Source organism: Nyctereutes procyonoides, unplaced genomic scaffold (genome assembly GCF_905146905.1).
Source record: "Nyctereutes procyonoides isolate TBG_1078 unplaced genomic scaffold, NYPRO_anot_genome, whole genome shotgun sequence".
NCBI lineage: Eukaryota > Metazoa > Chordata > Mammalia > Carnivora > Canidae > Nyctereutes > Nyctereutes procyonoides.
Genome location: NW_026575048.1, coordinates 15,803,293 through 15,947,471, shown reverse-complemented (window position 1 = coordinate 15,947,471; position 144,179 = coordinate 15,803,293). Strand labels below are relative to the sequence as shown.

At 36.5% G+C, this 144,179-nt stretch overlaps 1 protein-coding gene across 6 annotated transcripts; it reads right to left on the bottom strand.

The window, feature by feature from the left end:
* Window positions 1–50,061: 50,061 nt before the first annotated feature.
* TDRD15 (tudor domain containing 15) lies at window positions 50,062–123,688 on the bottom strand. 6 transcript variants are annotated; one of them, XM_055327703.1, is made up of 7 exons: window positions 123,488–123,688; window positions 117,806–117,917; window positions 100,454–100,541; window positions 98,415–99,174; window positions 61,101–67,347; window positions 57,274–57,386; window positions 50,062–50,933 (listed from the first exon to the last, which is right to left on the bottom strand). In XM_055327703.1, the coding sequence occupies exons 4-6, from the start codon at window positions 98,454–98,456 to the stop codon at window positions 57,328–57,330; spliced, it is 6,348 nt and encodes a 2,115-aa protein (XP_055183678.1). In that variant the 5' UTR covers window positions 98,457–99,174; window positions 100,454–100,541; window positions 117,806–117,917; window positions 123,488–123,688; the 3' UTR covers window positions 50,062–50,933; window positions 57,274–57,327. The 6 variants fall into 6 exon arrangements, with proteins under 6 accessions (XP_055183678.1, XP_055183677.1, XP_055183681.1 ...); XM_055327702.1 differs by lacking the exon at window positions 50,062–50,933 and adding an exon at window positions 53,802–53,936; XM_055327706.1 differs by lacking the exons at window positions 50,062–50,933; window positions 98,415–99,174 and adding an exon at window positions 53,802–53,936.
* Window positions 123,689–144,179: the final 20,491 nt, after the last annotated feature.

Sequence of the window (144,179 nt, the reverse complement as noted above, 5' to 3'; positions counted from 1 at the left end):
GAAAGGAGTAGGTAAAACTGTTGCTATTTGCAGATGACATATACTGTGTATAGAGAATCCAAAAGACTCCACCAGGAAAAAAAAAACTGTTAGAATAAATGAATTTGGTAAAGGTGCAAGATAAAAAATATACAAAAATCAGTTGTATTTCTATACTCTAATAACAAACTATCAAAAAGAGAAATCAAGAAAACAATTCCATTTATAATTGCATCAAAAAGAATAAAATACCTGGGAATAAATTTAACCAATAAAGTGAAAGACCTGTACACTGAAAATTAAGATACTGATGATAGAAAATGAAGCTGATACAAATAAACATAAGGATATTCCTAGCTTTTTAAAAATATTTTATTTATTTGAGAGAGAGAGCACGAGAGCATGAGTTGGGGGGCAGAGGCAAAAGGAGCAGCATGACTCCCCGCTGAGCAGGGAGCCCAATGCCAGGCTCAATCTCAGGACCCTGAGACCATGACCTAAGCCAAAGGCAGATGCTTAATCGACAAAGACACCCAGACACTCCAGGATATTCCAAGCTTATGGAACAACAAATATTGTTCAAATGTCTCTATTACTCAAAGCAATCTACAGATTTAATCCCTATCAAAACCTCAATGGCATTTTTCCCAGAACTAAAACACGTAATTCTAAAATTTGCATGAAACCACAAAAGACCTTATGTAGCCAAAACAATCTTCAGAAAGAGCAAACCCAAAGGTATCATGCTGCCTAATTTCAAACTATACAACAAAGCTATAATCATTAACACAGTACAGTACTAGCATAAAAAATAAAAATAGATCAATGTAACAGAACAGAACGCCCATAAATAAACCCATGCATATATGGCTGAATAACTTATGTCAAAGGAGACAAGAATATACAATGAAGAATGGATAATCTATTCAACAAATGGTGTTGGGAAAATTGGATAGCTACATGCAAAAGAATGAAACTGGACCACTACCCCACACCAATACAAAAACTAACCCAAAATAGATTAAAAATTTGGGCCTAAGACCTAAAACCAAAAGTTCCTAAAAGAAAAAAAGCATAGATGGTAAGTTCCAGGATTGGTCTTAGTAATATTTTTGGATCTGACTCCAAAGGCAAGAGAAACAAAAGCAAAAATAAATAAATGCACTATATCAAACTAAAAAGCTTATGAATATTTAGGAAATCATCAACACAATGAAAAGGCAACCTACTGAATGGGAGAAGTTGTTTGCAAATCATATATACAATAAAAAGTTAACATCCAAAATATATAAAGAACTCATACAAATCAATAACAAAAAAACTAATTAAAAACTGGGAGGAAGATCTGAATAGATAGTTTTTCAGAAAAGACATAATGATGGCAAACGGGCACATGAAAAGACATTCAACATCACTATTCATCAGGGAGTGCAAATCAAAACTACAATGAGCTATCACCTTACACATGTCAGAATGACTTACAGAAAAGATAAGAAATAAGTGTTGGCGAGGATGTAGAGAAAAGGAAACTCTCATGCACTATGGATAGGAATGCAAAGCAGCCACTAGAGAAAACACTATGGAAGTTCCTCAAAAAATTAAAAATAGAACTACCATATGATCTAGCAATTCCTTTACTATGTATCCAAATAAAATGAAAACACTAATTTGAAAAGATACATGCACCCCTATTTCATTGAAGCATTATTTACAATAACCAAGATATGAAAACAACCTAAGTGTCCATCCACAGATGAATGAATAAAGATGTGGTGTGTGTGTGTGTGTGTGTGTGTGTGTGTGCGTGTGTGTGTGTGTGGCAAAAGAAAGAATGAAATCTTGCCATCTGCAACAACATGAATGGACCTTGAAGGTATTATGTTAAGAGAAAGTCAGAGAAAAACATATACTGCCTGATTTCACTTATACATGGAATCTAAAACAAAACAAAATACAGCTTTGTGGATATGCAGAGAACATATTGGTGGTTACCAGAGGAGAGGTTTGGGGTGAAATGAGTGAAGAGAATCAAGAAGTATAAAATACTCATTATAAAACAAATAAATCTTGGGGATATAATGTACAGCATGGGGCATACAGTCAATCTTGTATGGTGATGGTAACTAGACTTTATTGTGGTGATCTGTTCACAATGTATACAAATATCAAATCACTATGTTGTACACCTGAAACTAATATAATATTGCATGTCAATTTTAGCCCCCCAAAAAAGAAAAATGGGTAAATGCATTACATAGTTCATAGAAAAAAATGGGTAATTGATTGATACTTAAAAAGACATTTAACTGAAGCTATAATTAAAATAAGAATTTTTTAATAATTATTTTGGCAAAGATCAGAACTTCATAGGAAATGAGTTTTGCAAGTTTGAGGGAAACAGATGCTCTCACACACTGGTAACAGGAGAGAAAATTGGCACAACCTCTTTAGAGGGCACGTTGGCAATACATGCCCTGATGTAAAATGCCCATACTCTTTGACGCAGCATTTCTGGATATTTTCTGTTACTATATTGCTGGATATAAGCTAAGGGATATGGTATTCACTGCAACATTAATATAAAAATTTATCATCAATAAACATTTAAATAAATTATGGTTATAGCTATATAAAAGAATGCTATAGAACTATTAAAAATTAAGAGGTTTTATTCCTTTATGGCTGAGTAATATTCCATTGTGTATATATATGTATATATGTGTGTGTACTTATATATATATACACATATATACACACACACCATATCTTCTTTATCCTGGATTCATACGAATATAAAGTGATTCCAAAAATACTGTGTTTCATGCATAAGATTCAGAAGAATGTATGGTATGCTCTCAGTTGTGTGATTCTTTTTTAAAAGTAATTTACACAGTTTATCTGTGAATGGAATAGTTCTGCAAGGATATACAAGGAACAATAATGGTACTTATGACTTGAGATACCAATTTCTTAAAAAAGAGATCTCCTCTCCCTATTTCTCTCCCACTGTCTCCTCTTACTTTTTCACAGCTAGGTCCAAAGACTGTCCCTCAAACTTCATGTTCAAGAGTTCCTTAGTTCCCAGAAAAATTATGATATGATATTTAATAAATATATACATATAAACATGCATACATAAATGATAATTAAGTAGTTGGAGCCATTTCCCCAGCTTCCATTCCAAAATATGATGGGACAAAGTACAAAAATCTTTTCAAATACTTACAATTAATAATAATGTACATCTATATGGTCACTTACCATTTATACCATACTTTCCTATATTACTTTAAAATTAATTTTCACAACATGCTATGAAATGAGCATTTTGGTGCACATTTCCATATTTATAAACTAGGATAGAGAAAGTTGAAGTAATTTGCTCAGCTAATGCAGCTGGTAAATGGTGTTTTGAGAATCAACAAGATAGGCCTTACTTCCAATCTCATATTCCTTCCTTGACACTTTCTTCGTATATCTTCCCATTCTACTTTTTTACTATTATATGTATTAATTTTTCAATTTTGAAAAAGAAACTAATAAGGCAGTTTTAAAAAAAATAAGTAAATATTGAGAACAGGAGAAATCAATCTAGGCATTAGTCAACACTAAATCTAGGGAAAAATCTTTTAATTAAGAATGAATAGATAAAATACAACATTGTACACAAAAAGATGCTGTAATTTAAAAGAAAAATCCTGTAATATTCAAGAAGCAAGGAAATAGTGTACTTTGCAAAAGTGCTGCTGGGGAGAAAAAGTAAATAAGTAAGTATAAGGAAGCCACAGACACTTAAGAAGAGTGGTAGTCCCAGATCCGGTGATCTTAGCGGATAGACAGCAGCCTGGGCAGAGAGAGATGGTTGCCAGGGCTCAACTGCTTTATGTGCCATTTCAAGTCATGCAGAAAGCAGCATGATAGATTTTTGATTGCTTGTGACAGCCTTCAGGAGCCCTATAGATACAATGCGGAGATAGGGCTGAGATCTAACAGTTTACGGATTTCTACCTGTGTGTTCTAAGCACTCAGCTGCACGGTGTGAACATCTTCAGAAAGTACTACTCGACAGCATCCCTAGTAAGTCTGTGACTGTCTCTGAGTTCTCTGGGTCCTACCTAACTGTGGAGTCTGCTAATTCAACAAAAAACATTTCACAACTAACAAATAAGACTATTTCCCCATGCCCTTTTCTTGTAACTTGTAGTTACTGAACCATCTAGCTGCTAGAGGTAAAGAAAGAATGTTATAAATTAGAATGAGTCCTTTAAATATTTGGGATGTTTAGGCGGGGGTTCCTCTCCCAAATCATTATGGTTTCTCATGTAAACCTGTTAGTGTTTCATTATAGAGTAATATAATTTAATTATTTTAGTTAACGCAAAATAGAAGCCAGCACAGTTTTCTTTCAATTGTGATACACATACACACACACACACACACACACACACACACACACACGACATGCTCAATTTCACTCGCATATCTTGTTTCATCTAAAGTTATAAAAATGATTAACTTTTTAAAATTAGTAACTTCTAATGTGTGTATAGAAACAATATTTCCTGCTTTGGGGCAGATTCATTCTAAATTAAGGAGTGTGAAGTCACCTTCTTTTCTTTCTATAAATAAACCCCCAAAATGTGAAAACTATTAGACATATGTTCTAATTTTCTCTTCCCACCTAACCTGCAGTTTCTTAAACCAATCTCTTTAAGCGGTTCAGCCTTCTGCTTTAAACCAATACTATAGAGCAAACCATGTAAAAAGCAATAGAGAATTAACTTGAGATTATCAGGCTAATGATACAGCTATCACAGTGTGGAATGCTTTGTGAGAAGAATATCACTGCTGGAGAATAAATGCGAACACATTTTCTAAGATTTCACCAGATATCTACATCTAAATGCAAGGGCCTGGTTTTTGTTTGGTGTTTGCCTGGGCAGCTTAAGGCTTTTGTCCCATAGAGGGGCAATCCTGCCTAATTACTATACTCCATTTGCCCTACACCTAAGAATACATAGTTTCCTTCCTTATTAGCTTCTCCCAGCAAAACAGAACCATGACACAGAATCTGAACTCAACCCAATTAGGAAACTTTTAAGTTGGAATAAAAGGAAGAAGCTCCATGCATACCTCATAAAACCTGCATTCCAGAAATAGATCTGAAACATCCAGGTGGGCCAGAGCCAGCAAGTTCACTCTCCTGTCACCAAGTCACCACTAATAGGAGAAAGGATGTCTCTGCATCACCTAGGAATATTTCCTTATCTGCCAAGAGAAAATCACAGTTCCCTCAAGGAAGCCAACCCTTCCAATCTCAGAGGTTTAATGGGTACTACTAATCTTCTCCCTGGCATAACACATATAAGGAAGCAAGTGAGCAACTCACTAACCTAGTTCTATTTAATGAACTATTGGTCTTTGTGTTTCCTCCCTAGTTCTCCTATATTCTACTCTCAAAACTGAAGCCACAGTAAACCTTTAAAACCATGTCAGATCTTATCCATCTTCTCTCAAAGCCCTGCCTTGCCTTCCCATTTCACGCCACGCAACAATGGCTTATAAGGCCTTTATGATCTGCCCACCCCCCATGATCTCTGACATCTCCTCCTCTCCCCTCACTAACTGCTCCAAGAACACTGGCCTCCTTGCTGTTCTTCAAATAGAAGAGGCCACTTAGAAGCCCATGCAAAGCCTTTATACTTACTGGTCCCTTCTATACGGAAGGCTGTTATTCCTCTACACATTCATCATGAGTAAATCATAGACTTCTTTCAGGCGTTTTCTCAAAAATGATCTTCTCAATGAGACAGACAGACAGGCACACACACTCCCCCTTTAATGCCTTATTCCCAATATCATTTATCTTCCAACATAGTAAACATTTTCTTAACTTATTGTCTGCTTTCCATTATTATAATATAAGCTCCAGAGCAGAGATCTTTGCCTGCCTATATACTGTTATATCTTCAGTCTCTAACTCATAATAGTACTCAGTAAATATTCATTCAAGAATTAACACTCAAAAAGTTAGTATGCACAATAGTCTTACCACTGTACAGACTATGTGATTTTAGCGCCAAAACAACCATGGATAATCTTTGGAAGCAACAAATGACAGAATGTATGATTAGGGGCCTCCTCTGATAATAAAGATCCCTTATCTGTTACCTTCATAAGAATTCAAATCATTACTTATTTTTCTCATTCATTCTACTTGCATACCCTACCCAGGCTGCAGACACTATCACTAGTTTTTATGGTTGCATTTTTTGTTTTGCTATAGAAAAGACAATTTGAAAATGGTTATTCTATATCTTGACTTCAGATTATCTCCACCTTCCTCCATTAAATCTTAAACACAAATTGCCTAGCCTAGGTCGATTTATGTTCCAAATGTCAAAGAAATAATGTAGCCATGATTTCCATATTATGTTTTTAAGAAAGCTATTGTTTAGACATTTTGTTTCCCAGTTTTTCCTTTGAATTTCTTCATCATTAAAACAGAATTTTAAAAAAATTAACCATAATGTAAGGCTGCCTCCTCTTCCCCTCAAAAACTTCCACAAAGACAATACTGACTTCTTCCACACTCTCCCTACAATTGCTTTCTTGAGAAAATCTCAGACACAACAGAAAGCAATGTCCAGTTCAACTTCTAACAGTAATATAGGCAAGACCTATGAATAATATATGCTACTATTTATTTATAATAACCTTAGAAGTTGGGGCATTTTACAGAAGGAATGATGAGCTTCCAGAAAGGTGAAGTTGCTCATGGTTGCATAACCACCAAGATCCAAATCTAGATGCGCAGACATGGCTACATCCTTCCCACCTCACTGTACTGCTCTGCACCAGTGCCAAGTCCAATCCTGACAAAACCTCCTTAACTGAAACCTATGGCCTCCTACTCCCTCGTGTTATTAAGGAAATGAGTCATTAATACTTAGCAACATTCACCAATCTTTGGTGAAGAGATTGAATAACACTTTTTGCATTTAATCATTTACTAACCAGCTAAATCACTATTTTACTCTAATGTAAAAACAGCTCTGAAGTTGTTAGTATAAATGAGAAACCATCATATCCATATCAGTGACTCCCACTCCTAAATAATTAATAACCTATTTATATTGTAGCTTATAGAATGATGTTTACCAGAACTTAGTTTAATTTTATCATATAACTTGGAAGGCATAAGTCCTTATGGGAGTTAAGTCAGGTATTCTAAAACAGAAAAGTAAACCATATTTTACAGTATTAGATCCAATGAGTAGCATATCTACTCCAACCTCCTTCTATTGTAGCCTTTTAAATTTAGCACTACATGAGATGAATCATTAAGATTCAAAAGTAACAAACAACTGGATACTTCTAAATTTAAATGAAACAACATTAGAGCCTAGGAAAATTATAAAAATTACTTCTAAGTTAACACTAAAAAGTTACATCAGATGGTACTTTCATTCGTCTATTCTTCATTTACTTACCAAAGTGCACCAAGAAAATCTCAGAACAAGAAAAGAAGTTCAAGAGCATTGGAAATTGGTAATATTGGTAAATGATTGTCAGTTAAAAAAGTGTTTAATTCCAGAAAGTATAAGTGGAGCCCTAGGTCAAAACTAAAGGGCCAAAGTAATGGTAGATTTATATCCAAGCCTTGTTTAGATCAACCTCAGTGTGGAGGGTAAGTGGATGGGAGAAGGTGGGAATAGGAAGAAAAGGGGGGGCAAGAAATAATAGATAGAAACTTCCCAAATAAAGAAAAATATAAACCTACAGATCCAATAATTCCAACTAATTCCAAGCACAAAAGAAAAAAAGGAAGAAAACTACACCACAGCACATTATCATCAAATTGACCTCTATTAGTGATAAGAAGGAAATCTTAAATACAGCTAGGGATGTAAGGGGAAAATATATTAAGTATAAAGGAACAAACATCATGGTGATAGCAGTATCTCATTGGAAATACTGCAAATGAGAAAACAGTGTCACGTTTAAGTGCTGAAAGGAAAAAAAAAACTGTCAACCTAGTTTTCTATATCCAGTAAAGTATCTTTCCAGTAAGAAAGTGAAATGAAGAATTTTTCAGTCATTATAAAAGCTGAAATAATCCATTTCCAGCAGACTCCTACTATCAAAGATGTTAAAGGAAGTAGACATTTTATTCAAGCAAAAAATAAAATGAGAAAAGATGAAAATATGGGTTTATATAAAGCCATGAATAACACTGGAAATGGTAATTAAATGGACAAATATGCAAGATTTTTTATAGTATACATCACAAGATGTGACTGTTTTAACAAAAATCATAAGGCAAAGCAGAGTTTATAAAATATGTATATGTAAAACGTATAAAAACAACATGTTAAAGAAATCGAAGTATCCAATTGTAAGATTCTTATGCTATATCTGGAGTGTAACATCACTTGAAAGTAAACTAATATGTTTAAATATGTAGCTATAGACCACAAAGAAAATACTAAATTATCACAACTAAGAGTCATACCTAAAAGCTAACAAAGAAGATTAAATGGAATCAATACAAAAAGACAGCAGAAAGAAAGAAAAACGAGAACAAAGAATAGATGGGACAAATAGGAAACAAGTAACAAGATGACAGACGTAAACCTAACTACATCAACAACCATATAAAATGTAAAGAGTCTTATTCCAGTTAAAAATTAAAGATGTTGGATCAGGAAAAAAAAATGTCCAACTACATGTTCCCTTTAACAACGCATTTAAAATATATAGACACTAATAATCTAAATGAATGTTTATGTTTTCCTATCCCAGAAACTATTACATACAGTATATTCATATCAGGACAATTATATGATCACAGTGGTGTCCACAAAGCATGTACAAGTGGTTCCTGGATTTTTTTTTCCCAGCACATAAAAGGCATGTCGCCAGCAATATGAAAGTGATGTTCTATTACATCTGAAAAATCTTGATAAAATATGTGTTCAGGGGTATCCTTGGGTGGTGCAGCGGTTTAGCGCCTGCCTTGGGCCCAGGCCGCGATCCTGGAGACCCGGGATCGAATCCCACATCGGGGTCCTGGTGCATGGAGCCTGCTTCTCCCTCTGCCTGTGTCTCTGCCTCTCTCTCTCTCTCTGTGTGTGTGTGTGACTATCATAAATAAATTAAAAAAAATTAAAAAATATGTGTTCAATGATTCATATATTATTTTTTATCTACTACATGGAAGAGAATGTGTTAATCATCACAAGGGATAATAAAAAAAGACAAACTTTGAATGATATGGGTGACCAGCTCCTACCACTTTAACCGAGTCTTTTCCAGTTTTAGTCTCATATATGAACACCTCCACTCCAGTCCTGGGGAAATTAAGTAGTTGGCCATGGAGACAAAGATAATCGGATCTATGAGCCAAACTGAAAAGTCATTTGTATCTCTGATTTAAATGTCAGGTCTAAAATCAAAATGTATTTGTATGACCTGGCATAGTACATTATTATAAACTAAGTGTAGAGTCTTACTGAAGCTCCAATGTAAGAAGTTGATGCTACACTGTACAAAATCTCAGAATTCCAAATTCTCTACATGCAATGCCAAATAATTGACTCTTAACCATTTTTGTTAAAAACACTTTAGGACAAGCTTAATTTTCCATGATAGTTAATTCTTTAGTCTCATTGAAAATATAAAAATGGGAGACTAATGAATTGCAATATTAGGCTATAAATAAGTATTCATTGGAGTCTTTCCTCAGAGATTCTCTTGGCACTATTTAAAGGAAAGTTATCTACTGCAAAAGGTTAATCAACTCAAACTCAACAAAAGGTCTGACTTTAATTGAAAGTCCAAATGTCAAAATCTGAGACAAGCTTTAAATAGAGCAAAACAAATTTAACATGTGTGATACTAAAAATTCTCGTTTAAATTTGCATCCCTCAAATCCTTACCAGGATGACAGTACATATTTTGGGAGAATGACAGCAGACACTTGTTAAAATGACAGTACACATTTTAATGATAATTTCAAACATATACATGAGAGATAAGGTCTCCAGTATTATTATCTTATAAACTCTTTGTCTGGTTTTAGCATCAGGGTAATGGTCGCTCCTGAAAAACTGAGGGAGTGTTTCATTCTTTTCTAGTTTCTGGGGGGAATTTATGTAGAATTTATATTATTTCAGCTTTAGTGTTTGGAAGAATATGTCAGTGAAACTCGGTTTTGAGTTTTCATTATTATAATGTTTTTAACTATGAATTCATTTGCTTTAATGGATAGTTATTTAGATTATTTCTTCTTGAAAGCATTTCTGTAGCTTGTGTCTTTTAAAGAATCTGTCAAATTAATCAACACTGTCAAATTTGTAGGCATAAAATTGTTTATAGTATTTCCTTTATTAATATTTAAAAGATCTATCCTAGTATTCCTTTTTTAATTATTTTTCTTAATCATTTTTTCTTACTCTTTTCTATTGGTCTTTCCAAAAACAGGCCTTTACTTTTATTGACGTTCTCTATTGATCTTCAGATTCCAACTTATTTCTGATCTTATTTTCTTCTAACTGCTTTAGGTTATATTTGCTCTTTTTTTTTTCTTAATGTAGATCTAAAGTCATTGATTTGAGACTTCTTCTCTTTACTAATATATTTAATGCTACAGATTTCCCTCTAAGAACTGCTTTAGCTGAAGCTCACAGATTTTGATACACTGTACATTTGTTTTCATTTAAGTAAAAATATTTTTAAATATTCCACCTAATTTCCTTTTTGACCTATGGCTTTTAATTATTGATTTTTTTATTTTGAAGATTTTTCCATATTTCTTTGTATTATTCATTACTAGTTTAGTACCATGATAGTTGGAGAACAAATTTAGTGTGGTTTCAATTCTTTTAAATATGAAGTTTGTTTTGTGGTCCAGAATATATTTTGTCTTGATAAATCTCCCATGTGCACTTAAGAACATATATTCTGCTCTTACTATATGAATACTCTATAAATATCAACTAGATAAAATTGTTTACTGTATTCTCAAGTCTTCTATATCCTTACTAATATTGGGATACTGAAATATCCTATTATAATATGGATTGATTTCTCCTTTCTAGTTCTTTAAGTTTTTTGATTCATTTTTTATGAAACTGTCTTATTAAGAAAATAAACATTTAGGATTGTAGGCAGAAAATCAGTAACATTTGGAAAACCTGAACAACATGGTCAACCAACTTGTCTTAGTTGACATTTATAGAATGAAGCTGCCCACTATTTGTACTTCTAGTCAACAAATAATGAGACATACAAAAATATTCATTGCAGCACTGATTATAATAGGAAAAATAAGAATTGTCCAGAAGTAGAGAAACCAGATACATAAACTAATTTACCCATATGATGCACACAATGAAGTAGTTAAAATAAATAAATCCTATCTCCATGTATTGATCAAATCTCAGAAACAAAATATTGAATGTATGAAGAAAGCTGCAAAAGAATACATACATTATGATGGGAGTTTAGCTTCACAAAAATCTATCAAATTAATTGTTTCTTAACAAAAAGGAAGCACACAATATAATCACATCAATATATGCCAGAAATATATTTGATAAAATTCAAACCATTCTCTTAATAAAAATACTATGTAAAAGAGGAATACAGAAAGGTTAATACAGTGTGAAAACTTGTATTTTAAACCCTAGAGCAACCAACTTAAAAAAAAGCAAACATTGAGATAGAATTAAACACAGCCAATAGTGGAAGTAAATTATATTCATAATGAATATAGATTTAATCCCAAAGAAAATAGAGAAAAAAGGAAGAAATAGATTAAAATTAGCAAAATAATAGCTTTCAAATCCTGCTATATAAAAAATATATTAGGAATAGATGGTTTAAACAATCCAATTAAAAGACATATTGAAACATTGGAGGAAAAATATATCAAAATTGAACCATATTTTATCTACCAGAAATGAATTTTAACTATAAAAACACAAAGAATTTAAAAGTAAAAGGACAAAATTTAAAAGTAAATGCTAATCAAAAGAAAGGTGTCAAAAAAAAAAAAAAAAAGAAAGGTGTCACTTTTGGAAGATAAAGTAGATCTCCCGTAAAAGAATACTATCAGGTTTATGAGAGATACACAGTATGTTTTTTTTAAGATTTTATTTATTTATTCGTGAGAGACAGAGAGAGAGAGAGGCAGAGACATAGGCCAAGGGAGAAGCAGGCTCCATGCAAGGAGACCAGCATGGGACTCAACCACTGAGCCACCCAGGTGTCCCAATATACAGTATGTTAATGAGGATAATTAATTAAGAGGATATAACAATCCTTAATATATATGTACCTAAGAAGAGAGTTTCAAAACACATAAAGAAAAAAAAACTAATTTAGAAAAATTCACAACATAGTTGGAAATTTCAACAGTTCTAATAATCAATAAAGATAGAAATAAACAGTTCTATTAATCAATAATATTGGTTAAGAATATAGGAAGCCCAGAGCACATGGGTGGCACAGTTGATTAAGCATTTCCCTTCAGCTCAGGCCATGATCCCAGGGTCCTGGCATGGAATCCCACATCAGGCTCTCTGCTCCATGGGGAGCCTGCTTCTCCCTCTCCCTCTGCCCACTGCATCCCCGTGTTTGTGCATGCACTATCTCTCTGTCAATAAAGAATATCTTCAACAAAAACAACAAAAAAGAATACAGGAAGTCTAACCTAGTTGACACTTACAGCACATTCAACCCAATAACAACAGAACACATATTCTCTTTAAGGATACATGGAACACTGACCAAGATAGAAAGTATTCTAGCCAATAAATATTTAAAGATTTAAATCATCACAGTGTGCTTTCTGATCACAAAGAAATTAAGCTATCAATCAAAAACAGAAAAATAACTAGAAAAATTCCAAATACATGGAAATTAAAAATATATTTCCACATACCCAGGGATTAAATAGGAAATAACAAGGAAAATCAGAAAACATGCTTACTTAAATCAAGTGAGGCTTAGAGGGTAATACATAGCATTATATGCTTATTAAAAAAAAAAAGAGGCTTCAAATCAATTACCTGAATTGTTACACTAAAAACTAGAAAACTAAAAGCAAGCAGAAGAAAGGAAATAATAAAGGCAGAAATCAATAAATTTCAAAACTGAAAAACAATGGAGAAAATCAAAGAAACTGAAAGTCGGTTGTTTGAAAAGATTAATAAAGTTGAAAATCATCTAGACAGACAAAAACAAATTATTAATATTGGGAAATGAAAGAAGTATAGCTGCATTCATCAAAATGGAAGAACTTCTATAATACACTATTCACTGAAAAAAAAAGTTATTTATATAAAAACTAAAAACTGAACATTTAAATAGTATATTTTTGGATCAGATACAATGTCGTAAAACTACACAGATAAGCACTGGACTGCTAATAACTAAAATCAGATATATGGTTATATTAAGAGGAAGAGAATAATGTATTAGGGTGGGGCTTTCTCAAATTGAGTCATAAGTATTTTTTCTTTATCATTATTAGTCAAAACAAAAAAAAAATTCGGTCTGTTTTCCAATTATTTAAATAAATCTGATTTTTTAAGCCATGAAATTCCTTAAAGGGAACTAGCAACATTCAAACTGTCAAAATATATTCATAATTAAGCAAAGACTAATAGAACTTTTTTCCTTCTCTAGACATATCATAAGCTTCTGCCACAAATAGTCTGACAAAACAGCACAGACCTTACAAGATGCTTTCTTTTCTTGCAAAAAGAGATACCACATATTAACCAAACAATATACCACTGAAATAAACTATAAATATTGAAACCTCTAAGCTGGATGAGAAATTCAGTGCTGGCAATATTCTTTATTCAGAATCTATTCTTAGATGGATATAATTTTACTTTTCTCCAGCTCAAACTTCCTGCTCAATAAAAAATAAGTAAACAGGAAAATCAAATGTTTGAATTGTAAAGGCTGAACTTTAATTTTTATATTAGCCATAAAACTATTAATAATCAAAAAAGAAAAGTTGAAGTGTTCAGTATGGCTTGCTTTTTATAACTATTTGTTTTTCAAGGGAACCTGAGGTATGAGCTCAGCATGTTCATTTTCCCACAACTATGAAGATGTCTCCCAGTAAAGAGGCTGATCACTTAATTTGACAAAAGAAAAATTCTAGGTAATTTTTTTTAATCAAGACACAAAAGAAAGTTGTGCAGAACTGCCCTTTATTTCCTGAGGTTAGCGACATGTCAGCAACTAGAAAAAAGGTTGAAGCAAAAGGCAAAACCGGTAAGATATGAAAACATCTATTTTGTTAACGAATGTTCTGGTATTTGAAGTTATTAACATGATAATATGGAAATATTAGTAAATAATCTAAATGCCAATTTATTGGGGTCATTTTTTTTTTCACTGAACGTGTACTAAAGCTGTCACAGAAAAGAGGTTAGCAATGCCATATGCTAACAATCCAAAAGTGTGGCCAATGTGAAAACACTCTACAACATGATAGCATTTATGTGACTAACTCTATTTTATCAAAGATGTGAAACTTTTCAAACCACAAACAGAGGTAGCAGCCCAGAGGATAGTCCAACATTTTTACTACTATGATAAGTTTTTTCTTTCTTTTTTTTTTTTAGGATTTTATTTATAAGAAAGAGAGCTAGAGCACAAGTGGTAGGGCAGGGTGGGGTGGCGCAGACTCCAGGAGACACCCTGCTAAGCAGGAAGCCCAACAAGGGGCTTAACCTCAGGAACCAGAGATAACCAGGACCCAGGAGAAGGCAGATGCTTAAACCAACTGAGCCACCTAGGCACCACTACAATGGTCATTTTAAAGAATAGTTTCCTGAACAATGCATACCTGGGGGGATTTTAGGTGTGGGGAAAAAAGAAAAGGGAGTATACCAACAATTCATGTATAAATCAACTGGAAACCTTTACCAAAATTCTACTTATCGTAATAATATTCATTACCACATTTAATTCTGTAGGCCACACTCATAAAATTCAAATCCATTGGCTTAATATGAAGTTTAGAAATGTCTGAATAATAAAGCCAGTGGACTTCACATCATTTACAACTTTTATTTTTATATAACTGATGTTAAGAAAAATTTCTACAGAATTTGTGCCCCATTTTCTTTCACCAGTCTCATGATCATTTATGAAAATAATCTCCAACATTCATCATGAAATCCAGGAAATCCCTAATGAGCTGGGCCTGGCTGCACTGGAAGATGATCAGCAGGACACAGGGTAACACACATTTCACTCATTGATTTAGGTATGCTTCTGCTGAGAGTCCAGGAGAAGAAACCCACACTGCAGCAATCACCAGTGTTGACATAGCCATGAAACATCATGTACAAGGAACAAAACTCTTGAAAAAAGTCCCTCAAAGACCATCTAACATCAGTCAAAGGAAAAAATAACCAAAACTAAGAGTAAAATCTTTCAGGATACTACTGTAGAACAAATCAACTATCTTCTTACTAATTTCAAGACTGTAAGCCCTTTCTTGGTGAAAATGTGACTCCATATGGCATTGTTGGTCCGCTGAATTACCAGAAGGATGATCTAATCCCATATATGAAGTTATTTATAAAGATAATTTTAAAAGAACAATGTTAACAAATTTAGACATTTACTTTTGCCTCTTTGTCATCAAACCTGGCTTTTTTTCACCATCACAACATTGGGACTTTGACAAACTGGACTGATATTATCTTGAGCTCTCTTTATTCTTTATTTGGTGTGGAAGCATTGTTTTAAAAGAATATAGGCTATCTTAAAATAAGACACATTCAAAATAAGTAAATTCACTTATAACCCAACAAAAGTGTTGTGGTCTAGCACTTCACCTAAGCACCTGAACACATCTGGGAGCCTCCACTATGAAAGCAAAATTGCAAATAAGGATGGCATTACCACAGAATCTTTGGAAAGATCATGTTTCTCTTTTATTGCACATTTAGTTGACTAATCAGAGCTTTGCATCTCTGCATGAAGCAAGGATTTCTAAGAGCAAAGCTGATAACATTTTTAAACACCTTATGAACACCTAAATACTAGCTTTACCCTCACACAACCTAAAATGCTCAAGAAATACAACTATTTAAATCGTGGTCCCTACATAGCTCTATCTTCTCCAGCAATGTCTTGCTTACAAATAAGACCTCTTCCCTCCTCCCCTCCTGCCCATGAAAATGTAGGCATAGGGAGGGAAATTCCTTACATCTCTTTGTAGCTGCCAAATATTAAGAGATGGCTGTGATAGTATTTCTACTGTGCTTTGAAAGATAATTTTAATTATGTGTACATGTGTGCCTGTTATTTCCCACCATGCATACTCTTAAACACAAAAATGGAAATAGTAAACTCAATCTGACCATCCCATCAGGGAAAAAGAAAAAGTGTGCTCTGCAGATCCATGGCACAAATTTCTACAGATTCTGGGCACACATGGTGCACAGCTGTTAACTAAATCTGGCCCTTGGGGTCCAGAAGGAAAGAAAACACAATTAGAGGTGAAATAAGCAGGTGTTTTCCTTTGTTTGTTTGCTTTCATTATTTGAGTGGGAAGAGCAAGGTAACTTCCTATAAAGCAAAGTACACAGAAGAATTTCAAACTCTCCATTTAATTGCTTTGTCTCTTAATGACAAAGTGACAATATTCTTTCTGGAAATAAATTCACTTCCACACTCATGGAGTATAAGGATGAAAAAACAGAATGTCTTTGTCAGTCTGAGCTAAAATTAAAATACATTTGTGACACTAAATCCTCCTGTGTCCTACTCCTTAAATATTAAATGGACATCAATGCAGAACTTACTCTAGCCCACCTTTCATTATAGATAACTAATTTTCTCATCTCCCCTATCAGAAATAAACGTCTTGAGGTCAGGAATGATATTATTCATTTGCGTCCCAAACACAGATCTTGCATAAATATTTATGGAATGATTTGCATCCAGCAGACAGACCAAAATATCTGTAGAATGAATCAATTCTGAGTCCCTGCAGAAAATGCTATGAGAACAAGATCTTTTATAGAGTCATGATATTTGAGACAAGCGTAGTCTATTTATACAGGTAACAAATTTCACTTGCTAGTAGTAATTTAGACAAGGAAACAAGGTGGACTTTTCAAGTAAAATCTATAAAGTTTCCAAAGTAGAAAGGTAACAGAATGAGGATATTTTTTATCTTCCTCCAAACTATTCCCAGTATATTGCTGTTATAGTAGTTATATCATTTTTAAAACACTGGGGGTCCTAATAGACTATAAAGTGAAGCTGTACTACTATGTGCATATATGCAATATATCTGAGTGTAGATCATATATATGTACAGTGGATTGATTTCAACTTAAAGGCTGTCAGTGTGATGCTGGCCATAGTGTCTCTGAGAAGGTTTTAAGCAGGAATGTGAAAAAAAAATCCTATACCTGAGTTCCTACAAGGCAGCCAGTTATTAAGCACATGCAAACAAGGGTACAGAAATATTTTAAATTTTATGTTCCACATATATATAGAAAAATATAATTGGACACCTTGTTATACATGTTATAGAACGTACATGTATACATATGTGTATACATATAGAACATATGTGTGCATATATGTGATATATACATGCTATAGAACATGTATGTATACATATATAGAGAAAAATATAATTGGACACCTTTGTTCTTAATGACATAAAATCCTCCATGTACCATTGCCTCTGCAATATTTTTAGTGTTTGGGGCCTCTAAAGTCTTGATTGGCCCTGGGGATAGACCGTTTTTAACCAGCATGGTGGCAGTACTCAAATAAGAGAGTCCCAAGAAAAAGTTTTAGGGACAAAATTAGGAACAATGTAATCCTCACCATACCTCCATACCCATGATTTTGCTTTCAAGTTTGTTTTTGTTTTAAGTTCTGGGGTTTGTTTTACTAAAAATGGAGTCACCACTTTTAAAAATTTCTATTAAGGTAGAAAAACATGAAAAACATTCGGGTTTCATATTTTTTAAGAGAAGTTTGTAAAATATTCATCAAGTTAGAATATGAAATATTTCTATAGGACTACAGAACTTTACACCTCCATATGTGGAAAAAATGGTAATTTTATAAGCCCTGTTTTAACAGAATATTCATATTCACAATTTCACAAAAATCTTTAAACCTAAGTTCTCAAAATAAAAATTTCATATATTTATATTTTACCCATAATTTCTTTTAAAAAAATATCTATTTCTCCCTGCGTCTCTCAGGTTGACTGCCATTCTACACCTCTCATCCTAAATTCCTGACACAGGATTTTCTGAATTACGAGGCTCAAAATCAAAGAACACCTAACATTTGTATTGCCAGCACCTAATTTCAGAGTGTTATTTTCATTAGTCTTATATTTTCTGAAGGCAAGAAAAGTATTCTTAATCAGTTTACGAGAAAGTGACCAGAATTCATCTAAGATGCAATGCCATTTATATGTAACCCTAGAGACATCATTCTTCAAAAGTAAGGGCAGCCTGGGTGGCTCAGCGGTTTAGCGCCACCTTCAGCCCAGGGTGTGATCCTGGAGACCCTGGATCCAGTCCCTCGTCCGGCTCCCTGCATGGAGCCTGCTTTCTCCCTCGGCCTGTGTCTCTGCCTCTCTCTCTCTCTCTCTCTCTCTCTCTCTCTCTCTCTCTCCCATGAACAAATAAAATCTTTAAATAAAGGGAAGGAAAAGACAGCCACAGTCATCCTAAAAGGGCTAATTTATTAATTTGCATATTAAAAGATCACTGGCCTAAAGTCTTGTCTCTGGTAAAGTTCAGAATTATTTTATTAAGTAGCTTCGATGGATTGATGGCTTGGGTAAATTAAGTCAAATCAGATCTCCCTATCGTTGTGCTGCATCTGTGCTGTCTTCCCCCACTGGATAACCGTAGGTTTGCTTGCTACTAAAGGTGCAAAGCTCTTAATCACCTCAGTCTTCTAACTACACCCTCTGTCCTGAGGACAGCTGAAACACACAAGCAGAAAGTGGCAGCATATGATGTTCACTCCTCAGGTGCAGATATCACTGAGACATGGGGCATTGTTCTGATTTACTTCAACAAAGCTTCAGAGCTTTAAGTGATTTCAAGAGACTTTAATCTCTTGCTGTAATTAGTGCTTTCCACAGACGTGACATATTATCTAACCATTACATCTCCAGCCTTAACAAATTTCACTGCCCTTTTACTAATTTGATAAAAAGGCCTTGTTTCCAGAGTTAGTGATTGCCACCCCTAATATATGGCTTGTAACATTAAAAACATATAAAATGCCCACTAAAAGCTTAAAATATGTAAACTATAAGCCCTTTGCTCTCAGAATTCTTCACTCTCCGCAGTTCTCGAATCTTCTCAGTATTAAGGGGACTGTACACAAGTCAGGACAGAAAGTTAAAAGTGATTTTCTTCTACTTTATACTTTAGTTTTCACACTAAATAAAAACACCACAATTTCTTGATGAATCATCCATTTCACACAACACCTTGCAGACATTTTCAAGTTGGTTTCTATCTTTTGATGGCTATTGTCTTTTCCCAAAATAATTTCTTAGAAGAATCTCTTAGAATTTCTTCGAAGAATTTAAATGTGGAATACAAGAAAACAAGAGACACATATCCAACCAATTGCCTAAACCTTTTAGTTTTCACATATGCCATCAGAGAAAGGAGAGAAGAGGAAATATATAGACATAATATGTAAATAACGTAACTAAATTTTGTTAGCAATAAGGGTCTAAAAAGGGATATGATTATTTCCTAGGATATAGCAATCTGATGAGTCTAGATATAAGCACATATGAACAGGTCAGCATTGAATTCCATAATTTCTCCCCTCCATGCCTTTATTCACACTGTTCTTTTTACTTTGAATGCTCTTTTTTACTATGAAAACTCTTCTAAGTCCTTAGGACCATTTCAAATGGCACTCTTTAGTAAAACCGTACTTCCAAATACCAAGGCCAAATAATTCCCTTCTCAATGTTCCAAAAGCATTTTTATACATTTCATTGCAATTTATAATACAAACTGTCACACCTCTCTCCACACTGTCACCAGGGTAATAAAGTACAGTGTGACAGAGTAGATAGATACTCAGTTATAGCAAACTCAATTGTCAATAAGTCTAAAAGATCTTCTATACAGGAATAATGAGAAGTCAAATGGTGGAGCAAAATTCAATATATCTTTTTAACAGAGTATTATGCAGCCATTAAAAATATGCTTAACCAGGATTTGGTGTTTAATGATATGAAGTGAATATAAGAGGAACATTGAATTGTACAGAAGTTTGATTTCAGTTATATATAAAATATTTATTTTGAAAAAAGAAAATACACCAAAGTATTAATCATAGCCTTCAATATCATAAAATGATAAAATATATTTAACTCCTTCTGTTTGAAAGTGAAATGACTAAATATAAATATACATGCCCCATTTCATTCTTGAAATAGGAAAGGGAATATATCCATATATCAGAAATTTCTGTAAAACACACAGAATGAGGAAAAGGCAAATTTAAAATATTGTATGTGAAGGAAATTCCTAACTTAGAAGTAGACAGCACTGATATCCCAAGCAGAATCTCCAGCACCCATTCTAAATCCTGGAGTGGCAGTGGACCGTAGATGAGAGTGCACCATGAAGCAATGAGTAGGGAGCAAATCCTGCCAGCAACTCTAAGGAAAGGAATCTATTCCCATAGATAGAAGGGTGCCCCTTGATAATCACACCCAAACTACCGTTAGAAGAGTACAAAGTAAGGCAAGAGAAGCTTCTAGGGCACAAAATTTAGGGAGACACCCATTCTCAGGGTCTTCTCACTAGGCTGCTCACTTGTCTCACACTAGTCTGCAAGTGTCTACTTGAGCCACACTAAAAAATAAAAACAGGGGTGCCTAGGTGGCAGAGTCAGTTAAGCACCTAACTCTGGTTTTTAGCTCATCAACTCAAGGTCACAAAATAAGCCCCAAATTGGGCTCTGCGCTCAGTGTAGAGTCTGCTTGAGATTCCTTCTCCCTCTGCCTCTCCAGCTCATGCTCATGCTCTCCCACTCTCAAATAAATAAATCTTTAAAAGTAAAATTAAAAATAAAAATTAAAAATTTAGAAATAAATTTTTTAAATAAAATAATAAAACACTGAAAAGACGCCCATCAGCATAAAGGGTAAGATTATTGCCAACAGGTTTTCTCTACATCTTTAAAAGTAGCTAGATTTCTAATCTAAATAAAATTCTCATCTTTCCTTTTTCACATAAGAAATTCCTTAACTACCAACACTGAACAAATATATCCTTCCCCTACTCCAAACATAACCATCAATAACAAGATGAATATTTTTAAAAAAAAGCAGCCATGGGAGACTTTTAGTTTAAAAGAAAATGACCAATCTAAAGGAATTACAACAAACCCATTTTTATAAAGATTTGCAGCAAAAAATATTAAATCGTGTATACTCATGCAAATTTTCAAACACTGCATCTATAATAGAGACAAATGTTAAAATGTACTATAAATTTATAATAAAAAGTATGAATACTAGCACCAAAACAGAGAAGTGAATAGTATAAAAATTCCAGAAATAACCCCAAGTATATTAAGCAATGATTGATCTGACTACACTGATATTAAAAATTTCTGTATAGCAACTTTAAAACCTCACTTTAAACAAAGTTAAAAGGTAATCAAATGTAAACAAAGCTAAAGGGCAAGAAACTAGAAAAACAAATTTGCAATGAGAAAGTAAATATTCTTACAACATAAAGAGCTCCTAAAAAAAAACAGAAGGCGAACATTCCAATGGAAAAAATATGTAATTAAACTCAACAAATATATATTAAGCACTGCATTCATTTGCTAGGGCTGCCACAACAAAGCACTACAGACTGGGTGGCAAAAACAACAGAAATTTATTTTCTCCTTCTTTGGAGGTTAGGTGTTTTGGCAGGACTGATCTTTTTTCTGAAGCCTCTCTTGTTGACTTTTTGATGGCTACCCTCTCCCTGTGCCTTCACACAGACTTCCCTCCATTTATGTCTGTGTTCAAACTCCTTCCTTCTTATGAGGACACTAGATTAGGGCCCACCCTAATAATCTTGTTTTAATTTAATTACTAAAGAATTTCTCTCCAAATATGGTCACATTCTGATATACTGAGGACATCAGCATATGAATTTGGGGGAGAAAGAAATGGGGGTAAGCAGAAAGAGGGCAGCCTATAAGAAGTACCTACTATTAGCCATGCAGTCAGTATTCGAGGAACATCAATGTACAAAATAGACAACAATCCTTGCCCTATAGAATTGACATCTATAGAGATGTCCATGGGAGATGGACAACAAACAGTAAACGTAGGAATTTACGTATCAGAAGGTGATAAACACTATGGAAAAACTAAAAACAGTTTAAGAAGAATCAAGACTGCAAGGTGAGGGGCTGCAATTTTAAAACAGGATAGTTAAGGTAGGACACTTTAACTAGATAAAATTTTAACGAAGATGGGCAAAAGAAGTAAATCACACAGACCTGAAAAATTAATTTCTCAAGAAACATAGGAAAAATATTCAACTATAACAAAGCATCATTTATCATCTAGTGAATGAACAAAAAAATTTTAAAAATAAACCAAAAATTGGCCATGGTGTAAGATAAAGGGTTAATGAGAATATAAATAAATGGGTATAATCACAAAAGAGTAGAAAAATTAAAAGAGATAACATCTAAAAAGAAAAATCTCTCTACATTTATCATAATCAAAGGTGAACTTCAGATGGCTCAAAGATCAAAATGTGAAGGGCAAAAATAAAAATATGAAGTGTAAAAATTTTAATAGAAGTAAATATTAATAAACATCTACATGAACTAACAACAAAGACTTTTTAAATAAAATTGAAAAAGCACGAGCCATACTACTAAGAAATAATGATGGATTAGACACTATTCAACAAAGAACACCATAGACAACATTAACTGACTGGGAGAAGATAACATCTAAAACCAATAATGGATTAGTATCTAGAACATGTGGGAAATATTTGTATATCGAGATCAAGAAGAAAGGAAAACTTATAGTTGGGCAAAGAATAATAAACAATTCCCCGAAAAGAAAGCTACTAACCAGAGAAATGCAAATTCCAGCAATGAGATACCAATTTATATAATTAAATTTACATAAATTTCAAAGGAGGCAAATACCAAGTATTGACAACACTATTAGATGTAGAGAACTCCTGTACTGCTAAGTAACTGTTACCCCCCAAACAATCTGGCAGTATCTATTTACCCTATGACTGAACAATTCCATGTTTGACTATGCATCACAGATAAATCCTTGCTCACAGAGTTCTATAAAGAAAATACAAGGTGATTGTCCTTCTCCGATTGACTTATTTCACGCAGCATAATACCCTCCAGTTCCATCCAAGTCGAAGCAAATGGTGGGTATTTGTCTTTTCCAATGGCTGAGTAATATTCCATTGTGCATGTGTGTGTGTGTATATGTGTGTGTGTGTGTGTATATATATATATATATCACATATTTAGCATATGGTTTCACTCATACGTGAAATATAAGAAATAGTTAAAGAGATTATAAGGGAAAGGAAGGTAGCTGAGTGGGAAAAATTGGAGAAGGAGACAAACATGAGAGACTCCTGAGAAACAAAGTGATGTGGAAGAGAAGCAGGGGTGAGGGGATGGGGTATCTGGGTGATGGTCACTAATGAGGGCACTTGATGGGATGAGCACTAGGTGTTATACTATATCTTGGCATATTGAATTTAAATTAAAAAAATAATTTTAAAAATTTTAAACAAAAAAAAGAAAATACATGGATATTCACTGCAGTGTACTTTAGATAGAAGGATGAAGGCTGACTCCACTAGCAGGGAAATGAGAAGTAAAAGGTAGTAGATGTATAAGAAAGTATATTATTAGAAAAACTAAATGTTCTTCAATTAACTGACAAATTATTCCACTCAGCATAATACTCTCCAGTTCCATCCACATCAAAGCAAATGGTGGGTATTCGTTGTTTCTAATGGTTGAGTAATAAGTCAATCGGAGAAGGACAAACATTATTATATGGTCTCATTCACTTGGGGAATATAAAAAATAGTGAAAGGAATAAAGGGGAAAGGAGAAAAAATGAATGAAAATATCAGTGAGGGTGACAGAACATGAGAGACTCATAACTCTGGGAAATGAACAAGGGGTAGTGGAAAGGGAGGTGGGTGGGGGGTTGGGGTGACTGGGTGATGGGCACTGAGGGGGCCACTTGACAGGATGAGCACTGGGTGATATTCTATATGTTGGAAAATTGAACTCCAATTAAAAACTGACAAATTAAAAAAAAACTGACAAATTAAATGACATAGCAACATGGATAGATCCCAAAGGTATTGTCATGAGCGAAAAAAGAATTATCTACGGGACAGTATTTGTATAGGTTAAAAACATCTATATCTACAATGTCACTAGAAATATACAAAGATTCATATATATGAAGACATATTTCAAACATATTAGCATGGGCATCTATCAGGAGAAAGGAACAGAAATAGCAATAAAAAAATAAGGGGAAAAACAACCATGAAATCAAACAAGATAAGGCATATATCAATGATAATATATTATGAATTGAGAATATAAACTCAATTCTTTCTATCCAATAGCCACAGAAGAGGGAAAGTGAAAACTATTCTCATACAAATTTCTGAAATTAATCTTTATTAAGATTGCAATATTTTGAAGATCAAAGAATTTTTTAATTTAACCTAGAAGCATAAATCTGTAAGAATGAACATAAAGATCTTCCATAAAAAGTGAGATAAGATTTATATTTCCAGTCATTAAAAAAGAAAACACACAAGTCTACAATATTTAAAAGATAGTGTAGTTGTATAAATAAGGGGAAAAGTTCAGAAGCAGACCAAAGACTATGTTAGATTTCAGGGTGTGGAGAAATAGCCTTCCTTCTGTCGAAACCAAACTACTTATCTATTCTCCTGGAGCCACACTCTTCCATTGCATCCACTGACTCAGAAAAATGTCTAGAATATAATAAGTCAAAAATTGAGTTGCAGATCAATTGAATAGTTTGATTTTTATAGTAATTTTAATAAAGACCAAGAAAGAGCCTCAGATTTCATCCAAATCCAGTGATTTTTTTTAAAAATGGTTGTCATTAAAACAGTTCCAGTTGGCTTGCTGAAATGAACCCTCCAGACCCCACCTACCCCATTTTCCAGTACTCTGGGTATCCTCTATTTATAGGTGGCTTTCAGCTAGTTATACTGGCAGAGCTACCTTTACCCTCAAAAATACAAAGATTCCTGTTGCTCTCAATGCGACTACACTAAATGAAGTTGAAATGTCAGAAAATTCTTGATAGAATACAGGAAGGAATCCAAGAATTTGGGGAGATGGGTGGACCTACTCACTCATCCTCCTATCCCCCAAGAACATCTAAAAGATACTCAACTGAGGAATTTAGAAATATATTGGTTGAGGAAAATGCCAGTATCCTTGAAAAATGTCAGTATCCTTTCTCTCTAGAGCAAGGCTGCCGGTGATGATGCCCACACATGACATCAGTGCCATGATTTCAATAGGAATGATTAGATCTCAGGATGGTATATGCCTAGAGGGTTCATTTAACCTCTCAAAAGAGGACATAGTTATTGTCAGAGTGGTAGTCAGGATGTTGAGTAGTAGTGACCTTTGCCGTTAGATAATTAATGAGAGGACTAGGATGAATGAGCAGCCTTCTACATGATTCGTATAACTCAAAAACCTAAGTCTGGTGAACTAACACGAGCCACCAAATAGAGCAACAGCCCTTCACAAAATACTTTGAGTTGGTCCATACATCCCAAGGCACTTGAATGAAGGGATTAGTACATTCCATAATCCTTAATTTTTACCAAGGGGGCATGAGGCACTTAAGATAGAGAAATATCTAGATCTTTTGGAGACTACTGCACAGTAGCTTTGAGTTAATGTCAAACCCTATGAATTTAGAAAGCCACTGTGATCAATTAAAGATAAATCAAATTCAGACATAAGTCAGTCTTGCAGTCAGATCAGTGCAACAGTGGATTCATCCTATGGTTATTTCCCTGGGTCCTTAATATACAATTGGAATAGATATACAAGAAATAAAAGCCTTGAATTAGCTCTTATGAAGTAAAAAGTCTTTTATAGTAGGAAGGACCAAGTGGACACATCGAGTTCCATCTTCGACTAAATAGTACATTTGTAGAAACACCAGGTAGCTCTGGAGAATTAGATTAGTGCCACCACCAAATTCTTCAAAGTTCCTCAAGTAAGGATTTCTAACACATCCCTATTTAACTCCAAGATAGAAGGACAGTATAATCAAGTGATTCTTCCCATTGAAGTTGCTGGTCCAGTTGTGGTCTCTCATCAAAGTAATCAATTCAACTGTTATTGCCTGGCATGTACCTACTGCTCTGGCAAATTCTTTGGGGTTAGTGTATTATACTAACAATCAGACTGATGGAACCTGAAAAGTAGGAAGCATCAGATAATCTAGTTATCTTGATAAGACACGTGTGGCAAAGAGTCTGAGAGAAATTCCATAAAATTACAGAGTCCTAATACTTCAGGGAAGATTTTGGACTCCAGTGATCTATGTGGAGTGCTAGGATACTTCCTAGAAAGCAAAAGGCAAATATCCACACCTTTCATCTCTGCTGCCAAGAAACAAGTATAGTCTGTGGAGGGCTTCTTTGAATTCCAGAGGCAACACAACTGGTACGCTGCACTGTCACCTCCCTAACTCGTACCTATGGTCTAGTATTAAGTTCCCAGAGACCAGCTGATGAAGGAAGATCAGAATCCTGCAGTATTACTACTCAAGTAGCCTTGCAGAGAACAACAGAGATGTAAAACTCCACCACTAAGGAATTTAAAATGTCCACATGGATGATCAGAATCTCTGAAATAAGATGTTTGAGGATTAGACATGAAGGCTATTGCAAAAGAGGCACACAAACAGAGGGGAGCATGGAGTATTTTTGACCAATCAGAGAACAATAAGAGAAAATCAACTCTGCATAGAACTTCAGATTTGGGGTTGACATGAGTGGCAGGAGTAGCCATTTATCATTGATTATAAGGTTCTGTTCCTGATGCAAAAATAGTATCAGTAGGAAACGAGGACCACAGGAACAATTTCATCTAGGGCTACATGGGGACAAGAACAACAGCGGATGTTCTCTCATGGGGCAAATCAGGCAAGAGGATGTTGATAAATATTAGATATGCAATACCTTTTTAATTTATGCCTTTAATTTTAGCCAGTGTCCACTTCTGTGACCTTCAAATAAGGACACTAGGATTCCATTAGCACCCTAGAAAGACACAAATGGGGTAAAGGTCTTTGAGAAGACTTTTTTTAAAAGGGTTTAAAAAAAAACAGTTAAGGAAATCCATAACGGATGATACAGTATTCTGGAACTGGAAACAAGACGTTCCTTAAGTCTGAAGGAACAAGGAGACAACATGGATACTGGAGCCTAGAGAGAACAGCTGTTGCCTTCAGTAGAGGACCACAGCCAATAGTAGTGAAGGAAGAAGGTAAACAAACACACCAATCTCACTTTCTTCTCACCTTCTAGTCTCCTGCCAGTGCATCCATTGATCAAACCTAAACAAAAAGCCAGAGGGCAAAACAGCCTATTGATGCAGTCTATAAAGGTCAACCTCTGGGAGACAGCAGGTTGAACAACAGTGGAGAATAAATTTGGAGGGAAAAAAATGAAAATATCTAGCACACTCTAGCAGCTATATCCTCTTATTAGTCATTCAGTTCATTTCAGGTTTATATGGTTGGAGTTATTAGGGTTAAGTCATCGAATGCATACCTTTATTTCATAATACTACAAAGATACAGCACTGCCCAGGTAAGGGAAAGAGCAAGCAAGAATACTTGAAGAGTAAACAGGAATATTTAGGGCCAAAAAAGACTTTGTGTCTTCCACTCCTTTGCACTCTAAGAATGTCCTCCCAGTTAACAGTCTCTACATCTTCATCATTTTGAGTGCAAAAAAACGAGCACTTCAAAATCAAATTAGTTTTCTAAAGTATGCAGGTACTCCAGCAAAAGAAAAACCAGGAGGCAATCTGTCGCTTTCTGAAATGACCTTGGTCACAATGATCTGTAACTCATCTTTTTTGTTGTTGTTTTGTTTTTTTATTAGAGTTCGATTTGCCAACATATAGCATATCACCCAGTGCTCATCCCGTCAAGTGCCCCCCCAGAATGCGGGTCACCCAGTCACCCCATCCTCCCACACACCTCCCCTTCCACCACCCCTTGTTCTTTTCCCAGTTAGGAGTCTCTCATGTTCTGTAACTCCTGATGGGAGACAGACCCTGCAGGAAATACCACTTCTGGGGCCAGATGATCCTGGCCACTGTCCTCACTGTCTTCTCCTTTTTCATTAAAATTTTCACAAAGGGTGCAGGCTTCTTGTGATGAGAGTCAAATGTATGTGATGTTTCACTGAATTCTACTCCAGAAAACAATATTGCACTGCATGTGAACTGAGTAAACTTTAAATAAAAAATGTTTACAGGGCAGCCCCGGTGGCTCAGCGGTTTAGCGCCACCTTCAGCCCAGGGCACGGTCCTGGAGACCCTGGGATCAAGTCCCACGTCAGGCTCCCTGCATGGAGACTACTTCTCCCTCTGCCCGTGTCTCTGCCTCTCTCTCTCTGTCTCTCTCTGTGTCTCTCATGAATAAATATTTTTTAAAAATTTTACAGAGGAAAAAGAAAAACTAAACTTTAAATCATCCTTGATTCTTCTTTACCTCTCATATCTAATACAGCAAGACTTGGTGGCTCCACTTCCAAAGTATATAATACATTTATTTTTCACTATCACTGTAATCTAAACTATCATTACTGCTCAATCTTTCAAGTGAGAAAAAAAAGTTAAAATGCTTCTTGACCTTTCACCTATTCTATAAACTACTGCTCTGTTACAAACGGACTTTATCTGTAAGATGCATGTAACTTTCAAAAGAGATAAATTCTATTAACTATTATCCATAGTGTAATACAAAAGTGACCAATTATTTACATTTTAAGAGGTTAAAATGATAATACCCTCTTTGGTTTGTGATTTTGACCAACAGGTATTTTGGTTTTGAACATTAAAAGGCAAGAATTCAAAAGATCAAATGAGTTATCTAAAATCTTCAGTATTCTATGGCAGGAAATAAATGATTCTACATATTTCTATAGAAAGAAAAGAGAAAGAATGAATGACAAATTCATTAATTAACTAATTGGCCCCATTTTGGCACTGAAAAACCTAAGAAATAAGACAGGATTCCAGACTTCAAGTAACTCAAAATGCAGTAAGATCTAAACCGATAAAATACAAGGCAAGTGATAAGAGCACAAATGAAAATATGGGAGCACAAAAGAGGGGGATAGGTCACTTTTGTTCAATTAAGGAAGACTTTTAAAGTTACACTTGAGCTGAGCCATTGAGTCCAGAATGCAGGCAGGGTCCAATTACAAGGGACCTCACCATGCTAAAGAGTTTGGATTTTACCCTGCTCTGAATGCAATCTTTGACAGACATGGGCAGGTCATCTTTGTTTAGGCACATTAGATTGACAAGATTCTAGAAGGCCAATGGGAGGGACAGAGAACAAAGATCAGTTAGGTGATTTCTTTCACTCCCTACAAACAACAAACTACATCATAGTTCATCAACCTCTCCATGAGGTGACTGTGAAACACAAAGCAAATTTTTCCTCTAAAGTTCAGGTAAAATAGCATATAGGCCATGAAATATTTTTCTTCTAGTATTACCATAAAAGACTTAAGGTTGTTTTGTTTTGGGGGGGGAGGGGCGGCACCTCTGGAAGCAAACTAAATGAAATCCAGTGAGGAGAAACAAACTTTTAAATTTCCTTTCTGGGATTTTTCCTTTTTCAGATGTGAGAAAACCATATTCATTAAGAATTACCTGGGGGGGGGGAAGAATTACCTGGAAAACCTTTTCATTCCTTTAGGTATTTCATACGTGTGGCACATATAGTCTCTAAATAGCACGGCATGATGTAAAAATGGTATCACAAATAAAAAGTGATAAAATCATCCAACTTTTCCATTCATTTAGGAAAGAACAAACACAATCCAACCTGCCTGGTCAGTTAGAAAATTCCTCAGAACATCTTGCTGCTGACAAATTTATGAAAGCTGCCTGCTTTTGTGAACTTCATTGCCTCTCTACTCTGCTGTACCAGGAAAGTACACTTTAGTAACACCTACTTTACCATTGAGTTATTTTCCCTTGTAATTTTTTTAAGTAGGCTCCATGCCCAGCATGGAACCAAATACAGGGCTTGAACTCATGACCCTGAGATCAAGACCTAAGCTGAGATCAAGAGCCAGACGCTTAACTGACTGAACCACCCAGATGCCCCTGTTTTCCCTTTTAAACTGTTCCCTGACTGGTCCTTTTCCCACTAATACAAATCCCTTGACTCCTGAAATTTTTTATCACTCAGCATTACTCATTTTCACTTTCTTCAACATCCTGCTCTTCCAACCTGACTTCACCACAGAATTAGCCAAATACCCTGATCTTTGTATGGATCTTTGAATGAAATTTAAATGAATTATAATCTAGGATTCCTTTTTACTACAACTTGCTAAGCACACACCAAACCTTCCTGATTATTGCTAAGATTTCTATAGAGTAAAAATTATTAGAAATATACAAAATGGGAAAAAATTAAAGCTTTTGGATTAAGCAATTTTTATGATTGCTTCTTGGATAGTCAGCTTATCATAAAAAGTTAGTACTGGGTCTCCATCTGGTGGCCAAAATTTCTATTTTTAAATTCTAAAGGGCCTCATTATTTTTTGGTCTATCTTCCTGACAGTGAAATACAAAAGATAAAAGACATTATTAAGTATCCTAAAAAGAAAGGACAAAACTCATTTAATAATTCAGAGATTATAAGTCTTATAATGCATAAATTAATGCATAATGCACAAAATAAAGTCCAGCATTCTTAAGAATTGAGCCAAATCTCATGCATGAAAAACAAAGTAGGTATGTTCTGAATTGAGCAGAGAATCGCTAAATGCTGTCACTATCAGAAATTGCATTTATTCACTCTTCAGCAAATATTCATTGGGCACATTCTATATGTCAACAATTCCTCTAAATATAGGAGCTATAGTAAACAAATTTCTTCCCTTCAAAGAGCTTACATTTTAGTGTGAAAAGATAAACACAAATAGGTATATACCATAATATCAATTTGTCATCAATGTTCTGAAGTAAAATAGAGTAAGAAGACAGGGAGTTATAGAGGTGAGGATATGTTACTTTTTAGAAAAAGGTCAGGATTGGCCTCTATAAGGCAATATTAGAATAAGAGACTTGAATAAAGTGAAAAATGTATATATTTCCTAAGTAAAAGTAACATAGGCTAAGGAATATTATGCACGAAGTGCCTGAGGTATAAACATGTTTCAAGATCATTAAGTGAAACAGTGTGGCTAGAGAATAGTGAGTGATGGGAAAAGTGGAAGAAGATAAGGTAGGAGAGGTAGCAATTAGCCAGATCTTACACAACCTTAAAGGCCACTCAAGGACTTTCGATTTTATTCTAAATGCAGAAGAAAGCCACTGGAGATTTCGGACCTAATCCTACCTAGTCCACCAGCTATGTGAAGAACAAACTGGTCATATAAGAGGGGAGGGCAAAAAGGGCAATAGGAAGACCAGTCAGAAGTCAGCAACATGTAATCCATGTTAGATATAGTAGTGGCTCTGATGGTAGCAGTGCAGAGGGTGAAAAGAGGGATGCAGTTTAGAGGTAGTGCCCACAGGGAGTTTGTTAGGTAGTGAAGAGCAATCAAGCATAACATCAAGGTTTTTTTTGGTCATGATGAGTAGGTGAACAAAAGTCAATTACTAAGGTGAAGAACATTAGGGAACATGGGGTTGGGGAAGAAAAAGAATTTTAGACATGCTAAGCTTGAATTGGTTATTAGGCATCCAGTTGAAAATCTCAAAGATACAGTAGGACATGTAGGTCTGCAATTCAAGGGAAATTTAAGAAATGGAGATGTAAATCCCAAGCAAGTGTTTTGTGAGTGTTATTAATCACTGGGAGAATGTGAATAGCTCACTCAGTACAATCTACCAGAATGAGTTGAATACATGTCAAGTTGATGACAGAATAATTCCAAACATGTAGGTAAATTTTACAATTGACTAGTTTCAAAGCACCTCCTATGTGCTGACCATAATATCCAAAGCAACGTGATGTACAAAGAAAAGTTTCAGTCACTGCACAGAAAATTTCAGTTCTAGTAAGCTGACAAGATAAATTAATGAAAAACAAGAAACAAGCAATATGTGAAGAGGAGCAGGATAGTAAGGAAAGAGAATCAGTGACAATAAGCAGGAATTACATAAAGTGACAAAGGCCAGAACAACAATGGTGGTGACATGATCAGAGAAAGCTAAATTAGAGGGGAAAAAACAATGTCATTTTTTAAAAAGCTAATTACATTTAATAATTTCATTTCACACTTAGGAAAAGTATTCCAAATATTAAATCACATGAACATGCCAATTATGTAATACAGCCAAGTAAAAACATTGCAGATAAGTGTATTGCAAAAATCAAAGTTGGGCAATGTCAAGTATTGATGAGAATGCGAAGATACAGGAATAATCACATACTGGCCAAAGTGTACACTGGGGCAGCCATTCTGGAAAGCACTCTAACACTTCTCAAATATATGTATTCCTTCTCAGAAACTCCATACATTGATCTATACCAAAAATTATCCCCAAGATCCGTCACTGGAACATTAAGATTCATTAAAGCATTATTTATGGAAAGTGAAGAGAAAAAAAAGGCATATGAGGAAAAAGAGATAGAGGGATAGAGATAGAAACAGGAAAAGAGATGGATACAGGTAGAGAAATGGAAAAGGTGAGAGATAGGTGTGACAGCAAAAAGGAGAATCTCAAAGACAAAATTAAATAGCAAGCAGGTTTTAGATAGAAAGTAGAAATCCTAGAAATAACAATGGATCCAAAACAATCTTCAAAAACATAGCTAGAGCTTGCATACCAGTTACCAAGATCTATTATGAAGCTAGAGTAGTTCATTTTGGTATTGGCAAGAGAAATTGATCAATGGAAGAGAATACAGCCCAGTAACAGATCTACCCACATACCGTCTGCTTACTGCATTGTACCATAATGCAATAAAGGATGGACTTTTCAGTAAGTTTTATTGGTCAACTGTTTATATGCGTACAAAATATGCATCTTGACCCCTACACTGCACAGCATACTAAAAACTTTGTTTCAAATCTAAATGTATAGGCAGTATAATAAAGCTTTTAGGAAAAAAACACTAGACTATCTTTGTGGTAATCACAAGTACAGTAGTCAAATATTTCTCAAATAGGAGATAAAACGGAACATCTTGGTTTTAACATCTGAAGAAAGAACTGATGAACAAAAGTAATAGAAATTATCCACGACAAAAATTAACAAAGCAGGAAACCACAAATGTTGGAGAGGATGTGAGGAAAGGGGAACCCTTCTGTACTGTTGGTGGGAATGTGAACTGGTGCAGCCACTCTGGAAAACTGTGTGGAGGTTCCTCAAAGAGTTAAAAATAGACCTGCCCTACGACCCAGCAATTGTACTGCTGGGGATTTACCCCAAAGATACAGATGCAGTGAAACACCGGACACCTGCACCCCGATGTTTCTAGCAGCAATGTCCACAATAGCCAAACTGTGGAAGGAGCCTCAGTGTCCATCGAAAGATGAATGGATAAAGAAGATGTGGTTTATGTATACAATGGAATATTACTCAGCCATTAGAAATGACAAATACCCACCATTTGCTTCAACGTGGATAGAACTGGAGGGTATTATGCTGAGTGAAATAAATCAATCAGAGAAGTACAAACATTATATGGTCTCATTCATTTGGGGAATATAAAAAATAGTGAAAGGGAATAAAGGGGAAAGGAGAAAAAATGTGTGGGAAATATCAGAAAGGGAGACAGAACATGAGAGACTCCGAACTCTGGGAAACGAACTAGGGGTGGTGGAAGGGGAGGTGGGTGGGGGGTGGGGGTGACTGGGTGACGGGCACTGAGGGGGACACTTGATGGGATGAGCGCTGGGTGCTATTCTATATGTTGGCAAATTGAACACCAATAAAAAATAAATTTATAAAAAAAAAGAAATTATCCACAACAGAACACAAAGTTAAAAAATGGATGGCAGTTCAAAGAATAGTCTAGAATGAAAATAATTTTTATCTAAATTTCCCAAAGGAAAGAGAATGGAGCAGAGAAATACTGGGAGAGAGTATGGTGAGACTTTTCCAGATTTACAAATGACACCAATTCACATATTCAAGAACACCAAGGAATCGAGAAGATAACTGAAAAGCAAATTAAGATGGATAAGCATCCAAAATCAGGACAAAAGTCAACAACCAGTTAGACTGGTGAAAAATAAAGGAATAGGGGTTTCACAAAAGCAGCAGCATAAATGTCCAGTAAGCTAAAGGTGTAACTCATTTGTTATCTAAGAAATGTCCATTAAAACACTGAGAACACAGCCATGGTTCTGTATAGAGTTAGGTCTTGTGGTCACCATATCAGAAGAACTGGGGTGGGGAACAGGACTTGCTGGTCAAGTGACTGGCCACTTAAAAATGGGACTGAACAATTAAATAAATATATTGAGGATTACAGGAAGCAGATTTCTCATTACAAATGTGAAAATGGGGGAAGGTAGAATTAGAGTTCAGTAAAAACTTGTGACTTTCATCATACAGAAAGGATATATGTAGCAATAGATATAAATGCATATGCAGACATATACATAAGTAAATATAAATACAAATATAAAAGAGGGTATAGCAACTGAGAGGGTATAGCAGACACTGTAAGTGAACACACCAAATCCAGATCTGTTTATAATCACTATCCTAAAGATAATGATTATCTTTAATAATAAGCCCTAAAAGATTATAGGGCTCTTGAAAAAATGGCAGATTCCAAAGTTGAGGTATCCTAAAGTAAGGAAAGGTTCAAAGAATTATGGGGACATATTAAAATGGAGAAGTCATCTCAAAGGAGTTCACGCTGGCCATTTCTGTGACAATTTAGGGATCAAATCCATAATGGTAATAATAGATAATATTTAAAAAAAACAGAAATCCTTGAGTCATTACTGATAAGAGTAAATGAATAATAAATCTATGTAGAAGGAATGACAGAATTAAAAAATCATTTGGCAACCATTATAGTAATATTTGATTAAATAAGAATTATCAAGGATGCCAAAATTAGTAGGTGAATGATTGGTAGATAAGGGTATTTATACAATTCACAAAATAGTTCTAATCACTCATTAATCAATCATAAAAATTACAGATAAATCTGGGAGACAGTTTCCTAGAAAAATGACAGAAGTCGACATCTGGGACACCTGCATGGTTCAGTCGGTTAAGCCACTAACTCCTGGTTTCAGTTCAGGTTATGATCTCATAAGTCAGGAGATGGGCCTGCATAGGGCTCTGTGCTCCGTGGAGAGTCTGCTTGAAGAGTCTCTCCCCCTGCTCCTCACCCATGCATGCATGCTCTTATAAATCTCAAAAAAAAAAAAAGTCATCATCATCATCATAAGGGGACAAACTAATATTGTATACTTCCTGACCTAAGTACAAACAGTATCATTCCTATGGAATTCATGCCAAAACACATATCAGAATCTAATCATGAGAAAACATCAAACCCAAGTTGAGAGTCCTTCTACAAAAACTGGCCTGCGTTCTTTAAAAAATATCAAAGTCATGAATGGCAGGAAAACTGAGAAATTGCTCCAGATTGAAGCAGACTATGAAACATGACTACCAAGGGGGAACACGTCACTTAGATTTAATCCAAGATTATAAAAAAAAAGAGCAATTATAAAGGGCATTTCTAAAATTGGCAAAATGTGAATAGGGGTAGGGGGGAGAGTCTATGAATTGAATTGTAGGATTACATGTCCATTTCCTGATTTCTTTTTAAGATTTTATTTATTCATGAAAGACAGAGAGAGGGGCAGAGACATAGGCAGAGGGAGAAGCAGGCTCCCTGTAGGGAGCCTGGAGTGGGACTCGATCCTAGGACCCCGGGATCACGACCTGAGTCAAAGATGATGCTCAATCACTAAGGCACCTTGGTGCCCCCATTTCCTGATTTTATGCATCCTCGTGTAGAGGAAATATACACTGCAGTGTTTAAGGAATAACTTTTGCAACTTAAATGGTTAATTTTACAACTATGTTTATACACACTCTATAGGTTTTTTATACATACACATACATCCATATACATACATATACAAACTAAAACATAGGGCAATTATGATAAATTGGAAAATGTGGGTGAAGAGTTGAGGAAAAAATTTTGTAGAAGATCTTTAAATTTCAAAATATTAAAACTGAGATTCATATTCCCAAATTAGTAAACATTAAGTACCAGACAATATTAAGTGTTGGTAAGGATATAAATAGCAACTTTCATAAACTGCTAGCATAATTCTGAAAATCTATAAAAGAATCTGTAGTAACTAATAGAATTGAACATAACCACACCCTATGGCTTGACAGCTATGGTCCTAGGAATACATCCTAGACACTCTTGCATATGTGCAGAGACACATAGAAAAATGTGTTATGGCAACATTTGTAGAATAAAACTGGAAACACCACAAATGTCCAAACAGAACAGAAAAACTGTAGTATGACAGCATACAGCAATGAAAATGAATGAGTCATCAAATGCATTAAAGTGAATAAAGCTCAAAAACCTAATAATGACCAAGTCAAAAAAAATTCACAAAGCAGGGTTCCATCTCATAAGGTGAACAGGACAATTTTTGTTATTGGTTTTTGTTTTTTAAAATTAATGATAAGCACAAAACTTAGAATTATGATTTTATAGGAAAAGGCTCCTAGGCAGCTTCTGTAATAAATTAGTGTTCTATTTCTTGCTCTTGGAACAGTGACCATTATATGCTATTTAAAGTATATATAAATGTTGTAAAACACTCTTATACTTAACAACTTTAAAAGGCTAGATGATATAGGATCACAGCTGAGTGTAATCTAATGAAGAATTTCAGGTATGTAAAGAGGATTCAAACTCAGGAAATCAATATAAATGATAGCATCAACAGATTAAAAAAGGGAAAATGCATGATTGAATCAATAGATGCTGAAAAGGTATTCAGCAGCCTTTTATATAAAAATACTAAATAAAATAGAAGTTGAACAAAAGATATAAAAACTATTAAAAACCAACAGCAAATATATTAGAACTAAATCCTTTTCAGTTTAGTAACGGTAATGTTCAATTTTATTCTTTTTCCTAGAAATTTTAACACATGCTGTAAGAAAAAGAAATGTAAAGATTATAAATTTTGTGACATTTTAAAACTAGAAAATAAACTGGCAATGAAATAATTTTATAAACACAAATTTTTAATAAACTATCAGATTCTTTGTAATCTAGCAAAAAGCCCCTAAAAATAGAAAAAGACTGCATTTCAATAGTTGAAATAAATTTGACAAGGTATAGAATCTACGCAAATATCAAGTTGAAGGCTAATTTAAAGACATAATTCAAGACTTAATAAAGTGAAAAGTATAGCAGTCTAGCTTGCCTTAGACCAACTACCCTAAGAAAATCTAGAAAAGCTTCCATGTTCATGGAAGAACTCTCATAAAAATATTCAATTTTCGCAATCATGATGTATATTCACGTAATTTTTATTAAATCATTAATATATTTTTTAAATGGACAAAATTATCTCAACATTTGCATGAATGAGTAAATACTTGACAAAAGTATGAGGAAAAATAACATGGGGACAGGGGACTTGCCTTCCTGGAAATCAAAACACACTATAAAACCATGAAAAAAATATTTTGTATAGCATTAAATAAATTAGTGGAACAGAAGAGAAAAATCAAACACAAGACTATATAAGACTTAATATTCTACAATGGTTGTAGTTGAATTCTACAGGAAAAGGATGGACTATTTAAAGAACTTTCCTAGCAAAATTTGCAATTGATGTGCAAGAAGAACTAAAACTGTATCCCTTAAACCACAGGTTAAAAAAAAAAATCTATTTGGCAATAGCATTCCAAGTTGATTCCAACCAAGTGTCATGCCAAGGAAATCCAGAAAACCTGAACAAAATATAAGATACATTTGTTTGAAGTTATCAGAGAGCAACCAAAGCAGTAAAATTTGCAGAGTCAAAGGCCGGAAAAACAAAAAGGACAACCAAAGAAAGCCTGGCCCTTGGTTCAACTTTACCTAGAAGGGACAAACAAGAGCTGTGATTTAGAGTCTAAAAAGTTGAATAATGCCTTTGGCAATCTCAAGGAGCTGGGAGACATACTGAAGCTCAGTGTCTTCCAAGAGGAGAGGGCAGGACCCCAGAAAGCTACATTTAAGGATGAACCCTCAGAATAAGTGTGGTCTAGCTCCAAAACATCTCAGCACCTGATTGAATTGATCTGCCACTAGCTTCAATGCCTACCAGAAGCAAAAGCAAATCACCTGAAAAATAATGTCTATAATCTCTATACATGATGTTCATACAATATTCTACATAATACTCTGTAGTAAACCAAAAGTCAACACGACAACTTTCACTGAAAACCAAAAGAAAAAACCAAATCAGAGGTAAATCGAAAAAGAAGTTATTAAATAGACTATAAACTAATACACTCAAAGCATTAGATGATAGAGAATTTTAGATAAGGCAACAATGAAACTCAAATGAAAAGAACTGAAAATGCAATACTGTATTTAAGAACTCACTACATGGATGTAATTTTAGGTTGGACATAGCTAAAGGATTAAACAGGAGATAGGTCAGTAGATAACAGACTTAAATATAGAAAGTGTAAAGATGAAAAATATCATAAGATATATGTAACAAAGTGAAACCTCTAACATGGGTGTAGTTGGAATCCCTGATGGGAAGAAAAGAAATGAGAAAAATAAATACTTACAGATATGGTGAGTGAGAATTTATTAAAACTGATCCCCAGAAAATCTGGCTAAGAATTCAAAAAGTGGTACAAATCCTGAACTGGGTAATTACAAGCCACAAACAAAAATATTCCAAGTACATTACACGATAAAATTCTAAAAGAAAAAGGAAAAATTCTTAAAAGCAGCCAAAAAAAAAAAAAAGGCACATTACCTTGAAAGGAAAACCAATAGTACAGCTGACTTCAACTGAAGAGAGAAGTCTCAAGATAATCAAAATAATGAAAAGATATCTTTAGAAGTCTGAAAGAAGTTAGATATTCTAAAATTCTATTAAAGTTTTATTCTATAGCTAGAAAATAACTATTCTAATATTTTATGCCTATGAAAATTCCCTTCAAAATTAAAGTCAAAATACACTTATAAAAAATAAAAGAGTTCATCATAAGGCATGTGTTAGAAGAAATACTGAACAAGTTCTTTTAAAAAGGAAAATGATCCCAGAAGGAAACAGGAAAATACAGGATGCACACCAGGTGAAATGGTAGACATATAGGTAAATATTGAGTAATTGCTTTACACTATCAAAATACCTCATGAGATTAAGATGTATGAAAGCAATAGCACAAAAAGCAAGAGTAAATGGAATTAGAGTGTTCTAACACTAGATCACTGTATACGAAGTAAAGAAAATAATTTAGATTCTACTAAATCAAGCATTCATGGGACAATCCCTGGGTAACCATTTCAGAAATTGTGAAATAAAGTATAACTAAAGCTAATAGAAAAATGCAATAAAAAATCGAAGATTCAAAAGAAAATGAGAAAAAGGACAAAGTAAAAAAATGGTAAGACAGTGCATATATACACCAAATATATCCCTAATTACATAAAACCCCATGAAATAAGGACTTTCTTTAAAATAAAAATATTCTCAGACTGAAAGAAAATAACTACATATAGCATGTGATACAAACACATCAAACAGAAGGCCAAAGGAAGTTTGAAACTAAAAGAAGAATTACATGGAAAATTATCCAAACACTAAACAAAAGCCTAAAAAGCTGGTGTAGCTATGTTATCAAAGCTGGCATTAAAGCTAGAAACACTACTAGCCGTAAGAAGGAGTCTTTTATAATGAAAAAAAGGTTAAAACTACCAGGTACATAAGTCATAAGGCACATTCACAACTTCAAAATAAATATATGTATGTATACATATGTATTTATATATATATATATTTAATAGTAATTTTGTGCTGTCATATTAGATCTTATTTTGTGAGTCCCCTTACTTTTTTAAGATATACTTTGGTTTTACTAGTTTTGTATTTTAGCCTTTATACTAGCTCCTAACGTGATCATTCTACTATCTTTACTGTATGTTTGCTTTTATCCATGAGTATTTTTTTCTTTTCATAATTTTCTTCTAATTATGGCCTTTTCCTTTCCACTTAAAGAAGTCTCTTTAACATTTTTTGTGAGGCCCATTTGGTGGTGATGAACTCCTTTAACTTACATGTTTGTCTGGAAAACTCTCCTTGAATTCTGAGTAACTTTGCCATGTATATTCTCTGTTGTAGGTTTTTTCCCTTCCTTTGGATTCATCATGCCACTCTCTTCTGGCCTTTCTGCTGGGGATGGGGGAGGGGCAGAAATGAGGGCTAAGTTTATGGGGTTTCCCTTGTATATTACTGTCTTCCTTTATCGTGCTGCTTTAAAAATTATCTTTAATCTTTAGTATTTTAATTACAATATGTCATGGTGTGGACCTTGTTGGGTTCATCTTATTTGGAACTCTGGTGCTCCTGAACCTAGATGTCCGTTTCCCTCCCCAGGTTAGGAAATTTTTTTTAGATATTCTTTCTTCAGATAAGTTTTCTGCCCCTTTCTCTTATCCTTCAGGGACCCATATAATGCCAATGTTGCTTGATGTTGTCCAAGAGATCCCTTAACTCATTTTCATTTTTTTTAAAGACTTTATTTGTGAGAACATGAAGGAGGGTGCGAGAAGGAGAAGGTGGCTCCCTGCTCAGGGGGGCTCATGCCCTGAGCCAAAGGCAGACACTTAATTGACTGAGCCACCCAGGTGCCCCTTTTACATTCTCTTTTTCTTTGTGCTGTATGCTCTGGGTGCTTTCCATTACACCTGGTCTTCCAGATTAAAAGATGCAGAAGAATGGATCAGCAATTTACTAGTGATTTCCTCTAATGTATATTCTATTTCAATTATTGTATTCTTCAAATCTGATTGATTTTTATATTTTCCATCTGTTAAAGTGCTGAGTTCATTCTCCTTCTCCAGTCCAGTAAGCATCTTTTATGATCATTACTTAATTCACAGGTGAATTCACAGGTGAATTTTATCAAGCATTAAAGAGTTAATACCTGTTCTCACACTATTTTAAAAATGAATAAATAAAATAAGTGGAAAGCCTCCAAATACATTCAACAAGGCCAGCATTACCCTGATACCAAAACCAAAGGCACTACAAAAAGAAAACAGGTCAATATCCTTGATGAACACAGATGCATCCTCAACAAAATATTAGCAAGCCATATTCAACAATACATTGAAAGGATCATTCACCACAATCAAGTGGGATATACTGCTGAGACACAAGAATGGTTCAATATCATGAATCAAAATTATACATAACATCCACAAAATGAACACTAAATATAACCATTGCAATAGATGCAGGAAAAGCATCTGACAAAATTCAACATTCATTCATGGTAATGACTCTCAACAAAGCTGGTGTAGAGGGAAGACACTTAAAGGCAATATGACAAACCTACAGTTAACATCATAGTCAATGACAAAAAACTGATAGCTCTTCAAAAATCAAAAACAATATCCACTCTCACCATTTTTATTCAACATAGTACTAGAAATCCTAGCTACAACAATCAGACCAAAAAATAAAAAAGGCATCCAAATTAGTAAGAAAGTAGTATAACTATCACTATTTGCCGGTGACATGATACTATATACAAAAAAACCTAAAGTCTCTACCAAAAAAATTATTAGAAGAATTCAGTAAAGTTTCAGGATATAAGATATGCAAAAATCAGCTGTACTTCTTTACACTAACAATGAAATAGCACAAAGAAAAATTTCCTATTTAAAATCTCCAAACAATGCATTTGCACAAAAATAAAATGCCTCAGAATAACAAAGAGGTACAAGATCTGTACTCTAAATACTATTAAATGATGAATTAAATTGAAAACACAAATAGAAAGACATCATGATCACAGACTGGAAGGATACTGTTAAAGTCTCCATACTACCCAAAGCAATCTACAGATTAAGTGCAATCCCTATCAGAATACCAACAATGTTTTTCACAGAACTAGAATAATCAAAATTTGTATGAACCACAAAAGAACCCAAAGATAGCCAAAGCTATCTTCAAAAATAACAAAAAAATAACAAAGCTGGAGGTATCGCAACATATACCATAAAGCTAAAAAGTAACCAAAACGTATGGTATCAGAACAAAAACAAAAACAGGTACATAGGTCAATAAAAACAGAATAGAGAGCCCAGAAATAAACCCATGACTATATTATTATTTATTCTACCATGAAGGAGGCAAGAATATACAATGGGGAAAAGACAGTCCCTTCAAATCAATAGTGCTTGGAAAACTTGGGGGCTACATTAAACATACACACACACACACACCCCACTATCTTACAACGGAAAAATAAACTCAAAGACCTAAATGTGAGACCTGAAACCATAAATCTCCTCAAGGAAAATATAAGCAGTAATCTCTTTGATATCAGCCTTAGGATGTTTTTCTGAATATGTCTCCTCAAGCAAGAGAAACAAAGGCAAAATTAAAAGTATTAAGACTACACCAAAATAAAAAGCTCTTGCACAGCAAAGGAAACCATCAATAAAATGAAAGGAAAACTACTGAATGAAAGAAATTTGCAAATGATATATCCAGTAGGGGGTTAATATTCAAAATGTATAAAAAATTTATACAACTCAGAACCAAAAATATCCAAATACAATTTTTAAAAGGGTAGGTCTGAAAAGCTATTTCTCCAAAGACATACGGTCACAGACATACGAAAGATGTTCACCATCACTAATTATGTAAATGCAAACCAAAACCACAATGAGGTATCAACTTACACCAATCAAAATGTCTATTATCCAAAAAAAAGGGGGGGGGATAACAAGTGTTGGGTGAGGATGTGGAGAAAAAGGAACCTTTGTGCACCATTGGTGGGAAATGTAAATTGGTGCAGCCACTATGGAAAATAGCATGGAGGTTCAAAAAGAAAGAAAGGAAAGAACGGAAAGAAAGAAAAAGATAGATCTTCTAATTCCACTGTTGAGTTTTCTCCCAAAGAAAATACTAGTTCAAAAAGTTATGCACCCCTGTTTATCACAAAATTATTTACAATAGCCAAGATATGGGAGTGACCCAAATGTCTGTCCATAGATGAAGAAAATGCAGGTGTGTATCTCAATGATACTCAGCCATGGGGGGCGGGGAGAGAGAGAGCAAGCTTGCCATTTGACATACCATGGATGAAACTAAAGATATGCCAAATGAAGTCTGTCAATGGAAGACCTATGCCATTCAATTTCACTTATATGTGGAATCTAAAAAACAAAGAAAAAAGTAGAAATAGACCCATAAATACAGAAAAAATACTGGTAGTTGCCAGAGGAGAGGGGGTTTGGGGGATGGAGAAATTGGTGAAGGAGAATGGGAGGTACAAAATCCAGTTATGGAATTAGTCAAGGTTGAAAGGCACAGCATAGGGAATATCATCAATGGTATGATAACACTATTGTATGGTAACATGTGGTAGCTACACTGGTATTCACCACAATATATAGAGTTGTCAAATCACCATGTCCTACACCTACAACTAATGTAATATTATGGATCAACTATATTCCAATAAGAAAAATATAGTAACGTAAGGGAAATAGACAAATCCCCTATCAAAATGAGAGACTATAATATATCCCTCTAATATAGAGATCTGAACAAAGTAGTTAAGGATGTAAAACACCGAAATAGCACAATTAAAGAGGACCTAAATAACAATCACATAGTATTTTTTAAGTGTAAGATTAAAAAAATGATTATACATGGCTCATAAAACAAGTGATACACTTGGATAACTATAAATCATTCAAAATTATGTTCTCCGACCACTATAGAATTTTTTAAAAAAATAAATTTGAAAATGCCCAAATGTTTAGAATATATTTCTAATCCATGGTTCAAAAGAGATGGAAATGATGATTAGAAAACATTTCAAACAATGATACTGAAAATATATTTCAAGAAGTTACAAAAAGGATAGCAAGTTCAACCCAAAGAAATCAAAGAACAGAATACAAGGAAATAAAAATAAATGTACTTTCCCGAAATCCAAAATTTGGTGTCTAGTACAACATTCTCAACTAAAAGAAAGCAGAGCACTTTGAAGAAATGGCTGATTCTAGGACTGGAGTAGGGAATATAGAAGATGTGCCTAGAATACCTCATAGCGCCAAAAAGGAAAAAAGTGCTTAAGAACAAAAAACAATGGGATTATGTCAAAAGAACTTAGGAGGCAACTGAAAGAATGTTCAATGGCCAAAGCTGGAGCAATTACAGTAATAAAATACACAGTTATCAGGATATAACCAAAAGTATGAAGTAAATATCCATGGGTCCATATTAATAAAAAGAAATTATTAAATATTTAAATGGGGGAGAATAGACAAAATATCTTGTACAGAAGAATCTCAATTTACATAGATACTCCCTCCTCAAAGAGGTGGGGCATAACTTACCACCCATTAAATATAGGATGCACAAACTGACTTTCTCATAAAGAGTACAGAGAGCGGAAGAATTCTTTTACCCAGAAGAAATCTGATCAGTATTACCTCAAATAAGTAAGGTTCACATCATTAGTGATACATCATGTTAACAATATGTACCATGATATGGAATGAAAATATAAAAATTTACCTCAGTAGTCTTCCTCCCACTCACAACCCCTTAGCCAAAATAAGAAAATATTTTAAAAGGTATCACTACAGATCTTACAATCATTTAAAAATGAAGAGATCGGGATCCCCGGGTGGCGCAGCGGTTTGGCGCCTGCCTTTGGCCCAGGGCGCGATCCTGGAGACCCGGGATCGAATCCCACGTCGGGCTCCTGGTGCATGGAGCCTGCTTCTCCCTCTGCCTGTGTCTCTGCCTCTCTCTCTCTCTCACTGTGTGCCTATCATAAATAAATGAAAATTTAAAAAAAAATGAAGAGATTATGAATTCATGCTAATAAGTTTGAAAGTTTATAAAAATAGGCAAAAATGTTCATCAAATCAGATACAATAAAAATAGAAGAAAATCTGATCGTCTATTTTTAAAAATGAGAACTTGGTTTTAAATTTTTCTAAGAAATTATAAGGTCCATATAGCTTCACCAGTGAATTTTTCAAAATACGGAAAGAACGTATAAAATGTATAGAAGGTCTTCCAGAGAATACAAATAAATACTTTCCATTCTATTTCTGATACCAATTTAACCTTAACACATCAAAACCTCTAAAGTTATAAGAAAAGATGTAAACACATCTTTCTATTGATTATAAAAGCAAAAATCTGAAACAGGAAATTAAATCCACAGAAAAATGAAAGAGCTCATCATAATCAAGTAGAATTTAATCCAAGAATAAGGTTTATCTAATATTTTTAAATGAAGCAATAAAAGGAGAAAAAGAAAACATACAAGATCAATAGAAGCAACTAGATAAAACTCAGCACCACTCACACTAAAAATTTTAAACAAGAACTAAAAAGAAACTTCCTTGCTCTATTAAAGACTATAAAAACTACTTTTGCACACATACTTAATGTTGAGATATTAAAGACCTTTTTTCAAAATTGAGAATGACACAAGGATGCTCACAACTACTTCTATTCCACATTGTACAGAAATCAAACACATTAAAGAAAAAAATTTAATGATGTATGGATTTAAAAATAAAAATACCTTCAGAAACAACTTCACTAGAAATAAGTTTTGTGGGGATCCCTGGGTGGCCCAGCAGTTTAGCGCCTGCCTTTGGCCCAGGGTGTGATCCTGGAGTCCCGGGATCGAGTCCCACATCGGGCTCCCTGCGTGGAGCCTGCTTCTCCCTCTGCCTGTGTCTCTGCCTCTTTCTCTGTCTCTGTCTCTCTCTCTCTCTCTCTCTTTCTGTGTCTCTTGTGAATAAATGAATAAAATCTTTAAAAAGTTTCGCAAGATTACTAGATACAAGAACAGTATACAAAAGTAAAATGAATATAACATTTTTAAATTATACTACATCTAAAACATCAAATACCCAGAAATATATTTACAATATTCTTATGAAAATTATAAAGTATTTTTAGAAATTTAAAGGACCTAATTCAACGTAAGAACACACCATATTTGTAGCCTTGAAGATTCAGTATTATGAAGTCGTAAATCTTCTCTAAATGAACTGCACATTGAATGAAATTACAACGAAAATCAAGTGTATTTTTGTACAAAATTAAAAAGTATGCATTAAAATGTATATAGAAATGCAAAAGAAAAACTAAGGAATTTTTAATTTTTATTTTTTTAATAAATTTATTTTTTATTGGTGTTCAATTTGCCAACATATAGAATATGGAATTTTTTAAAAGCCAGTGAATAGACAGCCCAGGTGGCCCAGCGGTTTAGCCCCGCCTTCAGCCCAGGGCATGATCCTGGAGACCCGGATTGAGTCCCACGTCAGGCTCCCTGCATGGAGCCTGCTTCTCCCTCTGCCTGTGTCTCTGCCTCTCTCTGTGTCTCTCATGAATAAATAAATAGAATCTTTTAAAAAATTAAAAATAAAAGCTAGTGAATACTAGCAGATATCATGACCTAGCATAAAGCTATAGTAATTAAGACATCAGGGTATTGACTTTATAGTATTGTCAGTGAAAGAAACGCAAAGCCCAGATACCTACCTATACTAAACACTTGATATAGGTCCATGAAGATTTATCAGTTCAGCAAAGCATGTATAGCACATTTTAACAAATACTATGGGGCCAAATGAATATATGTAAAAGAGTGAATACTGACCCATTTCTTATAACTTACATAAAAAATTTTAAGTGAGTTGTAAACTCAGCTTAATAAAATTCTAGGAAATATTTCCCATGAATTTGGGGTATGTTAAAAATTTCTTCAATAAGACAAAAAGCACTAAACAAAGGAAAAAATGTAGAATTAAGAGTTTCTGTTTATGGACATCCCGGGTGGCTCAGCGGTTTAGCACCACCTTCAGCCCAGGGCATGATCCTGGAGACCCCGGGATCAAGTTCCACATTGGGCTCCCTGCATGGAACCTGCTTCTTCCTCTGCCTGTGTCTCTGCCTCTCTCTCTCTTTCTCTCTGTCTCTCTCATAATAAATAAAATCTTAAAAAAAAAAACACACCCTAAGTGGAAAACAAAGGGCCTGACTCAAAATATATAAGGAATTCTTACAAATCAATTAGAATATCTACCTAATAGGAAAGTAGCCAAAAGGAGTTCTTAGTGACCAGTGAACATAGGGAAGTTGTTCAAATTTAGTAATCAGAATTGCAAACTAAAACTACAGTAAGATACCAATGTCTACCCATAAAAATAACTAAGATAAGAAACACGATAAGTGCTGGTGAAGATGCACAACAGAATTCTTACTCACTGGTGGAGTGTAAACTGGTAGGACGACTTCAAAAAACTTCTGGGCTGTAATTACTGACCTGCTGAAGTTGGAAATCTACATGCCCTATGAGCCATCAATTCCTGAAATATATATCCAATTGAAATGTTTGCACCACAGCATCAAAAGTAATGCACAAGAATGTTCACAGCCATGTTCTATATAACGTTAATTGAAAAAAATCCAAATATCCATCAACAGGGGGATAATCAGATTTATGCAAGGGAATACCAACCATATAGCCAGGAGAATTATCTGCTGCACACCACAATGTGAGTAAAAGTCACCAACAAAATGTTAAACAGAAGATATTGGATATAAAAATACATATGAGTTTATATTAAGGTCAATGAGCAAAAACCATAATGTTTAGAGATCCAGTTTAGGAGGCAAAGAACACAAAAAAATCAGGAAGGCAATTATCATAAATATCATGACAGCTGTATCTAGGATAATGCAGTTTTAGTAATTAAGAAGAGACAAGAATTATTCTGAGTGGCTGCTGATTACATCAGTCTGTTTACTTTGATAATCCTTTAATACTGTACTTCACCATGTATATGTTATCTTTCAATTTTGAGAAGTTTAGCTATTAAATTCCAGATGGATTAAAATTTAAACTTAAAACTCAGACAATAAAAACTTTGCAAAATAAAAAAAAATTAATGGAGAGAAGGATCCTGGAAGATAAAGGCCATGTGTAAGGAGTGGGACCTTCTTCATTACCTACAGGGAACTCTGTCTAAAAAGACAGACCTGTTTAATTGTATGAAGAGTTAAAACTTTGTTTTCTTTTGCATAAAGTACTTGTAAAATTGGGAAGATAAAAAAGGAGTTAACATCTTACAATATACAAAGCATTAAAATTAGAAAAACTCATAGAATTCAGTGTCAGCACATAAAATTGTTCAAATCCTCTAATCAAGATATTAAAAATCATTTTAACCCCTCATACAGGCAAAAATGTTTAAAATGCTAAAAAATGTACTAATGGTAATGTAGGGAGAAGGTATTCTTATACATTGTTGACATTTCAGCTGTTTTTAAGAGCAACGTGGTAACATCTATTCAAACTCTAAATATGTTCTTTCATCCAGCAATCTTACTCCTAAAAAGCTATCTCAGAAACAAAATTACCCCTATATAAGGACATACACGCACAGATATGTATTGCAGTAATATTTAAGATGGCAAAAAAGGCAGATGTCTATCAAAAGAAATTGCTGAAAACAAAATTAAAATGCATCTGTGCTTTTTAAAATCATGCATACATTTAAAAGAATAGAACCACATCACTTCTTAGATTTCTGATATGCTAAGTGAGAAAAGCAAAATGCAGAAAAATTATGTGGTTTCTCTAAAATGTAACAAAAGTATGTACATTGTATTTATGTTCACGCAATTATATTCATTCACTGAATTATGTGCACACTGAAAAAATCCAGACTATTACGACATACCTTAGGGCAGTCTTTAGCAATTCTATGAATGGAAAAAGGGGAACCCAAGCAAATGAAAAAAACTTAAAAAGTGCAGGAAAACTATACTAAGGAATGAATAACATAGTCCTGTTTAGTCACTTATTTTAAAGTATGTATGAGGTATATGAAGAATACCATGAATTTTTTCCAAAAAAAATCCTACCTTCTCTTTAGGCACCTGAAATATATTTTTCCATTTAAAAAAAGTCTTAAAAATTAAGAGAAGACAGACCCATAAAGAGTTCTATAAAGCTTGTAGGAATTTAAACCATAGAAATGCCTGCCACTAGATGGCAGTAAAACCCTCTGAAAATAGAATCCTTTCCTTAACTGCTAGAAAAACTTTTATTATCGTCATAAAGATATTCGAATTATATATGTAGACTATGAATTAGTTTCTTTCAGACTTTACCTCTTATTAGTGAAGTTAACACTAATATCTAATTACTTATTTCCTAAGTCATCTCGAAGTCATTTTCATATTTTTTTAAATTCATGAATGATGCCCTCTGAAATGCTGACAAATATTCAATCAATATGTAGTTATTTCCCATCTACTATGTGTAAAAATATGGAGGCAAACTGAAGGAATCATTTATTGAGTTTTTAATCAAGTAGAACAAAATGAAAAGTAAATGGAATGTTTACAAAGAGACTAGTACAAACTAATGTACAGTGGGCACATAAATGCTCTAGAACTCATATAGCCATAGGAGTTAGTATCCCAAAACCAAATAAATGAATAGCAAGCCATTAGGCAGATAAAACATGTCACACTTTTTCACTGAAATTCACACTTATTACCAGGTCTTTTTATTCTCACCATATGCCAAAAGGTCTAAAGATACTTTATAAGTGGATTATAAGTTATCCAGTTGTTCTACTTAACTATCTCAAGGCTTAGTATAAAACATCACTACTATATTAGGTTCATGGATCCTGTAGCTTTGGAATTTGGATGTGATGAACATGATGGAGTTTGCTTGTTTCTGTACAATCAATACCCATGGCTTCAGCAAGGAAAACTCAAATGGTTGGGGTATGTAACTGTTGACAGTCCTTACACATGGACTTGCCATGTGGCTTGGGCTTCCTCACAACCTAGATGTGGTATTTGGATTTCTTCTATGATGGTCCAAGGCACCAGGTAACAAGTATTCCAGAAAATAAGGTGAAAGCTACATCATTGTTTGTGAAGTAACTTGTAAGATGACATGGCATCACTTCAACTCCATGACTTTTGGTCAAAGGACTCAAGCTTACCCACTTCCAAGGAAAGGGTAATTATATACTCCCCTTCTTGAGGGGGAATAGAAAAGTTGCAGTGGATGAAAGCTTAAATTTTACCGTGACAATCTTTGGATAATAAAATGCAACACAGTATGCCCTATGGCCCCCATTCACATCATTCTCATATGCAGAAGACACTACACCTTTCCCAAGACCTCCAAAGTCTCAATCCATTATGGCATCAGAACAGCCTCAGACCTCATCATCTAAATCAGGTCCAAGGGTAGATTAGGCTCCCCGGAAGCAGTTCCTCAGGTACAGTTCTTCTTGATCTCAAGACCTATGAAACAAAGTAGCATGTTAGCCCAAACACAACCAACATACCACTGTGGGGCAAGCACAGAGTAACTTGTATAGGCACTCTCATTCAAAAACAGAATTAGGAGGCATACAGTATTACTTGGAAACCTCCTAAGACTAAATACTCCATTCATTAGGCACATTTTCATCTTCTCCATGTTGTGGCAGTAGCAATTTTGTTATATATAATGAGAATATCTAGCAAAGATCTCCATTTTCCTTTCCTCCAGCTTTCAACATTTTCCTCAACTACCATAAGGCCCTCACTGACCATCTCCTTGAGGACTGTCAAGTACCTTCCAGTTTCTGCCCACTACTCAGTCCAAAAGTTATAGCAGCATTTCACATCTGGTGCCATAGTTTGTTCCAGTTATTTCTATTTAACAACTTATTCTAAAACCCAGTGATAAAAATAATGGTATTATGTCACATATCTAGGGGCAGAAATTGGGACAAAACACAGCAGGGTTGGCTTATCTTTGTTCCACAATGTCTGGGCCGTATCTAGGGATACACAAATGGTAATATACTGGAACAGTCAAGAAAAGAACCTAAACAGAACATTTTCACGTGGCTTGAGTTTCTTCAGCACATGGCAACCTCAAGGTCACTGGACTACTTAACATGGCAACCTGGCATTAAGCAAGACTATTCTCGTGAACAAATAGAGATGCACCACCTTGCACAACCTAACCACACAAGTCAAGCAGTACACTTCTCTGTCCTCCTTGAGGAGGGAACAGGACAGGAGATAGTGTTGTGGCCATTTCTGGAAACTAAAATCCTCTATGCCAGTTTATCAAGAAATGCATGATGATCAGAGTGCAACCGGCAATATGCATAACAAGAGGAAGGAGAAACAGTGCTTGCAACACGTGTGTTTTTGCTGCCTCTTAATAGTGCCTAAACACTATTAAGATAACATGGGGAAAAAATAAGATAACATGGAGTAAAAATAAAACATGATAAAAAAGCCACTTTGGGTTCCTCATGCACTGAACAATTAGGTAAAGAAAAGTTATGTATAGTGGCTGATTCAATTAGGGATCCCAGGGAATTCCTGTCTTGGCTATGAGAGTAACTGATAGACTAGCCCCATTACAAACAGGACACAAAACATAGAGTATATATAAAACTGTTTGCAGGTATTGGACAGCACTCATGAAGGGCTGTAATCTTTGAGAGGGGAGACAAACATAGGGAATCTCTATATCCATCCAGGTTCTCTCCCCAGGTAAATTATCTGACCACAATGCAGACGTGAGGTCAAGCACAGAGCAGTAGCTTTACTGAATTAAGGATGTGGAAATCAAGGTGCAAGGCTAATTTATGGTAGCTGGGATTTGGTGCCACCATAAGAGCCACAGAGAAAGAACCTCAAAGGTTTGTATGGTAATTCCTCAGGTCATTAGCCAACTCCTATGCTGCAGATCTACAGGGCAAGACTCTACAGTTAACTTAATGGTGTTAAGAAGTTGAAAGCTGAGAAGAGATTCTGGAGGTAACAGCGTGCTTGGGAGATTTTGCATTTTGGACCAAGTCAGAATATAAGCACCCTGGAAAACAACCTGAGTATTCAGTTGAGACCCCAGAAAAGTTATCCATAGAAGGATGGAGAATAAGGCATGAAAACAAAATTAACAGATCTGCCCTTAAACTAGATGGACAAAAGCCAAGTGGTCCAATAATAATCTAACAAACTACCAGAACAAAAATTTAAAATCTTTAGAGGAAGATAACAACCCAAAACTATTATAACATACACCCACGTTGTAATAAAAAAATAGGGAAAGTAAAAGTAATATATAACCAAGAGAAATAAAGTAGGCATCTATTCATGATAAAAACCCAAAGACTAGAAAAAAAACTTCAATCTGATTAAAGGTTAATATACAACCATAAACATCACACTTAATGATCTAAGATAGAAGGCCGTTTCCCTAATACAGACAACAAGACATGGATACCTGCTCTTACCATTTCTTTTCAACATAATATTGGAGATTCTAACTCCTGCAACCTGGCAAAACAACAACCACCACCCAATACAACCAAATAAAAGGAAGACTTAAGTTTTATTTGCTATGACATTCTGTATGCAGCAAATCCAAAGAAACACACATACAGGGCAGCCCGGTGGCTCAGCGGTTTAGCGCCACCTTCAGCCCAGGGCCTGATCCTAGAGACCCAGGATCAAGTCCCACGTTGGGCTCCCTGCATGGAGCCTGCTTCTCCCTCTGCCTGTATCTCTGCCTCTCTCTCTCTCTCTCTCTCTCTCTCTCTCTCTCTCTCTCTCTTTCTCTCTCATGAATAAACACACATACACAGATTTGAATGAACAAGTACAGAAAGGTTACAAAACACAAGGTCAAAATTCAAAGTCAATTGTATTCTAATAGATGAACAACTAAAAATTAGAGAATGAAATCAACATCTTCCATTATAATTAGCAACAAAGAAAATATTTAGAAAGAGAGTAAGTTTCTAGATTTCAGAATAAGTTTCAAGATTTGTGCACTAAGAATTACAAACATTGTAGAGGTAAATTAAAGATCAACATAGTCCCTGTTCCAGGACTGGAAGGGCTGACACTGTTAAGATAGCAACTACTCTCCCCAGATTAATCTACAGTTTAAACCAATTGCTATAAAATCTAGCTAGGGTTTTTGTTCTTTTTTTTGTGCAGAAGTTTAAAATATGACCCCTCCCATTCATATGGAAATGTAACAGACCCAAAATCATTTTAGAAAAGGACCAAAAACGAATCAACAAAAGAACAAATGAGAACTTTTATTTCAAAAATATTACAAAGCTATAATAATCAAAACAGTGAAGTACATGCAAAAGGCTAGTCCTATTCATCAATGGAAGACAAGAGTGCACAAATAAGTCATTTTGGGTCAAGTATTTTTGACAGTTTCCACAAAAACTCAGTGGACAGCATCTTTTTAAATAAAAGACGATGTAGAAACTAGAAATCCACCTGCAAAAAAAAAAAAAAAAGCAGTAAGATTCCACCTCATTCCACATACAAAAACTAACTCAAGACTGACCAAAGATCTAAACATCAGAACTAGGACTCTAAAACTCTTAGGAAAAAACTTTTATGAGCATTCATCATCTTGGATTACATAATGATTTCTTATGTATAACACCAAGAGCAAATGCAAAAGCATCAAAAGTATGGATACACATTGGATTCCATCAAAATTGAAAATATTTGTGCTTCAAAGGGACATCAAAGTGAAAGGAAACCCAGAAAAATGGGGGAAAATATTTGTAAACTATATACAGGATAAGGGGCTTGGATCCAGAATACATAAATTCTTTCTACTCAACAATAAAGAGATTTAAAAAACATTTTTAATGATGAAAATTTTTGAAAACTTTTATTCAAAGAAGATATACAAATGGCTAATAAGCACATGAAGAGATGTTCAATATCATTAGTGAAATGCAAATTAAAACCAAAAGATAGTTTGTCTTATCCACTAGGATAGCAAGAATAAAAGTGGATAAAGAACCAAGAGCTGGTCCTTTGAAACAAAATTTATCATTCTTTAGCCAGACCCATCAAGAAAAAAAAGGGGGGGAGGGGCCTCAAAATTAGAAATGGAGAAATAACAACCTACACCACAGAAACAAATATTTTGCCAACAAATTGGGTAACCTAGAAGAAATGGATTCTTAGAAGCATAACCTTCCAAAACTGAATTAGGAATAAATTAATTTGAACAAGTTGTTAGCAATGAATAGAATCATTAATCAAAAAATCTCCTAACCAAAAAAAAAAAAAAAAATCTAGGACCAGGCGTCACAGGTGAATCTACCAATCATTCAAATGATTTAAATTTAACAAGTTAGTACCCATTCCTTTCAAATTATGCCCCCCAAAAAAATAGAAGAGTAAGAAAGGCTTCTAAATTCATTAGGGCAGCATTACCCTGATACTAAAACCAAAGACACTACCAAAAAAAAATAAAAAAAGAGGGTGAGATGGAGAGACACTACAGGCCAATAATTCTGATTAAAAGATACAAAAATCCTCAACAAAATATCAGCAAAACAAATCCAATGATACATTTTTAAAAATCCTTCACCACAATCAAGTGGTATTTATTCCAGGGATGCAAAGGTGGTTCAAGATTTATAAATCAACATGATACATTACATTAACAAAAGAAACATCTCAACAGGTTCAGAAAAAGCATTTGATAAGGCATAACATCCATTTATGATAAAAATCCTCAACAAAGTAGATGTAAAAAGAATACACCCCAATATGATGAAGGCCATATGTTAAAGATGCACAGCTATCATCATACTCAATGGTGAAAAACTGGGAGCTTTTCCTCTAAGATCAAGACAAGGATGTCCACTCTCACCACTTTTATTCAAAATAGTACTAGAAGTCCTCACCACAGCAATCAGACAAGAAAAAGAAAAAGCATCCAAATTGGTAAGGCAGAAAGAAAAAAACTTACTTTTTGCAAATGATAGGATAATATATATTTAAAAACCCTAAAGACTCTAGCATAAAACTACTAGAATTCAGTACAAAATACACAGAAATCTATTGAGTTTCTATATACTAATAACAAAGTAGCACAGAAATTAGGAAAATAATCCCATTTATAATTGTACCAAAAATACCTAAGAATAAACTTGACATAAGAGGCAAAATATCTATACTACAAAAACTATAAAATGTTGATGAAAGAAATTGAAGACACAAATAAATGGAAAGATGTTCCATGCTTCTGGATTGGAAAAAGTCAACATGGATCTATATTACCTAAAGCAATCTACAGATTTACTGCAATCTAGATCAAAATTATCAACTGGAACAAATGATCCTAAAACTTGTAAGGAAACACAAAAGTCCACAGATAGTCAAACAATCTTTGGAAATAAGAACAAAGCTAGAGGTATCATAATCCCAGATTTCAACATATGCTATAAAGCTATAGTAATCAAAACAGTATTATACTGACACAGACACATAGAAAAAATGAAACAGAGAGCCTGTAAATAAACCAATGCTTATATGGTTGATCTAAAATGAAGGAGGCAAGAATATACAATGGAGAAAATATGGTCTCTTCAACAAATGGTGTTGGGAAAACTGGAGAGCTACATGCAAAAGAATGAAACTGGATCACTTTCTTACACCATCTGGAAAAATAAACTCAAAATGGATTAAGGACCCAAATGTGAAACTTTAAATCATAAAACCCCTGTAAGAAAAGAAGTATAAACAGGTAGTTTCTTTGACATTGCCCACAGAAATACTTTTAGACAGGTCTTCTTGGGCAAGAGAAACAAAAGCAAAATTAAAGTACTGGGCTACAATGGAATAAAAAGTTTTTACACAGAAAAGGAAACCATCAACAAACTCCTATTCATAAACAACAGTATTTCTGGAAATTACTTCCTAACCACAAAAAAAATGACAATATCAATACACTCAATATACATGTACCAATAATAAATTTGATTGCCCTAGCTAGCTTAGAAAATTTCTAAGTTTCTTCAAATATTTTCTAAATCACCAAATCTCTAGTTCTTTGAAACTATTTGGCAGAAACTGACTCTTAAGTGCACTTGTATGATTTTATGGTTCTATCTCTGCAAGAATATACTCCGAATTTGCTCAATAAATGTTTACTTGTAAGATAAATCCTAATTCACAAGTAAATGCACTGACAAAATCTCTCTCCCCCAACTAAACAGTAGTCTTCTTGAATGTCACAAATATCTACAACAAATAACCAAAAATATAAAGCCAAAATAAATAAATATAAATATATATATGTATATATATATATATATACACAAAAAAAAATAAAGTAAAAGAAAAATCCCATTGTATGAGCTAGAGAGAGGGAAGAATGGGATTAAGTCTGACTTTTCTTCCATATTCTAAGTGTCCTATAAGCACCCATATTTTCCTGGGAATGTGGTTGTGTAGCATTAACTCTCTATGTACTATCCATGACCTCGACTATGACTCTATAAAGTAGCAACAGAAACAGAGGCTTTAGTCAGGAAAGACACCTGAAAGATATAACAGTAAAATATTATCTAATGACTGAAAATGTAGCAAAGAATACTTTATCAAATAAAATGTTTAAAATACTTTAGGAGTGAAACACATTTCCTAAATATTCTTTCTGAAAACAAGTCATCATAATTCCTGGTCACAACAAATTTGTAACATTCTAATCTGTAACATTCTAATCACTGTCTGCTAGGAAAATAATCTGAACAATCTAGATGCCTTTCAGATACTTTGAGTTTAGAAATTGTCATATGCTTACCACTTTTATTATATATTTGGAGCATCTAAAACAAAACAGGAATTACTGGGTATCCTATGTATTATCTGTTGCCAAACTGATGCATAAAAGATCTGAGCTTTCATCTCCTTGCACTGAAAAACAAGAAAGAATAATTAGTATGTTAGATTATATTTTCCAAGAATTATGGGTTTCATTAATAGTCATGACATTATTTTGAAGGTTCCTACTATAAACAGAATTTTTTGCTTAATTTCTAACAGTCATAATTTAAAAAGGTAAAGGAAAGAAATATAGCATACAGATTATACATATACTAAAACATACACTTAACTAAAAATATCTTTTCTTAAATAATTACTAATATATATTCATTCTGGAAAATAAAATACATTTTTGTTTCTTCTAGTCTTTATTTAGAACAAGAATTCTATCAGAAATCCAATCTTCCAAAAAGATTTAACTGTTAATGTATTTACTGCAAATATGTGCCTGTTATACACTGTCCTAAATATTGCAATTTCATGCAGAACAACATCAGCAATTTTTCAAGTTACTTCACAAAAGATTTTCAAAACAAATACAGTAGTTTTATTAGAATGTGATTTTTCTAGAATTAGTGAGCATTTACTTTGTACCAGGTATTAGTGAAGAGGTTTCACAGGTCTTAACTTATGTAGCCCTCACTCAGCCAATGGTGTCATCATTAGCTGCATATTACAGATGAAGAAAATGAAAAAAATCAATATGTTAGAAAGCTTATCTCCAGTTTCACAGTTAAGAAGGGATGCAGCAGGAATTGAAACTCATGGAGTGGGGCCTCATTGCCCATACTTTTAAATATTGTGCCGGATCCAATGCAAGTGATCCATAAGTATCACTTACAAGACTTGTATTATCAGAATTCAGCCTAACATTTTACATGCCTATCAGCCATTCCCCTTTGGATATCTAGCTATATCATCTTGAATGTAAAAGGTCAGACAAAAGTCTCCGCAAAAATGGGTTGCCATTCCAGATTTCTTTCAAAGTTGTCCTCCAGTTAAATATGCAACTGTAGGAAGGTAGCACATATCAGCATCAAGCACTGCCTCAGTAACTCGATATTTTTGTGCTTTTCAAAGGGTTGTTACATTCTCCTAGTTCCCATAATTATCTATTTAAGGACTTCCAGGGAAAAACAAGCAAGCAACAACAGCAAAGACATCTTGGACACACACTAGTAACTTATTCTGAGAAAACAGGCTGCAAATAAAAAACACTAGCTTGTATATTTTAATACGTATATGTTATAGTAGGCTGAAACTACGGGACAGCTAACCCAATTTTCTAAATGTATTATTAAAACAATACCTGGGCAAGGCAAAATAAACGCCTTATACTTTGAGGCCATTTCTAAAACAATGACACTTTTGAGTTAAGTTTAGCACAGAACTACTATGACTCACTATGTATTGTCTGGACTCCAAATACCAGAGCGATAGATTCTAACAGGTTTTGTGAAGTCCAAAATTAGTATTTTTCTCTAACAATTCAGAAAGTTATCCACAATAGTCTCTGGAACAGCGGTTCCCAACCTTGGCTGGATGTTAGACTCACCCGGGGAGCTTTAAGACGGTGAGATCACAGCTGGATCAACTAAGACCATCTCTAAAAGTGAGACCCAGGCAGAATTTTTTAAAGCTTCCTTTTGAACGCAAAGCCCAGATTGAAAAGCATGGGCACTAGCGCCACTTTTCTAGCTTCTTTAATAGGGAAGAGAACTTCAAATATTGAGAACTCTAACAGAGAATTAAAACCATTTTTCCCTAAGATCTGGAGCATGTGCAGGCAGTAATAGCAAACAGCAGTGGCTACTACAGTACTGCTGGTGGTCAAGGAATAAGTGTTAGGAGCCTGGACAGTACTCAAAGCAACGAAACCATCTTGTTTTCTTATTTTGTTTTAAAACTGATTATAGCACATGCGTTAGTAAATTCTAAGTCCGTGAAACCATGTTTCTTATATTTGCCTCAAAGATTTTCCCAAAAAAAAACTTCAAAATTTTTAGAACTATAATTTGATCTTTTATTAGCTGCTTTTGTAATAGCTATCTTCATTTAACTCACTCATTGATTCACCGTGTGCTAGGAATGCAGGAGGTAGGATGCAGATGGGGGCCTGAGGTGGGTTTTTAAGGAATTTAAGAAAAATGAAGGTGGAAATATATTCAGGTAGAGTAATAAAAGAAATTGTGGAAGCACTAAAATGTATGGGCTGAGGGCCAGAAGCTTACTGAAAACTCTGCCTCAAATGATCGAATTGCTTTTCAGAAGGCAGTATAAGTAATTAACAAAAGACTATAGAGTTGGAGATGTCAGAGTTGCTAAGTATATAGGGAACTGAGATCCTGTCTTCTATCCATGGACAATTGCCCTGAGCCTCATCCATAAAACAGTGATAATTTTGGGGGGTGCTTCTTCCCATTCCTGGAGTTTTCTCCCATGTAGAAGTATTCACAGGTGAGGCACTCTCCTCACCCAACACTCCGCTGGTTTTTGGCTTCCTTACTTAGACCAGGAGGAGGGCCAATCTGATTGGTCCATTTGGAGGACAAAGCAGGACAAAGGAATAGGTTAAGGTAGCCTCTTCCTCCTCCCTCCCTTTCTTTGGGAGATCAATGTCTCAAGCAGGGGTAGGCCCCCCCACATGGGAGGGCGGGGCAGTTCCCGCTCTGTGCCTACTGTTGGTAAACCTATTTTCCCCACAGATATAAACCCACATTTATCAGTATTGTTTTGGGGTTGTTGCTTTATTAATAAATGTGGTATTTAGCTCACCAACTGTTTTCCTCCTGGTCCCTCTCTAAGGTGATTTAGAATTTAGGCAACTAGTTGTCAGACTCCATTTAAACCTCAGTATCAACCTACTTGAGAGTTTGGTAACCTTTAAATGAGGGATCCATATGAAAACCTTAACACAGCACCTGGAACATAATAAGCACTCCACCATAACTGCTAATTCAGTAACAAAATATTCAAAAATAAAAGCCAATTTTAAAATATCCATTCACTATAAAACACCTAAATATGAATTCAAATGAAATATTCTTTCTAAAATACGTCAATAAAAACAAGATCCCTCTGCCCATTAAAAGAAAGTAACCTGCTAGAATACAAGTTAGAACATGGAATAACAGATTTATAGTCAGAACATTCATTAAACAGGAAGCATTTTTATAGCCTACGAAGATCCTCAGTAACTAATTCACACAGAAAATGAAACCCAACATGTATTAAAAAATCCGATAATACTATAGCTATAACATATTAAAATTTTAACATTATAGAATCAGTTTGACATCTAAAAAATTTAAGAGGAAATATGTCCTGTCAGTTTATTCCATAAGTGTAACTGCATTAGCAATATGCTAAAAGTACACTCAAAAAACCTAAATAAAGATCTATTTCATCTGATAAGAAACCTATAAGAGAAAATTGGTTCTTCAAAATGAAGCCAGGAGCTCACTAATAGCAAGATTTATTAACCTGAGCTTTATGGGCCTTTAAGTTTTGTGAAACCCTTGAAATCGTCTGTAAAATGTCATGTATTTGTGCATGCATATATAGTTAAAAATGTTCTCCACTTTCATTACATTCTCAAAGGTCACCATTCCAAAAAAGAAAAGACAGTCCCGTATCATCTTATAATTAAGTGATTAGTCCCAGTTTATCCATTTATTCAGATTTTCTATAAAGTCTTACAGTACAGGATGTTTTCAATTTGGATAATTCTGGCATATAATAAAAATTTAAAGAATAAAAAGTAAATCTACAAAAAGAATCTACTTTTTTAAAATAGCTACTTACCCTTTAACGGTTCCTCTGATACAATTTTTTCATTAGCGTGCGATGCTTTTACTGCTATTCTCAAATCCACTATGTTGTTTTCCTGTATTTCTTCAGTTGGTAGTTTTTCAAAAATGTTTTCAGCATAATTGATGTTATTCTTGAAACCATTAGGTGGTTCCCAAAATGAAGCTGAACACGTATCCAATGTAAAGGAACTTTGGGGATTACACTGCCCAACATCAGCCTTCTCTCTCAGAGTTACGTTTCTAGAATATAATCTTTTACGGATACAGCTTTTCCTTAAGAGGTTCTGGTAGACTTCTTTCCTCTTTACAGTTTTCTCTTTTTGCCTTTGTTTCTCAGAGCAGGTACAACTTATATTTTCCCTTCTATAACAATTTTGATCTAACAATGGGAAGAGAGGCTTCCCCTGTAATTGAGGCTGGATTGTAGTAGATCCAGTACTAATTCCATCATTAAGACGATCTGAATCTTTACAATACGCTGCAAAACCAGAAGCAACTAACATATCTGCCAAATTGTTCTTCTCATGAATGACCTCTACTTTCAGTTTTGTTTCAAGATTATATGTCCTAAACTGAAAAACTAAGCCTGGTTTACTTAGGAATTCTTGAAAAAAACTTTTGGCTTCTACATTCCAGTGTTTCCCTTCAGCAGGTAAGATACCGTGTAAGATACAAGGATAACTCAACCTTGGTATATTCAAAAGTTCGACAGGAGCAACTTTCAGATTTTTTATATCTGAATAAGGTATGGAAACAGAAAATCCATAGTCGATCAACACAAGTAATAAAGATTGATTAGAGACCTCAGAGATTTCTACTCTATTCCACTGATCTTCCAATTCATATTTGAACAAACAACTAGCACCGGGAATTATGCACTCTTGAGGCACTCTTTGCAACTTTTCTGGTAGATCAGAAAGCAACACAAAGAGAGATTTCATTATGTCAAAGAAATCTTCTAACTGAACGCAGAAATCTGATGGATCAGAAATAGCAGTGGCAATACCAGAATATTGTTTTCCATTGTGGAGCTGGGCCCAAGTATATGATCTTGTTGTACAAGAGGACACAGTAGTTTTAGATTCCACACTCAAAATAGTTTCTGAAGATTTAAGTTTGTTTTCAACATGAACTTTATTTAAATTTAAATATTCCAAAAGTAACAGGCCATCTATCAGAATGTCTACTTTCCACACAGAGTCTAAATATTTCAGGAAAAGAATATTTATTTCCAAATGTGCAAATAAACCCACAATGGACTCAAATGGCCGGCTTTTAAAATTTTCAAACCAAATCCATTTACAAGGCACAGCTTGTCTTGGAATATTTCTAATTTCATTACTAAGCATCTTGGTATTACTGAAAGGCACTATTTCATACTTACCACGATCTACTAAAAAAACAAGCACTTTCTCATCAACACACTTCTTTGCTACTTTTGATCGATACCACTTCAAGGATTTTTTAGATTTTGCCAAGCACTCTAAACCTTTTTCAATATTTTCAATTGATAAAGAGGGTTTCTTTACTTCTTTGGCGATTAATACTGTTAAATCTGATAAGATTTTTTTATTTTTGGATAACTTCACATAAAAGATCCCACTTTTTGAGACATAAAGTATTTCAGACTTTTCAAGTTGTCCAGGTTTTAACTCTTCCAAAGGAATCTTAACCAGCTGTTGGCAGGATGGTTGAAGGATCTCAGGACCTTCACACTCGTTTGATTTTCCTTTCTTCATTTCATCATCCTCCCCAGAGCTCACCTTTTGAGAGACAGCCACAGGCAACTGCAATACTGTTTTCCGTAGTTTTGAATATGCTGTCCATTTCAGTAATTCATTAATGATACACGTTCCGTCACAAATGATACTGACTTCCCATCTCCGCTCATGCTTTTTCAAAAATTCACAAGAAACTGTTTTGTTACTCACTTTTGATGTGAAAAAATCCACAGTGTTACTGTCCCATATTTCATCAGGCTCATTCCACTTGACTCCACTAAGAAAAGAATGGATTCCTAGCTGAGGAACAGTTAAGAATTCCCTCTGAAATTCATAAATTTTGGAAGCACTTATTACCGCAGTATTACCATAGTCAATAAATTCCACTTCAAAAGAATTTCCTGGCAGAATTCTCTTAATTACTGCTCTGTAGATGGCATGGTCACCAAAGTATTCTGCAATGACAAGGTCTCCCACCATAGGCTTCACTGATTTTCTCTCTTTCACTAAATTTGCTCTGCTTCCATTTAGAGCATCTGTGAGTCTGATTATTACATTTGCATTCTCAGCCAGCTGGATATGGAAACTTGCTGGATTACTGATATTAGAAACATATCCTTTAACTTTGGCATTCAAGTAGATTTGGGGTTGAGGAAGATCTTTGATCTGTGGTCTCATAAGATTAGATGGGTTTTGAGAGGCTGCTTGATTTAATTCTCCACTAAAACACTGTGATACAACCCTTACTGATCTGTGGCCCACATCATTTTCATCGAGAGCATGTGCAGATCCAGAGACACTTTTTACACCCTTACTTTTTAGTCCACTACTCAAAGAGTTCACTTTGGTTTTTGACACCGGTTCAATTTTATAACAAACTGATGGTTTCAAAAGCTTGGCATATGTACTTCCAGGATTCATTAATTGATCTATTTTGCTTTCAGAATACATTACTAGATTAGTTTTATTTATCATATTATGATGATAACTGTTTTCTATTTTGCCTTTCAAAGAAACAGCAAGTCTTTCGTTCTCACTTATTTTAGGACTCTTTTCCACACAGTGTGATTGGTCACAATGTTTCTTTCCATAAGCATGAAGCAACATTTTAATTTCCTCATTTATATGTTGACATCCATCATACAAATCTATACCAAGCTGGCCATCTGACTCCCTGGACAATATTATTGCCCTTAACGGTTTTCCTAAGAAGTTATCTTCAAACCAGCCACTGATTTCTGCTGGAATATCTACATCTCTAACATCTGACAAAAAACACTTAATAGCTTGCATGGGTGTAAACAGCAATTCTGGAAACTGATCTGAAATCACCCTCAATGTACTTTCTTCTACTAACTGCTTATTTCCAAAGTCCACAAAATAGACCAGAAAATCAGTTAATGAATCCGTTGGCATTGCTAAAGCTCTGTAAGAGACACCATCCTCTATATACTTAGATATGCACAACCTCATTTTACTAGGATCATATTTTGGACAATTTTTGAGGTTACTAATCTCTACAATTTTTGTTTCTATCATCTCTAGGTCTTTAATATTTCTACTAAGTTGGCAATAAAACTTTTTGGGACTATATATGTGAGATATGTATATTTCTTCCTCGCTTCCAATTTTTATGTTAAAGGAAGAATAACAGTAACTGTAAAGACTAACTGAAGATGGGAATGGCTTTGATAACATACTATACTGTGCTGAGCCATGATTAATGAGAAATTCTCTTGCACTAGTAAGTGGAGACTGTAAATCCACCAAGTTATATAAACAGTTTGGATATATAAGAGCTAAGGCATAAATGACACAAGTCAATAACCCTCCAGAGGAAGAAATAAAATTCCTCAAGTCTCTACATGCTTCTCTTGTCCAACAGAATTTACCACTGATGTGTTCAACTAAATGGTTAAGACTACATCTGAAGGCTTGGACTTCTAAAACAAGAAAACGTGGGTTAATAGCACAAATATCTTTAACTAAAACCCTTTCTTGGTAACCATAATCAACAAATACTATGTCAAATTCTTTTCTTGATACTTGAGTCAAAATAGCAGCTCTATACCACTTCCCATCTTTGGAATACTTAGCAACACAAGCAATCTGCCCAGTTTGATAAGGATCAGAATGAATGCTGTAATAATTCTGAATCTGATCCATTAGTAATTTTAGGTCTTCTAACTTACTTTGAAGCTGGCATGAAAAGTCTCCTGGGCCATAATAAGAAGAACACTTGACTTCAAGGACTGTTCCTGGTTTAAACATATATTCTTTATAAGGTCGTATCAATTCTGGTCCCACAGACAAGGTAGAAGGATTTCTTAAATCTGAGAAATTAACAGCTGGGGACTTTAACAAAGACGAGTTACTGTCTTTTAGCTTATTTGAATGATACTTCTTAGGTTTAGGTCCTTCAAGAAGGGCAGATAGGACTTTAATATTAACTTTGTTTTTACACTTTAAATTTAACACTGAATATTCACTTACAGATTTGGGGAGACATTCTGGTTCTACTTCCCAATATTCTGCATATCCAGCTTGTAACATGAGAGAGACAACATCAGTATTTTCTGAGGCTTCAATACTCTGAATATTTACAATGTACTTGTCATCTTTTCTTGCTATAACTTGAAGCAAAATTGCTTTGTTCAAGACAATTTTTTTAAAATAGTCAATTGCTGCCTTAACCCATAAATCTTCAACAGGAAATATATGTGCAAGTGAACAGCACATGGCTAAGGCAGGCAACTCACAAAACTCTGGAAGCAAAATTTTTACATCAAAAAATGGTATGGAATCAGTATTTCCATAATCTATAAAATAAACATTAATCTTATAACCATTAATTTCAGTGATGACAGCCCTGTAAAAGTATCTGTCCTTGCTGTATCTAGCACAGCATAATAATCCGGGCTCTGGATTTCTTAGAATCAGTTCATCATTTTCACACAAGTCATAAGATTTGTTTATATTTTTCATTATATCTTGAAGTTCATGTTGATGTTCATTAGTGCGTACCCAGAAATTTGATGGGTTTAATACATAGGCCACAAAAGCAATATAGGCAGCCCGTATGTCCATCTCTACAGTTTTAACAGGAAAACCTACTTTCAAAGTATTTTTATTTAGAGAGTCTATCGGCCTTTCAATATTTCCAGTAAAATGCTCAACTGCAAAGCTGTTTACATCAGAAGCATTAGTCTCCTTAAACATATTAGAGATTTTTGAATCAGACACTGGACAGAGTACTTGTGTGCCTACAGTCTTCAGCAGACACTTAGAATTAATTGTAGACTCCTGAGTTTGTAGTGTTACATAATACAAATGTTCATCCTTATGGAACCAATCAAGGTGTGCATATACTATTTGTCCTAACAAAGCTTGTTTAAATACACTCAGTTGAGATTTACTGGCATCTCTATCTGGACTGTGCAAATATGTCAGAGAACATGGAAATGAAAATAATGGTACTAAAATAAAATCCTGCTTAAGTTTCTTTACATGGATGGAGGGTATAGCCTCACTATTGCCATAATCCATGAACCAAATTTTCACTTGATTATTGGGCAAGAGCTGCTGAAGAATTCCTCTATGCCACTGTCCATTTCTTCTTTTGGCAACACAAAGTAGTCCAAAGTTATCACATGTGGGACTACTTTCTTGACTGGCTGTATCATAATGCAAAGTCATACACACTGTTAAGTTTTCTAATTCTGGAATCCATTTAATTAGCTGACAATAAAATTTACTTGGGCTCAATGCAGAGGATATCTTTATACTTTCAATACTGCCTACTGACAAAGTTGGCTGCAAATTACCCAGAATGTGTTGAATATCAAGTGAAGCATCATTATTACTTAATGGTAACTCAGGTCTTTTATGTTTTAGTAAATCTGGTATTTCCTGTGGGAATTCTTTTAACATTTCCACAATAAGACGAAACGAATCCCCATCGATAAGTCTGCCTAATTGTAATTCAAGAACCTGTGATATAATTTTTGGCACTTCAAGAAGAACCATTTGAAGAGGCAAAACAGCTTGTACACAGCCTTTCACTTGTAGTCCTACTAATGACTTGAAGTAATTCAAAGCCTTAGGAGGCCATCTTTCCCCATTTGGTAGTATGTTGGCAAAAATACCAACTATTACCCGTGGCGGTAGCTCAAATAAGTTGCCACAGGCCGAAGCAACCTGTGTACTATTAACTTTTAGTTCTTTTCCATGATCTATGAGGAGCACTGTATAGAGTTCATTTTTCTTTTCCATGACTCTTCCTCTCTGCCATTCGCCAGATACACTTTCTTCTACCAAACAAAATTCATCAATGTCCACGTTATTTTTTTCTTTTGGAATGTGCTGCATTTCCCGCTGTAATATGTGGTAGTCAAATTCACATTCAATATTATTTTTGCCTTGAAATTTCACCAGAATATCCTTGGGAAGACATTCTACATGTGATATTGTCAGATCCACGTCTAAAAACGTTGGTAACAGAGATGTAGAATCCATTTTCTAAAAGCAAATAATAAGTACTAATTAGCTTCTGGGCAGACAGTTGTTATGATTAAGTGAAGTTAGCCTTCTATAAATTTGAAATTAGCCTTTTTACAGGTTCAGTATGTAAACATAAACCTTAAAATCCTTATATGCCTGGGGTTCCTGGTTAAGTGTCAGACTCTTGATTTCAGCTCAGGTCATGATCTCAGGGTCCTGAGACAGAGCTTGAGTTAGGCTTCATACTAGATATGGAACCTACTTAAGTTTCTCCCTCTCTCCCTCTACCCCTATGCTGCTCGTGTGCTATTTCTTTTTAAAAAATTATGTGCCTATTTTTCAAACTAAACATATTGGTTTAAAAATTACATTTTTATTTTGTTCAATATACCTAACTTCACTGCCTTCTACTTTCAAAAAATTTGACTGAAATAACCACACTTGGAAAAATAGGAGAACAATTTTCTAGAAACTTCCAAGTTTCTCCTAGATATTAGACAGATGTAGTACAAGAAGGAAGCCAAGTAAAGGCAACTGGAGACTTCTTTCTACTGCTGTGAGAACACTACTTTCCCTCATGCAGACTTCTTCTAACAACCTATAACTCAAAGAGGTGAATCCTAGAAGCAAGGGCAGATGGTGAACCCACCAGGGACACACGGTTTATACTCCCCACTCTCAATTAGTAACATCTGGACCCTATCAGTATCACTATACAACTTCTGGATTCTTCTTTGAGGGGGCAATAGGCTAACTTCTGAACACCATTAAGGAAAACCAGGCATGGAAAGACCCTAAAGCAACTTAGGTACATCCGTGTTTTGTCACTGGCATGGATGACCACAAAAAGTATGGAGGGAAAAGAAATCTTCAGCAGAGGCAAAGCTCTCTACTCTAACTATGGCTCCAGCTAATTTTCTCTAAACTGTTGAGACTCTAAAAGTAAAACCAATATTCAAGTATAAAATATTCCCCAAATTCAGGCTAGAACCAACATCTATTGTTACAGGACACATCTCAGCTCCTACTTGACCTGGAGTTAATGCTTTACAACTATCAATTTCTTTTTATGATGAGAAAAATACTGGACCTTAAAAAAGAAAATCACTTAAAAAGCCAAGGAAATGCTCCTCTAAGGAATAAATATGAGACAGCAAATAATTGTTTTTCAAAAATCTGATTTCTGTTTTCAAAAGGTCAAAAGAACACATTTTTATATGAGTAAGTGGTCAAGATGCAGCAACCGAATTAGAAAAATACACATAAGGAATTTAAAACTGCCATGGGGAAAGTCAACACAAAATAAAGGTAAACAGAATAGAAAAAAATTGAGAGAATACCCCAAAATTCAGAAGATAAAAAGAAATATAGAAGACAGGAATATAAAATCTTATCAAAGTATAAATGTTCTCTCAGAGATCAATAGATGTTTTTTCTAAGACTTAAAAGCCTAATTCCAAAAGCTGAAACTGGCCACTGGAAAGCTAGAGAAAGGGTTAAGATTTAGGGACATCTGGGTACCAACTATGGGTTTTTATTTCCTCCTACGTAATTAATTAGGTGGTAATCACTATGGTCTGAACTACAGACTACAGCTATGCTTATTTGACCCTGGAGTCTAAAAAATTAAAAAATCAAGTCAATGGACTAAATTCACTAAAATCTTTCATTAGAATAAATCATAACACTTCAAGACAAGAAAGGCCTTAAGCCACTGTTATTTAAAATCACAGGCCTGTACTAAACTTCCAGACCTGAGTCAGTTTATAGATCTATATCATTCCTTATACAGAGGGGAGACCAGGTACTCAAGAAAGGATCCTGTACTAGAACACAAGAAAATTCTTCCTGGCATTCACCCAAAAGGTCATGTGACCATTCATCTAATAGGAAAAAGAAAAACAAAACACTTAAGTCTTTTAGGAACTACACTTCTCTTTAGGTATAAAAAGCAAATGTAGGACTTTTTCATTAAATGAAGGAATATATACAATATGAGCCAAAAGAAAACGCAAACACACAAAGAAGTTAAATGGCATACTCAAACTACCAGAAGCCTATTCCTCCACACTACTTAACCTTTCTTCAAACAATATAAATGGCTTCATGTGGAGTTTCACAGGAGGAGGGAGAAAAAAGTCCAAGCCTAGTTTGCATATGCTCTCATCTAATGCCAGTAACATCTAGAAATTGCTGAAGCACTGGAGTGGCCTTGCCTGAGAATCAAAATGAAATAGTCACAATTGTAGAACTAAGAGTACATTTACTGTGCTTGAAGAAATTACTAGCGTTAATAATCTATTCCTATTAATGGGCAATAGCTAATTCCACAGGATGATTAGTAATTCAATGGAGAAAGACTGCAGGACTTACAAGTAAGTCTGAAGAAGAGAAATGTGGATGAGCCCCTAATAATTGACACATAAGTTTGTAGGTCCTGTGTGATGGTTACCAAAGGCCCCTACTGTGGAAAAGGGGTTCTGTTTTGTTTTTTGAGAGGGAGGATGAAGAGAGAGAGGAAAACAGAATTTCCACATTGAGCATGGAGCCCACATGTGACTCAATCTCACAACCCTAAGATCATGACCTGAGCTGAAATCAAAAGCTGGATGCCCAACCGACTGAGCCACGCAGGTGTCCTGGAAAAGATTCTTGACTGAGGAGACAATCTATTCTGTAGGTGTCAGCCTCCTTCACCTACCTCTTCAATGCTGGCTTAATAGGATCATGAAGAAAGTTCCCAATGCCATGGATAAAGCTCTACCCTTGTGTTTCTGAAGCTCAAAATGTAACAATTCAGAGAATTAGGAGGAAAAAAAAAAAACAGGGAATTTAAGACCAAACATGTTCAACTAATCTTTGACAAAGCAGGAAAGAATATCTAATGGAATAAAGACAGCCTCTTCAACAAACAGTGTTGGGAAAACTGGACAGCAACACATGAGAGAATTAAGCCGGACCACTTTTGTACACTCTACGTGAAAATAAAAGACCTAAACATGAGACAGGAAACCATCAAAATCCTAGAGGAGGACACCTCGGCCACAGCAACTTCTTACTAGACACATCGCTGAAGGCAAGGGAAACAAAAGCAAAAATGAACTATTGGGACTTCATCAGGATAAATAGCTTCTGTACAGTGAAGGAAGTAATCAAAAATTTGCAGATGTCATGGTAAAGTGTTAGTATCCATGACCTATAAAGAACTTATCAAATAGCACCCCCAAAAAACAGGTAATACAGTTAAGAAACAGACAAAAAGACATGAATAGACATTTTCCCAAAGACCTACAGATGGCTAGCAGACACATGAAAAAAGCCTCAACATCATTCATTGGGGAAATACAAATCAAAACCACAATGAAATACCACCTCAAACCCATCAGAATGGCTAAAATTAACAAGGCAGGAAACAACAAATGTTGGCGAGGATCCTGAGAAAAGGGAACCCTCTTACACTGTAGTGGGAAAGCAAACTGGTGCAGCCACTGTGGAAAACAGTATGGAGGTTCCTCAAAAAGTTAAAAATAGGGCAACCCGGTGGCTCAGCGGTTTAGCGCCACCTTCAGCCCAGGGCATGATCCTGGAGACCCGGGATCGAGTCCCATGTCGGGTTCCCTGCCTGGAGCCTGCTTCTCCCTCTGCCTGTGTGCCTGCCTCTCTCTCTCTGTGTGTCTCTAATGAATAAATAAACAAAATCTTTATAAAAAAAAAAGTTAAAAATAGAACCACCCTGAGATCCAACAATTGCACTACTAGATGTTTACCCAAAGGATACAAAAATACACATGCACCCCCAGTGTTCATAGTAGCATTATCAGCAATAACCAGAGTATGGAAAGACCCAAATGTCCATTGATGAATGGATAAAGAAGTTATGCAGATATATAAATATAGAGAGATAGATTTAGATAGATATATATATTTAGGTATAGATAGAAATATTTAGATATATCCACACACAATGAACTATTACTCAACCATCAAAAATAATGGAATCTTGCATTTGCAAGACAGACCTAGAGGATATAATGCTAAGTGCTATAAGTCAGAGAAAGACAGATACTATATGATCTCACTTATCTGTGGAATTTCAGAAATAAAACAGATGAACATGGGGGAAGGAAAGGAAAAAGGAGATAAAACAGAGAGGGAGGGATCCCTGGGTGGCTCAGTGGTTTGGCGCCTGCCTTTGGCCCAGGACGTGATCCTGGAGTCCCGGGATCGAGTCCCACATCGGGCTCCCTGCTTGGAGCCTGCTTCTCCCTCTGCCTGTGTCTCTGCCTCTCTCTCTGTGTCTCTCATGAATAAATAAATAAAATCTTATAAAATCTTATAAAATCTTATATAATCAAATAAAATCAAATAAAACAGAGAGGGAGGCAAATCATAAGAGAACCTTAACTACAGAGAACAAACTGAGGGTTACTATAGGGGAGGTGGGAGGGTGAGAGAATGGGTTAAATGGATGATGGGCATTAAGGAGGCCACTTGTTGTGATGAGCACTGGGTGTTGTATGTAAGTGAAGAATCACTAAATTATACTCCTAAAACCAAATATCATGCTATATGTTAACTAGAATAAAAAAATAAAACCAAACATGTTTTTAAGCAGTGTTTTTTTTATACAATGGACATTTAAAGACCTAATTTAAACCAAGATGTTCTAGATCCAATAACCTTTACACAATATTCTATTCTTCAGACTATTACCATATTCATGAAAGTACTTTGCATACACAAGATTTAGATGTCGGGAAAGGATTTTTACTGAAGATTCAATTGTGTGAGATCTGGGGAACTGTTTCTTAGAATCAGATTCTAAATTTGTAAAATGAGAGGGCTGAATTAGAGTTTTTCAAACTTTTTTTTTGGCAACAATAGCAGCAAAAATCCTTAACCTAATGGAAGATGCAGAAAATAGAAAACGTAAAACTCCTATAAATTGGATTCATAAATGGGATTTCTAGTCATTTCATAAGTTGATACAATTTACTTATTAAAAAGCCAGAAAATGATAACAAAACTAGTTAGATTAATACAACCTTCATCATACAGTTTTCCTTATCATTGTATTGGATAGCACAGCAGTAAATCAGGTTCCGACATATGTAATAAGTCTACAATTATATATGATCAGATACAGGTTCAAATATAGATAAAACCACAACTTAATAATCAATAAATTAATCTGATGACACAAACTAGTGCTTGATCTTTACTTTTAAATTTATGCTATTTGAGGGTTGTCTCAGTGGCTGAGCATCTTCCTTCCGCTCAGGGCATGATCCCTGGGATCCTGGAATTGAGTCCTGTGTCAGGGTCCCTGTGGGGATCCTGCTTCTCCCTCTGCCTATGTTTCTGCCTCTGTGTCTCTCATGAACAACTAAAATATTTTTAAAGAAATAAATTTATATTATTTGGATGTTTTCTTTTGTAAAAAAAGACTTTAAAATTAAATTCAAGTCAAAAATCAAACTCATGAATTAAATTTAAATAAAAATTCACAGCATCACAGTTCCCCTATGGTTTGTGGAAAATACAACCTATAAATGCCTTAAGAATAGATATGGAGAGCCCTTCCCACACTAAAATTCCCTGATTCTATAGAATACATATTACAGATGTCCTCTCAATGTTTGGCAACTACCTACGAATTCACATCTAATAAGTCTAGACCAGTGAGATCCAACAGAAACAGCTGATCCATATATGTAACTTTAAATTTTAAAGTTTTAAAGTCTCTAAAGGAAATGGAAATGTCTTTCCTTCTATTTAGAGCTCCTTATAACACTATTATTTTTAAGGAGGTTGTCAGTACATTAGTGTAACTGATCTTCACGATAAGACTGTCACTTTTCAGGCCAAGACTGTGAAGATAAGAAATTCAGGAGCTTGAATTAGGTTCTGATTCACTCCAGTTCTCTATATACATTACTCCCACTGTTTCACACTGCTCCTTCAACTAAGTCACATCATTATGGACAAGCACTAAAAATGGAAGACACAAATCCAAAAACAGATATACAAACAAAATTGGGAAAGCACCTTATGGAATAGAATCTGTTTACTAATTCTCTTTTTCAAAATTTAACACAGTTCTGATAAAGCTCTGATTAGCAGTACTCTGGCAAGGTTACCATGTCCCAAAAGACTGAATCAAATTAAGCATCTATGCCCTGGTTTTCCTTCTTTTTTCTCTATTCAGATTGATTTCTAGGTCTTTTAGGACACTGATGCAGTAGAAATAAGACAGTATTTTTTTAATCTGCATATTTCAAACACAGCTTCCATTTTAACATTCCTCACTCAAGGGCTTTTGTGTCCCATAGGAAACATATGACGAGGTCTACAGATAGATTTTCTTGTCATAACTGGGCTGGGGTGGGGGCAGGAATAGCTACTGACATGTAGCAGGTAGAGACCAGAGATGCTGCTAAATATCAGGGTATAGAGAGGAGCCCATCTCCCCACCCACCCACAAAAAACTTTTGTTCTTTTGTCCAGTCCAAATTGTCAATAGTGTCAAGGCTAAGAAACACTGCTTTACTGAAAGCAAAGGCAAATACCAGAGAGGTTAAGAGAACAATTTTTTTTTTTTTTTTTTTTTGCTAAAGAAGGCTTTCAAGAGACAAAACCTAAAGGCTACAAAAACAAGTTAATGCATAAAGTCGTAGGGAAAAGAAATGAAGCTAGGACAAAATTAAAATCCATATAATCTACCACATGCAAGATTTGCTCAGGTCAAGCATCTTCAATCATACTTGACTCCACTTTTTTGTACCCTACAAACAATCCACCAGGAGAGCCTACGGGGTTTATCCTCAGAGCACATAATTCTGATGGCTTCTTCCATCTCTGCTGATACATCCCTGGCCCAAACTACCATCTTGTCATCTGTAATACCAGATTCCTAACTTATCTTCCTGCTTCTGTCCTTAACCTCACTAACCCACCACTACCCTTAGTCCTATAATCATAACGATCTTTTTTAAAATCTAAGACATAACATGCACTTCTATGCTTGAATACATCAGTAGCTCCTAATTACACACAGTGTGAAGCCTAAAGCTGTCACAATGGCTTAGGGAGTCCTACAAGATCTAACCACTACCACTAGGACCTCACTGCCGCTGCCCCAACACATACACATGTTTTTCTGTTATCTTATTCCTACTACACTCATTATGCTGTAGCTACAGTGCCTTTCCATTTCTCAAACTTCCTGCATCTGGGTTTTGGGCTTATTTCCCTCCAAGCACAGCTTGCTTCCTTACCACCTTCAAGTTTTTGTCAGATGTTTTCTTTCAGGTGAAGCATTCCCTGACCACTCAATTTAAACCTTCACAACCTTCACCTAAGTTAGTCGTCTCTGGACCCCTCCCTAACCTAACACCAAAAAAAAAAAAAAAAAAAAAGTTATCTTAAACCAGTGGTTCTAAAATATTTGGTCTCAGGACCCTTATACTCCTATAAATTAATGAGGAACTTATTATGGACTGAGTCTTTGTGGCCTCCCCCACAAAGTCATACATTGAAACTATCTCCCAGTGTGGTGGTATTAGAAGGTAGGGTCTTTGGGAGTTAATTAGGATTAGAGGAGGGCATGAAGATGAAACCCTCAGGATTGTGATTACTGCACCTATTGGAGTCACAAAAGAACTTCTCTCTGCTCTCTGCCATACAGGGATACCTTGAGAACACAGTCATCTAAAATCTGTAAACCAGCAAGTAGGCTCTCACCAGATCTGCAAACACCTTGATCTTGGACTTCCAACCATGCAGGATCATGAGAAATTTCTGTTGTTTACAGTCCAACTAGTATAAGGCATTTTGTCAGAGCAGCCCAGGCTAAGACAAACACCAAAGGGTGTTTATATAGCTTCTTTCAATGTTTACTATATTAGAAAAACATTTTTTAAATACTCATTTCCTCACACCAGTCAAAATGGCTAGAACTAACAAGGCAGCAAAGGGCAGATGTCGGCGAGGATCTGGAGAAAGGAGAACCCTCATACACTGTTGGTAGGAATGCAAACTGGTGCAACAACTCTGGAAGACAGTATGGAGGTTCCTCAAGAAGTTGAAAATAGAGCTACCCTAGGACCCAGCAATTACACTACTGGGTTTTTACCTCAACAGTACAAATATAGTGATCTGAAGGGGCACCTGCATCCCAATGTTTACAGCAATATCCACAACAGCCAAACTTTAGAAAGAGCCTAGATGTCGATCAACAGAGGAATGGATAAAGGTATGGCGTGTGTGTATATACATACACACACAGGACTACTACTCATCCATCAGAAAAAAATGAAAGCTTGCCATTTGCAATGACATGGATGGAACTAGAGGATATTATCCTTAGTGAAATAAGTCAATCAGTGAAAGAACTATTATATGATCTCACTCGTGGAATTTAAGAAACAAAACAGAGGAACATAGGGGAAGAGAGGAAAGAAGATGATAAAATCTGAGAAGGAGACAAACCATAAGAGACTCCTTCTAATCATAAGAAACAAACTGAGGGTGGCCAAGGGATAGGGGTGGAGGGTAGGGTAATTGGATGATGGACATTAAGGAGGGCATGTGATGTCATGAGCACTGGGTGTTTTATAAGACTGATGAATCACCGACCTCTACCTCTGAAACCAATAATACATTATGTTAATAGAAATTAAATTTTAAGAAATAAAGAGGCAGAAGACATGAGGAAAAAGATTCATTTCAAAATCATAATAAAGGGATCCCTGGATGGCTCAGCGGTTTAGCGCCTGCCTTCGTCCCAGGGCATGATCCTGGAGTCCCGGGATCGAGTCTGCATCCGGTTCCCTGCATGGAGCCTGCTTCTCCCTCTGCCTGTGTCTCTGCTTCTCTCTCTCTCTCTGTCTCTGTCTCTCGTGAATGAATGAATGAATGAATAAATAAATAAATCTTTAAAAAAACAAAAAAATCATAATAAACCCATCAAATAGGTTTTCATGAAAGATATTTTCAAAACCAAGAACAGAAGAGGGACATGGTTTTTACAATGTTTGCAAATCTCAATGTCTGCTTGACAGAAAATAGCTGGATTCTCTGAGCTGCCTCAACATTGTGTTTCAATAGGCTATTTTGGGTAAAGTAGGTGAATAAAATCTGGCCACACACAGATATGTAATTAGAGAAGACAGTAGTATTTTAGTAACTTTAGTAGCTTTTTCACAGAACTGAAGATACTCTTCTCTGATAGTCACAAAAACTCAATAAGGGATAGTTTCTTGGACATTATTTACAACATGGAAACATTAAACCCTATAAATGAACTTTTTGTACTCTTAAGATCTCTTGGGATTTGAATGGAGTTTTAAAATATGAATGATTTGCTTGACAATACTAGTTCAGAATTATGCAGAACTTCCATATACTGACATATTGCATTACCCAATATCTCAAAAATCAAATATCACAACCAACCTCATCAGACAACACAAGTATTGAGAAGCTCTAAAGCTTGAAGGGACAGGCACAAGTTTTCCAACTTTATAATTTTGGCTTTAAAGCGTGAATTTAAATCATAAATAAATACAGGGTGTTTTCCTTAAAATATCAAGCTTCCTTCACTCACTTGAGTAAAGGTCTACAAAATACTCAATCTGAATAACCATAGTTTGTCTCCTGAGGTGGAACCTCATAATGGTTGTGTAACTGATCAGCAATAAAAAGGTACAAAGTATTGATAACCACCACATCATAGATGAATCTCCAAATTACTCTGGTCTACTTCTCCCTCTCTCTCTCTTTCTGCCCTTTTCCCTACCCGCCATGCTTGTGGTCTCTCATGTTCTCTCAAATAAATCAAATCTTCATTAATGTGAGCATTCAGAACTTGTATTTTATACAGATTTGAAATATTACCAGTAAACTTAATTTTTCTTGTTAAAAAAGTATTCTGAAGGAAAGCAAACTAAGAATGTATACTGCATTCCATTCATATGAAATTCTAGAAAACACAAACTAATCTATAATGAGGGAAAGCAGACCAGAGTTGCCTGGGGAAGAGCCAGAACAAACTTTTTTGGGTGTGATGGGTAGGTTTATTATCCTAATTACAATGGTTTCATGAGTGTGTACAGGCTTCAATGTCATCAAATCGTACACCTCAAGTGCAGTTTGTTGTACCTGAATTGTATTTCAGTAAGCCTATAAAACACACCACCCAACCTAAATGGTTATTTAGGTGGAAGAGATTACAGAACACTTTCTTTCAATTGCTACCGAAAAGAAGAAAAGAAAAAAGGAAAAGAAAAGAAACAATAGATCTACCATCACTGACTGATGCAGGTCTTAGGAATCCTGTAGAGTTAGGGGGTTGGAGAGTGGGTCAGAGTAATAGGGGGACAACACTAACAATATCCTACACGTGTACATGAATACATGCTCGGTAGGCACACAGATGAAGGCATGAAGGGTAAAGGAGGAGACAGTCAAGGAAGGGCAGAAGCCAGATTAACCTGACCTTCCGTTTAGCTGACCCTCTACAAAGTGTTTGCATTTCTTCTTCAAAATCCCAGAAGGCTCCTTCCACAGTTTGGCTATTGTGGACATTGCTGCTAGAACCATCGGGGTGCAGGTGTATCATTGCATCTGTATCTTTGGGGTAAATCCCCAGCAGTGCAATTGCTGGGTCGTAGGGCAGATCTATTTTAAACTCTTTGAGGAACTTCCACACTGTGGAAGGAGCTTCGGTGTCCATCGAAAGATGATTGGAGGGGATCCCTGGGTGGCTCAGCGGTTTAGCGCCTGCCTTTGGCCCAGGGCACAATCCTGGAGTCCCGGGATCGAGTCCCACATCAGGCTCCCGGCATGGAGCCTGCCTCTCCCTCTCTCTCTCTCATAAATAAATCTTAAAAAAAAAAAAAGATGGATAAAGAAGATGTGGTCTATGTATACAATGGAGTATTCCTCAGCCATTAGAAACGACAAACACCCACCATTTGCTTCGACGTGGATGGAACTGGAGGGTATTATGCTGAGTGAAATGAGTCAATCAGAGAAGGACAAACATTATATGGTCTCATTCATTTGGGGGAATATAAAAAATAGTGAAAGGGAATAAAGGGGAAAGGAGAAAAAATGAGTGGGAAATATAAGAAAGGGAGACGGAACATAAAGACTCCTAACTCTGGGAAACGAACCAGGGGTGGTGGAAGGGGAGGAGGGCGGGGGGTGGGGGTGACTGGGTGACGGGCACTGAGGGGGGCACTTGGCGGGATGAGCACTGGGTGTTATTCTGTATGTTGGCAAATTGAACACTAATAAAAAATAAATTCATAAAAAAATATATATCCCAGAATGTCAAAAGTCACTTCCGAATATGTATTAAAGCAGGACACCAATGACATGACTCGGCCTAAATAAATAAATAAATAAATAAACAAATGTAAGTAAGTTTCTTCAGAGGAGCACTTGCAGTCTGTGCCCTTCCATCACCCCAAGGAAAGACGCCTGGCCGTAGTCTCGGCCATCAGGGAAGCGCCCTGGGGGATGCCTCCCTGCAAACGGCATTTGTGGGCCGGCGGGGCGGGGCCGCAGGGGCGCTGAGCGGCTGACACCGTTGGCGGGCAGGTGGGCCCACTCGCCTGGGCGCCCCCCTCTGGGACCAAGGCCACAACGGGTCAAGGAACAAAGCTGGGAGGGGGCACCCAAAACAATACAGCCTAGCGCAGGCTAACTGCCATACAGACCTACAGAGAAGCACTGGCCAGGCCGTTCTTCCCGAAGCTTCTAGAAGAGCGCGAGGACCCAAGATGGCAGCAAACCTGAGCCTCGGTCACCCCCACCCCATCCCACCCCCACCCCGCCTTTTCTGGCCTAGGGCGCATGCGCAGAGCGTGGAGGCTGCGAGGGGGCGGGAGGAGCGCGAGGCTCACAGGTGCGCGCGGTTCCTGCGGCCCCAGGGCGAGGGCGGAGGGTGCGCGGGGCCCAGGGAGTGCGATGCCCAATCTGAGCTCCCAATTCCACGCGGACAATCTCACAGCTTTGTCCACCCGAGATAGGCTCAAACCTGCATTTGACCTGGATTAGAGCCCTGGGGGGCGGGGGGGAGGTCCTCTGTGTAGGGCGTAGGGTGGTGTAAAGAATGATGGTTTGTCACGAGAGTGTGGCACATTGGGGTGGGGTCACCCGACTTCTCTGGTTGTGCAAGGGTCGCAGAGCACGCGAACAGACACACCACGTGGCTTTCCCACGGTAGAAACCCAGGAGCCCTGAATGAATTTACAGATTAGAGAAAGCAATGGCCAGTTACTGAGCACCTGTTCATAACATACTTATGTATATTATTGCATTTAATTACATTTCTCTGTTTTGGGGAGACATGAATTGGATCTCTGTTTAGATACTAGTAATTTATTATGTGACTTTCCTAATCTCAATTAATGTATTGGGGTTATGCAGGGAAAGTCCTTGCTTGTAGTAAATAAACACCAAAGTATTGGGGGTGATTGGGTATGATGTCAGTAATATACTTTCAAATTATTGGAGGTGGCATGTTCTTTCTACTACTCTTGTACCTTTTCTGCAAATGTGAAATTATCCCAAAAGAAAAAGAAAACCTTAATTTAAAAAATTATGCTAGCTTCATAAAATGAGCTGTGTAACTCTATTTTTCTATATTCTGTAGCAGTTTATATTACACAATAATTAGCAGTTCCTTGAAAGAGTAGAAACTGATCTATAAAGTCATCTAGACACAGGTATTCGGAGGAAGACAAAATCTTTGACTTTGTCATGCAGATCAACTGTTCTATTCCTTGAATTAATCTTGTCAGTTTATTTTGTCTATCAATTTATCCATTTCCCCTAGGTCTTCTAATTTATTAAAGTATGAACTTAATATTATAAGCATATTGTTTTAAAATATATGTCTTTCATTTTTCCAGAGATGACATACATATGGTCAACAGACACGTGAAAAGATGCTCATCATTACTTATATCAGGGAAATGCAAATCAAAACTACAATGAGATTATCACCTCATATCTGTCAGAATGGCTAAAATTAGCAACACAAGGAACAACAGGTGTTGGCAAGGATGTGGAGAAAAAGAAACCATCTTGCATTGTTGGTGGGAATGCAAACTGGTGCAGCCACTGTGGAAAACAGTATGGAGGTTCTTCAAAAAGTTACACCACTGAGTATTTTCCCAAAGAATACAAAAACCCTAATTCAAAGGAATACATGCACACCTATGTTTATAGCAGCATTATTTACAATAGCCAAGATATGGAAGCAGCCCAGGTGTCCATCAGTTGATGATTGGACAAAGAAGATACGGATATTACTGAGCCATTTAGAAAAAAAGAGAAAGAAAGAAATCTTGCCATTTGTAATGACATGGATGGAGCTAGAGATTATATAGTGCAAGGTGAAAAGTCTGTCAGAAGAGGACAAATACCATATAATTTCACTCATGTGGAATTTAGAAAAACAAAGCAAACAAAGGGAGGGGGAAAGAGAGTAGAACCAAGAAACAGACCCTTAACTATAAAGAATTGATGGTTACCAGAGGGGAGGTGGGTGGGGGATGTAAATAGTTGATGGGGATGAAGGAGGGCACTTGCTGTGATGAGAACAGGGTGATGTGTGGAAGTGCTGAATCACTATATTGTACACCTGAAACTGATATAACACTGTGTTAACTAACTGGAATTAAAATGAAAACTCTAAAAAAGAGAGAAAAAATAATAATAAAGTAAAATCTATGTCTGTGACCATTTCCTCCTTTATTCTGTATTGGTTTATTTATATCTGCTCTTTTTTTTCCTTGACAGATCTTATTATTAATCTTTGTTGGTTTTATTTGTTCTAATTGTTCTCTGATTCACGTATCTTTCCTATATCTGTATCCTTTCCTTTTAAGTTTGTTCTGTTATTTAGTTTTGAGTTTGTTTGTTATTTACTTTGAGTTTGTTCTGTTATTTACTTTAGCTTCTTGCATTAAAAGTTTACTGTCTTTATTTTTCATTTATTTATTTTTAAGTAGGCTCCACGCCTAACGAGACCTGAATTCTTTTTTTTAATAATAAATTTATTTTTTATTGGTGTTCAATTTGCCAACATACAGAATAACACCCAGTGCTCATCCCGTCAAGTTCACCAGAGAGCAAGACCTGAACTCAGATCTAGAGGCAGAGGCAGAACAGAGGGAGCTACCCAGGCGCCTCCTACTGTCTTTACTTTTAACCTGTCATTTCCTTAAAAATGTACTTAAGCTATAGAATTTTCCTGTAACAACTGCTTTAGTTTTATCCCTTAAGTTTTTATGGCATTATTCAATTATCATTCAGTTTTAAATTTTTCTAATTCCTATTGAGATTTATTTTGTAGTCTATGGGTCAAAGATCATTTTTATTAATTTCCACACATGTGAAGTGTTTTGTTATCTTTCTTATATTAATTTGTAACTTGTATTAATTGCACTGTAGTCAGAGAATATGGTATGTGTAATACTGAGTATTTAAAATTTCCTGATACCTGCTTCATGACCTAGTGTCTGGTCTTTTTTGAAAACATATACCCATCACAACAAGTTGTTAATTTTTCCAAGTATCAGGTACAGAAAGTGATTTTTGTCAGTTTTTTGTAAATCTGCCAATTTTTGCTTTCTATATTTTGATTATATTTTATAAAGTACACAAAATTATGATGAATTTACCATTTTATCCATTTGTAATAATCTTCTTCAAGTCCAAAAAGGTTTTGCCTTAAAGTCTATTTTGTGTGGTATTGATCTAGCTATGCCAGCTTTCATTTAGTTGGTATTTGCCTTAGTTTATCTTTTCCTGCCCTTTTTCCTATTAATCTTCTGTGTCTTTATAAGTGTCTTTTGTAAGTAACATGTTGTTCAGAGTTTGTTTTTTTGTTTGTTTTTTCAATGTTTATTTATTCAGACATAGAAGTTTCTTTTTACCTTTGGTCTGTTGACATTGATTGTGGTTTCTAGTATTTTGTGATTCATTCCTATCATTTTAAGTGTTAAGTTTTTGATACTTTTTCTAGGTTTCTCCGTTATTGTTTGCTTTGAGAGGGACTGGAAATTTCTTTTTAACTCCTCCTTCTCTACCCCACCCCCATCTGCCACTTTCTTCTCTACCACTTGGGAAGTTATTCCCTCTGTTACCATCTTTTAGAGATCACCCTACAATTTGTAACGCTTATTTAATTCTGAAGGAATTCTGAAGTTAATCAGTGTGTTTACCCTCCTCTTAGACAATACAGAAACCTGGGAGCATTTTAACTTCAATTATCACCTTCCCCTTTCTAACTTATCTGCTGGGAGGAATTTCTGTGAACATCTGATGGACCATCTGTCGCCTATACTTAAATTACTCCTACTCATCCTTCATTTCTCAGCTATAATGCCACTTCCCCTGAGAAGACTTCCCTAGAGTCTGGGTCAGTAGTCATCAAACTGGAACCCTGCACTTAGAAATACCCAAAGACTTCCCAAAAGGGTGATGGCATAATAGTTTTAAAGGATTCAACTTCCAAACCCTCACATTTCATGTGTAGTCTTTCCTAATCTGATCTGCCTGAGAACCAAGCTACCCACAAGCCTGAAGCATATAGTTAGTCCTCCTTTTCTCCTTCCCTTTCATCACTGCCCTGTCCCTACTTTGTGAAATAAAAGTATGTCTCTATTACCTCTATTTACCATTATACTTGATTTAGCCCTGGAGTATAAATCCCCCTCAAACACCAAATACTCAACGGTTCAAAATAGTAGCAACAGTGAAACTTTTAGCTGCGCCTTTCCCAGTATTATTCAAATTTTTCTGAAAGGCAAAGCATTAGAAATGGAGTGTTTTGGTGCATGTCAGGTTGTTAATAGACATAATATAGAGTTAAACAAGAGTAGAGTTGCCAGATTTAGTAAGTAAAAATACAGAAACCTAGTTACATTAGAATTTCCGATAAATTTTTTCAATATACGGATTCCCCAGATATACACTGAAAAATTATTAGTCCCTGAAATTCAAATTTAACTGTACATCCTGTGTTTTATCTGACAACCCTAGCTAATATTAAAAACAACTTTCATTTTTTTCTTTCATCTCTTTGACCTTTTGAAAAATACACTGTTCCCAAGGGAGGGTTCTATTAGCACAAACCCAAACTAAAAAATGTAAGTAAGAACTTTTAAAGCAGAGATACTTTAACCAGGCTACAAACTCATGGCAAGGGTCTTTTCCTTATTTAGCAATATATCTTATAATTAGAATAATTATCAGAGCGATGCTTATTAATATGTTGATTTGAAATGAAAAGTAAAGTCAGACTTGTTCTGTTGAAAAATGAGTCATATTTGGCTAAACAATTAGGTTACATGTGGGAGTTTTCCTATGTTGAATTCAGCAAATCTTCAATTCCAGGGTTTTATAGAAACTAATACATTATAAAAGTAAATGTTATCAAATAAATAATTATTATTATAAATTAGCTTCATGTTAAAAGTTCATTGATCTTAAGTACACTTAAGATGAATGCACATTATATATGCTATATCTCGATGAAAAAAGAAAAAAGTTTTAAAAAGGAATGTTGAAATTAGCAGTGTATTTTCTAAATATATCTGCTGTCACTTCAAAGTGAAAGAAGAACACATATAATTTGGTAATTTATGATAAGGCCTTTTGCTAAGCTTCTCCAAAATTCAGAAAGTAGATAATTCTGAAGGTTGGTAGGAAATTTTTTTTTCAAGTCAAGTGGTCTCGAATTTTAGCACTAACAACAAAAAGAAGAAAAAGCAGGAGTTGAAGAATCTAGTCAAGTCCTCAATCAATCATTATAGATATGAGAGCATTAAGAATGCAAGAGCAATAAAGTTTAAGAACCACTAACACCAAGTTAGTTTCTCATAGCAACCTGGACTTTTTCCTTCACTTATCATAATATGTAAATATATATTCATTCACATGACTATTTGATGTCTGCTTATCCTCCAACATCATGTCTCATAGAAGCGATACTGAGCACATTGCTTTTCCTCAGTGAACCTTGAGTGAAAGATTAAATGGGCAAATGCATGGGCAGCCCGGGTGGCTCAGCGGTTTAACGCCACCTTCAGCCCAGAGCGTGATCCTGGAGATCTAGGATCAAGTCCCACATCGGGTTCCCTGCATGGAACCTGTTTCTCCCTCGGCCTATGTCTCTGCCTCTCTCTCTCTCTCTGAGTCTCTCATGAGGGGGTAAATAAATAAATAAATAAATGGGCAAATGCATCACCATGCAGGTGGTATTTGCAATCTCAGGACTGGATGAGATTACCCAGAGGATGAAACTCTGGAAAACAGAAGTAGATTGCAACTCCTTTTAGGGCCACGTGGGTGTCATCTACATTTGCAGCTCTCCCTTCTCCTTTCCTCCTTTGTCCCTAATAGGGATATGGTGTCTTACACATAGAAACAATACAAAAGTAAAACTGACCCTGCTTTGTCAAACCAATCTAAGATCTGGAGTAGATAACCACTGTTAAGAGTGTTCTTTGCAATGAAACAGTTACCCTAGAAGACTGACATTGGACAAATCTCTTGATCTCTTTGAGCTTTATTGTCTTCACCATCCTATGGGAGAAACAGATGTTAAATATATAAAATATAGTGGCTCTCACCTCCCCTTCAAGGAAGCTGCACACAATCCCCCCTGAGAACCAGCCATTTAAACATTATTTTTTTTCTATCATTCATTTTAGCCAATCACCTCTGAATGCATCATACACTCATACCATGTGTTATATTTGTGGATAAGAATTTTTTCCTCCAGTTTTAATTTCCTCCAATATTCCAGAGTCAGGTCCATTTTTTTCTATGTTTCTGCTACTCACTTTCTATCACTTTAACCCCAAATGAATTAATAGTGATGACTTGTTCCGATTGTTCAGTTAGACTGGGTTTTTTGTGTTGTCTGGTTTTTTGTAGGTGCCACCAGGAGGCAGTACGAACTTAGTGATGATCTCACATCCTGAGTCACTCTGTCACTTGCTAAAGGAAGTGGTCTTTTCTACCTAAGATACAATTAAACCTGACTTTATGTTTGTTTGGTTTTGGTTTTGGGGAGGTTGGGGGGGTTGTTTATATTTTATTTAAATTAAATTTGCCAACATATAGTATAACACCCAGTTCTCATCTCATCATATGCCCTCCTTAAGGCCCATCATCCAGTTACCTACCCCATCCCCTCACCCACCTCCTCTTCTGCAGAATTAGGAGTCTCTCATGGTTTATCTTCCTCTCTAATTTTTCGCTACTCAGTTTCCTACCTTTCCCTTATCGTCCCTTTCACTATTTCTTACATTCTTACATTCCTTACACTTCTTACATTCTTACACTTATATCATATGAGTGGAACCGTATGATAATTGTGTTTCTCTGATTGACTTACTTCACTCAGCATAATACCCTCCAGTTCCATCCACGTCGATGGAAATGGTAGGTATTTGTCCTTTCTGATGGCTGAGTAATATTCCATTGTGAGTGTGTGTGTGTGTGTGTGTGTGTCTTTGTGTGTTGAAGGACAACCTGACCTTGTTTTTAAATAATACCCAGTGTTATGAGGACATGGGGGAGGCGACACTGCTATTTACTTGCATTTGAAGCATTCCTTGACAATTTGACAACTCCATAGTTAAAACCTTTAAATTGTCAATATCCTTTGCTCTGGCATTCTCATTTCCCACAACCTCTCTCCCACCCCCTGTCATTTCATCTAAGGACATTATTGTGGCTGGGAGCAAAGATTTAGCGATAGGGACATTCAGTATAGCATTGCTTAAAATAACATAAACTAGAAACAATGTAAAGATCCATCAATAAGAGATTAAGATCATATAATGGATTACTATGTGGCTGTTAAAAATGATATTGTTCAAATGTTTTCCAAGTATATGATATATATATATATATATATATATATATATATATATATATATATATTACAAGATGTAATACATGGGATAATTGTAAATGGTATGTGGAAGGACACTGTTTCCATTTCCCTATATATGCTCCCGTTTCCCTGAAACCATCCTGGACAGTTAGAAGGCTAAGACTTCCCACACAAGCCCACACTCTTCTTTTCCCTCTCATCCTTAGGAGCTCTCTGTCCTGGTCCTGTTTCAAGGCCCAGGCTTCATCCTGTCACCCTGGCCCCCACATCCTTCTTTTCATCCAGCCCTTCCTCAGTCCAGCAACCAGCTTCACCCTCCTTGCCTTCAAGTCCCTTTTCATATTTATTTCCTGAACTGCCCAGCTCTGTCCCTTCTCCTAAGCTCCAGGAGGTGGCACTGAAGTAAGCCTTGAAGGATGGGGAGGAGTTGGCCTGGCAGAGACAGAGGACATGTAGGTATGTCAGAACACCATAGACTAGAGCAAAAAAAAGAAAAACATAACATGAAATGCACAGAGAACTAAAATCAGATCAGTGGCACACAAGAGTAAATTAAGAAGCTTGTTCAGAGATCCAGTCAGGGGTAGCAAGGACTTGATTACAGAGAACAGAGCATGATATTCTATAGAGTTTGAACCTCACCCTGAAACTAAGTTTAAGGAGTGATGAAGTCAAACCACAAAGCTTTGTGGAAAATGGATTTGTGGGGAAAGAGGTTTTTGCATTAACATATATAACACATGATAAGGGCTTGAGCTAGAGCAGAGGTAGGAAATATAGAGAAGAGGGGTCAGATTTGAGATTATGTAGAACATCAAATTAACAGGACCTTGAGACTATAGACTACAGACCTGCTGTGGGTTAGGTAAGGACCAGAGTCATATCTGTCTCACTCACAGCTGGTATCTCCTGCACCTAATACAGTGTATTCCACACAGATACTCAACACATATTTCTTAATGAAGGAGTAATGTCTGAAGTGAGCTAAGCTGGCATTACTGTATATGTAGCAAACTCATTCCTAAGACACCATTAATTTTATACCACTGATTTCATGGTACCTTTTGGAAGGTGGGTAGGTATCAGACGAACCAAAATGCAAAATGACTGCAGATCTTACCACTGAGTGGAGTTTATTTCTCCTTCCCTTAAATGTTGGCTGGCCTTTTGATTTGATTCACTTCAGCCAACAGAATTCTTGATACCAGAAGGATCAAAATGAGAAAGAAAAGAATCTCTAATTGAATAATCAGCATAAATTTAAATGATTACTGATGATACATCTGTGAAATAATATGTAATTGAGAATTCCTCAAAATAAAAGTAGAATACTATTTAAACAAATTTAATGATAATGTAGAAGTAAAATTGTTGGCTATGTCAACATAATTTAGAAGAGAGGCATACATAAGAATGAAGTAAAATCAATGAAAAGAATTATCTTACTTGGGATAATGAGACTATAATCTTGATTAGCCTCAGACAAAGAAAAAAATATAAGTACAAATAGTTTTTTTGTCTATTTAAAATGTAATATTACGACCATAACTATAGGCAATATTAAAGAATAAAATAAAATAAAATCCAGTTGTATGAGACTTACAAAATACAAACCCAAGGAGCACCATATACAAAGATTGAAATTGAAGGGATAAAATACATATACCTTGTAAATCACAAGGCCAGCCCAGATTCAAGAGAGAGAGAAATAAACTCTTCCACTTGATGGCCAGATCTTCAGAGTCAATTTGCAAAGTGTGTGATTCAGGAAGGTATAAAGATGAGAGATTTTTTTGCAATTAATCTACCACGAAAATTCTATAATTCCATCTATCTACTCTATCTAATTCTAATCTATCATGAAAATTCTAATTAAGACCAGTAAGAAAAATGCAAGAAAAATCAGGAAAATAAGGATAAAAAAACCCAGAAGTATGGAACATAAACAAATAGCAGCGCAGCCCGGGTGGCTCAGCAGTTTAGCGCCGCCTTCAGCCCAGGGCCTAATCCCGGAGTCTCAGGATTGAGTCCCACGTCAGGCTCCCTGCGTGGAGCCTGCTTCTCCCTCTGCCTGTCTCTGCGCTCCCCCTCACCGTGGGTCTCTCATGAATAAATAAATAAAATCTTAAAAAAAAGAAAACAAAATCAATCATATGCAGAAGTCAATTATATGCTGTTTAAGAGAAACTCCCTTCAAATATAAAAACACAGGTTAAAGTAAGGTGATGGAAAAATATGCACTATACCTACACAATCCAAAGAAAGCTAATGTGGCATAGGAATATCAGAGGAACCAGATTTTGAGCAAAGAACATTGCAAGGGGTAAAGAAGTTAATTGCATAATTATATAAGAGTCAATTCATTAAAAGGACATAACATTCTTTAATGTGTATCCAAATAATAACATTTTCAAAATATCTGAAGCAAAATCTGTTAAGAGATAAAAGGACAAATGGACAAATTCATAATTTTAGTTGGAGATTTTAACAGTAATAGACAAAGTGAAAAGAAAATCAGTAAAGGTATAGAGCACCTGACCATTATCATCAATCAACTTGACCTATTTTGCCATTTATAAAAATTCCACCTAGCAACAGCAGAATGCATCATCTTTTCAAGTGCACACAAAACATTTACCAACATAAGCTATATTCTGGATCACAAAACAAGCTCTATAAATTTAAAAGAATAAATCCCAAAAAGTATGTTATGACCACAGTAGAGTTAAATTAAAAATCAACAAAAAGATATTTGGGAAAGTTCTAAGTATTTGGAAATTAAACACACATTTCTAAATAACTGAGGGCTAAAGAAATTATGGGGAAAATTAGAAAGTACATTGAATTAAATGAAAATTACCAAGCAGCATATCAAAATGTATGAGTCACTACCACTGCAGTGCTTTGAGGGGAATTTATATTATTAAATGCTCTTGATTTAATGTTATAAAATTTTACTTTAAGATCATAAAAAAGTGAATTAAATGACTTAAACTCATAGGCATTAGGAAGGAAATAATAAACATCAGAGCAGGAGTCAATAAAATAGAAAAAAATAACAAAGAACAATCAGTGAAACCAAAACCTGGTTCATTGGAAAGACCAATTAAAAGTGACAAAACTCAGCTCAAAAGTCTGACTCTTGATCAGTCAAACTGATCAAACATGAAAGAAGGAAGACACAAATAAGAAATGAGAGAGAGGACAACACTACAGATGCTACATATTTTAAAATAAAGGAATATTATGAGCAATTTATGCCATTTAGATAAAATTGACAAATTCCTTGAAAGACAAACTACCAAAGATCATTCAAGAGAAAATGATAGCCTGGCTAGCCCCAGACCATTTAAGTAAGTTGCATTTGTAGATTAAAAACCTGCCCCAAAAGAAAATTCAAAATTCAAAAATATAAAGAGGAGAATATGCTTCACAACTTTTTTGAGGTAAGCATTACCCTAGTACCCAAAACAGATAAAGCCATTAGAAAAAAACTACAAACCAAAATCCCTCAAAAACATGAATGCAAAAATCCTTAACAAAACATTAACATAGCAAGTCCAGAAATACATAAAGGAAAAATGCCTCATGGGATTTTTCATTAGAATGCAAAGTTGATTTAACATTTAAAAATCTGTCAATGTAATTCACCAAAGTAATAAATTAAAGTAGAAAAACCATATAATTATCTTAATAAAGGCAGAGAATCCATTTGACAAAATTCATCTCCTGTTCATGACGAAAATTCCAAACTAAGAATAGAGAGAAACTTCTTCAACTTGATAAAAAGCATCTATAGCTAGTATCATACTTGATGATAAAAGACTAAATGTGTTCCTCATAAGGTCAAGAAAAAGGGTGGTGATTCTAATAAGAATTTTTAAAATCAAGTTTGGTAGGCATCAGAACACAAAGTCAATATAAAAAAGTCAATTCTGTATATTAGCATTGAACAATTAGACTTTGAATTTTATTTTTTTAAATATTTTATTTATTTATTCATGAGAGGCAGAGAGAGAGAGAGAGAGGCAGAGACACAGGCAGAGGGAGAAGCAGGCTCCATGCAGGGAGCCCAATGTGGGACTCCATCCAGGAACTCCGGAATCACGCCCTGGGCTGAAAGCAGCGCTAAACCGCTGAGCCACCCAGGGATTCCCCAGAATTTGAAATTTTAAATAGTATTTATGATAGCATCAATAATATGAAATACTTAGAGATAAATTTAACAAAATATATGCAATACCTAGATACTGGAAATTATGAACTGTTTCTGAAAAAAAAGATTAAAGATCTAAATAAGTGATGAGATAGTCCATGGTTCTGATTTTGTTAAGATGCCATTTCTCCTCAAATTGATCTATAGATTTAACACAATCCCAGCCAAACTCACAATAGGCTTAAAAAAATAAATAAAATTGGAAGGTTTATCTTACCAGATTATAAGACCGAAACTATAAAGTTACCTAATCAAGACAGTGATTGATGTAGATACATGGATCAATGGAACAAAAGAGAGTCATTTTTGAAAATGGAAAATGACTTAGCATTAAAAACAAACTACTGCCAACAGGTAACAATATGGATATATCACAACATTATCCTAAATGAAATAAGAACACGTGAAATTTTAGAAAAAGAAATCCTTTTAAAAGATCCTTTTAAAAGAAGAAATTTAAAAGAAGAACTATAACAACAGAAAGCAGATGAGTAATTGACAGGGCTCATGAGTAGATGGCAAGGAATGGATTGTAAAATGGCATGAAAAATGGCATGAGAGAACTTTTGGGGGCAATAGAAATGTTGTTGATTGCGTTTGTGGTGACACCACTGTATGCATTTGTCAAAACTCATTGAATTGTATATTTAAAACCAATGAATCTTACAGTATATGAATTGTACTTCAATAAAATTAACAAAAATTAAAGATAGAACCTTTTAGACCTTCAAAACTAATAAAGAACCAGAATTAACAGTAGAAAAAAACAATAAATTCCTATAAATAGATCCATTAATAAATACCTATCTTTTAAAAAATTAATCACATGACAGATCTCTTGCAGAATCAATCAAGAAAAAACAAGAAAAGGCACATAGAGACTATTACAGGAAAGGGAGATCTGAACTACAGGTAAAGTGAAATGGACGGATTCCTGTCCAGCAGTGAAAATAAATGAACTGAATCTACATATACCTAAATATCTTGAAAATATAACTTTGAATTAAAATAGGTTGCAAAACGCTCTATCCAATATCATACATTTGTGTAAACATTAAGCAAACAATAGTAGGCATTATTTATACATACGTACACATACAGAAAAACTTTAATTTTTCAATTAAAATTTTTATTATAAATGCTCATTTAGTACATGAGAATTAGAATGCTAAATTATCAGCTTCAAAATATTGGTTTCCCCTGGCAGGAAGAAAGCCTGAAGGAATGGGTGGTAGGTGCAAGGGGAACTTTAGCTATATCTTTAATGTTTAATTTCATTTATGTCCCAGAGAAAATAATAAAGACAGAACTGAAGGCAAAAGAGAAAAAAAAAAAAAGCAAAATGTCATGATCTTTCAGGCATTTTTTAATATATTTTTTATTGGAGTTCGATTTGCCAACATGTAACACCCAGTGCTCATCCCGTCAAGTGCCCCCCTCAGTGCCCGTCACCTAGTCACTCCATCCCCCCACCCACCCCCCTTCCACTACCCCTTGGATCTTTCAGGCATTATGGGGAGTACATATAGGTATCTGTTATATTATTTTCTGTACTTTTGATATGTTTGAAATGTTTTACAATTTAACATCATTTTTGAAATTGAATAAAGCCAGCCAGACTTTAAACTTCACACCACAAAGAGTACTATCTGGGAATCGTATTCCTAAGGAATCTCACAACTGATACAGCTTCCAGATTTACAAACAAAAGTCAATACATATTAGTTCTCTCAGAAAACTTCCTCAGAGGTATTAACAAACTGAGGATCAGGTCAGTGATTTCTTAATTACACTTCGGCACTGATTTTTTGAAAGATGCCAGTCAACCCTAGTGATCCATCAGATAATGGCAGCATGTCAGCAAACAGATACTGCTGCGTAATTAAATTATCAGATTAAATTATCACTGAGGGTAAGTGAGTGCCCTGTGATACCGCCCTTGCAAGTGAGGTCAGAGATTTATCTCTGCTCAGAAAGAATTCAGTGTGATTAAAATCCAGCCTGTAATGGACTGTACCATGTCCTTCCCCTATCTTAACACTGATCCCTTGGAATCATCGTCACCTGTCTGGATGCTTGGCTCACCCTAGGCAGACAATAAATAATTGCTGGCTGACTGATTAGCCTCCAGGAAACAAAATTCCATAAATAGGAAGACTGTGCCTACTTATCCCTGGCTCCTAATATGGTGGACCTAGCATGAGGTAGGAACCAGCAAAAATATGAATGGGTAAAGGTAAAGCCAAAGGTGCTGCTACTTCCATGAAAATTTCCTAGCTCTCTCCAGCCAGAAGGATCTCTTCCTTTCAAATGTTACCTTCTTAGAATGTTTAACACCTATTCTCAGGTACTTATGTTTAGGTCTCATTTTCCATTACTACCTTTTTTTTTAAGATTTTATTCATTTATTCATGGGAGACAGAGAAAGAGAGAGAGAGAGGCAGAGACACAGGCAGAGGAAGAAGCAGGCTCCATGCAGGGAGCCCGACGTGGGACTTGATCCCGGGACTCTAGGATCACACCCTGGGCCAAAGGCAGGCGCTAAACCCCTGAGCCACCCGGGCTGCCCCCATTACTACCTTTAGGCTTAAGATCAAGGACTGTTCCTTTTTTGTCATTTATTACAGAATGATGGGAAATGGAAAAAAAAAGTCTTAAAGCTAAAATTAATTCATGTTTATATTTTATTTTTCTAACTTCAGCAGAACTATAATGATTTCAAAGTGTGCAACTTCAAACCACTCAAAATGAAATCCCACTTCCATGTATTTAGTTGGTAGCAGAGCAATGGGCGATGACATGTGCCACACCACCTACAGGGCCAGTGTGCCTGTTTGCTCAGCTATTTCCCATTAAACACCAGCAAACAAAGACAGCTGCCAAACATGTTCTAGGTCAGTTGTTCTGTTTGTAAACAGTAAGTATACAATAATTAACAAGATGTAATCATTTGCAAACTGGATTTACACAGAATGAAAGAATTTTTTAAAAGGAGAGAAATTAAGGTAAGTCTTAAGTGCTTAATGACCCCATTAATTGAGAGGGAATTGAAGAAATTAAACAGACACAGTAATGGCCTTGGAGCCATTAATCTATTCTGGGAGTACTCCTAATGTTTACCAGGTGATTTTTGTCTGAATAAAGAGCTGAGAGTCAGTCTACTTTCTCACAATAATTCTTGGATCTGGTCAATCAGAAGAATCACTGGGAAAGCTCTTGAACAATATAGATCCCTGGATTCTCTTCATACATCCTTCATCAGAATCTCAGGGGTAGAGCTCATGCACATGGATTTTTTAAGAGCCTAACAGGTGATTCTTTAGAAGTGCTAGCCAGGTTTGGAGGTTATTGTGCAGGATGTTTTCTCAAACTAGACACTGCTGACATTTTTGGATAGTTAATTGTTTGGATGCTGTCCCATACATTATAGGATATTTAGCATCATCCCTGGCCTCTATCCAGTAGATACCAGTAGCACCCTCCCTTCTGCAAGTTGTAAAAACAAAAAACAAAATATCTCCAGACATTGCCAGATTTCTCTGGGGGCTGAAATCACAATCCATTTAAGAACCACTGCTTTAGAACAACCCTAATAGAACTTTCTGTAATGAAGAAAATGTCCAACATTGTAGCCACAAGTCACATGTGGTTATTGAGTACTTGAAGTGTGGCTAGTACAACTAAGGACTTGAATTTTAAATGTTATTTTATTTTAACGAATTTAATTGTAAAAGCCACATATAACTAATGGCTATCATATTGGGCAACACAGTTTTCACAAGATTCAGATCTGACTCCAGGCAGTGAAATCTATACAATGTCTTCCCTAAGTACTTTGAGACATGTCATGTAGAAATAATTTACAAGAATAGAAAATCTAGGGCAGCCCCGGTGGCTTGGCAGTTTAGCGCTGCCTTCAATCCAGGGCCTGACCCTGGAGACCCAGGATCGAGTCCCATATCAGGCTCCCTGCATGGAGCCTGCTTCTCCCTCTGCCTGTGTCTCTGCCTCTTTCTCTCTCTCTCTTTCTCTCTCTCTGTCTCTCTGTCTCTCATGAATAAATAAATAAAATCTTTTAAAAAAAAATAGAAAATCTACCTACCTCCCTGTCTGAGTCAGAAAATCTCTTGGGAAGTTATGACTAATGGAAACTTTACTTGCAGCTTTTCTAAGTGTTGTCTAGGAAATACTTTTTATTACTACCCTTTATATCCAGATTGTGATACTTAAAGCAATCTAACTGGGGATAACCCCCTTCAGTCCCAATCTTGATCTAATTTTATTATCAGTCCTTAACATTTTCTTAGGGAAAAAATCCCATTGCTGTCTGATTTTTGTCAATTCTAGCAGGTTAAACATAAAGTTACCGTATGTCCCAGCAATTCCACTCCTAGATGCATACCCAAGGAAGATGAAGACATATGTCCATACAAACACTTAAACATGAATGTTCATAGCTGCATTGTTTTTTCCAGTTTTATTGAGGTATAATTGACATACAGCACTGTGGAAGTGTAAGATATATGGCACAATGATTTGACTTACATAGAAGGTGAAATGATTACCACAATAAGTTTACTTAACATCTATCATCTCATATAAATACAAAAAAAAAAGAAAAAAAGAAATTTATTTATTTTCCTTATAATGGGAACTCAGCATTTACTCTAACAATTTCCATATATACCATATATCGGTATTAATCATAGTCATTAAGTTGTTCATTACATTCATAGTACTTATTTATCCTATAACTAAAATTTATACCTTTTGACCATTTTTATCCAATCCCTTCTCCACCTCTGGTAAGCAACACATTTATTTTCTTTTCCTTTGTTTTTCAGATGCCACATATATATGAGATCATATAGAATTTATTTTTCTCTGTCTGACTTATTTTTCTTAGCATAATACCTTGAAGTTCACTCATATTATTGCAAATGGCTGGATTTCCTTTGTTATAGCTGCCATATGTACACCACATCTTCATTACCCATTCATCTGTCCACGGACAGTCAGATTGCTTCCATGTATTGCCTTTTGTAAATAACACCGCATAGCTGCATTATTCATAATAGCCAAAAAGTGGAAATAATCAGTCTAACAACTGACAAATGAATAAATAAATGTATATCTATCAATGGAATATTACTTGGCAATAATAAGGAATGTGGCCTTGATATATTCTACAACAGGATGAACCTTAAAACTATGCTAAATTAAATAAGCCAGTCACAGAAGACCACATACTATATGAGTCCATTCATATGAAAGGTTTATAACAAGCAAATCAATAGAGGCAGACAGTAGTTTAGCAGTTGTCTAGGGCTGGGGTGAAATGAGGATGTATGATAGCTAATGGTTATGGGGTTTCTTTTTGGTGGGATGAAGATGTTCTAAAATTAGATGTGATGCTGGCTGTACAACTCTGTGATTATACTAAATCTATTGAATTATACACTTTAATAGGGTGAATTGTATGGTTTGGGAATTGTATGTCAACAGAGTTGTTAAAACCTCTGTTGGTGTAATTCACTCTATTGGTGTAATTCACTCTATAAGCAGATCTAACAAGAAAATCTGCATGATAACATCAACTGGTGCATAATACTTATTACAAACTGGAAGTAGTTTTTGATAATGTTATTATCTTATTCCAAAATAGTCTCTCCACTGGTTACTAGCACTCTCATTTCCAAGATAATTGAAGTGACCCTGCATTACCTCCAAACTCAGGCTGAAAAATGTTAAGCCTGGCCCTTACTCAACAACAAATTCTTCCACTCTATGAGCCCCACTGCAGGACAGTGAATTCATTCAGAGGATATTCTGCATAACCCCAGCCTGCAACTAAAATGGCCCAATCTTGTAATTTCTGAGGTCCTCTCTAGTCCATAGGAATAATGGATTCATGAACATTACCAATGAGAAAAGATAAAGGGATAAGAGATATCCTAGTCTATCCTTTTGTCACAAGTCAGTTCAGTCAGACCCTGTACTGGATTAAAGTACTAAGTCATGGAAGATAAACAGCTCTGTCAGGTAATTCTAAGAGGACATTTACTTTTAGGGCTTTGAGTTCTCTAAGTAACCCCAGATAAAGCCTGTTCTTTGACTCTCAGCTCATCTGATTCAGAACACTTTACAAGAAATGAAACATTTCAAAAAAAAAGAAAAGAAATGAAACATTTCTAGATTTTCCATTATAAAGCAAGAGCTGGTACTAAAAATGACTGCCAGACTTATGCAGCTTGAGCATGGACCACTCAGGAGGCCTCCTGGAAGTGTGCAGAAGAGGAAGGGAAAACAGAAAATATCAAATGAGGTAAAATTTTTCATCATATAAACCAAAAGAAGAAAAATGCCTAACTAAGGCAATTTTGCTTTTATTGTCCAGAAGAAAGAATGTCAAGGGAAATTAAATAGTTTGTCTAAGTAGTTAGGTAGAGAATGATGTCCAGAGAAGTAGGGGCTCAGATAAGGCAGGAAAGAATAGGCTTCTTCTTCTTCTTCTTCTTCTTTTTTTTTTTTTAAGAAGAGGCTTCTTAAAGGAAAATTATGTAGGGAGGAATATTAATTCAGTGACTCATTCAGTAGACAAGGCTGAAGATCTTAGGTTACAAAGCAGTGACATGTTTCTGACCTCTCTTCCATTCACTGAGGATACAGATGAACAAATACTTAGAGCATTTATGAGAAAAGCTAAGTCTTTAGGAATGGTTCTGGGAAGAGTCTGAATTATTGGGAGGACAAGTGTCATTCAAGACAAAATGCATTAACTGTACTCTGAATTTCTTATAACTAGATAGAGTGCCAGCCTTCCCTGGCCCTCATCATCTGGCTTGGTAATTACATCCCTCTTCTGTGTTGCTGGATATACCCTTAATATACCGCTTCAAATTATGTAAGATTGTTATTTTTTTCAGCCGTTAGAAAGGACAAATACCCACCTTTTGCTTCGACGTGGATGGAACTGGAGGGTATTATGCTATGTGAAGTAAGTCAACCAGAGAAGGACAATCATTATATGGTTTCACTCATACAGGGAATATAAGAAATAGTGAAAAAGATCATAGGGGAAAGGAGAGAAAATGAGTGGGAAAAATTAGAGGGTGACAAACCATGGGAGACTCCTAACTCTGGGAAGTGAACAAGGGGTAGTGGAAGGGGAGGCGGGCAGGGGGATGGGGTGACTGGGTGACAGGCACTGAGGAGGGCACTTGATGGGATGAGCACTGGGTGTTATATGTTGGCAAATCGAGCTTCAATTAAAATATATATATATATATATACACATATATATATATGATTGTTACTTTTTATCTTCTTTCATCACAACACAGTAAATTTCATAAGAACCAGGACATTGGGGCAGCCTGGGTGGCTCAGCAGTTTAGCACTGCCTTCAGTCCAGGGCCTGATCCTGGAGACAGGGATCCAGTCCCACGTCAGGCTCCCTGCATGGAGCCTGCTTCTCCCTCTACCTGTCTCTCTCTCTCTCTCTCTCTCTCTCTCTCTCTCTCTCTCTCTCTCTGTCTCTCATAAATAAATAAATAAAATCTTAAAAAAATAAAAAAAAGAGCCAAGACATTGGCATCAGTGTGGTTCTCAGTTTTCATGGGTGTCTTCACAGTTTCTAAGGTTGGCATACTTTCCCACCACTGGTAGTGTTTCATTTTCAGGTATTCCATAGGCCACTTGGCTCCTTCCCAGGTTAGGTAATTCAAAGATTACCATACCTGGACTCTGCTGTAAGACCTGTGGTAAGTCAGATTGTAATGTAATGCTAAATTCCATTAGTATTTGGGCTCGGCTCCAAAATTGATGCCTTATTCAAAATTGTGCCCTGGAGTGGATTTAGTGTCATTGCTTTGGCTTCAAGTCAAATATTTTTTCAAAAAACATTGTCACATGGACTTGGGACATTTGAACTGCACTTACCCAGTCTGGAACCCTGGGAGCTTTCCGTGTTATTTCAGCCATCTATGTGAGATGTTAAAGAAACAAATTGTTTAGTGACAGTTATGAAAGAATTCAAGCACCATCCCTGTTGCCCATCTTCATGGAAGGGGGCGTGGTGGGGGCAGGGTAATATAGCCATTGAAGAGTCTGATGTGTATCTCCAACCACGTATCCACATCCAAGATATGGACTCAGAAATTTAATTATGGTCCTTGCATGTTCCAAGTCATTAAACCTAATCCCAAATTTTGTCCCTTTTTTTTTTTTTTAACCCCTCTGAGTAGAACTTTTGAATTGCAAAATGACAATGGATTGTCTGGATAAGAAGTGTGATTCCAACAAATCTTTCAGTAATGATCTTTCCATTTATCCCACTTAAGTAAAAGGTATAACAGACACAGTTTCTTTTTTCTGGACTGCCTATGTCAATGCAGACTCTGTGTCAGACTTAAAAAAAGAGAGAGAGAGGGAGAGATAAATAAGGTCCATGGATGTCCCCCCATGCGGCGCCAACTTGTTTGAGCCAGTCATTATCTCCAGAGCTATAAGAAGACCTTTTGGAACTCCACCTGCCTCTCCTGCCAAGGCTTCTGGGATTAGAGACCAGAAGACAGAAATGCTCTGTTCTTTATTTCAAGGAGCACACATACATGAACTTTGGAGTGAAGAAATCGTATTTGTTGAAACCTTTGCTCAGAGTTATAAATCTATGTGCCGCGTGGCAGGGATGTCTCTAACTCTGGAACAAAGAACAAAGACCATTTTAGTTAGTCACACTGAGGAAAATACTGAAGACATAGAAACCACAGGAGTGTTCATAATATCCCCCTGCCTCCTCCCCTCCTGGAAGACCACCTGCTTTCCCTTTAACTCAAGTAGAAATCTCTTGGCATATTCCAGCTCCAAATCTAGGGTTTTGAAGTAATAAAGCTAGTATCAGAAACATTCCCCAGACTCTTACAGATACATTTTTAATGATGATGAATTTAGATCTTTCATAAAGCCATAAAACCTCAACGTAGCCAATAGCCTGGAAGTCATGGTGTTTCACTTCATCATAGAAGTGAGGGAGTAACTAAGAACCAACATCACAAAACCCCTCAGAGGCCCCCTGACGCCTACTACACCTAGAAGGATTCTTTAAAACATTTATCTGATTCATAAATATAATATATTTTCACTGTATAAGAATTTTTTAAGTTATATAAATTCCAGTTAGTTAACATAGAGTATAATATTAATTTCAGGCAAACAGTACAGTGAAAAAGGAAAATACTTTCATAATCCACCACAATACATTTTGTTCACCATGCTCTGTTGTGATTAAAGAAAAACTAATATGCTAAATCTTACAGAATAAGAAAGAAAACTGTGGATTTCTACTTATGATGTTTAAATTCTGAATTTTGCAACTTACAACATAAAACATCAAAGCATACTTGGACAGGGATCTTCTTTGAAACAAGAGGAGATTACAATAGGTGTGAAAAATTGTGAAATCAAGCCATCTTCAAGGGAGTGTGCATAGCATGATATTCTCTATACAGATCCTGGCAGTGCCAGGAAAACCTTGCACTCAAAACTGGCCAAATACTGCAGGGTGCAGCCCATAACCAGTAGAGGGATTCCAGAGGTGTGTGCTATTACCCCTGAGTTCTTATCACAGACACTGAAATTCAAGCAATTAAATTAGAGAGAAAGCAATCTAAAGTGGGTGAAAACAGAATGATTAAGGTTTGTGGATTTGTGTTGATCTTGCACTGATTAGGGCTTCCTACAGAAGATGCCAACTTCCCTGCAGAAGTAAAGAGGCAGATCTATGGAGGGTACTTCCTAATATCATGTGAAGTTATCCAGGCTTAGAAGGAAGGGAGGTCTGGCAACAAGCAAGATGAGCTAGTGCTAAACCAGGTTCTGTTGTCCTTAATTCCATGTGTTTATTGAGGTGATATTTGGTCTGGAGTATTCTTTAATTGTCCTGTAAACACTGCAGACCCTGTAAAGTCAGATCTACTTACAAATAATGGCTCCATGGATCTGGAATTGATGGCTACATACCCTTGCCTTGTTCATCTTGCTTTCCATTGCATTCTTCAATTTCCAACTCTAAAATGTAAAAGAAAAATAATTGACACCTCTCCTGGCCTTGTCATCTGCACAGTTACAGAGTTGGTTGGATGGGGTCACCACCAAGATCCCCTGCTCTACATTCTAGTTCTCCTCTGCTCAGTGGTCCTAAAGATTGAGTGTCCTGCATCAGGCAGGAGCAGTGTGATTACTGCTCCATGTCAACAGTGCTGGCCTGTTGGAAAAGCTGTGCTATTTACTGTTTTAAACCAGCTACCTTGTCCCTTCTTTATGTTACAGCACTGACAACCCATAAGCTCACTAAGACTGTTCCCTTTAATCTAAGGACAAAACTGCATCTCCTTCAAACCTCAGTGAGGAACAGAGTGAAACCAAATCAACAGTGGTGTAGAAAGACAATTGCCCCAGTAGTAGCTCAAGACCCCTGGTGAGTCAGGTCACATCAGGCTACTCCTCTGAGGCTCTGGCCAGCTCAGGGTCTGAAATGGAATTGAGTGAGGGAGTCTGCATTCTCCAGAAATCCAGAATGAAGGGGTCAAGAAAACAAAGATCTATCCCCAAACGCCAAAGAACACCATTCCTGAGTAGTACTGATGCATTTGGTAGAATCTTTGCTATAGAATCAGAAAACTCACTCATAGAAACTACATGAGGACATTCTGTTTATCCCCCTGCTTTCAAATAATTAGCAAGGATTCACTGAGTCACTTCCTATACCCTTAAGCATGTACTGGGATGGAATCCAACCCATAGCATTTTTCAGGACTTTAATTATCTCAAAGTATCCTTTGGTAATCTTTTTCAACGTCTCACCAACATCAGCTACCCAGTTAATATCTAACCTAAATCCTTCCTGCCACTTATTGAAGCCATTTATTTTCTTTAATACCTTAGGACATATGGGAGAATAGCAGATAACCTTTTTTTGGAATCTATTCTCAGCGTGTGAGCTTTCCTTTTGCCTTGATTCCAGTGAACAGAGCATGCAGGGAAGAATCTCAAAGAACATAGACTGATTAATTCTCCAAATAATAAAAAGAATCAGGAATAAAGTTGTTGTTTGATTTTTCTGTATATTAGCTTTGTGATCCTGGGTGATCTTGCAACACCTCTGAATTCTAATTTCTGCTTTTGTAATATAAATATAATACCTAAACCAAAGTTCATTATAAAGGTTCTAAAGGCTAATATATGCAAAAAAACCTGTCAACTGTGAAGTACAATAAAGATGCTAGATAGAGTAATAATTATTCACATGTCATGAGGATTAAGTCTGAAGAATAATGGTTAAATAATATTCGGAGGATGTGGAGAAAAGGGAAGCCTTGTGTATTGCTGGTGAGGATGGAAAATGGTGCAACACTGGAAAATATTATGGTGCCTCCTCAACACAATTAAACACAGAATTACCATATGATCCAATAATTCTGCTACTGAGTATATGCCCCAAAGAACTCGGTGCAGGGATTCAAACAGACATTTGTACACAAAGATTTACAGCAGTATTATTCACAGTAGTCAAAAGTGGAAACAACCCAAATGTCCACCATGAATGAATGGACAAGCAAAATGTACTATATGCATATAATGGAATAATATTCAGACTTAAAAAGGAATGAAGTTCTAGGGCACCTGGGTGGCTCAGTCAGTTAAGTATCTGTCTTCAGCTCAGGTCACAAATTTAGGATTCTGGGATGGAGCCCCACATCAGGATCCTTGCTCAATAGGGAGTTTGTTTCTCTCTCTCCCTCTGTCTGTACCCCCACTCATGTTCTCCTTCTCTCTCTCTCTCTCTCTCTCTCTCTCTCTCTCAAATAAGATCTTTAAAAAAAAAAAGAATGAAGTTCTGACACATACTACAACACGAATGAACCCCAAAAACAGTATGCTAAGTGAAATAAGGCAGACACAAAAGGACAAAGATTGTATGACTGGTGTCACTTCCGTAAGAGTAGTCAAACTCATGGAAACAGAAAGTAGAATGCTGATTGCAGGGGTTGGGGGAGGGGAAAAATGGGAAGTTGTTGTTTAATGGGAATAGATTTTTCAGTCTGGGATCATGAACAAGTTCTTGAGATGGATGGTGGGGATAGTTGCAAATTAATGTAAATTAATGTCAGTGAACTCTATGCTGAAAAATGGTTAAAATGGTAAGTTTTATGTCATGTATATTTTACCACAATGAAAAAAAAGAAAATGATAGTTGCTACATGGCTCCCACTCAGCAGACGATATGGGGGATACAAATATAAAAGAAAAGATTGGATTGACTGGACAATATATAAAACAATCCAGCCTAATGGACAGCACTCTGTGAGCAGAGGCTGCTCTGAGAGAAGGGAGGAGGTGGTAGTGAGTGTGCAGGATCAGAATGACCACAGAATGCCGGCTTCATGGATGCACAGACCTAGACTGGGTATAGGTCTCTGAATGGACATAATCAAAACCTTAATTATTTTCAGGCCTAGGAAGTATTTTCGAGCAACAACCCCTCCTCTTTCTACCGTGGAAAGCACCCATTTTCCTCCTGTTTCTGCATAAAATCCAGGAATCTCATGCAATATTGTGTTGTGCCTTCATGCCCAGAGAACTAGAGATTAGGATCTTCAACACCCATTTGAATTGCAGGGATTGCGGGATGGGAGGGATGGCACAGAGAAAATCAAAAGGCTAGGTATTGATTGACAAATTACCTGGGGTCAACTGAGATAAGCAGCAGTAAACCATTAATGTCTGCATTCTCCTCTCTATGGTGCTAAAGACTAAATGTCCTGCATCAGGCAAGAACAGTGTGATCATTACTCCAGGTCAACAAGGCTGGGCTATTTATGGTTTTAAACAAGCTGTGGAGGTACTACCTTGGTGCTATAAGCACAAACTTTTTGGTGTACCAAAAAAGATGAAGCGCTTGTTTGGTAATGGCAGAAAAAGGGTATGGTTGTGGATTGTATAGAGAGTGGTGACATCAGGCTAAGTGATATAATGGGAAGGAGGGTGGACTTTAGTGACAGACATAAGGTCAAATGCCAATTCTGTTACGTACTACCTTGTGAATTTGAAAATTATTTCACCCACTTAGCTTCTCATATATATGGCGTAATAATACTATATCACTGGGTTTGTAATGAGATGGTGACAGTTTATATAATGTCCCTTAAACATAAAGGGCCCTTTAATAATGAGAAGAAAATCAAGGGGAAAAAAAAGGTTTTTAGAGAGGGTAGCTATGATTGCTTCTAGATTATAATAAAAATAGCTGAAGTGCACAGAATTAACATTGTCCCCAGGACTGTCCTAAGAACTTACATTTTGAACTCTTAATCCTTGGGAAACTTCTATGAGGTAGGGACCACAGTTTACATTTGAGGAAAGAGAAGCAGAGAAAGAGTAAGAAACCTGTCAAGTGTCACAGAGCTAATAAAATGATGGCACCAGAGTCCATATTCTAAACTGCAATAATATAGACCAAAATGATATTTGGTAGCCTCCTAAAGAACAAATTCACTATGCATAAAAATATGTAGCTTTGGTTTTAATAATAAGATGATCAGAGGAGACAAAAGAAATGCACCTTTAAATCTCCATAACAAATCATAGAAAGGTTATTTTATGGTCATACTAAGTTTCTTTTCAGCAAGGAATTCTAAAGATAAAGATAAGAAAGAAACATATATCACCATGTCATATAAATAAGAGACTTCATTTTTATATATAGCCATTAAAATATTTAAAGACATAAATACGATGATTTTCATTGCTCAAGACTTTCATATTTTTGATAATTTTAGAATTCAAGAGTTTTAATATAACTATATTCAATATGTACACTTTCCCCAATTAGTATTGAAAAAGAAGTAGATTGCCTACAAAGAGACTTGCATGAGTAAAACCATACCTCAGACATACCAAACATATTATAGAGGAATGTGAGGTTGCACCCGCTCTTTACTCATTACCCTAATATGAGTTACAGAAAGAAAAGTGTGGGCCAGAACACTTCAAAATCCATGAAGAAATGGAAAGATATTCTGCTGGTCAGTGATTGGCATAAAACACACAATGTCAGATCTAATTACAGAAGTCACTTAACAGGGGATCCCTAGGTGGCTCAGCAGTTTAGCGCCTGCCTTTGGCCCAGGGCGTGATCCTGGAGTCCGGGGATCCAGTCCCATATCGGGCTCCCTGCATGGAGCCTGTTTCTCCCTCTGTCTGTGTCTCTGCCTCTCTCTCTGTCTCTCATGAATAAATAAATAAAATCTTTAAAAAAAAAGAAGTCACTTAAGAAATAAGTTTATGAATTAACAGATCACTTAGCAAATAATAAAAGAATATTATGAATCAGTACTTGTGGAATATAGGAAACTTCATAGCCCTGAGTCCCTTTCTAACGAAACAAACAAAAAATTAATAGCACTCAAGATATTAGAAAAAGAACATAAAATAAAACCAAGGAAAGTAGAAGGGAAGACTTTATAAAAATAAAAGCAAAAATAAATAAATTAGAAAATGTTAATATTTTTAAATCAAAATTCAATATAATTGTGATTTATCACATTGGGGGATTTAAGCAGCAGGTCTCTATGGTACTCAGTGTCTTCTCTATCATTAAGTAGTTGTCAAATTTTTTCAAATAAAACTGAATACCCACTCCTGATTAAAACGATAACACTAAGCCAAGAATGGAAGGAAACTTTCCTAACTTGATATGGCATATCTACCAGAAACTCAAATCACCTGTCTTATTTGGGCAGATACCAAAGAAGCTTATTTCCCACTTAGGTGTTAGTCCAAGGCAAGTATTTCCTGTCAGCAGGAAGCTCTTCTCCACAAGGCTTTGTGCATACTCAGATCTTCTGACCCCATCTCCTAGAACCTCCTCACCTTTATCCAAGCTTCAAAAAGAATGATGAAGGAGTGCAAATGAGAACTTTTTATGGGCCTTGCATGAATATTGTTCACATTGCACTAGAGACAACTTAGTCACCTGGACCTACAGTGAGGGAGGCAGGGAGATGGATTCTAGCTATCTGTCCAAAGAGAACGTTGGAAAATTGTTTCAGTGGATAGTGCTCTCTGCCACAGTCAGCTTCACTGGCTTCATGTATCTACACATGCCCTTCTTCACACTCACCTGCTCCCTAAGAGAAAGGACCCCAAATCCCAGGCAGGTACTGCATTCATCTCAAGGTTCAAGAACTCTGAGTATTGTACAGTCCAATCCATCAAATATCAATTTGGTTCATTATGGGGTTGGTTGATGACCTATACACTAATAAATATTAACCACTCCTGCATACCCACCCACCTAAGACAAGTTAACAGAGCAGGGAAGGATATTACCAATAAAAACTTTCATTTTAGAAAGGAGGGAATGGAACACCAAATCTCACACCAAACACAAAATTAAAACCCTGATGTATCCATATCTACACATGAAGTATCTAATCACAAAAGATTGAACCATGATATATTAAAAGGCACTATAATAAAAATAGATTTTAATTATGTATTAGGAAGATATCCTGAGCATGACACAACATCCAGAACTCTTAATGTAGAAAATGGACAGGTCTGTCTTTGTAAAAATGTAAAATTTCTGTATCTCAGAAGTTACCTTAAACAAAATTAAAAGGCATATATAACAAATATTTTCAACATAGGTAACAATTGCTTACTTACTATCTCTATGAGAAAAAGGCAAACAACCCAACGTAAGAGTAGAAGCTTTGCCTTCCAAATAGGAAACCAACTGCAGTGGTAATGTTCTCTCCTTCCCCAACCTTCTCTATCCTTCTTCTCTAAGCCTTAAATTTCTTTTTAGAGTATGAGAATATACATCTTACTCGGTAAATTCAAAGAGACATTTTTAGCTAATAAAAATTATGAAAAAAGTTCTGAGAATCTAAAAATACACAGGATAAGTTTGAAGAGGTTAACTGCAGCCTGGAATTTGTACTGGAGCCTTTTGGAAAGTATGTCACAGAAGAAAGCAGCATCACCAAGGTTATTTCATGCCTTCAAGTGGTAGAAGCCAGGTGCTATGAGGAGGGATCCAATGCACCATGACAGGAAATAAGCTGGGATACCCACCCATGTGTAGCTCACTCCCCTCCTCCACATCCATTCAAATCTATCCTTGTGTAGGAGCCATGCTGACGGGGAGCAGATCCTGAAAACCCCCAAGATGGAACGACTTCACCCAGAATATTGGCTTCTAAGATACCTCACCCAGCATACATCCCATCTTTTTCACATTCTCCCTGAAACCATTGTACTGCACAGACCTCAATAGCTACTTCTACCCCTCTCTGAGGCTGGCTGTGGGACTAGGATAGTGTCCAAACAGGGGATCCAAACCACAAAGATGAGCCCATAGGCAAAATCACCAATATCTGGCATGAAGCCACCATGAGAAATAGATAACAACCCAACAGAAGAATTATGAAAAATTAATAGAATGATAAGAAATTGACTTTACAACAAATTTAGTGTCTTCAGGTATAGCATGATGTCACCATCAGGAGCTGTCTGTTATAAAACGAACCAAACACAAACCTTAGAAATATAAAACATAATTACTGAAATAAAAAATTCAGTAGATAGGAATAAAAGAATGGGGCCAGCAGAGAAGGAAATTAGATATCTGGAAGACAGCCTAGGAATGAAGCAAGAGGTGAAAAAAAGGTGAAAACTTAAGAGACATGGAGGAAAGTTCTATAAATCATAGCATCTAATAGAGAATAATGAGGATAGAAAAGAGATAAACTCAGGAAATAACAAAATAGAATTTCTTCTCACAGTTGAAAAAGCATAAATCCTCAGATTGAAACAGTCCACCAAATATAGAGCAGGATTAAAATAAATAAACACACACACAAAAAAAAACAAAAGGCAATGTACAAAGGTAGTGACAGTTCAGAACATTAAATATACAGTCAATATGCTAGGCATGAGAATAGCTACAAGGATAAAGAGAAGCTGTGGAAGCTTCCAGAGAGGGTGAGAAAATGACTATTCACAGTAATTCTAATCAGATTGGCATTAGGTGTTTCATCAACAGTGCTGGGTGAAAAAAAAAAAGACATTGAACAATATCTTTACTTTGTTGAAAGCAAAGAAGTTCAAATCTAAATTTCTATATTCAGACATATTATTATTGAAATGTGAGAATGACATAGATTTTTTTCAAATACCCAGAAAGTCAGAGTTTTAACAACTCAATAGATGCTGTCTGAAAACTAAGAGAACTGTAAGAGAATATACAAAGAAAATGAATCCAAGACTTAACAACCAGCTGCAGTTAGCAGAAAAATAATACAACTATTTTTTTCTATGGGATATAATTAAAAGATTATTTTAAAAACAAAATTTTGGTGCCAAAATTTCAGATTACATCAACATGGGATGTGGAACATGGAAGCAGCAATGCTGATGAAGAATTCAGGAAAATAAAAGCATTCGAAGATTCATCAAAAATGATCAGTAGAAAGTGAGTAACCTCAGAAGCATTAGAAAAATATAAATTTAACAACTTAGGATAAAAAGTTAAGCATAACCTCTAGAAGCATAAAAAAATGAGTGTGGTTTTCAAACTAGTAAAGGAAAAGAACAAAGGAAATCTCAGTAACCCATAAAAAGGCTAAAGGGGAAACAAGAGAAAGGATGGTAAATTGAAACACAAAATGACATGGCAGGAATAGGTCTAAATACATCCAAATAATGATAAACACAAATTGGGTAAGTTTGTTTTATAAAAAGTAAAATAGGTTTGATTTTAAGAATCCAGCCATGTGCAGCTTACTAGAGAAAGCCAAAGCTGTGAATATTCCAAGTTTGAAAACGTATTCCCAGAAACTATTAACAAAAAGGTACTAACAGCACTATCAATATTACTCAAAACAGAATTGAAACTCAGAAAGATTACAAGTTTTATTTTTTTTAATTTTTATTTATTTATGATAGTCACACAAAGAGAGAGAGAGCAGGCAGAGGGAGAAGCAGGCTCCACGCACCAGGAGCCCGACGTGGGATTCGATCCCGGGTCTCCAGGATCGATCCCGGGTCTCCAGGATCGCTCCCCGGGCCAAAGGCAGGCGCCAAACCGCTGCGCCACCCAGGGATCCCAGATTACAAGTTTTAAAAAGGACATTTCACATTGTTAAATAATTCATCATGAAGATATAATAATCATGAACTTAAATGTTCCTATCATCATTTGGAGTACATGAAAAATTGGTAAAATCACAAAAGGAAATTAGCAAATCCACATCTGAGAGGTCTATTAAAGTCTCCCACTACGATGGGACAACAGAGTACTTAAATAATATAATTAACAAGCTTATGCTAATAGATATGCGTAGAATTCATACTCAACAAAGAATATATAATTTGCTCACTCAGTTAAAATTTGCAAAAAATTGGTCCTACAGAGAGCCACTAAGAAAATTACAATAAATTTTTTAAAAGATATATAGAAATACATAGACCACTTCAATGAACATAGTATATTAACACTAAAATTTTTTTAAAGTTATCGGGGGGCTCGGGCGGCGGCTCCGCGGAGGGGGCTGCGGGGCGGGAGCGCGAATCCAACAGCGCAGGCCCCGGAGCACAGGGCGCCGGGACACAGCCCAGGATCCGGCCTCCCCCGGGACAGGCAGAGGCCGGGAGGGCCCAGGACAGCGAGGACGCTCCTGCCCCGAGCTGAGCAGATCAGCGCCCCGCCCCGGAGCCTCCAGGCCCTGCGGACGAGAGAAGCCCGAGAGCCCCGAGCCCCGTAGTTTCCTGCGGAGGCTGAATCCAGGCTTCCAGAGTTGCCATAGCAACTGCGGCTGATCCTCCTGGGCCCCACGGGGTAAACAACCCCCGCTGAGCCCGGCAGCAGGCAGGGGCAGAGCAGCTCCCCCAAGTGCTAACACCTGAGAATCAGCACAGCAGGCCCCTCCCCCAGAAGACCAGCTGGACGGACCAGTGATACTCCCCCGTGTTCCAATACAACTTGTTTTTGGCCACTCTGCACTGAGCAAAATGACTAGAAGGAAAACCTCACCTCAAAAGAAAGAATCAGAAACAGCCCTCGCTCCCACAGAGTTACAAAATCTGGATTACACTTCAATGTCAGAAAGCCAATTCAGAAGCACTATTCTACAGCTACTGGTGGCTCTAGAAAAAAGCATTAAGGACTCACGAGACTTCATGACTGCAGAATTTAGATCCAATCAGGCAGAAATTAAAAATCAATTGAATGAGATGCAATCCAAACTAGAAGTCCTAACGACGAGGGTTAACGAGGTGGAAGAACGAGTGAGTGACATAGAAGACAAGTTAATGGCAAAGAGGGAAACTGAGGAAAAAAGAGACAATCAATTAAGGGACCATGAAGACAGATTAAGGCAAATAAATGACAGTCTAAGGAAGAAAAACCTACGTTTAATTGGGGTTCCCGAGGGCGCCGAAAGGGCCAGAGGGCCAGAATATGTATTTGAACAAATCCTAGCTGAAAACTTTCCCAATCTGGGAAGGGAAACAGGCATTCAGATCCAGGAAATAGAGAGATCCCCCCCTAAAATCAATAAAAACCGTTCAACACCTCGACATCTAATAGTGAAGCTTGCAAATTCCAAAGATAAAGAGAAGATCCTTAAAGCAGCAAGAGACAAGAAGTCCCTGACTTTCATGGGGAGGAATATTAGGGTAACAGCAGACCTCTCCACAGAGACCTGGCAGGCCAGAAAGGGCTGGCAGGATATATTCAGGGTCCTAAATGAGAAGAACATGCAACCAAGAATACTTTATCCAGCAAGGCTCTCATTCAAAATGGAAGGAGAGATAAAGAGCTTCCAAGACAGGCAGGAACTGAAAGAATATGTGACCTCCAAACCAGCTCTGCAAGAAATTTTAAGGGGACTCTTAAAACTCCCCTTTAAGAAGTTCAGTGGAACAATCCACAAAAACAAGGACTAAATAGATATCATGATGACACTAAACTCATATCTGTCAATAGTAACTCTGAACGTGAATGGGCTTAATGACCCCATCAAAAGGCGCAGGGTTTCAGACTGGATAAAAAAGCAGGACCCATCTATTTGCTGTCTACAAGAGACTCATTTAGACAGAAGGACACCTACAACCTGAAAATAAAAGGTTGGAGAACCATTTACCATTCAAATGGTTCTCAAAATATACCCTAAAAACTATAGAACACTTCTGAAAGAAATTGAGGAAGACACAAAGAGATGGAAAAATATTCCATGCTCATGGATTGGCAGAATTAATATTGTGAAAATGTCAATGTTACCCAGGGCAATTTACACGTATAATGCAATCCCTATCAAAATACCATGGACTTTCTTCAGAGACTTAGAACAAATTATTTTAAGATTTGTGTGGAATCAGAAAAGACCCCAAACAGCCAGGGGAATTTTAAAAAAGAAAACCATATCTGGGGGCATCACAATGCCAGATTTCAGGTTGTACTACAAAGCTGTGTTCATCAAGACAGTGTGGTACTGGCACAAAAACAGACATATAGATCAATGGAACAGAACAGAGAACCCAGAAGTGGACCCTGAACTTTATGCTCAACTAATATACGATAAAGGAGGAAAGACGATCCACTGGAAGAAAGACAGTCTCTTCAATAAATGGTGCTGGGAAAATTGGACATCCACATGCAGAAGAATGAAACTGGACCACTCTCTTGCACCATACACAAAGATAAACTCAAAATAGATGAAAGATCTAAATGTGAGACAAGATTCCATCAAAATCCCAGAGGAGAACTCAGGCAACACCCTTTTTGAACTTGGCCACAGTAACCGGAGAAGGACAAACAGTGTATGTTCTCATTCATTTGGGGAATATGAATAATAGTGAAAGGGAATATAAGGGAAGGGAGAAGAAATGTGTGAGAAATATCAGAAAGGGAGACAGAACATAAAGACTTCTAACTCTGGGAAATGAACTAGGGGTGGTGGAGGGGGAGGAGGGTGGGGGGTGGGGGTGAATGGGTGACGGGCACTGAGGGGTACACTTGACGGGATGAGCACTGGGTGTTATTCTGTATGTTGGTAAATTGAACACCAATAAAATTAATTAAAAAAAAAATAAAGTTAAATCCAGGGGTACCTGGGTGGCTCAGTAGTTGAGCATCTGCCTTCAGCTCAGGTCGTGATCCCAGGGTCCTGGGATTTTTTTTTTTTTTTTTTTTTTTTTTTTTAGGTAGGGTCCTGGGATTGAGTCCCACATCAAGCTCCCCATGAGGAGGCTGCTTCTCCCTCTGCCAGTGTCTCTGCCTCTCTCTCTATGTCTCTCATGAATAAATAAAATATTCATAAATAAATAAATAAATAAATAAATAAATAAATAAATAAATAAATAAATAAAGTTGAATCCAGGCATCTAGATATTTTAAGTCACTTCTAAATAGTTCATTGCTTAAGACAATGTCAAAATTGAAATTTCAAATTATTTGGAAATTAATAAAAATAAAAGCACCCCATATCAGAATCTAAATGTTTTGTTCATGGACAGATATATATGGCTTCAAATGCATTATACATTAACCTAAGAAGCTAGGAAATAAATAAACCCATAGAAAGTAGAAAGAAAAAATAAAAACTATAAAAGCAGAAATGGGTTATAGCAAACAACTCCATCTCTTCTGCCTCCTACTTCATTTCTTCTCTGTATAGCAAAACTCTCCAAAATAATCATCTAACTCTGTCTCCAGTTGCTGTCCTCCATTTTTAGAAACCCTTCCAACCAAGCTTCCATCTTCAACACTCCACTAAAATTTATCTTGTGAAGGCCACCACTTGTACATTTCAACTTTAATTTAACTGACCCATCAGTAGGTTGATCATGTACTTTTGAGAGTAAAGGGCACTGTTGTTAATTATTATGCCTGAAAATAGGCATAAACTGGGGCATATGGTCACCCCACCTATCAGCAGCATTTAGTGAGGATCAGTACATGGCATAGGTACATAAAAAAATATTTATTGAATAGATGGTATTTATCAACTCCCCAAACTCCCCTTTTTTTGTTTTGTTGTTAATTGAATATCATAAAAATCTTTTGCAAGATCAATCAAGGAAAAATGCAAAGCCACAAAAAACACATTAGCAATGAGTGAAAGTCATAGAAACACATATGTCAAAGATAAAAGGAACTTATGAGAATATAACAACTGTATACTAATCCATTGGAAAATCTAGATGAAATGAATATATTTCCTATCATACAAATGATTAAATTTGACCTAAGGTGGAAGAGAAAACCTGAATAAATCAATCACTGTTTTAAAAAAAATATTTCCAAGGGGTGTCTCGGTGGCACAGTCAGTTAAGCATCTGACTCTTGGTTTCAGCTTAGATCATAATCTCAGGGTCATGTGGTCAAGCCCAGGGTCAGGCTCCACACTCAGCAGAGAATCTGCTTGAGACTCTCTCTCTCTCTCTCTCTCTCTGTGTGTGTGTGTGTGTGTGTGTGTCCCTCCCTCCTACTCTTTCTCTCTCTCTCAAATAAATAAATATTTTTAATATAAAAAAATAAACTTAAAAAATATTTCTCAGCTGCACCATGGGGGAATTAAGAAAGCTGCTGGGGCCAGTAAGAAACTCCTTAGGGGAAAGTTACATAGTAATTTAAATTAGAAAATTACATAGTAGAAAGAATACAGTTTTCGTAATCAAAGAAACAGGTTCAGCTTCATATTTCCTGATTTCGAACTGTATTATAAAGTTACCATAATCAAAAATAGTATAGTTATTTGCATGAAAAGAGGCACATAGATCAAGAAAACAAAAAACCCAGAAATAAACTCATGCATATAGTAAGGTCAATTAATTAATAAGAAAGGAGCCAAGGATATACAATAAGGAAGGGAGAGTCTCTTCAACAAATGGTGTTGAAAAAAACTGGACAGCCTCATGCAAAAGAATGAAACTGGATCCCTATCTTACACCACATACAAAAATCAACTAAAATGAATTAAATCAACTAAATGAATTAAAGGCTTAAATTGAAAATCTGAAACCATAAAACTCTTAAAAGAAAACATCAGTGGACATTGATCTTGGCAATGATCTTTTGGATTTGATGCCAAAAGCAAAGTGAAAATAAACAAGTGGCACTACATCAGACTTGAAAGCTTCTGTACAGCAAAAGAAACAATAAAAAAATAAAAAGTCAATTCAAATGATGTATATGATAAAGTGTTAATGTCCAAAATATATAAAGAACTCCCACTCAATGACATAAAGCAAATAATTTGATTTAAAAATAGGCAGAGGAACTGAATAGGTATTTTCCCAAAGAAGACATACAAATAGCCAATAGATACATGAAAAGGTGTGCAATGTCACTAATCATTAGGGAAATGCAAATTAAAACCACAATAAATAACATTACAGCTGTTAGAATGGCTCTTCTCAAAAAGAGATAACAAGTGTTGGCGAGGGATCCCTGGGTGGCGCATTGGTTTGGCGCCTGCCTTTGGCCCAGGGCGCGATCCTGGAGACCCGGGATCGAATCCCACATCGGGCTCCCGGTGCATGGAGCCTGCTTCTCCCTCTGCCTGTGTCTCTGCCTCTCTCTCTTTCTCTCTCTGTGACTATCATAAATAAATAAAAATTTTAAAAAAAATTAAAAAAAAAAACAAGTGTTGGCGAGGATGTGGGTACCCTTTAGCATTGTTGGTGAAAATGTAAACTGGTGTGGCTACTATGGATAACATCATGGAAGACCCTGAAAAAATTAAAAATAGAACTTCCACGTGATCCAGCATTCCCATTTCTGGGTATATATCCAAAGGAAATGTAAGTTAAATAGGATATCTAAGAGATATCTGCATTTTCATATTCATTACAGCATTATTCACAGTTACAAAGATATGGAAACAACCTAAGTGTCCATCAGCAAAAGAATGGATAAAGAAGATGTGGGATGGATAGATAGATAGATAGATAGATATGATGATGTGGAATATATATATATATATATATATATATATATAAAGGGATTTTATTCAGCCATGAGAAAGAAAGAAATCCTGCCATTTACAGCAACATGGATGGCATAATGCTAAGTGAATTAAGTTATAGAGAGAAAGACAATACTGCATGGCATCATTTGTATGTGGAATCTAAAGAGAAAGTCAAATTCATTGGAACATAAAGTAGAAAAGTGGTTGCCAGGCCTAGGGGGTTGGGGAGGGTAGAAAGAATAGGGGGAGGCTGATAAAAGGGTACAAACTTTTAACTATAAAATGAGTAGCCCCACCCCCACACCCCTGCGGGCCGGGGGACAGCGGGGTCCGGGACATAAAAAAAAAAGAAAAAGAAAAAGAAAATGAGTAGGGATCTGTGGTACCTGTCTGGCTCAGTTGGTAGAGCATGCAACTCTTTTTTTTTTTTAAGATTTTATTTATTCATGAGAGACGGAGAGAAAGGCAGGAACATAGGCAGAGGGAGAAGCAGGCTCCCCGCAATGAGCCCATGATGGGGCACCCAGGGATCACGCTGTGAGCCAAAGATAGATTCTCAACCACTGAGCCACCCAGGTGTCCCAAACATGCAACTCTTGATCTCAGGGTTGTGAGTTCAAGCCCCATGTTGGGTGTAGAGATTACTTAAAAACAAAATCTATAAATAAGTTAAATAAATAAGTAGAGTACAGATCTAATGTATAGCATAGTGAGTATACTTGGTAACACTGTATTTTATAATTAAAATTTGCTGAGAGTAGAAGTTGAATGTTCTTACCAAATATATACATATATACATGATTATAAAATATATGCATTACTATATAAAACTTAAAAATATGTAAGATGATGGATGTGTTAACTAAATGGGAGAGATCTTTTCACAATGTATACACATATATCAAATCATGACAATGTATACTTTAAATATCTTCTAATTTTACATCAATTATAACTCAATAAGTCTGAAAGAGAAAGAGAGAGAAAGAGACCAGGTTCAAGTACTGGCTTGGCCTCTTCCTACCTATGCTAACCTTGACATGTCACCTATCTTGGTAGAGGCTACCCATCCAAGATAGCCTTCAGCACCATGACATTACCCTACTGCCTCAGGCTGATGCCACTACTTACCAAGAAAGCAATGGGCAAAAAATGATCCAGGGGGGATCCTGGCTTCATCAATGTGTATTCCTTCAGTTGTATTTTTGTTTTGTATCTTGAGGCTCATATTCTGCGGGTCTCTACCTCTAAGTTCCTCACCCAGTAGGCAGACTTTAATCAAAACTTAATAATGTATTAGAGACATACTACTCCAAAGCATTCCATACTATTCCAAAGCAATCTCAGCATCCCTAAAATCACCTCTGATCTAGAATCCCCTCAGGACAATGTGAGCAATAAGACAGGTAAACCTAGAATGTTCCTCCCTCCAGCTCTCTAAAAGTTGCACATGATGCCTTCCCTTGCCAAGGCACCATTGCCTGTCTATACCAGTACCGAACACCCTTCTGTTTCCCAAAGAATCCTCACATAGATGAATATATGCTGATATGGAAGCATCAAAACCAATATTTTAATGGTTTCAGAAGCTGTCCTCATTTTCAACCATTAGCTCAAAAAAGGAAGCAATGAGCTCAAGACCTTAAAGTGAGATAAACCTATAAGGAATTTTTTAAAGGGTTGGAGTTATTTACAAGGGTTAGTAAATGTATGAAGATTGTTAGTGAGAAAATAAACTGATGCAACTTCCTTGGAGTGGAGGGCAATTTGATGCTGTCATCATTTGCCAGCTGTGTGATGCTGAATTCTATTTTCCTTCCAGGCAAAATGGAGCTCTAATACCTACCTTCCAGTTTTGTTTCAAAGATTAAATGTGACAGAGGGTCCCACACATAGTTTGTACTTAACAAGTATTACCTCCTGCCTTAATCATCTTGGGCTGCCTTAACACAATACCACAGACTGGGCAGCTTAAACAACAGAATTATATTTCTCATAGTTCTGGAGGCTGGAAGTCAAGATCAAGGTGCCAGGAAGATAATTCATTCATAGTCTTCTTTTCTTGGGAAGGAGGGAGGGAGAAAGATGGCAGGTGGGGGGCGGGGCATAGATTAAAAAAGAGTAGGAGGGAGAAATATTGAAAGAGAGAGAGAGAGATGGAGGGGGAGAGAGACAGGGAGAGAGGAGGAAAGAGATTACTCTCAGTGTCTCTTTTTATAAGGGCACTAGTCTCATCATGAGGACCCTATCCTCATGATCTCATCCAACCCTAAATATCTCCAAAAGGCCCCACCTCTAAATATCACCCCTTTGGGTTTAGAGCTTCAACAAATGAATCTGGAGGGGACACAAACATTTGATCTGTTACATCATAACGTGCATAAGCAACATTTTAAAAAAGGGAAAGATATTTGCTCAGACTTTGATTTCTTTTGATGTCTGACTTGAGACAGATGCTAAGAAATCTATTCCAGGATATCAGGTTTAAGCTGGGATTTCATTTTTAAGTTGGAGAATATATTCTAGGGTTTTCTTTTTTATGCCCTAAGGCAGGAGCAGTATCATCCTACCATGCACATAGCAGGTTTATTATCCCTCTCAGAAGGTATGAGAAGGAACTGTTTCCTTTGATCCATTACAGAAACAATAAAAAGTTCAGGAATGGGGAGCTTGGGCCATGGGGCCAAAAAGCCTAGTGGGTTTTGGCCATAAGATAGTTCCTATAATGCTTAGCTAAAATTTGTCTTAGACTTTCTTGGCAAACTATCCAGGAGGTGGAAACACACTAGTGATCTTTCACACACCTGCCTTTATTCTGGTCTGAATTTAGTCACCTTAGTAATAATGAGAATTTTCCATTAGAATGACTTACTTTAATCCCCAAATTCTAACTTTAAACCTTGCTAGGCTAAGCAAAAAAAAAAAAAAAAAAAAAAAAAGCCAGACACAAAAGAGTACCTGCTGTGTTTCCATTAATATGAAGTTCTAAAACAGGTAAAACTAATCTTTGATGCTAGAAATCAGGACTGTGGTTCCCTCAAGAAGGGCAGGAATTGAATTAAAAGGGTCACCAGGGAATTTTCTGGAGTAATGGAAATATTCTATAGCTTGAGGGCTTACACATTTGTCAAATCTCACCAAGTTGCCCTTAAGATCTGCTCATTTCACTGTAAATAAAACCTCAGTTATAAAAAGTGACTATATGAATTTAGGTTCTTTTGTATCAAGTGGAATGTAATTATGAGAATTATGTGCATTTTTCCTTAGAAAGATCTGTCAGAAATCTTGATTCACATTTTTATATAGTCTTCAGTAGCAAACAGGAGTATGGATTGGGATAGAAGCCATGTGTTCCTCAGGTATTCTCTCTGCATTTCTGTAGCCATCCATAGAACAGCAGTTCTCACTGGGAAGAGAGGGACAGTGGAAATTAACACTTTTTAGTGGGGTATATCAGAGTTACCAGGCTGTTTTTCTAGTATAGGTATGGGCTATCTCCCAACTTTACCCCCAAAGATTCTCTTGTGATGTTCCCCCTTAAGAACCACTCCAAAGTGTGCCACTCTTATTAATGTTGTACCCCTCAAGGATGTTGAGTAAAAGCTCTTGATTATATGCAGTTGGGTCATTCAGGTAGACCAACCTCTGCCTCTCTTTCTTACTGCCATCTACCAACTTCCCAAGTATTCTTCTTAATTAACTGACAATGATAGGACCTGCATCTTTTTTTTTTCAATTTTAAAGCACTTGAATTAATATAATATGGGGTTTCTTTTTTCTTTTCTCTTCCCAAAATCTATTACTAAATTGTATGTCTTTTTTTTATTGGGGTTCAATTTGCCAACATATAGCATAACACCCAGTGCTCATCCCATCAAGTGCCCCCCTCAGTGCCTGTCACCCAGTGACCCCCATCCCCCACCCACCTCCCTTTCCACCACCCCTAGTTCATTTCCCAGAGTTAGGAGTCTCTCATGTTCTGTCTCCCTTTCTGATATTTCCCATTCATTTTCTCTCCTTTCCTCTTTATTCCCTTTCACTATATTTTATATTCCCCAAATGAGTGAGACCATATAATGTTTGTCCTTCTCTGACTGACTTATTTCACTCAGCATAATACCCTCCAGTTCCATCCACGTCGAACCAAATGGTGGGTATTTGTCATTTCTCATGGCTGAGTAATATTCCATTGTATACATAGACCACATCTTTATCCATCATCTTTCGATGGATACTGAGGCTCCTTCCACAGTCTGGCTATTGTGGACATTGCTACTAGAAACATCGGGGTGCAGGTGTCCTGGCATTTCACTGCATCCGTATCTTTGGGGTAAATCCCCAGCAGTGCAATTGCTGGGTCGTAGGTCAGATCTGTTTTTAACTCTTTCTCTCTACCCCAGTCACTATCATAATTCTGGGTGGTATCAAGATTCATATAAATGAGCCATCCAGAAACACAGACTTGGACCTCTATAATTTCAGTGGCTGTAACTTCTACTCTACTTGGCTAAGTCATGCCTAGAAACTTACTATCATGTGGAGCTGCACCAGATCAGAAATTCCAAATTCCATTATTCCACAATGGGCCTTAATATCTATGTTATTCTTCTACTTCCTTTGTGCCTTCATTCCCATTAAACCTACTTTTCAACTGCAGAGACCTCCAGCTCTTTAAACCCACAATTTTTTTCCGAGTCTATGAAGACCTTCTGAAGGTCTCTTGCTAACCTAATCTGTAATATATAATTGATTGTCTCAATTATTCTTGACCAGTATCTTTGACACATTTTGTTAATATGCTTTCCCTGCTACAGCAACTATACAGTAAATCTCTAGCCTAAGATCAATGCAACATTACTGCTTATATATCTCATTATTCTTGTGTACACATGTCCCTTAGTAACACCTGGTGACCCTTTTACTTGCTCTTTAGACTGCTTTCCAACCTCCTCAAGAATTATTCCGAACATTTGCCATTCTCCCCAAAACCCTCAGCAGATCACCTAGGCTCCTATATCATGGAGAAACTGAAATCATTAAGCTCACTCTCCATTAGCTTCTTGCTTTCAGACAGCAGTTTTAATGCATTTTCTATCTCACATTCTTATTCATATCTGTACCCTTGACTCCTTTCCCAAAGTCTAAGAACACAAGGTAAACCCAAGGTACCTCTAGGTCAGTGCCAACACTTAACTCACCCCCTTCTCCTTTGACACTTTATCAATCATCTTGTTTTTGTTCAAATATTAATCTCTTTCTTCCTACCTCTTCCTCTCTTCAGCCTATAAACATGCTCATGTCAGGCCCATGTTAAAAACAAATCATCTGGATCCCATGACTTATTCTAGCTACTATTTATCTTATCATCACCATATTATTAAGATTATATTTTTGGGCAGCCCCGGGAGGCTCAGCAGTTTAGCGCTGCCTTCAGCCCAGGGCCTGATCTTGGAGACAAGGGATTGAGTCCCACGTTGGGCTCCCTGTATGGAGTCTGCTTCTCCCTCTGCCTGTATCTCTGCCTCTCTGCCTCTCTCTCTCTCTCTCTCTGTCTCATGAATAAATAAATTAAAATCTTTTTTAAAAAAAGATTATATTTTCTTAGTATAACAATGGTTTTAATTGGTAAATCTTGTATTTTAAATCTCAATTTCACTGGACCACAGAGAAACTTTAACTGATCACCCTAAAATAAACACTCAAAAATCGTAAGAACTAATAAACAAGGTTAGCAAGGTTGCAGGACACAAGGTCTACATGCAAAAATCAATTAGTTTATATATATATCACCTTACACTTGTCACAATGGCTAAAATCAAAAAGACAAGAAATAATGAGGTTGCTGGGGATGTGAGAAAAAGGAACCCTTGCACTTTGTGGGTAGGAATATAAATCAGTGCAGCCACTGTGGAAAACAATGTGGAGGTTCCTCAAAAAATTAAAAATAAAAATACAGTATGATCCAATAATTTCATTACAGAATACTTACCCAAAGAAAATGAAAACACTAATTTGACAAGATATATGCATCACTATTTTATTGTGGTATTATTTACAATAGCCAAGATATAGAAGCAACCTAAGTGTCCATTGATAGATGAACAGATAAAGATGTGGCACACACACACACACACACACACATACACACACATAAACAATGGACTATTACACATCCATAAAAAAGGATGAGATCTTGCCATTTGAGACAACACAGATTGACCTAGAGGATATTATGCTAAGTGAAATAAGTCAGACAGAGAAAGACAAATACCATATTGTGTCACTCAAATATGGAATCTAAAAAAAACAAAACAAATGAATAAACAAAAAAAAGGCAGAATCATACCTATAAATATAGAGAACTTATGGTCCTGAGGGCAGGGGTGGGGACACTGGGAAATACCAACTTCCAGTTATAGAATTAATAAGCCATGGGAATAAAAGGTACAGCACAGGAAATAAAGTCAGTGATATTCTAATAGCATTGTATGGTGACAGATGGTAGCTACACTTGTGGGGAGCATAGCATAATGTGTAGAGATGTTGAATCACTATGTTGTATGCCTGAAACTAATGTAATATTGTGTATTAACCATACTCAAATAAAACAATTGAAATAAAAAACAATTATTCTATTTCTATACATGAGAATGCAAAATCCAAAAATGAAAGTTAGAAAACAATCCCACTTATAGTAGTATTAAAAGAATAAAATATTTAGGAATAAATTTAACAAAAGAGGTTTGATATTTGTACACACAAAATTGTAAAATATCATTGTAAGAAATCAGAGAAGACTTAAATAAATGGAAAGATATCAGATATTTAAGAATTGGAAGACACTATTATTAAGGTAGCAAAGTCCCCAAATTGATCTAAAGATTCAATGCAGTCCATTTCAAAACCCCAGCTGGCTTCTTTCAGAAAATGACAAGATGACCCTAAAATTCATGTGGAAATGCAAAGAAAGCAGAATAACCAAAACAAACTTAAAAAAGAATAGTAGATTCGGGGGACTTACGGTTTCTAATTTCAAAACTTACTACAAAGCTAATGTAAACAAGATACTGGCACAAGAGTAGACATATAAATAGACAGTAGAATGAAAGTCCAGAAATAAACTCTTACATTTATAGTCAATCGACTTTTGACAAGGATGTCAAAAGATACAATATGGAAAGAATAGTCTTTTCAATAAATGGTGCTGGTATAACTGCATATGCAAATGCAAAAAAAATGAAGTTGGAACTTCAGGTTTAAGCCCTACATGTAGATAGCTTGGAAATCATCAGACCTAATCTTACATGAAAAAAAAACTGAACAAACTAAAAATTGATGACTTGTCTTGGACTCATGATATTGTGGGGGCAAAGAGCTACCCTGAAATCTGAACATTTAATGGAATCCAGGGGCACTTGGGTGGCTCAGTTGTTTAAGAATCCCATTCTTGATCTCAGCTCAAGTCTTGATCTCAGGGTCATGAGTTCAAGCCCCATATTGGGCTCCACACTGCAGAAGGAGCCTACTTAAAAAGAAATAATGGAATCCTAAGAGTCACTGAAATCTGCTTAGGTGGAGAACTGGAGTCATACATTGATAGGAACACTTTTTGTGGGAATTTCAACAAATTGTTAGAGCTGAGTATGGACTAGTATGAGAGAAAGAGACTCCTGGAGTCCGTGCTCTTTAGGGTCTCTCTTGCTTTCATGGGCTTTACTTCTCAGAACCCCATCAGGTTCTCACAGTGAAGAGCCAAGAAAGATAAGCTCATAGCTCTGACACGTGATGAAGAATTTTTTTTCGAAATAAAGCCAGAATTTCTTCCATAACAAAGTCCTATTCTACAGAAGAAAGATTTTGCCAGAGTCTTATTTTACCTGAGAGAAGTACACTGCCTTGATTCCAGCTCCCTCTACTTTTCATGTCTTACTTAAGGGGTGAAGGGAATCCAAGAAACACTTGTGAAGGACACAACCCAGGGACCTAAAACACTGATATTTAACCATACAATTACAGAATGCTACCCCTTCCCAACACCTTACCACCACAAAAACAGACTCTGTCTAAGGAAGAGAAATTCTAGGACAACAAGGGGAGACAAAAACAAAGACACTATAGAAATTTGAAGCTTCTGTCACCTACAGCTACAGCAAAATTAAACACAGCCCAACTCATAGTAGACCTACTCGACTTCATTTATTTTAATCATTCCTAAATTTACTCACTCTATTATAAACTCTTTTATTGAACATGTGATTGGTTACATGGCAAAAGACACCTAACCTCTCTAATATTTTTCACATTATATAAATAACTATATTATCATATCATTTACATCTCTGCCTATCTTATTGCCCCAATTGTTGAAGTCCTTTAAGGACAACATCTGTGTTTCACTTTTCTGTACCTTCTGTGGGTAGCCTGAGTGCTAAGTGAGTGAGTGTGTGTATAAATGAATGAATCAATAAGCATAAGATTTTCTTTGGAGTGACCAGGGAATCCTTGGGGAGGAGGTACTGCAGTTCTAATTATTATTGCTGTAATAGAATTTCCTTGGTCTTAGACATCTGCCTCCAGGGAAGGAGTGTGGTACAATGGGGAATGGTCTAGAAACAGAAAATCTGCTTTCTAGACTTGGATGTGCCATGAGGTAGCTATGTGGCCTTGGAGAGCTCAACTCTGGGCTTTTTGCAGATCTGTAAAATAAACACTCCTTTCAGTTCTATCATTCCAAGATTCTTGAAGCCAGTGGTCCCTATTAAAGTGGGGAAAAAATCACTGAAGTAAACTCTGAGTGTAGAAAATGAATATTCTTTTTCTTATATCCTCTAATAGCTAGGACTTCTTAAATGCCTGCTATATTCAGGCACTGTTTTAACTGCATCGCCTATATTAACTTATTTAGTTTATTCCTATGAAATAAAACTACTTTATCCCTCCTTCATGTGTGAGGTACAGAAAGGTTATGTGACTTACATAGCTGGTGGCAGAATGAACTTCAGCTCCAGGCAATCTGGCTCCAATAGGTGTGTTCTTGATCCTAATGTTTCTCCTATGCCCAAGGGTAGCACCAGTCTTCTGCCCTTGGAACCAATGGCCTCTTCTATCACCATATGGTTCATTTGAAAGATTAAACTCTTGCCTCCCTGGAAAGTGATAATTCAGAATGATGTTGGGAAAAGACACCCTTCCCAATAGAGCAAAGACATATTTGCTAACGCCCTCATTTGGGGCAAGGGCCTTTGTTTTATTTGACATTACCAGCCCTGGATTGGGAAATCAACCTGCGGAGAAGCTTTTGAACTGACTTTTGGACAGAATGCTGTTATTTTCCCAAAACCCTATCAAACATGAGGTTTAAAGGGGGAGTCCTTTCATTACAACATCACCTAGCTTCCTCCTGCTGACAGGGTTCTGTTTGCTTCAATGTCAGAGAAGGCTTCCTCTATGGGTTCTTCCACAGGAACTGGATTTAGGAAGCTGCCATAACACTGCTTCCTCCCATTCCTCAGCTCAGTCCAACAGTATATCATCTATGAGAGACTTGCTTAAATGGTTAAACAGCCTTTTAAAATGGGGTTAGGAAGAATAAGTAAACAGGAACTTCCCATCACATGAAACATGTACTTTGAATCCAACAAAGTATACAAAGTAACAGGTAAGATAAAGGTAAATCTAGAACTAACAAAGATTGGGATCAACATTCAGTGTTGCTGGGCCTTCTTCCTGTTATTCCAGCCACATATTTCCACCTCATTCTTCTTTCTGGTCCTTCTCTTTGCTCCCCTTATTTCTTCTCCCCACCTGTCCTTTCCCATAATACTGTATTATTGTCACATTTCCCCCTCCTAGGTCACTGAGGAAAAGAGCCTCATATGAGTGCATATAAAAAACCCTGAATATCCATATATGGATAGCATATGCTTACACTTTGAGTTTTTTCATCTATGTAATCATTCATGCATACATTCAACAGATGATGATTCATTGCCGGTTCAGTCTTAACTTTCTTACCCTACCTCCTCATACCTTAGGAAAGTGTTTCCCCAAGGACAGCGGACTTAGCTAGAGAGGCCCAAGGTAGCAGAAATTGGGGCATATTCTCAAGAGTCTACCACTGATCATGGATTCAGCGTTTGATAGAAGCCAGGTCTACAAATTACAGCCTTGAAAAAAAAAAACAAACAGATGTTTGGGAAAACTAGCAGAAACAAAGATCTTCCTGTCTGGTGCTTTTAATGTCTTTCTGGAACTTTCTTTTGGAGCTCTGGAAAAAACTCAAGTACAGGGAGGAATCAAACAGTGTCCCTCTGTCAGTACCTGTTATCTGTTCACTGAAGAAGCCATACAAACTTGGGAAAATTTTCCAGTGCCACGCTATCATCCAATGACTCATAGAATATCATAGACGTGAGATTATACATGAAGTATAGTCACACCTCATAAGAGGTATGGCTTTTGACCAACCTTATTATACTGTTTATCAGTATTCATTGAGCACCTTCTAGGCATTCAGACTGATGTTAGGTGCATTTCTGCCCCTTTGGGCTCTTAGAACTAAGTTGGAGAGACTAGACAGATGCAAATCAGATAATGGATGCAGCAATATAAAGTGGAAACAGTCCATGATCTGGAATCTTAAGTCTGGATATGGCTCTCAACTTTACCACTTGTTAGCTGTGAAATACAGTTAAACCTACTTCAGAACTGTTGTGTGTGCTTTGTATGTTATGTAAACTATGTATGAAGAGAAAATATTTTTCTGGTTTTTAGAAAAGAATGTGAAGCAGGGTAGGATTCCTTGTCAGGTTACTACAATCCCATGAGGTAAGCTAGTGTTTTGCAAACAAAAAGTAACCACCCATTGGTGGATCATGAAATCAATTAAATCGGTGGTGACCAGCATTTTTTTTTAATGAAATAGAACAGAACAGAAAATATCAGAGTGCACCACATATAGTAAGGGTAATTTTTGTTTCAGGCACTTTTATCTCGATTACATATATTTATGTATACTGTATTGTGATGGGGAAATAATTTCTTAGTATGGGTCACTTTCAAAAAGTTTGCAAAATGCTGAGAAGACTGCATGCCCTCTCCATTCCGGTGTCCATAAAATTATTTGGATTCATCCTTGTTACCCCTCTAATGACCACTAGTTAGATTTCTAACTCAATCAATCTAGTAATTATTGATTTCTATACTTGCTCAGCCCCATGGAGCAGTACCTATAGAGATCCTGTGCTCAAGGATCGAACCAGGAAGGAGAATGACTAAAAACAACTGGAGACAATTTTGAACATTTAAATGCTGCATGGGTAATAATTCCTCTTCAGTAACAGGAGGTCACAGAAGAGGAGAGGGAGCTCAGATATTAGGGGAGATTTCCAAGAGGTCCATTGAAAGCAAACCCTAGAGAAAGACTTGGCTCACAGAAAAACAAAAGAGAAGTAACTAGAGTAGAGGACAGAGCCTGAGACAAGTGGAGGAGAGCATAGTCTTTCTGAAAAGTCGGCCTGAGCTACCATGTATAGCCATTCTCCCCCTTTTGAGTCCTTGCTTGCCTGGTTGACCCCAACTACCAGCTCTCACCAAGAATAGCTTGGGTCTTCTCCCCCTTAGATCATCTTCCTTTGACTCTGACCCTGGCCAATCCCTAGTTACTATGTGTAGTGACAAATTCCCTGTCAAGACAATTGGTTTTGGACCTGTGTCTCAGTGTACTGCTTCTCTGACTCATTTCAGAGGTTTCTTGATGACACAGGAAGAGTTAACTGTACTATTTGTTGGAGGACAATGATATTCTAATATTCTAATATCATAAAAAAAAGAGCCAAAACCAGGATCAGACTGACAAAAGTGATCTTACTCATGACTTTCCCAGTGCGGTCAAATTGGGGTTGTTGTTGCTTGCATTTGATTGTTACCAGCACCCATATCACTACCCAGCATCCCAGTCTTCTTAGAATCCTTCTCTCCTGAACACAGAGACAAGAAGCAATGGTGAGAGAGCACTAGACCTCAGACATGAGAACACTGAGTTTCTAGGAGGTTTCCTACTGGTGCTCTGGAGCTCCATGTGGATGAAAGCACCAACTCCAACCCCTAGTAAATTATTTATTCCCAAAGTATCTGAAAATCTACTCCAGGTGTATTAGAAAGTTTTGAGATACAGAGATGAATTAAGTATAAATCTGATCCTGTAGCTGTCACAATAAGTATCTTAACTAAGGATTTGTTGGGGTCCAAGGATGGGTTAATAGGGGCTTCAATTATGTGCAAAATTTGCTAGACATTTCTAGGTTTTTATAGTAAAAAGACACTAGCTCTTACCTGCAAAGGGTTCTATGTCCCCTCAAATTTTTTAAATGATTAGTTTTCTCAACTATAGTTTTTATATTTTCTTATATTAAGAATAGTAGTCCTGTAACCATGAATAAAAAGCAGTGGAGGGTGCTTTTGAGTAACACTGGCTTCTATCTGATTTACTACCCCAACATCTACTTGTCAAGTTGGTCAGTTATCAGACCGTAGTGACAGGGTATCACAGCCTCCATGGAAATACATATCCTGTATAAGATTAAAAGTGCTTTGACCAAACCTAAGGGCTGATTCTCATTTTCTGCAAATATAGTATGATATGTCACTAATCCCTGTGACATTTATGCAAGCATTCTAGTTTGTCTCCTACTGTAGCGGCATGTTCAAAACAAGTAAACTGAAGGTAATCAATTTATTGTGCAATGTAGACAACCCCACTATTTCTATCATCATTGTAAAGAGTAGAAGAGTATGGACTGCCTCATGGTGGAGTCTGTCACTAAGATTGCTGCTATTGAGACTATGGAGACAAATGACTAGGTGGGCTGTATCATATCCAGCAAGGCCATGATGTTTCTTTTTGAGTTGGCTCATTGCAATTCAGAGTCCCATTTGGCTAAATGTTATTTGATGTCATTGTGTATATACAAATTTGATTTTGAAAATTTGAACCTGGGATCCCTGGGTGGCGCAGCGGTTTGGCGCCTGCCTTTGGCCCAGGGCGCAATCCTGGAGACCCAGGATCGAACCCCACATCAGGCTCCTGGTGCATGGAGCTTGCTTCTCCCTCTGCCTATGTCTCTGCCTCTCTCTCTCTCTATGACTCTCATAAAATTTAAAAAAAAAGAAAATTTGAACCTAAGCAAATCTAAAATTTATTCTTTGAAAGTGGATATTTCTTTTTGCTTTTGTTGTGGGTGAGGCATTTATTTTTATTTTTTTTCTTTTGCTAAGGATCTTGGAGGAAAGTTTACCTGTAGGAAATGTCCTCTAAGTTACTTAAATAACTCTTACACAATTGTATAAGCTAAATCCAGATGTTTTAATCAGAAGATTAACTGTGACCTAATTTCACAGCTGTAGCTTTCCTAAGTTCAAAGAAGGTTAATTCCATACCTAAATTGGAATGCTTCTTTCTCTTCATAGGAAAATACCTAATTATTTAGAGTAATAAGTTTCTTACAGATAATTAATACTAGCAAATTAATTCATTCTCTTTATAAAGCATTGGTCTGACAATGAGTGAAAAATTTAGGCTGTAGAAAACATAAGTTGTCCTCTATTTATTTCTTCCAATATTCTAAATCAGTAACTATCTCTACTATAATGGGGTCATTACCAATAGAATAATAAAAAGGAGGGAAAGTTAACAGTTATATATATATATGTATATATATATATACATATATATATATAACTTGCTATCAGATAAATTTGATTTTGGAGAGTTGTATAAAAGTTGTATGAAATAAGCTCTGGTTGACTGCTAAAATAATAGAAAATAATGCCTGGCAGCTTCATAACCAGTGAAAACCTAACATGAAAATGTAGAAATATCCACTTAGTTTATGATGCTGCATCTCAAATATACATTTAGCTGATAATGGGAAAGCTGATTAAAGCTGGCCCAGTGACATTTTTCAGATGGCTGAGAAATGAGAAATATATTCTCCCCTTCACAGTTTTATGTCTCATTGGTATGAATTGATACATTATTTTGCTAAAGACATGAGTCTGTAGTCCATGTAGCAGGGTGTTTATATTTCTAATTCTAAACTACTCTTTTTTTCCAAATCCCAAATAATTTTACTAAAATAAAAATTATATCTCATTACTGAAATCATAAGAATGAATTAAAAACTAGACTCTGTGCTTTTGTTCAGGGTAAAACAATACCTTATAAAATGTACAGCCAGAAGGAATTTCACACAACACAAAGGAAGAACATTCTCTGTGTTAAGTCTGACCAGACAGATAGTAAAAATTACTAAAAACCATCTACTGCACCAAGATAATATGGATTTTTCCTTCTTTATTCAGTAATTTTTTGAGAGTTGTGAATAAAATGTGTGTGTATATGCAAACAGAACTTGTAAAAGTGAACTGAAAACAATTCTGCAAAAGAAATTATCTTTGTTGATCCTTCATTTTTTTAAAACTTTATTTATTTGAGAGAGAAAGTATGAGTGGGGGAGGGGCAGAGGAGGAGGGAGGAAAAGATGCCCTGCTGAGCATGGAGCCTAATGCAGGGCTCTATCCCAGGACCCTGGATCATGACCTGAGCAGAAATCAAGAGTCAGATGCTTAACTGACTGAGGTACCCAGGTACCCCTCCTTACTGATCTTTTAAAACAGATGCCTACTTTCTTAAAATGTCCAATGTCCTTTTCAAATCCAACTGCACCTCCAGAAGCATTCCTATTAACACTGTGCTTTAATTCAAAAGGTGATCTTTCAGTGGAACAATGGAAACTACCTTGGAGGGAAAACAGTCTTATTTGACACATCTCATAGGCAATTGAGACTTGGAATGGAGACAAATTGTGAATGGCAGATGAAAAATAATAAATTATGAATCTCCATCAATCAAGATGTGTGATTGAATACTGACCACCAAATATAAAGATAGCTCCTTCCCACACTCAAGATAGAAGAGATGTGTTCAACAAATTCATTCATTTATTCATTCATTGAACAAACACATCATGTTTGAAATGGTTTCAGAATGGACAGATGCCAAGGGGATTTCTCAGAGCCCTTACTGTCTCCAGGAAAGTTTATTTATGTCACCTTACAGTCTCATCAAAGCTCTAAAGAGCTTTATCAGCTATAACCGGGAAGAGGGGTTCATTTCTCTGTTTGTTTAGTCAATAAAATTTTTTGAACATTTGCTAACTTCCAAGTACTTTGTGTGACTCATAGGTCTACAGTCTTTTTCTACCATTCATGTCTTCTTGCCTCAAAAAATATATATTTTATATATATATGATATGTATCATATATACATATGATACACACTATAACATATATGTTCTGAGTACTTGATTACAATGAGACTCACTTGGAGCTCTTGGTCTCTACTCTTGGTCTCCCTAAATGTAAGAGTAAATTCTGAGCAAGGTTTGTACTCTCTCCTCCACCTTTCAGGTCCCACTATCACTATCTTACCCATCATCACTCTTTAAAATTATATTTTATTTATCTTTAATGTATAATACTTAAACCTGATGTAAAATACATTTAATATATAATATTATACACACACACATATACCTACATATATATACCTATACATATATAGGTTCCTATTGGTTCAGTTTTTCTGAAAAACTCTAATAAAAAGGGCATATGCATATACAAGTATACATTTGTATGTGTAGCTACATTGTACATAGTTTTACACAGTTCACACACTATAACCATTATTTTCATCTGCTTTTCACATAACAGTCTATCTTGGAGACTGTTCTATATCAGTGCAAATATAGAACTGCAGTTTTCCATTGTATGTTAAGTAATTTCTTTTTAAGATTTCATTTATTTATTCATTTGAGTGTGTGTGTGAGAGAGAGGAGGAGCAGAAGGAGAAGGACAAGCAGACTCTGCACTGAACACAAAGCCCAATGCAAGGCTCAATCTCACAATCCAGGGACCATGACTTGAGCCAAAATCCTATAAGGGAAGGGAGAAGAAATGTGTGGGAAATATCGGAAAGGGAGACAGAACATAAAGACTCCTAACTCTGGGAAACGAACTAGGGGTGATGGAAGGGGAGGAGGGCGGGGGGTGGGGGTGAACGGCTGACAGGCACTGAGGGGGGCACTTGACGGGATGAGCACTGGGTGTTATTCTGTATGTTGGTAAATTGCACACCAATAAAAAATAAATTTATTATTTAAAAAAAAAAGAAACAGATGATTAACTGACTGAGCCACCCAGACTCCCCTGTTCAGTAATTTATTGAATTAACTTCCTATAGACGGACATTTAATGTTTCTAAACTTTGCTATTAAAAACAATATTGTGAGAATATCTTTGTACACATGTCACTTTATAGATATAGGTATATTATACACACCTACAGATACATATTGTGTCTAAGACAAGTGCTTAGATGTACAACTTCTGGGCCTCAAGATATGTACATGTTGCATTTTGTTTGGTCTTGCCATATTGTTCTCCACAGAAGTTGGGCAGATTTACAGTTCCCCCATCAATAACAGCAAAGTGTGTTTTCAAAATTGCTTTATCTTTGCTAGCCTGACAGATGAAAACAGGGATCTTAGTGTAATTATGATTGTACTTTTCTTATTAGAAGAAAGAAAGAGCATCTTCTTACATGTTTAAGAGTGATATCCTTTTCTGTGAACTGTTTATATGCTTTGTCATATTTTTGTTGGTGTTGAAAGCATGGCTTTTTGTAACAGTCATTTCTGTGTGCCTAAGGAAGTAGTCCCAAGATACATAAATGTTTTACTGTTAAACTAGAAGTTGACAACAGTCACTTGGACAAATTATCATTAGAATTTAAAAGTTAGTAAATTAAACTTTATCAGTTACATCTGATAATGTAGATGGAGTGCAAGGACTATTGTGTGGTGATCTATGTCTTATGTTTAACTATAACATGAGGATAAAATATCAGTCAATCCATTCCAAGTTGGGGCAATTTCTGTTCTCCTTAGAATTCTCATAGTTAAATCTATCAAAGAGTATTCTAAGGTTAAATAATTTACAATTAGAACTCAAGGTTTTGTGAATTGTTATGTAAGGAAATACTTTCCCAAATTTCAATATCATTAAAGAGCAAATAATAGTTGATGACAAATGCATCTAGCTTTATCCTAAACTCATCAGTTGTTCTAAAGCTTCTTAAAGCCATGACTCTCCCAGATACAGCCATTAAAAAGAAGAAGCAGAGGAAGAGGAAGAAGAAGAAGAAGAAGAAGAAGAAGAAGAAGAAGAAAAACTCTTAGACCTTGCATAAGTCTCTTAGTTTCTAAGGATCTTCTTACCTCACTCTAAAGTGTAAGTCGGGATCCCTGGGTGGCGCAGCGGTTTGGCGCCTGCCTTTGGCCTAGGGCGCGATCCTGGAGACCTGGGATCGAATCCCACGTCGGGCTCCCGGTGCATGGAGCCTGCTTCTCCCTCTGCCTGTGTCTCTGCCTCTCTCTCTCTGTGACTATCATAAAAAAAAAAAAAAAATTTAAAGTGTAAGTCAATCAGAGAAAGACAATTATAATATGGTTTTACTCATATGTAGAATATAAGAAACAGTGCAAAGGATCACAGGAGAAAGAAGGGAAAACTGAATGGGAAGTAATCAAAGAGGGAGACAAACTATGAGAGACTCTTAACTATAGGGAACAAACTGAGGGCTTCTGGAGGGGAGGCAGGTGGGGGATGGGGTAATTGGGTGACATGCATTAAAGAGGTCATGTGATGTGATGAGCGCTGGGTGTCATATATAACTGATGAATTACTGAATTCTACATCTGAAACTAATGATGGACTATATGCTGACTAATTGAATTTAGATTTTTTTAAAAGTATAGAGAATTACTAAATAATCCAAAATTCTATGATTCTTTATTCTCTCTTCTTACCCTCTGTAATTCAACATTGATTATTTTACCAAAAAAAAAGTCACAAAGCCATAAGTTCCAATTCTAAATTCTTTAACATAAGAATATTCTCCAAAGGACTTAACTGTGAAGATTTACTTTCCACCCCTGACTGGAGACTACAGACATAGGCAGCCCCATCCACTCCCACCCAGTGTCCAGGAGATTCTAAGGCAACCCAATTTTCAAACCAACCATGAAGGCTTTAACTGCATTGAAAAATGTATAATGCTACCTATGATAGTTTTACAAATTATATAGGAAAATAATTGTTTTTCGTAAATATTAAAAGAAAGGACGGCTTCCCTGAAAAATAATTTGAGTTTCAAGATTTATGCAGGAATTCCATTGAAAACATAAAGGTACCAGATAAGAAGCTCAAACAGATTTTTAGAAAACTGAGAAGTTAGAGCTACTTCTTCAAATACTTTTCAAATAATTCCGGTTACTTCAAAAAAACTACGTAGTAAAGAAAATATCATGGACATATTTAATAAAACACAAGTATCACAAAAAGTATCAACTGGCCATTCAGCTGGCATCCAAAGGAACTATTTGCAAAATTCCTCATAGGACTGGGGCTTTCATCTTAGTGGTTAACCTCTCTCCACCACCTCCTGTGACCTCAGCAGTGGTGCACCCCTCCTAAGGCAATTATAGTAGGTCTTACAGTTTGGCTGTTCTTACAGGTCATACTTCCTTTCTAAGAGTATAAACTAGCAGAAAAGAAGCCCTTTTTATTCACCTTGGGAAAATGTCTGAGGTAGACATATGTGTGTACATCAGAAGATCACAGACATTTGGAAGAAGAAAGGGAACTGAATTGAAAGGATGTATTGACAGACTCGTGATAGAAACTAATACTTACAGACTATTTGCCACGCGCAAGAGCTGGGCCAAGTACTTTATCGGCATTAATCCTTTTAAAAATCACAGAACCTTATCAGGCAGGAATATCTATTATGATTCCCTTTCCACAGATAGGAAAGCAAAAGGGACAAGAAACTAAGTATGTCCCTTATCACAGAGCCAATAGGTGACAGCAACAGTGTAAGCCCAGGCCTCTGGCTTCAGGAGTATGTGCTCTTAACCACTCTGCTGGTCCACTTCCTAAAACTAAAAGATACATGAGCTAAGGAAGCACCATACCCAGCTTTGAAAAAGTGGTGGGTTTCTGGGTCTGCCCGTGATCAGCTTGTTCTACAAGAGTAATTTCCTCAAGTCCATAGGTTACCTTGAACCAAGTCTGGCTAGCCAATGAATTAATCAAACACATAAAATCTTTAGAAAGGGAAGTTACAAATGCTTCAGCATATCAGCACAAACCTATACACACTGATTTCATACTAATATAAATATCCAGTTCTCTTAACTGGGCCTGTCTCTCAAAATGCTTTTTTACTAATTGATTAATTGATTGCTGATGGGAGGAAGCCTTAGTCTTTTTGTTTTTTGAGCCCTGGCTTCATTTGTAGTCAGGTACTTTAACATCTCACTGTCAGCAATTCATAGAACCAATACGCAAAATAAGCAAAGATGTAAAAGAACTCAACAACACCATCAACCAACAGGATCTAATTGACATTTATAGAAAACTACACCTGGGCAGCCCGGGTGGCTCAGTGGTTTAGCGCCGCCTTCAGCCTGGGGCATGATCCTGGAGGCCTGGGATCCCATCTCAGGCTCCCTCTGGGGAGCCTGCTTCTCCCTCTGCCTGTGTCTCTGCCTCTCTCTCTGTGTCTCTCATGAATAAATGAATAAAATCGTAAAAAAAAAAAAAAAGAAAGAAAACTACACCCAACTCAGCAAAATAGTATGTTTTCAAGTAAACATGAAATATTCAATATGTTAGACCATGCTCTAGGTCATAAACAAACCCCAACTAATTTAAAATAATTGAAATCACACAGCATAACTTCTCTGACCATAATGGAATCAAACTATGGTTGAGTTCAGTTAAACTACACAACCAAGTGATATAATGCTACTTTTGCCTCATTTTGATATTTTTATTAAATATAATATTACTATACTTTTCAAAGGTTTATTGATATCAAAAGTGTCACTTTTTAAATCTCCTAAATAGCCAAATAGATTTCTTCTAGCACTTCCTTGAAGAAGCCTGATATCTCGCATAAATGATTCGTTTCTAATTTATAATTTTTGCACTTAATCTTTTCTTGCCAGAGACACCTTTATTTCTTCCCTACCCAAAATATCCACAGTGTCAAGCATTAATCTGCCCTTCTAGATTAGGCCAAGGTCTCCATTGTCTGCATTGTCTCTGGAGCTAAGTGAATTGCTAGCCTGGAGGTAGAAGGGAGTCCATTGCTCTCTGGGAGCCTGCCTTTAATCCCCTTGAGGTGAGTTTACTCTACTAGAAGAAAATTAGCCCCTGGAGAGCAAAAGTCAACAACCTTTATCATTCTTCTTCCTGGGTTATTTTGCTGTTATTGACAGGCTGTCTTAATGTCCCAGGGAGTTGTTTTCTGGATTTGTTTTACCCTTGGAATAAATGTCCCAGGATTTGATGGCTGTGTGGCCCCCAGAGTGCAGTAGCAAACATTTTCCAACAATATCCTTCCACTGCAGCAAGTACCATGGCCAAAATCCATCTCAGGAAGCCGTTAGACACAAAGGAAGCCATACTTAGTTCTGTAAGGCAGATACAAGACCATCTGGATCATAGTCCACAGTTAGGTAGTCAGCTAACAGGATCTCCTTGAAGCAAACCCTTCTCAGGAAAAAAAAAAAAAATCCTTCTCAGGAAACACAGAAAGTATGGGTCTATATCACAGCCCACTGTAAGGAGATCATGTACTTCTGTTTGTGATCTCCGTTCAGGCTATTACAGGTTTACGTATGTCTGCCACCACCCCCAACATTCACATGTCGCTGTGGACTCAATTGTGTTGCCCCAAAATCCATATGTTGAAGCCCTAATCTCTAACATGACAATATTTGCAGCACATTTCTCTCTCTCTTTCTGTTTCTCTCTCTCTTTTTCTTCTTCTCTCCCCACCCTATCCCTACCCCCCTCCCATGTGAGGACACAGGCTTCCTGTAAGCCAGGAAGAGAGCTCTCATCAGAACTGAACCATGCTGGCATCCTGATCTCAGACTTCCAGCTTCCAGTCTGTAAGGAAATAAATTTCCTTTAAGCACCCAGTATTTTATTAAGGCAGTCCAAGCAGACTAAGACGTATGTTGAAGTCCCAATCTCCAGTACCTCAGAGCATGACTGTATTGGAGAAAAAGCCTTAAAGAGGTAATTAAGTGAAAAGGATGAGCCCTGATACAATATGAGTGGTGTCTTTATAAAGATGAGGAGATTAGGAAACAGACACAGAGGGAGGACCATGTGAAGACACAGGGAAGAGAAGACAGCCATGTACAAGCTAAGGAGAAAGGCCACAAAAGAAACCAATCCTGCCAACAACTTGATCCTGGGCTTCTAGCCTTCAGATTTATGAGAAAATTAATTTCTGTGGCTTAAGCCACCCAGTCTGTGGTACTTTGTTATTGAAGTCCTAGGAAAACTAATACTCAGGCTATTTGGGTAGTCACTGTGGTATATTTCACACGTGCCAGCATCATAGCCCATAAAATAACACAAAATAATAATTCAGAGATAATGGAGAACCAAAATGGTGGATATGATAAAGAAAATGTGAAGGAGGAGGAGGAATATGACAGACAACCTTAATAAAGTGGAGATGAGGGCTAAGGCTTGGTGACCAAAGCAAGGGAGTGAGTACACTGAGAGGGACCCAAGTGAGGTAAGAGCAGGGGGGAGGAGTCCTATACAGGATTATCCCTTCTCCACCCATGGAATAGAATAATGGTAAGGCAAGGGAGCACTAGGGGTGAAGCAACAGAAGCCAGCTGAGGAGAGCAACAGATGGGGGTCCAGTCATCAGTGGGATGAGCTCACAAGTTGCTCTAGTTATGTGACTCTCCCACCTGTCTGGTACACTCCTTTCAGGAAGGTTCTAGCTTCTCTGAGCAGTAAGGGAGTAAATAGTTCACCTGCCCTCTAACACGGAGACACAGCACTGTTATTAATGAAGTGAGAACAAAGTAATTACCTGGGTAATTCAGACATCCATCCCCATTTTCAACTAAAATGTTCGGGTAAAAAAAGGTGTAAGAGTCAAGAGGAATAAATTGATTTGAATTTATTACCTCAATTTACCATTTTATATTGGACTTGTCCAAAGTAACTTACAAAGATGACCTTTAGCTGTGCTCATGGGTCAGGCAGTGATAGAGAATGTTATCATCAGCCAGTGTTGTACCAAGAGACTCCAGTCTCAAGACCTGGTCTGGAAGGAGAGGACAAAACATTTCATACTGAGTCATCCTCAGAGGTATTTTCTGGGTATGATGTAGTGTCTCACATTCTAGAGTGTGAATTCAGTTGAATGAGCCATGCAAAGACCATTATGTACAGGACAAGTGCGAAAAAAGAACTGAGGTATCTTCTCTCTCTCTCTCTGTGACTATCATAAATAAATAAATTTAAAAAATTAAAAAAAAAAAAGGGATCCCTGGGTGGTGCAGCGGTTTGGCGCCTGCCTTTGGCCCAGGGCGCGATCCTGGAGACCCGGGATCGAATCCCACATCGGGCTCCCAGTGCATGGAGCCTGCTTCTCCCTCTGCCTGTGTCTCTGCCTCTCTCTTTCTCTCTCTCTCTCTGTGACTATCATAAATAAATAAATTAAAAAAATTAAAAAAAAAAAAGGGATCCCTGGGTGGTGCAGCGGTTTGGCGCCTGCCTTTGGCCCAGGGCGCGATCCTGGAGACCCGGGATCGAGTCCCACGTCGGGCTCCCAGTGCATGGAGCCTGCTTCTCCCTCTGCCTGTGTCTCTGCCTCTCTCTTTCTCTCTCTCTCTCTGTGACTATCATAAATAAATAAATTAAAAAAATTTAAAAAAAAAAAAAAGAACTGAGGTATCTGAGCCAGCTTCCTGTGTACCTACTTGGGGAAAATGCATGTAGAAGGGGGAAATTATGTGCGTGTTGGCCATGTCTATGTCTTCTGTGAGATTTCTGTTCATGTCTTTTGCCCATTTCATGATTGGATTGTTTGTTTCTTTGCTGTTGAATTTAATAAGTTCTTTATAGATCTTGGAAACCAGCCCTTTATCTGATACGTCATTTGCAAATATCTTCTCCCATTCTGTAGGTTGTCTTTGAGTTTTGTTGACTGTATCCTTTGCTGTGCAAAAGCTTCTTATACATAAACATGGCCAACATGCACATGAGAAAATGCTCCGCATCACTTGTCATCAGGGAAATACAAATCAAAACCACAATGAGATCCCACCTCACACCAGTGAGAATGGGGAAAATTAACAAGGCAGGAAACCACAAATGCTGGAGAGGATGCGGAGAAAAGGGAACCTTCTTACACTGTTGGTGGCAATGTGACCTGGTGCAGCCACTCTGGAAAACTGTGTGGAGGTTCCTCAAAGAGTTAAAAATAGACCTGCCCTACGACCCAGCAATTGCACTGCTGGGGATTTACCACAAAGATTCAGATGCAATGAAACGCCGGGACACCTGCACCCTGATGTTTCTAGCAGCAATGTCCACAATAGCCAAACTGTGGAAGGAGCCTCGGTGTCCATCGAAAGATGAATGGATAAAGATATGTGGTTTATGTATACAATGGAATATTCCTCAGCCATTAGAAACGACAAATACCCACCATTTGCTTAGATGTGGATGGACCTGGAGGCTATTATGCTGAGTGAAATAAGTCAATCGGAGAAGGACAAACATTATATGGTCTCATTCTTTTGGGGTATATAAAAAATAGTGAAAGGAAATAAAGGGAAAGGAGAGAAAATGAGTGGAAATATCAGAGAGGGTGACAGAACATGAAGACTCCTAACTCTGGGAAATGAACTAGGGGTGGTGGAAGGGGAGGAGGGCGGGGGGGGTGAATGGGTGATGGGCACTGAGGGGGGCACTTGATGGGATGAGCACTGGGTGTTATTCTGTATGTTGGCAAACTGAACACCAATAAAAAATAAATTTATTATTTTAAAAAGGGGGGGATTATAATAAACAGCATTTACATGAAGATTTCATCCCAAGAGGAGTGGCCACAGACCGGCATTCGTGTGCTCTTTCCAAGCACATTGCATCAGAAATCTGAATGTTACCAAAGGCCTACCTTAGGAAACGCCACTGAGCCCCATCTCCTCCTTTGCGAGTGCTACAGGATTTTCATGTTGCTTCTCTGAGCATCCTCTCTGGGAGCCAGCTGAAGCTCAAAACCCCATAACTTAACTCTAACAAATGCCACAAAGAGTTCAGGATTTCCTAATCTTCTCATTAAGTGTCAAGATGAAGGAGTCCAAACTACTTGGGACATGAAGTCAGAACACCTGAGTTCAAGTTCTAGCTCAGCTAGTTCTATGCCAGGCAATCCTCAAAAGTCGTTTAACTCCAGGGAGCCTCAAATGCCTCACCTGTGATATAACATAAAACATACAGAAATACTGAATACCAAAGCTCTTAACAAACCTCAAAGAAATGTGGAATTGTAGACACTAGCTGACTTCCCTAGAGAGAAGACAACTTGTGTATCAACTTTTAGCTCTGGCTTCCTTATTTGTAAGATCAGTGGTTAAAATATCTATTTTGCAGATTTTTTCTTTCGAATATTAAATGAGGTCATTCGTGAAAGTTAACTACCAAAAGGACTGGTACATTTTTGGTATTTGATAAATATTAGGGTTTTAAAAACATTTATAATGGTATGACTATTGTTCTGTTGCCACTGGGGAGCAGAGAGGTGACCACTCCTCCTTCTCAATGTCTGTTATACTGTTATCATTGGGTCTGTTGGTTTCTTTGTTTGTATATTCCCCATTCTAACCCCCTAAATCCATTCTCAACTCCTGTTCTTCTACTCACCCCAAAATAACCATTCTAAGGTTTTTTTTATGTCAGTTCACTTATTTTATTTATTTATTACTGGTTTTGTCTGTTTCCTACTAATACATGTTGAACTTTTTTGGGTGGGAAAAAAAAAACACTTCATTTTTCTAACCACTAGATCCTTTCTGAAGAAAATGGAAGAATGCCACAGCATTATGGCATTTTGGACTCTACAAGGAGCTTTGGAATTCAGCTTGAGAGGCCAAAATATCTTTTTTCATTCTGAAAAGACAAGGGCTCACGGCCTGTCCCCTCAGAGATTGTGACTCTCAGTCCTAGATGATTGGTCACTGCTTGGAAAGCACCAGGGAGGAGCAGCACCCTGATAAGGGACTGATCCTGCTCCTTGAGCAATAGGGCTGATGTCATCCTCATGGGGAACAGGTCATGCCCTATTAGTGGGAGGGAGGAGAGGTTACTCAGGGCCATGTACAGGCTTACAGAACTTGTCTATTGTCTTACAGAAATGTCTATTTCTAAAACTAAGGCTCAAAAAGAGTCTTCTATAAATATTAAAACCTCTAAATGGATCATAGACATAAACACAAAATCTAAAACTATAAACTTTTTAGGAGAAAACATAAAAGTTGATTTTCTTGACCTAGTTTTAAACGTTTTTTAGGTATGATGCCAAATGACAAGCAACAAAAGAAAAAATAATTAGACTTCATCAGAATTTAAAAATTTTGTGCTTCAAAAAACACCAGCAAAGAAGTGAAAAGAATCCACAGAATGAGAGAAAATAATGGCAAATCCTATACCTGATAAGACACTGATATCCAGAAAATATAAAGAACCCTTGTTGGGTCACCTGGGTGACTTAGTGGTTGGCTCTGGTCCTGATCCCAGGGTCCTGGGATCGAGTTCTACATCAGGGTCCCCACAGGGAGACTACTTCTCCCTCTGCCTATGTCTCTGCCTCTCTCTGTGTCTCTCATGAATAAAAAAAAATTTTTTAAAAAGAACCCTTGCAACTAAATAACAAAAAGTCTAAACTAATAACAAAAAGTCTAAAAGTCTAAAGTCTAAGTCAATTAAAAAGTTCAAAACCCAAAGGATTTGAATAGACACTCCTCTAAAGGACATTTCTCAAATTGCCAATAAGAACATGCAAAAAGGCCCAATGTCATTAGCCATCATGGAAATATCAGTTGAAACCACAATGAGATACCTCTTCACACCCACCAGGATGGCTATAATCAACAAGATAGATAAAAATGTTGACAAGGATGCAGAGAAACTAGACTATTCATACACTGGTGGTGGGAATGTGAAATGGTGCAGCCACTTGGAAAGTCTGAAGCCTGGATGTTCCTCAAATGATTAAACACAGTTACCATATGGTATAAATTATCTCTTAATAAAGCTGTTAAAGAAGAAGTCCCTTTTGAGGGCAGGTCTCAGAACACTGAAGGTGGCCAATATTTTTTAAGTTTTTTTTAATTTTTTTATTCATTTATGATAGTCACAGAGAGAGAGAGAGAGAGAGGCGCAGAGACACAGGCAGAGGGAGAAGCAGGCTCCATGCACCGGGAGCCCGACGTGGGATTCGATCCTGGGTCTCCAGGATGGCGCCCTGGGCCAAAGGCAGGCGCCAAACCGCTGCGCCACCCAGGGATCCCTGGCCAATATTTTTTAAAGTAACCTTACTAAGGCTGAGTGTCACCATTTAAAAAAAAAGAAAGATAAGGGTACCCAGATACTAAATGGCACATGTTTCTACCAATTTTCTGTTTGGAGACCAAGAAATGAAAATAGACCGTGTTGTGGGGCTGGCCTGACCCCACACTGCCACCCTCTATGCTAATAGAGGAAGGAGGTAAGGTGAAACCATCAGGCAATCTGGTAATTTCTTGGTTTTGACTTCAGAATATCAGTAAGGGGGGCACTTGGGTGGCTCAGTCAGTTAGGCATCTGCCTTGGCTCGGGTCATGATCCCAGGAAACTGAGATCGAGCCCCCATCATGATCTCTGTTGACTGGGGAGCCTGCTTCTCCTCCACCCTCTGCCTGCCACTCCCCTTGTTTGTACTGTCTATCAAATAACTAAAATATTTTTTAAAAAAGATAAGACCTGTCAGAGAAACTTCCATTCCCAGACTAGCATCTTTTTCAGCTTTCCCTGCAGTTTTCCCTTCCAGTGCGATCTGGAAGACAGACAGAAACAGGAGAGACCTGATGGGGCACCTGGGTGGCTCAGCTGGTTAAGCATCTGTCTCTTGATTTCAGCTCAGGTCTTGATCCCAGAGTTGTAAGGTGCAGCCCCATGTTGGCTCTGTGCTCAGCATGGAGTCTGTTTGTCCCTCTCCCTCTGGTCCTCCTGCTGCTTGCTCTCTCTTCTTTCTCTCTAAAATAAATAAATACAATTTTTAGAAGAAAAAAAAAGACCTGATGCAAAGGACCATCTGTCTACCTGCAGATGAACAGGCTAGGAAGCTTCCTTTTTAGGGACTTTCAATTGCTATGCTGACTGGAACATTATCTAATTTCACAAAATTGCACCATTTAGGCAGTCTGCTAATGGGTGCCCAGGGATTCTCTGACTGATGGGACACCTATTTGGGAAACAAGTAGGATTCAATGACCTTAATGGCCTTTTGAGGTCCCAAATCTCTGATTTTATATAATTAGTTACAAAGGAATATTTATTCTGAACCCAAATCCACAAAAAAAAAAAAAAAAAAAGCTTTTCACTTTTAACGAGCAGTAGATTACAAGGAAACACACCAATATCAAGGAGTCATCTTCATAAAACAGTCTCCATGCAATTTTATGTCGTCAACCTAGATTTAATGCAATTAGAGTAGGATGAATAATCTAGATTTATAATCTAGGAGACCCAAGTTCTTGCCCTGCCTCTACCCTTGTCTTGGACACTACAACTACCACCACATGCTGTCTGGGCCTACGTTTCTCTACATATTTAGAACCAATATCTTAAGATCTTTTTGTCTAACACTCTATGAATCCCTGCTCCTCCATGTCCCTTTACAGCTCTGCACAAGGAAAACTCAGCCCAATACTCACGGCCTTCTACACAACCAATTTAATGCCAAATATATACTGTGCATTTTATATAGTAACTCTCAGTTAAATCAGAGATGGAATTGGCCAGAAAGCTCAGTCCCTGGCTGGGTCACAGCAAACCATGCTCCCTCCTGATCCCCCAGCCCACTTTCTCTCCAGCCTTCTCCATGGATTCGGCTAGCTGGCTGGGTTACAGACTCTCGAGCATATCACAGGCTCTGCTTCTCACCACCGCTCTTCCAGTGGTGCCACCAAGTCCAATTACCCAAATCAAGCCCATCATCCAAGATGCAGCTCAAGTCGGGACCTCTGAGACCCACACTGGCCCAGTGCACTCTGCATAGACCACACGTTGGGCACTTTATTTACACTGGCTTCTAGCTGTGATATGTATTCACACCCTTCTCATCTCTAAGTTCTCAGAGCACAGAGTGCTTACAGCCTCCCTAAAATACTTGAGAACCAGTAGTTGTGTGGGAATGGTGAGGTTTGTTTAGCCAACCAGCCATCTGTTAACCATCAGCACTGGTCTCAGCTTTTTGAGGGTAGTGTATTCCAGTCCTTAGTGCTGTGAGAACATAAAACTGAAGGAAAAAAAGTCAGTAAAGAGTAGCTGACAAAAGTCAGCAAAAAGCCTTTCAAAGAAAAGCTATGGTATATCTAAGGAAGCTTATCTGAGGTCAAGGTCAACAAAGACTAAAGTTACACACAAGGAAAAGCTCCCTGAGGGTTCCCTAGTACCCCCAAGAAGGCATGCCCTCTCCTTATCTGGAAATCTGTTTAAAATAAGTAGAGTGGTCTATTTCTTAGATGCAAGAATGCAAGTTTTTATGGAGGTACGTGACTCCCAGAAAACCCATCCTTCTCAATGATTCCAAATCCTCAGCCCCAGCCCCATGATTATTACCATGAGGTTGGAGCCCAGTGTGATTTATAAATTTTTTTTTAAGTTGCAAAGTCTTCATAGAATCAAACTAGTCAGAGCTGTGGTGTGCCTAAGAGGTCACCTAGTCCTGTCCACTCATCACACAGGTGAGTGATGGACACTCAGAGTTTTGGAGACTGTCCCATGATGGTGCTTCATAGCAGCAGTTCTCTCTCATACAGATTCAAATCCACCACACATTCTAAATTAAAACTGAGGGTCCCTGGAGTGCAGGGGAGTGGGGGGATGGGGTAACTGGGTGTTGGGCATTAAAGAAGGTACGTGATATAATGAGCACTGGGTGTTATATGCAATGGATGAATAACTAAACTCTACTTTTGAAACTAATGATAACACTGTATATTGATTAACTGAATTTAAATATAACAAAATTTGGGCAGCTCGAGTGGCTCAGAGGTTTAGCGCTGCCTTCAGCCCGGGGTGTGATCCTGGAGACCCCGGATCGAGTTCCATGTCGGGCTCCCTGCATGGACCTGCTTCTCCCTCTGCCTGTGTCTCTGCCTCTCTCTGTGTGTGTGTGTGTGTGTGTGTCTCTCATGAATAAATAAATAAAATCTTTTAAAAAATAAATAAATATAATAAAAATCTTTTAAAGATATAGACACACACAGGCAGCATCCAGGAGTAAAAACGAAGTGCGTGTATAAAAAAATACCTGTCTCACAAGTACCATCTCACATTCTAACCATAGTCAGTATACCCAGGCTACCATCTGCCCAGCCTAATACAAGGTGTTGGTGAGCAAGAGGGACACGGGATACAAAGGTGAAAACCACACACAAGTTTTGCCCTCCTA

Bases quoted from the DNA above. Each gene is read 5' to 3' on its own strand.
- TDRD15 (XM_055327703.1), bottom strand. From the start codon at position 98,456: ATGGCTGAAATAACACGGAAAGCTCCCAGGGTTCCAGACTGG. The intron at 67,348-98,414 runs GTAAGTGCAGTT...ATTTGCTTTTAG, and splicing joins CTCCCAGGGTTCCAGACTGG to AAAATGGATTCTACATCTCT. The intron at 57,387-61,100 runs GTAAGTAGCTAT...CTTGTTTTTCAG, and splicing joins ATCAGAGGAACCGTTAAAGG to TGCAAGGAGATGAAAGCTCA.